This window comes from Bufo bufo, chromosome 4 (assembly GCF_905171765.1).
Source record: "Bufo bufo chromosome 4, aBufBuf1.1, whole genome shotgun sequence".
NCBI lineage: Eukaryota > Metazoa > Chordata > Amphibia > Anura > Bufonidae > Bufo > Bufo bufo.
The window spans coordinates 218,111,718-218,255,896 of record NC_053392.1 but is presented as its reverse complement, the minus strand read 5'-3'; the positions used below and the strand labels follow the sequence as shown (position 1 = coordinate 218,255,896).

General features: G+C 46.5%; 1 protein-coding gene across 1 annotated transcript; it reads left to right on the top strand.

Annotated features, from left to right (window-relative positions):
* Positions 1 to 71,867: 71,867 nt before the first annotated feature.
* Positions 71,868 to 138,475, top strand: MCCC1 (methylcrotonyl-CoA carboxylase subunit 1). Its single transcript, XM_040428286.1, has 19 exons — positions 71,868 to 72,002; positions 74,726 to 74,769; positions 81,769 to 81,908; positions 82,993 to 83,088; positions 84,707 to 84,828; positions 84,906 to 85,053; positions 92,245 to 92,366; positions 93,849 to 93,960; positions 94,418 to 94,499; positions 101,849 to 101,976; positions 103,665 to 103,848; positions 104,359 to 104,468; positions 116,570 to 116,786; positions 117,122 to 117,208; positions 119,770 to 119,819; positions 132,661 to 132,798; positions 134,976 to 135,083; positions 135,583 to 135,654; positions 137,218 to 138,475. Exons 1-19 carry the CDS (start codon positions 71,938 to 71,940, stop codon positions 137,332 to 137,334), a joined length of 2,142 nt encoding a protein of 713 aa, XP_040284220.1. The 5' UTR covers positions 71,868 to 71,937; the 3' UTR covers positions 137,335 to 138,475.
* The last annotated feature ends 5,704 nt before the right edge of the window (positions 138,476 to 144,179 follow it).

Sequence of the window (144,179 nt, the reverse complement as noted above, 5' to 3'; positions counted from 1 at the left end):
ACCCAAAGAAAACCTTTAAGGATAGGGAATGTGAAAAGGTCCAACAGCTAAAACACGACAGGTGATAAGTGTCTGATTGGCAGGGGTCTAACTGCTGGGACCCCCATGATCAAGGGAACGTGGTCTTAAGATCCTTGCATGCATAGATTGGTGGTAATGTAATTGAATGTCTTAGGACCCCTTTTTTCATGATCAATGGGTGTTCCAGCAGTCAGACCACCAGCAATCTGATATTTATCACCTATCCTCTAGATAGGCAATAGGTCATTGGTCATTATGGTAAGACAACCCTTTTAATTATAATGTAGATTATGTACAATATGAGGAGGTTAAGATTTGGTAAATTTCATGCCAAACATTTATGCTTAAAGGGCTTAAAGGGTTTGTCTCACTTCAGTAAATGGCATTTATCATGCAGTTAATACAAGGCACTTACTAATGTATTGTGATTGTCCATATTGCCTCCTTTCCATCACCTGATACACAGCACGTATCCGTTGTTATTACCACCATGTAATCCAGCAGCGGTGGCCGTGCTTGCACACTATAGGAAAAGGCTGGAAGTGCTCATAGGCCAACACCTTTACCTATAGTGTGCAAGCACGGCCACCACTGCTGGATTGCAGAGTGGTCAAAACCATGCATAAGTGCTGTGTATAATGTGATGGAAAAGAGTCAATATGGACAATCACAATACATTAGTAAGTACCTTGTATTAACTTTTTCTACATGATAAATGCCAATTGCTGAAGTGAGACAACCCCTTTAAGTGTACTACACTTAATAGGGTTAGGCATAAATGTCTTGGTGTGTGCATTGCCTGTTTCTGTTTCCGATGTATGATTGGTGTGTGCTATATATGTTCTATGTATCAGTGGTGTATGTGCAGGATGTGACATATGCATCAGTGGCATGCAGGGGAGCACCCAGGAACTTTGTCTAGGGAGGATCCGAAAGGCAAAAAATGTGGCACATTCTTTTACCCGCCCATTTTTCGAAGCCCCCTTAATATTTAGAAATGCGGGGGCGCGTAGCATGTTGCGCTGATTCTTTTGCCAGGCCATTTCTAAAAGATCTGTAGGAGCAGAGCGCGCCACGCGATTTTTTTTGTCCCGCCCATTATTATCAGCCCCTACTACATATAATAATACACTTCCAACAAACACTGTACAGCTGAAATTCTATTGTTGAGGCCTGTCTCTACACATCATATGGAGAGGGGAGGCCTGTCCTGGCTGCACTGCCTGCTTCACATTATACAATAAACAGCAGGCTACAGCCAGGAAGCTCCTCCGCTCTCCTCCCTCCCCAGATCCTGCTCAAGGCCTGTGGTTCCCCCCACCATCTGCCACCTGCCCGTGGCCTGCTGCCCCCCTTGGCCGTCCTCACCCAGCTCTGAATCCTCCTTCTGCAAATGGCAGGGGGAGGAGCCGGAACATCTCCTCTCCTACATAGTGCCCCATACCTCTTACATCCAGTGATGTCACCTTTGTTGTAGACGTTCTTGTCACCTTTGTTGTAGACGTTCTCTTTCCTCATCTTCTACATTCAGACCAGACCGCCATGATGATTTTTCAGCCATCTCCCGTCTCTGCAGAGATTGATAAACAGACATTAGTTTCCCACATTTCCATCATCTTCATATCTTCTGAACACCCCATCCTGTCACCCCCAATACTATACTGTCCCCCTGGAAATACTACTACCACACAAATAGTGCCCCTTCAACAATTATTGGCACACAGTGCTCTAAAAAATAACTGCGGCCAGACACTAATAGTATAAAGATAATGTCCCACAAAAATAATTGTGCTAAGCTGATACTGTGCCAGGGTGCCTCTCCAAAGTAACAGTCCTCCCCAAAATCCCTCCAATAGAAATAATTCTCTGCCAGAGCACACTTAGTAATAATGCCTCTATAGTGCCCATACTAGTAATCATGTTCCTCATAGTCCCCCAGTAGTAGTAAAGCTCCTTATAATAACCCCTAGTAGTAATAATTCTCCTTATGACAGTACATGAAATACCCCTGCTTAGTGCATACAGTTGAGCTAATGTCCCTATAATGTATGCTAGTATAAAATACCCCTATATAGTGCCCCAGTAAATGACCTCATAGTGCTCCTCTCCCCCTTCCCCATAGTGTCCCCCATAATATTCCAGTAAAAAAATGCCCCTTCTTAGTGCCCCCAGCAGATGCCCCTATAGTGCTCCTCTCCCACATAATGTGGCAGTAAAAAAATGTCCCTTCTTAGTGCCACCAGATACCCCAATAGTGCTCCACTCCCCGATAGTGCCCCCAAATAATGCCCCATAGTGCTGCTCTCCCCTATAGTGCCTCCCATAATGTGGCAGTAAAAAATGCCCCTTAGTTCCACCAGATGCCATAATGCCCCCCATAATGTGCCAATAAGAAAAAAGGCCCCTTTAGAGCCCCCACTTCCCCATAGGCGCCCCAAATAATCCCCTTATAGTGCCACCAAATGCCCTATAGTGCTGCTCTCCCCTATAGTGCCCACCATAATGCGCCAATAAAAAAATAGCCCTTCAGAGCCCCCATAGTGCTCCTCTCCCCCATGGTGCCCCCCCATAATGTGCCAGTAAGAAATGCCCCCATAGTGCCCCCCAAAAAATGGGCAAGAAATTAATGCCCCCAGAGTGCCACCCCCAAAAAATTGGGGCTGTAAGAAATGCCAGATGCCCCCATTGTGCCAGCTTCCCCCCCCCCTAAAAAAAACAACAACTAATACTTCCCTTCATCAGCAGTGATGCAATGCAGGCCTCTTACTCCCTGTGTCCCTGCTGTGTGCTGCCCGGCTAAGGCGGCGCAATGATAATGATGTCATCGCGCCGCCAGAGCCGGCCTCTGATAGGCTGCAGGCATTAATGACTGCAGCCTATCAGAAGAACAGGGCAGGGAGACGCCTCTCCCTCCCCTGCCCCGCCGGGCCGCCGCAGAACATTTGTATTGCTGTCCTGAGGACGGCGATACAAATTAATATGGAGATGAGCGCTTCCACAATAGAAGCGCTCTTTACCTACTGCCCCACCACCACCGCCGGAAACTAGAACCAAGGCCGCGCCGCCTGTGGTGCGGCCCTGAGGAATTAAAAAATATATATATATTCACTGGTTGTTCTGGGGGGGAGGGGGGTCCAGACCCGCTGGACACCCCCTGTAGGTGCGCCACTGGTGGCATGTAAGCCATGTATTAAGTTTCTTGTGTGCCACATGTGTCCAATGAGTGATTGGTGTGCGCTGCATGTGTCTTGTTTCTGACTGACTTAAGTGCAGGATATCCATATATGTATACATTCTGCCACATGTATGTTTGTGCATTTTGATGTGAATGTCTGCCATTATACTTCATCTTTATTATTTCTGTAATCACTGTAAGGGCTCATGAACATGACCGTTGGATGTTTTGCGGTCTGAAAATTGCAGATCCGCAAAACCTGTATACCGGGTGTGTGCATGCCACATTATGCGGAACAGAACAGCTGGCCTCTAATAGAACAGTCCTATCCTTGTCTGTAATGCCGACAATATTAGGACATGTTCTATCATTTAGCTGAACGGCCATGCGAATATACAGACACAAAATGTACACGGAATTAGTGTGCAGGAGCCATAAGGTGGGCCCCCAGAATCAGTTACACTGGTGGGCCCTAAGTACCCCAGTCCGACACTGCCCAGCCCCCAGGTTGACTCTCATAGGAATGCTGTCAGTGTATTACTAACAGACTAAATGCAGTACAGTACAGCATGTATTGTACTGCATTGAAACAGGGATCAAACCCTGAAAAGTTGATGTACCACAGTGGGACAAAAAAAAGTAAAAAAAAAAGGGGTTTTTAAAAATAAAAAATTAAAAGTTTCAAGTAAAAAAATAATCACCCTTTCCCCTCATCAAGCCATGTACAATAAAAAAATAAAATAAAAAAATTACCGGCTCTATGAAAATATCACATGATCTACCCGTCAGTTGAACGTCATACAATAAATAAATAAATTAATTACCGGTAATTAAAAAGGTGCCCAAAAAAATAATTTTGGTCACATTGCCTTACAAAAAGTATAATAGCGATCAATCAAAAAGTACTATGTACCTCTAAATGATCAATCAATATAATCATCAACTCATCCTGCAAAAAGCGAGCCCCATCACAAAAATGTAAAAACTATAGCTTTTAGGATATTGTGACACAAAAACACAATAAAAAAAAATGCTTTTTCTGTGTAAGATTAAAAAAAAAAAAGGCATATTAGTTATCACTGTGTCCGTAAGGACTGGCTCTATAAAAATATCACATGATCTATCCCATCAAGTGAATGCCCTAAAAAATATATAAATAAACACGGTGTCAAAACAGCCATTTTTTGTCACTTTGCAGTACAAAAAGTGTGATAGTGAGTGATCAAAAAGTACTATGTACCTCAAAGTGATACCAATGCAAACAGCAACTCATCCCGCAAAACTTCCTCTGAAAGTATTAGCTTTTTCCAGTTTTACTATTTTCTCCCATTCAAAAAAAAACACTCATCAAGCTCATTATTAAGTTTAGTCATTTCATCTCCAGATAGTTCCTCTGAATTTCTCTTGGAGTTCATCGATCTCAGATTCCATCAATATCAAACTTGAACTGTTCATATCAATCAATAATGATATAAACTTTAAAGCACAAGTAGTACATGCTTCCTGCCACTTTTTTTTGATGTGCTCATCCTCCACTGAGAATGATGGGAATACCTGTACTCTCAAACCACTTGGTATAAGGCCCTTGGTAACATCATTTTCAAGGAAAGGCTTGTTCCAAATTTGGTGCAAAGGAAAACTGGAGTATTTGCCCATAGCAACCAATCAGATTAATATTTTTATTTTCCAAAGGAGCTCTGAAAAATGAAAGGTGTAATCTTATTGGCTGATATGGACAACTAAACCAGTTTCCCTTTAAACTATTTTTAAGGTGGTTTTGTGGCTCAAAAAAAAATATTTCTAAGGCCTCTTTCACACTTGCGTTGTCCGGATCCGGCGTGTACTCCACTTGCCGGAATTACACTCCGGATCCGGAAAAACGCAAGTGTACTGAAAGCATTTGAAGACGGAACCGTCTTCCAAATGCTTTCAGTGTTACTATGGCACCCAGGACGCTATTAAAGTCCTGGTTGCCATAGTAGGAGCGGGGAGCGGGGGAGCAGCATACTTACAGTCCGTGCGGCTCCCGGGGCGCTCCAGAATGACGTCAGAGCGCCCCATGCGCATGGATGACGTGATCCATGCGATCACGTGATCCATGCGCTTGGGGCGCCCTGACGTCACTCTGGAGCGCCCGGGGAGCCGCACGGACGGTAAGTACACTGCTCCCCCGCTCCCCGCTACACTTACCATGGCTGTCAGGACTTTAGCGTCCCGGCAGCCATGGTAACCACTCTGAAAAAGCTAAATGTCGGCTCCGGCAATGCGCCGAAACGACGTTTAGCTTAAGGCCGGATCCGGATCAATGCCTTCCAATGGGCATTAATTCCGGATCCGGCCTTGCGGCAAGTGTTCCGGATTTTTGGCCGGAGCAAAAAGCGCAGCATGCTGCGGTATTTTCTCCGGCCAACAAACGTTCCGTACCGGAACTGAAGACATCCTGATGCATCCTGAACGGATTACTCTCCATTCAGAATGCATTAGGATAATCCTGATCAGGATTCTTCCGGCATAGAGCCCCGACGACGGAACTCTATGCCGGAAGACAATAACGCAGGTGTGAAAGAGCCCTAAGACCAAAACTGTGTGAATACCTGCACTAAGGGTACCTGCACATGGGTGCTGGGGAGCATGCAGAAGATCTGCACAAATTTCCATGTGGATTTTTGCGCTCAAACCCCCCAACAAAAACCACAATTTATAATTGCAGTTTTTGCAGATCTTTCTAATTGCAGTTGTTGGTGCAGATTAGATGCAGTTTTGCCGCAGATCTCACCCTTCATTGAAAAAGGGAGAAATCTGCAGCTAAAACTGCAAACATAACTGACATACTGCAGATCTGGAAATTCACCCGACAAGTCAATTTCTGCGCAGAACAAATCTGAAAAATGCACGAGAATTTAGTCTATTCTCATACACTTTGCCATTTAGATATACAGTTGAAGCCAGAAGTTTACATAAACTATATAAAAATACACATATGCATGTTTTTCTCAATATCTGACATGAAATCAGAATAAACCTTTCCTGTTTTGGTCATAATTATACCATAATTATTATTATTTGGCAAACGCCAGACTAATGAGAGACAGAATGTTTAAGGCATTTTTATTACTTTCTGCAATATCAAAAGTTTACATACACTAAGATTACTATGCCTTTAAATAATTCTGGACAGCCAATATGATGATGTCATGTGTTTGGAAGCTTCTGTTAGGTTTGTTGGCACACCTGAAACACACTGCTTCTTTGTGTAGCATCATGGAAAAGTCTAAAGAAATCAGCCAAGATATCAGGAAACAAATTGTGGACTTGCACAAGTCTGGCTCAACCTTGGGTGCAATTTCAAGATACCTGAAGGTGCCTCGTAGTGTCTCAACATAACCTATTGTTCGACAGCAAGCACCACCACATACAAATGTACATATACTGTACATACATTGTGTATCCCCCAATTAAGACAATTATGGATGTCCGACCCTTTGAGGGCAGATGACAAATAGGATGATGTGTTATAAGCATTGAGTGGCCAAGCTTCCATTTACCATCAGCATTGTTCTTATTTATAATAAAATATCAATTTTTCTTCTTACAAGTAGGTTGGTAGTGTCAGTGTGTAGTTGCTAGAGGTATTCTCATGGATAAAATTACTAGAACCTAAGGCCTCTTTCACAAATCAGTAAATCACACATGTATCCATTTATTTTAATGATTGTTCACATATCCTTGGTTTTCCAGTGACCCACGAGGCAAAATGCACTACTTTGGTCCGTGATATTAACAAAACATACCCACTGAAGTCTATACCACGAACAGCATCCATATTTTGGTGGTAGGAGATGCTCTGGAAATCCCTTTTTCAGCCTAGAATTTTATTTGTAATATGGATTACACATGGAGGGCAAAAAACGGACAAGCACTCACATCTGTCCTTTCACAGACATCTTCATGGATGAAACACTGACCACCATGTTACAGACATTATCACCAATGTGTGAAAGAGACATGTATAGTATAGTAGGCCTCTCATAAATGATCAAATCTACTCAGAAATTCTGGCCATGTATAATATAAAAAACTGAAATATTAAATATATATTTTTCTTTTTCCATGTTACCTAAGGCCCCTTTCAGATGGGACTGTGGACTAACAGTGAGGCACCCGGCCTGAACTCCCAGCACTGCTGGGGTCACATAGCATTATATTGATTTATGATGCTATGTAACCCTTACAGTTACGGGGAGTTGTGGACAGCGATGAGGAGAAAGCAAAGCTATTAAAATATTTTTTTCTCCAGTGTATTCAGATGCAGAAATGCAGAATGTAAAAGTAAATTCCCCATTAAAAGTGCCCTGTTTGACCCAGGAAGAAGTACAGCGGCGTCTTAAAAAGATTAAAATAGACAAATCGCCGGAACCAGATGGCATACACCTGCTTATCCTAAGAGAATTATGTAATATCATAGCCAGACCCTTATTTCTGATATTTAAGGACTCTATAATGACAGGGAGTGTTCAACAGGATTGGCACATAGCAAATGTGGTGCCAGTATAAAAAAAAAAAAAAGCTCAAAAACAGAGCCCAGAAACTATAGGCTAGAAAGTTTAACATCTGTTGTTGGTAAACAGTTGAGAGATGCTATCTTGGAGTACCTCAATAAAAATAAGCAAATAACGCTGTATCAGCGTGGTTTCATGAGGGATCGATCATGTCAAACTCATTTAATCAGTTTCTATGAGGATGTAAGTTCTAGACTTGACCATGGCAAATAAATAGATGTCGTATATCTTGATTTCTCCAAAGCAAGTAACTGGCTCAGTGATAGAAAACAGAGGGTGGTTATTAACAGTACACATTGGGTCACTGTTACTAGTGGGGTACCTCGGGTCAGTTTTGGGCCCTATTATCTTCAATTTATTTATTAATTATTTTCTAGAGGTCTTGGACAGTAAAATATACATTTTTGCAGATGACACTAAACTGTATAATTAACACTGAAGAGGACAGTATACTGCTACAGATGGATCTGGATAGATTGGAGGGTGGGTCAGAAAAGTGGCAGATGAGGTTTAACACTGACAAATGTAAGGTTATGCACATGGGAAGGAATAATGCAAGTCAACAGTACATACTAAATGGTAAAACACTGGGTAACACTGACATGGAAAAGGACCTAGGAATTTTAGTGAACAGCAAACTAAGCTGTAGAAACCAGTGTCAGGCAGCTGCTGCCAAGGCCAATAAGATAATGGGTTGCATCAAAAGGGGCATAGATGCCCGTGATGTGAACATAGTCCTACCACTTTACAAATCACTAGTCAGAGCACACAGAGTACTGTGTACAATTCTGGGCTCCAGTGAACAAGGCAGACATAGCAGAGCTGGAGAGGGTTCAGAGGAGGGCAAGTAAAATAATAACTGGAATGGATGTACTACAGTACCCTGAAAGATTATCAACAATAGGGTTATTCACTTTAGAAAAAAGACGACTGAGGGGAGATCTAATAACTATGTATAAATATATCAGGGGTCAGTAAACATGGGCGTAGGAAGCGGGGGGGACGGATCCCCCCTAGGAAATAAATCGGGGGGGACAGGTATGGTAAAATCCCCCCCAGCGGGGCAATGTGTGTGGCGGCGGCGGGGCACTGAGATGAGCGCTTCCATTGTGGAAGTGCTCATCTCCATAGTGATCTGTTTGTATCGCCGTCCTCAGGACAGCGATACAAACAGAAGGCTGTGCGGAGGAGCAGGGGAGAGGTGTGTCCCTTTCCTGTTCCTCTGATAGGCTGCCGGCACGTCATCGCGCCGCCTGAGCCGTACAGCGCGGGACACAGGCCTGCATCGCATCACTGCTAAAGAGGTAAGTATAAGTGTTAATTTAAAAAAATATATATACAATACTTTTACTGGAACATGATTGGGGGGGGCCGGGCCCTGTTATTACTGGCACATAATGGGGGGGGGGGGCCCTGTTATTACTGGCACATAATGGGGGGGGGGCCCTGTTATTACTGGCACATAATGGGGGGGGGCCTGTTATTACTGGCACATAATGGGGGGGCCTGTTATTACTGGCACATGATTGGGGGGGGCTGTTATTACTGGCACATGATTGGGGGGCCCTGTTATTACTGGCACATGATTGGGGGGGGCCCTGTTATTACTGGGACATGATTGGGGGGGCTGTTATTACTGGCTTATGAGAGGCGCTGGGGGGGCTGATGAGAGGCACTGGGGGGCTGATGAGAGGCTCTGGGGGGCTGATGAGAGGCACTGGGGGCTGCTAAAGAGGCACTGGGGGCCGCTCGAGAGGCACTAGGGGCTGCTATGAGGCATGGGGCTCTTATCTGAGGTCTGATTGGGGGTCATTTATATTGGGGTCTGAGCTGAGGTGTGATCTGAGGTCTTATTAACATTGGGGATCTTATTGGGGCTGTTAGCTGAGGTCTGATTAACATTGGGGGTCTGATTGGTGGTCTGACCTGAGGTGTAATGAAAAATATATTTTTCTTATTGTGCCCACTTCCAGCCCGGAGCCCGCCCCGGGTGCCAAATACCCTAGGCACACCACTGCCCCCAGGTTAGGAATCTAAATCTTTTGTTATCATTCAGTATTATCATTCTTCTTTAAATTTAGTCTTTTCTGGAACCTTAGCTTTATTCTTAAAAGTCAGTTTGAGTGAAGAAAGTCAGAATGGATATCCGCAAGTTTTTTTACAAAGCCTAGTAAAGCAAATACATCCTCATCAAGCTCAGAAGCATGTCAACAAAAAGAGATCACTGAATCACCAGTCAGGCATCATTTTGTTGAGCCAGAAAAGGAATATGCTGAGACAGTGTCTTTAGAAGCAGTTGGCCTCATGAGTGACTCAAGTAGTGATGGTGAGGAAGACCATGCTTGTGGTCCTGCAATCAAAACTGTAGAAGATGTTTATAGTAAATCTAAAACATACACGAAAGGAAAATGCATTTCTCTTCCAGCTGATGATGAGAAAACATTACGAACGGCAGTGGTACCAAATCAACCAGACTACAAAACAATTCCAGCTCAGACCATTGTAACGCAAAAGGCAAAGAAGCGTGTTCTACATTTTCAAGAGTGCTGATTCCAAAGCTTTCCATGGCTGCACTATAGTTTTACTCTTGAAGGGGTACTATGTTTCTACTGTGCTAAAGCAGCCGTCCTGAATCTGACTCAACTTGAAAAGAACACTGAGCCAGCATTTGTGTGTGTAGGCTTTAAAGGGTTTCTACCACCAGAAATACTGTTATGTAGCTGACTGACATTAGCGATGCGCCAATGTCAGCACTACATAACAGTATGTTTCTAACATTAGTCCCTGCAGCCGTTTTTGTTAAAAAAGCACTTTTATTATATGCTAATGAGCCTCTAGGTGCTATGTGGGCGTAAAATCAGCACCTAGAGGCTCCGTCCACTCACCCATTATGCCGCCCAGGTCCAGTGTTGTGCCCGCCCAGCTCCTCTTGATTGATGGCACAGTCCACCGCATCGCTGGCGAAATCCCGCGCCTGCGCCGTTCACTTCTGTCTTCGGCGCAGTGAGTGAATGATAATGATGCGATCCTGGTGCCGGATTCCTCACTGCGCCTGTGCCGACTACGTCACAGTGAGGAAGCCGGCATCAGGAGAGCGGCCTTCACTCACTGCGCCTGCGCCGAAGACAGAAGTGAACGGCGCAGGTGCGGGATTTCGGCAGCGATGCGGCGGACCGTGCCATCAATCAAGAGGAGCTGGGCGGGCAGAACAGGGGACCTGGGCGGCATAATGGGTGAGTGGACGGAGCCTCTAGGTGCTGATTTTACGCCCACATAGCACCTAGAGGCTCATTAGCATATAATAAAAGTGCATTTTTTACAAAAACGGCTGCAGGGACTAATGTTAGAAACATACTGTTATGTAGTGCTGACATTGGCGCATCGCTAATGTCAGTCAGCTACATAACAGTATTTCTGGTGGTAGAAAAAAGCTATTGAAAAGTTTAAAAAACATCAGAGTTGTTCTGCTCATACATATTCTATAAAGCAACTATTGCATCATAAAGATTCGCAACCCATTAATGCTCAGCTTTCACTACAAATTCAACAGCAACAAAATCATGCATGGCTGTGTCTCATCAAGATAGTACAAACAATAGCCCTGTTGGCAAAACAAGGTCTCCCTCTTCGTGGCCATGAAGACAATGATGGCAATTTTAAACAGTTTCTGCTTGCACGAGCAGATGATGTGTCTTATCTAAAAAATTGGATATCACACAAAGCAGAATACTTGAGTCCCGACATTCAAAATGAGATTTTGAAGTTATTGTCTCACACCATATTACGCCTTATTCGGAAACAGATTGGGAATAATGCCTTTGCAATTATTGTTGATGGCAAACAAGATATATCTGGTCAAGAACAAGAAAGTTTCTGTATCCGCTATGTTGATGAAGACTTGTACCCACCCGCTTATATCAAGTTGATGAAACAAGTGGATCTGCAAACGCACAGTTTGTCAAGAATGCTTTATGCCGTAATGGGCTTTGTATGTCAATTTTGCGAGGGCAAACATATGATGGAGCTTCAAATATGGCTGGTAAATATCATGGTGCCCAGGCATTAATCAAGCAGGAACATCCACTTGCCATTTATGTCCATTGCGGTGCACATTGCACAAATTTAGTTATGCAGGCCTCAGCACATCAATGTCCAATAATGGAAGATGCACTTATGTGTGTGCAAGATCTTGCCAAACTCTTTGGGCAATCTATGAAATACAGAACCACACTTTCAGAAATTGTGCATCATGAAGCTGAAGGGCCTCTTAAAGTCTTGCATATTAAACCATTGTGCCCAACACGCTGGACTGTTAGAGTGAAGCCTGTGAGAAAAATTCTGGATAATTACCAGCTGATTTTGGAAACACTTGAAGAAATTGCAAATACCAGAAGTAGTGGAGATATAAATCCACGTGCACGTGGCCTACTACAACAATTTAGGCAAGGGAAAACTCTACTAGGTCTTCAAATCTCTCTTTGCATCATGGAGATCTTAGAATGCCTGAATGTAGCCTTGCAAGGCAGAGAACAAACCATATCAGGACTTTTAGCAAGTGTACAACGGACCCATGATGCTATACAAAAGTTACGATGTGACATGTCCTTTGAAAGAGTTCTTGCTACCACTATTAATTTAGTGGAAAAATACCAGCTAAAAGAGGTTACTGTACCAAGGCAACCTAATATTCCTAAACGTCTTCAACATGGGCCAACTGAACAATTTCATGCAAAGACTGTGAAGGAATACTATTGTTCTCAGTATTTCCAAATAATGGATATTATATCGACACAGTTAATGCAGCGCTTTGACCAAGAGGGCTTACTTGTATATGAAAAACGGGAACATTATCTGTTGACAGGACAAGCTAGTGAAGTTCTTCCCCAGTATCCAGAGATTGAATATCATCTTCTCTCTGCCCAGATAACCACCTTATCAAGTGTTTACAGGTACACTTCAGTCTCTGAGGTTGTAGATATTTTGCAAAAGATGCTTTTTCTCTCAAGTAGAAAAAATTGTCAGAATCCTATTAACTATTCCTGCTTCTTCCTGTGAAGCTGAGAGAAGTTTTAGTGCACTGCGCAGATTAAAAACCTGGTTGAGGTCCACAATGACCCAGAAACGTTTGAACCATGTTGCTATATGCAACATCCATAGAGACATAATGGATGAAGTAGACATCGAAGCCATAGCAAAGGAATTTGCAATGTGTTGTGATCGCCGCAAAAAAGTTTTGGGATTTTAAAAACTTGCGTTCTTTAGATTTGGCTTAAAGGAAACTTTATGGAGGGTACTTATTTGTTCCATAAAAAAACACTACTAAACCATTACAAATAAATATATTTATTAATAAAATAAACTCACCCTTTTCCATCACCAAGACAGTCTAATTGATGCAGCACAATCAGATGATTTTCCTATTTCATGACGTAAAGTCATGATTTTATTAAAGACACGGAGGCGAGTAGTGCAATTCTCCTTCTTTACTCTGACCAATAGCAGCAAAGAAAAATATTGAAACATGTGATCAGCCCCTCCCCATAGTCCCCCTATAACAGGCCACACCGCCTGCAAAACCTCCTCTTTCTTTGTAAGTCCAAACCGAAAAGTCCAACTAAATCGCCAACCAGGAAACCGGAACAGCCTGGGAACAAAACCGCCATCCATCCGGAAGCGAACTGGAACAACTGGAACAACGATGAAGAATCTCCTGAAGCTGTCCACATCACAAAATCGTCTGGAACCAAACTGCCGACCCTCCGAACCAAGACGTAGACCAAAGGATACCGCCTAGTAGGCCGGTCTCAACCTGAAAAAAAAAGGCGAAAAACAGAACAATGATAGAAGCAAATTGGGACATTGTATCCACAAACAAATGGTTGCGACAAACCTACTCAGGAAAAACTCATAGAGTTAAAGCAATATGCAAATGACACACAATCAAAATCATTCATAGTTTAAACCCCACATAGGGAGGGAAAAACATAGGGTGGGCAATACTCGCCTCCGTGTCTTTAATAAAATCATGACTTTACGTCATGAAATAGGAAAATCATCAGATTTTATTACAAGACCCGGAGGCTCGTATTGCAAGTTCAAAGTTAAGATAAATTCTCAATAATTGATGAGAAAACGTGAGGACCTGGACGAAAATAAAATTCCCTAAACGTGGATACTCTGGACCAGTCCGCCAATTTCAAAATGTCCTCCAGTCTGGCGCCAGAAACCGCCAAAGAGGTAGCAGATGCCCCCCTAGCGGAATGCGCCAAAAAAATAGAAGTGTCCACGCCCGCCAATTCCATGATCCACTTCATCCACCTAGCCAGCGTGGGAGTGGTCACTGGGGCAAAAGGACGAATGGTAGAAAGGAAGAGCTGCGGAAATTCTCGCGACCGATGAAGAGAAGTGCGAGCTTCATATTCTTTGAGGCACGCCACGGGACAAAGTGAAGATGAGGCCGGGAAAGCCGGATAAGCGACCGAACGTATGTGGGTCTTAGTCCTCCTAGAGATGTCAAAGGAGAACCCCTCCGGGGTTTATGAGCGGGCATCATAGTCCAAAGCCCGGACGTCTGAAACCCGCTTGCAGGAAATCAGACAAAAAAGAGTGACAAGCTTCGCCGATAGTTGCCGTAGGGAAAGGTCCGCATTCTGAAGCCAAGAAGATAAAAAGGAAAGGACACAAGACACATCCCAAGTGGCAGAAAATCTAGGCCTAGTAGGACGAGACATCCGAGAACCTCGCAGGAGACGACATACTAAAGGATGTTGACCCGCAGGAGTGCCATCAAAACCTTGATGAGAGTCAGAAATAGCCGATCTGAACAGGCTGATTGTGCGATAAGCCTTGCCCTGGTCAAATAAAGAAGATAGGAAATGCAAGATCTCCGTCACAGGTGCCGAAACGGGATCCAAGTCCCTAGCCACGCACCAGCGAGCCCAAGATCCCCAGGCTGATCTGTAAGATCTTCTGGTGCCTGGGGCCTATGCATTTTCCAAAAGGACTCTAGCTGTTCCCGAAACTCCTGGGACCTCCCAGGGTCCCCTGAAATCCGACATGCCAGCAGGCGCAGGGATCCGTCCAAGAGGAGAGGATGTAGTTGGTGATTCGGTCCTCGGAGGAGAGTCTGAGATGTCGGGAGCAGGTACAGGATCTCTATCATCATCTCCAGAAGGTGCGGAAACCACGACTGGGAAATCCAAAACGGGACCAGCAGCACCAGATCCGCCGAATAACGTTGCACTTGAATCATGGTCCTGGGAATCAGCTGGAATGGAGGAAACGCGTAGAGCAGATCCCTGGACCAATCCTGCAGGAACGCGTCCACCGCTTCGGCTTCCGGGTCCGGGCGCCAGCTGTAAAAGCGTTGTAGTTGCGAGTTCAGACGGGAAGCAAACAGGTCGATGCAGAAAGGACCCCAAACTGACATTAAGGAACGGAACACCGTTGGATCTAACTGCCAGTCGCTGGAATTGGAAAGATACCGAGAACTCCAATCCGCATGAATGTTCTGGACGCCTGGAAGATATTCCGCCAAAACAATCAACTCCTTGTCTAGGCAGTAGTCCCAGAAATCCTTCGCCAAACGAGACAAGATGGTGGAACGGGTTCCGCCCATGCCGTTGATGTACCGCACCGCTGACACATTGTCCATGCGTAGTTGGATGCAGGATCTGGCCGTGTCTCTCGTGAAGCTCTTGATCGCGAATGATCCAGCCAACAGTTCCAGTGCATTGATATGGAATCCTGCCTCGGCCTCTGACCAACCGCCTCTAGTTGTGATCCCCTCGCAGTGAGCTCCCCAGCCCGACAGGCTGGCATCCGAATCCACCACGAAATCCGGACGATGGCCGAAGATAGCCTTGCTGTTCCAAGCTTGCAAATTGTGGATCCACCAGGATAGTTCATCCTTGGTCTCCTCGTCCAGGGAGATCCAATCCGCATAGGAAGCTCCCGCCCGTAGGTGGGAAATTTTCAGGCGCTGAAGAGCCCGGTAGTGGAGCGGGGCTGGGAAAACCGCCTGGATAGATGAGGCCAGCAGACCTATGATCCTGGCTAGTTGGCGCAAAGGGATCTGGGAAGATGACCTGGCTTTGCACAACTCCTTCCGTATTGACCGAACCTTGGCCGGAGGTAGGCTGAGTGTCCCTGCTGTGGAATCCACCAGAAACCCCAAGAACTCCATCTCGCGAGACGGGATGAGGCAGGATTTCTCCTGATTGAGGAGGAAACCCAGATCCGACAGAAGATCCATGGTCCAGCGAAGATGATTCAGCAATACCGACCGATTCTGGGCCATGATCAGAATGTCGTCCAGATATACGATGAGGCGAACTCGCCGACTGCGTAGCCATGCCATGGCCGGGCGCATCAGCTTGGTGAAGCACCAGGGAGCTGAAGAGAGGCCGAATGGGAGGCACGTGAACCGCCAAATCCTGTCCTGCCAAGAGAAACAGAGAAGGTTCCTGGACGCGTCATCTACTGGGACAGTAAGATAAGCGTCCTTCAAGTCTAACTTGACCATTCAATCGCCCATCTGTAGAAGGTCTCGAAGGAGATGGATGCCCTCCATCTTGAAATGGCGGTATCTGATAAAACGCGTTGAGGGCGCGTAAATTGATAACAGGCCGAAGTTGGCCCCCCTTCTTTGCCACTAGAAAAATATTGCTGATTATCACGCAAGGGAACATCGGTGCCGGTTCTATGGCTCCTTTGAGGACAAGATCTGACAGTTCTGAGTCGACCAGTATGCGGCTTTCCGCTGACAACATCACAGGGTGTGGAGGTGGGATGGACAGTGGGGAGGACGTCAGCTCGATGTGGAAACCCCTGACCGTGGAAAGGACCCATTGGTCTGAGGTGATACGGGACCAAGCTGGAGAAAAAAGACGTAGTCTGCCCCCTACACAAGCATTTAAAGAACTGAAATGAGTTGGTAGACTCACCGTAGGGACGTCTGGAATTAGGATTTCCTCTGTATCCTCTTGGACGCCAGGAACTTCCCCGTGAAGGGAAGAAAGATGACGGCTCCCGTCTATGCTCCTGGAAGGTAGATCTCTGAGAGAAGGAGCCTCGGCCCGAACCACGGGACTGAAACTGGGCACGGCCGGACAGGCGGCCCCTAAAGCTGCCGGCCCTGGTAGAGACCCTACCGTGGAAAACTCTCTTCATAGAGCTTTGGGCTTTGTCTAGGGCGGTGAAAGCCCCCACAAACCTCCCTAGGTCCTTAATGAAAGGCTCTCCAAATAAAAGGCCCTGGGCCTCCTTACCAGCCTCCGTAAGAGCTAGGTTCGATAATTTGGGCTCGATTTTGAAAAGAATGGCCTTTCGCCTCTCTATAGCTAAGGACGTATTTACGTTCCCCGCTATGCAAATGGCTCGTTGTACCCATTCGCGCAACTCTACAGGATCAACCTGCTTATTTCCGGCTTTTGCCACCTCTGCCAGGTCAAATAGTTTAGCTAGCGGGCCAAAGATGTCAAGGAGCTTATCCTGACAAGATCTTAGCGCCGACTCCAGACCCCTACGCGGGTTCCAACCGGATTTGGCGAGGAACTGCGTCATTTTGGGGTCGACAGCCGGAGTCTCGCATACCCTGTTAGGGATGACAGGTCTGGGGCATTCCGCCCTAAGCTTATTGCGAGCCTCTTTGGAAAGAGGACAGCGCACAATAGCCTCCAAATATTTGGAAACGTGCTCCAGCGGTAACCACTCAGCCGAACGGGGGTGGTGGAGCGAATCTGGGTCGAACAAGGGTTCCCCAGAGGGATCCGTTAAAGATGCAGGCATACCTTCTGCAGCGGACATTAGGGAGCTACACCCGGGTAGGGGGTTATCATCCATGACCCCCGAGGGGTCCTCCTCTGCCTCCCCAAAGCCGTCATCCATAGCCTCCTCCTCGGATCCGACCTCAGAGTCGGAATCCAAATCCTGTAGTGCTCTAGCACTTTTCCAATTGCGCGTGCGTTCTGCCTGACGCGTACAGGCTCTCTTGCGCGGACCAAGCGCGCCAACATTGGTGGAAACATTATCACCCTTATTATTTCTTTTTCTGGAGGCAGATGGCCCTGGCCCGGTGGGTGAGGACACCATGACGGGCTGCGGGGTTTGAGAGGTAGCCGGATGGGCAGCAAGGGCCTGGGCAATAGTTTGGGATATGACCGAAGTCATAGACCCCATGGCTGCAACTATGGCGCTAGATAGTGACGCCTGAAAATCAGTGGCTTGATCACCAGGGATCGGGGTATGGCCATCCTCCCCCGAAGGGGTTAATTCCACTAGAGGAACGTCCTCCTCTGCAGGGCCCTGGCCACTATGCACATTCTTAGGCATGATGACTTGGTGGCAATTTTTGTTTATAACTGGTGACTGCTGTATATTTAATATATATTATGGGAACACTAAATATGCTGTGGGGAGATAAGCTGGCGATGGGGATTTGCCCCAGGCCAGTAAAGGATGAAAAAACGCTGAAGAAAACCTGCAAAGGGAACCGAGGACGGACCGAGGCAGCAGGAGCTCCGAACAGCGATGACGCACGGCGGAAGCGGAAGTGCCCGAGATCTCGCGAGATCTCGGGCGCGCTTGCAAGAATGAGAGAGAGAGCAGCCGCAGCCGCACGGAGGTAAGCGGCGGGAAAAAGAGCCGCCCGATAAGGGGGGGGGGGGGAACAGAAGAGGGCACAGTAAGGTGAAACTAAGCGAAAACAAGGGATGAAAACACTTTACAGATTAAAGGACGCAAAATTAACCTCCTAGAAGCCAAAAACAGGCGAGGAGAAACAAGTAAAAACCAAATAAAGCACAATGAAAGTATTGAATATATATATAAATAAATACCCCCAAATTGCCCCAAAGGGGAAAAAATGCAAAGTACAGATAAAAACCAAAACAATATATATATATATATATATACAGTATATAGGTCAAAATGACAGAAAAACAGTAAAATCCCACTACTTATCTCTGCGGTCAGCAGCAAAGAAAGAGGAGGTTTTGCAGGCGGTGTGGCCTGTTATAGGGGGACTATGGGGAGGGGCTGATCACATGTTTCAATATTTTTCTTTGCTGCTATTGGTCAGAGTAAAGAAGGAGAATTGCAATACTCGCCTCCGGGTCTTGTAATAAAATCCACCCTCGCTGAGATCATCATGATTAATGATGTCCAGTCATATCTAATGCTTCTCATACAGCACTATAACCATCAAAGCCTACATTAGTTCTTATGGTGCTAGGGCAATGTTCCTGTAAATATAATTTTAATTCCTCCACCTAAGCTTCCTGCTCACTGACATCATATGGGAAAGCCTGCATGCTCACGCCATTCACCTCAGCTTCCACTACTTGCAGGAGCTGGTCTGTCAGTGTAAACAGCACAGTTCCCTGTTCCACTCAGAGTACCGTGTACTGAGCTGGATAGGGAACAGCCTTGTGTGAATGTGTGAACACTTACCACACATCTCCTGTAGCTTTAGTGTGTGAGCTGGCAGTGGCAGGCACACATTTACAGGAACCTAGTTAGCTGAAGTACGCTGCAGTGGTTGTGGTGCTTGGAGGGTCTCACTCTGTCTGCAGTTAGAAAATTGTTTCTATTTATATAGTTATAGTATTTAATTGTATTTATACAAGATCTTTTGTTTTGTTAAAATCAGGCAAAGTGCATTACTTAGGGCTCTTTCACACTTGCGTTATTGTCTTCCGGCATAGAGTTCCGTCGTCGGGGCTCTATGCCGGAAGAATACTGATCAGGATTATCCTAATGCATTCTGAATGGAGAGTAATCCGTTCAGGATGCATCAGGATGTCTTCAGTTCCGGTACGGAACGTTTTTTGGCCGGAGAAAATACCGCAGCATGCTGCGCTTTTTGCTCCGGCCAAAAATCCTGAAGACTTGCCGCAAGGCCGGATCCAGGATCAATGCCCATTGAAAGGCATTGATCCGGATCCGGCCTTAAGCTAAACGTCGTTTCGGCGCATTGCCGGACCCGACGTTTAGCTTTTTCTGAATAGTTACCATGGCTGCCGGGACGCTAAAGTCCTGACAACCATGGTAAGTGTAGCGGGGAGCAGGGGAGCAGCATACTTACCGTCCGTGCGGCTCCCCGGGCGCTCCAGAGTGACGTCAGGGCGCCCCAAGCGCATGGTTCACGTGATCACATGGATCACGTCATCCATGCGCATGGGGCGCTCTGACGTCATTCTGGAGCGCCCGGGGAGCCGCACGGACTGTAAGTATACCGCTCCCCCGCTCCCCACTACTACTATGGCAGCCAGGACTTTAATAGCGTCCTGGGTGCCATAGTAACACTGAAAGCATTTGGAAGACGGTTCCGTCTTCAAATGCTTTCAGTACACTTGCGTTGTTACGGATCCGGCAGGCACCTCCGGCAACGGAAGTGCATGCCGGATCCCAACAACGCAAGTGTGAAAGAGGCCTTAGGCTACTTTCACACTTGCGTTATTCTTTTCCGGCATAGAGTTCCGTCACAGGGGCTCTATACCGGAAAAGAACTGATCAGGTATGTCCCTATGCATTCTGAATGGAGAGTAATCCGTTCAGTTTGCATCAGGATGTCTTCAGTTCAGTCGTTTTGACTGATCAGGCAAAAGAGAAAACCGTAGCATGCTACGGTTTTATCTCCGGCTAAAAAAACTGAAGACTTGCCTGAATGCCGGATCCGGAATTTTTCCCCATAGGAATGTATTAGTGCCGGATCCGGCATTCAGAATACCGGAATGCCGGATCCGTCCTTCCGGTATGCGCATGCGCAGACTGAAAAAAAAAGGTGAAAAAATAAATGCCGGATCCGTTTTTGCCGGATGACACCGGAAAGACGGATCCGGCATTTCAATGTATTTTTTTGACTGATCAGGCATTTTTAAGACTGATCAGGATCCTGATCAGTCTTACTAATGCCATCAGTTAGCATACATTTTGCCTGATCCGGCAGGCAGTTCCGGCGACGGAACTGCCTGCCGGATCTCTCTGCCGCAAGTGTGAAAGTAGCCTTAAAGTATTATTACCACTAGTTTTAAGTGGAATAACTGAAATATTTGCCAAAACGTTTGGTTAATTTCTGTGACCTGATAAACAAAGAACTGTTCCTTTTGCATATTTTTTTTGTTGTGAGATTTTTCACACACACACACACACACACACTTAAAATTTAACGATATAAACAACTCGCAGTTTACTGAATAAGAATATACCCGTAAAGCAAAAATGCTGCCCCCCCCCCCAGATTTTTGGGGGTTCCTACACCCATGTCAGTACAGAGATCTATCCCATCATCTATTTATCCCCAGGACTGTAACTGTGACGAGGGGACATCCTCTGCGTCTGGAGGAAAGAAGGTTTGTACACAAACATAGAAGAGGATTCTTTACGGTAAGAGCAGTGAGACTATGGAACTCTCTGCCTGAGGAGGTAGTGATGGTGAGTTCACTAAAAGAGTTCAAGAGGGGCCTGGATGTATTTCTGGAGTGTAATAATATTACAGGCTATAGCTCAGGGGTGCACAATCTTTTCTGGTTGGGGGCCACATTGTCAACCTGAACCAATTCCAAGTGCCAAAAATAAACTTTAATGGGGTATTACCAAGTAAAATACTATATTTATGGCATATTGAACTTACAGTATATATCATAAATGTCTAGTTACACTTCTAGTACTCCCATCTAATGGGACAATACATAAAAGATTCATGTGAGCAGCCACAAGACATATACATACATGTCTGCTACCAGATGTTTGGGGGCCGCATAGAATTGTATTGAGGGCCGCATGTGGCCCCCGGGCCACAGGTTGTGCACCCCTGCTATAGCTACTAGAGAGGGGTCGTTGATCCAGGGAATTATTCTGATTGCCTGATTGGAGTCGGGAAGGAGCTTTTTTTCCCATAAAGCCATAGTATTAAATCGCACATGGTACACTGAATCTTACTGCCATATGTAGATGGAACACACATCATTCACACAGGCTGTATTTTTAAGGCCGCTGTCACAGAGTCAGTGTTTGTTCAGTGTATGATCATTAATTTCAATCAGTGATTGTGAGCCAAATCAAAGTGTAGGTCAAAAACACAGAACAGCAGTCATTTTTCCCTGATATCTTATCTCCATTCCTGGTATTGGCTCACAATCACTAAACAAAACACTGACAGGTGAAAGCACCATACTGCCACCTGCACACGAGAGTGGAAGAACGCACATAAGATCTACACAAATTTCCACATGGATTTATGTGTGTTTCTGCACCATAGCCGCACCAAAATTTGCTATTTCTAACAGAGGTTTTTGGTGTATATTTGATGTGGTTTTGCCACAGATCTCGCCCTTCATTGGAAAACGGTGAAATCCGCAGTGTAGGTCAATTTCCGCACAGAAATAAATCAATGTGCAGTACCAGCAAAGTTAACACAAGGCACTTCGTAATGTATTGTGATTGTCCATATTGCCTACTTTGCTGGCATGATTCATTTTTCCATCGCATTATACACTGCTCGTTTTCATGGTTACAACCACCTTACAATCCCACAGTGGTGGCAGTTGGGCCTCTAGATCTTTCATACTCGTAGGTTGCTAAAGCTGGTGTCCTAATTGGCCCCATTGATGCTCAATTGGCGATAAATCTGGTAAACAGACAGACCAAGGAAGTGTTGCAATCTGGCAGAGACATTCCTAGGAAACCCTTGCTGTGTGTGGGCAAGCATTGAAAAATGCCAGTTGGAAGCCCTTCCGTGTGGCTGCAGGATGTCCTGTACATATCGCTGAGTTGATATTGTCCCTCGTATCACTACTAGGAATGACCAACTGATGTATGTGATGGCTTCCCAATTCATCACACCAGCAGTGTGTTGCTTTACAGCAAAGAAGGGATTGAAGCGCTCACCACGAGGCCTCCATACTTTAAACTGACGGTCATTGGATCCCATACAGAACCTGGATTTGTCACTTAAGACGATACGGTTGCATTCCGTACCAGTCCCTGTAAATGTGAGCGTTGGTGGCTGGCTGTCAATTGCACCACACGTAACGGCGCCATGTCACCAAATTTACTTCTGCTAAGTGCCTGAAAATGGTCCGGCCAGAGACAGGGGTGTGTAATGAAGGTGCCACCTGTGTCTGGATGGTGGACAACGAAATTGTGGTTGCTGCTCATGCTTGTCAGCGTATCAAACAATCCTTTCTACTGATGGTCTGTATGAGCTGTCCAGAGCCTGCTTGCCATGTGTGCGTGCCCTCACATAACCACTTCTCCAAACACCTCCTAACAGTTAGGTCATAACAGCCTAGATGGCAGACAATTCGTTGAAATAACCATCCTGCTTCTCTCAGTGCAATGATGTGCCCCCTCTCAAACTCTGTCAACTGGGCAAATGTGTTAGAGTTCACGATCTCTGACCAAGATGTAAAATACCCAAAAGTAGCCTCTGACAGCTTTTCTTTTTAAAGGGCAGCGGGGGAAGAACTTTTACGCCCTCTTGTGGCAAAATCCAGTGTAATCATTTACATATCTGCGTGAGACACAACTGGATGCTGAGTTTTGCAGGAATCCAACATTTTTAGCTGGATGCGTTATTTTTTTGGTCAATCAGTGTATATTTGTGTAATTTAAGCAGGACGTCTGTGAATAGGGTGGTGATATACAACTCTTTAAAAGAATAAAGGGAACACTTAAACAACACAATGTAACTCCAAGTAAATCACACACTGTGAAATCAACCTGTCCAGTTATGAAGCAACACTGATTGTGAATCAATTTCTCCTGCTGTTCTGCAAATTGAACAGACAACAGGTAGAAATGATAAATACGGTGACAAATAAACAAATACACCCAATCCTAGCTAAATAAACAAAAAGAAAGACTGAATAAAAAAAACAACAACACACAACCCCCCCCCCCCCCCCCAAAAAAGAACTAACACGCAATCTGCAACAAAATTGCAGTCCTGAATCAATGTTCACTAATTTCGCTCGGTCTTTGTTGTGAGGTGGGCACCTTTCACAATTAACTGTTTTTCAGGTAGAAATGATAGGCAATTAGCAAGACAACCCCTATAAAGGAGTGGTTCTGCAGGTGGTGAACACAGACCATTTCTCGGTTCTCATCCTTTTTGGCTGTTGTTTTGGTTACTTTAGCATTTTTTCTTCGCTCTCACCCATAGAGGTAGCATGAGGCGGTATCTACAACCCGCAGAAGTTGCTCAGGTAGTGCAGCTCATCCAGGATGGCACTTCTATGCGAACTGTGGCAAGAAGGTTAGCTGTGTCTGTCACTACAGTGTCCAGAGGATGGAACAGATACCAGGAGACAGGCCAGTACACTAGGAGACATGGAGGGGGCTGTAGGAGGGCGACAACCCAGCAGCAGGACTGCTACCTCCTCCTCTGTGCAAGCAGGAACAGGAGGAGCAGTGTCAGAGCCCTGCAAAATGACCTCCAGCAAGCCACTAATATCCATGTTTCTGCTCAAACTGTCAGAAACAGACTCCATGAGGGTGGTATGAGGACCCGACTTCCATAAGTCGGTGATATGCTTACAGCCCAACACCGTCCAAGGCGTTTGGCATTTGCCAGAGAACACCAACATTGGCAGATTCGACATTGGCACCCTTTGCTCTTCACAGATGAGAGCAGGTTCACACTGAGCACATTTGACAGACATGACAGAGTCTGGAAACGCTGTGGAGAACGTTCTGCTGCCTGCAACATCCTCCACATTACCGGTTTGACAATGGGTCAGTAATGATAGTGTGGGAAGGAATTTCTTTAGAGGGCTGCACAGCCCTCCATGTGCTAGCCAGAGGTACCCTGGCTGCCATTAGGTACTGGGATGAAATCCAGGCTCAGACCCATTGTGCAAACAGTGGGCCCTGTGTTCCTTCTGATGCATGACAATGCTTGGCCTCATATGGCTGAAATGTGTCACCAGTTCCTGCATGATGAAGGCATTGATGCTATGGACTGGCCTGCCCGTTCCCCAGACCTTAAGCCAATCAAGCACATCTGGGACATCATGTCTCGTTCCATCCACCAAAGCCACGTTGCACCACAGACTGTCCAGGAGTTGACTGATGCTTTAATCCATGTCTGGGTGGAGATCCCTCTGGAGAACATCTGCAGCCTCATCAGGAGCATGCCCAGGCATTGTAGGCAGGTCATACAGGCATGTGGAGGCCACACACACTACTGAGCCTCATTTCCTTGTCTTGAAGCATTTCCACTGAAGTTGGATCAGCCTGAAATTTGATTTTCCATTTTGATTTTAATTTAAAAAAAGTTTTATTGTTTTCCAACAGAGTAGTTACAATCATCAATCAGAGTAGAAGAGAGATAACTGGGCACACCTGAGATATTGGTAATTGGTATTTATTAGTTAGTTATGTAGGTTGTTAAAAATTTATTAGAAATACTTGCGATAGTTTGGGGTGTAAAATCACTATCACACTATTACGCAACATACAAAATATCAATTCTGCGTCCCAGTGGTTGGAATGGAGCCGCAACAGTCACTGCCGGCAAATAAGCAGCCTCACTCCAAACCCTGCGCAAGCAGAACAAATACACAACATATAGACTACATGCAATAAAATAACATTAAATTGGCGGATAAGTGTAACAATAATATATAGAGGTGATAAAAGTGATAAAATAAGTCCAATATAAAAGGAATAATGTCCAGGTAACGATATAAATAGAAATTTGTTTCTCCTGAAAGTTTGCAAATGTCCAAATATGCCAAAGGTACCCACAGGTGGTGTTATATAGTCTATTCACAATGGTGCAATAGTTTGGTTCATTCGATCATTAGGCCAGCGGCGTCCAGCTTGCGGTCTATAGTTAATCCGACAATTGGACAAAAGTACATAGAGGAACAGTCTTACCGATGCTGGAGGGTTCTCACAGTAAGGAGAAACCTCTGCCGTCTAACGAAACTTAATCCTGGTTTTTGTGCAGTCGGGTAGGACTCGCGGTAGATACTGTAAATCACCTGTTCGCAGTCGAATCACTGCACGAGGTCCCGCTTGTTTGAGTCCTAATGGAGTATCCCAACCTTTCAGGTAGAGGTTTCAGATCGGCTGTATGTGACGAGTCGGCTCAAGATTGTTCCTTTCTCCAGTCGATGCGGTGCACTCGCATATGCTTGAATTTGGGGGGTCAGACCAGACGCGTTTCGGGGTTAGAGTGTCCCCTTCATCAGTCTGAAGGCCTAATGATCGAATGAACCAAACTATTGCACCATTGTGAATAGACTATATAACACCACCTGTGGGTACCTTTGGCATATTTGGACATTTGCAAACTTTCAGGAGAAACGAATTTCTATTTATATCGTTACCTGGACATTATTCCTTTTATATTGGACTTATTTTATCACTTTTATCACCTCTATATATTATTGTTACACTTATCCGCCAATTTAATGTTATTTTATTGCATGTAGTCTATATGTTGTGTATTTGTTCTGCTTGCGCAGGGTTTGGAGTGAGGCTGCTTATTTGCCGGCAGTGACTGTTGCGGCTCCATTCCAACCACTGGGACGCAGAATTGATATTTTGTATGTTGCGTAATAGTGTGATAGTGATTTTACACCCCAAACTATCGCAAGTATTTCTAATAAATTTTTAACAACCTACATAACTAACTAATAAATACCAATTACCAATATCTCAGGTGTGCCCAGTTATCTCTCTTCTACATTTATCCCTCTTTAGCAGCGGGGTGACGCTGCTAAAACTGAGAGCACCCTACTTGGTGCATCAACCTCCCTGTGCATCTAACTTAACTTTTACAATCATCAATCAGTCGCACAATAATCAAAGTATGAAAACTATCCAGGTTGTACAGGTCTTGCATTACATGACTGAATTTGCACTTTGATTTTGAGTATCATTTCAGATCCAGACCTCCATGAGATATTCATTTTTATTGTTCTCAATGCATTCCACTATGTAATGAATAAATATTTATAACTGGAATATTTTATTCATTGAGATCTAGGATGTGGTATTTTAGTGTTCCCTTTTTTGAGCAGTGTATATACGGTATATTTATTCGGGCAAAACGAATTTGGCCTCCATGGAGGCAATACATTTTAATGCTGTACGGTGACAGGTCTCTTTACAGCATTAAAACAAAGTATTAGATAACATCGACTTCTCATCTATGATCCGAAGTTCGATTCACTCAACGATAATCCTTATACATCCTGTATATCCTTAGAAAGGTGTATCTTCTAGAGACAAACAATAGCTGGAAGGAATTATTTTTATCAGATTACATATATTTTGCCCCTCTCCCTCCAAAAAAGATACCAGACCTCCATTCACACATGGATCACTTTGCAGCCTACCTACTTGCTAGAATAACCCCTACACTCACTTAAGCTCATCACTGCTCCCTAAACTATAAAACAATCCCCTACACAGCCCCTCTTACCCTGTCCCATCCATCCATGAAGACCCAGTCATAAACAGAACATTTTACTTCATAAGGATAGCTTGTTAAGCTCATCCTAAGGCCTTACTCACATGTCTGTGTCCATGATGAAATCCATGATATGGTCAGTGATTCATCCATGAAGATTTCCATGAAGAATCTGTGTGTTTATTTTTTGCTTTCCATGTGTCATTCATGTTCCACGGACACTGCACAGCTGAAAATTCATTTAATTTTCAGGGCATCTCCTCTTAATGGTCCTTGAAACACAGATGACATCTGTGTTGCATCTGTGCTTCTTACAGACCCATAGACTATAACGGGCGCGATGGATCTGTAAACATGGACAAAATAGGGCATTCGTCTGTGCTAAAACAATGATGTGTGAGTGCACACATTAAAATGAATGGGTATGTGTGCTGTCCATGGAGAACACGGACAGCACACATCCGTAAATCACAGACGTGTGAAGAAGGCCTTGGGAATACTAACTTAGCTTTCGCTAAGGCCCATTCTTTTGCCTCATTAGGACACAGAAAAAATATAATAGCACCATTCCAAATCACTCTGAACTTAGCTGGAAATATTAATTATTGTACATCATTCTGACAAAGAATTCTCTTTACTTCTAGAAAGCAACTTCACTCTTTCTGGGTATCTTTAGCTTAGTCTGGGAACACATAATACTACATTCACAATATTTCAGCGTTCCAATCCCCTGTGCACGGCACAGGATCATCTCTACATCCTTAAATAGCACTAATTTAATAAGGATAGGTCTTGGTCCGAGACCCAGGGATGGTACCTTAACTGGAACTCTATGACCTCTTTCCACAGAACAAAGAATAGAAAAAACATCCTGACTAGTGATGGACAAACATCGGCCGGGACGTTTCGCGAACGCGCGTTTGAGGCGGGCCCCATTCACTTTAATGGCAGGTGAACCTGAAAAACCTTCAGGTCATATTTGCAGCCACCAAATACTTACTAGAAGTGCACAAATAGTCCCACAACATGGACAGTGACATACCAGAGGGGGATCAATGGCAAAAATTCCCACTAAAAATATGTATTTTAATCAGGGGCCATTTTTATACCTCTTAAAGGGAAACTCTGGAGTACGGGCCCCAAAGATTAGGTATTCACCTGACAGAAAAGAACAAGTGATTATGTGGCTGGAGGTACATTAGGCGGTCACTGAATCACAATTTTACTGTAGGCCAGTGGAGTACAGGCCCCAAAAATTAGGCATTCACCTGACAGAAAAGAACAAGTGATTATGTAGCTGGAGGTATATTAGACGGTCAGTGGATAACAATTTTACTGTAGGCCAGTGGAGTACAGGCCCCAAACATTAGGCATTCACCGGACAGAAAAGAACAAGTGATTATGTGGCTGGAGGTATATTAGGCGGTCAGTGGATAACAATTTTACTGTAGGCCAGTGGAGTACAGGCCCCAAACATTAGGCATTCACCAGACAGAAAAGAACAAGTGATTATGTGGCTGGAGGTATATTAGGCGGTCAGTGGATAACAATTTTACTGCAGGCCAGTGGAGTACAGGCCCCAAAAATTATGCATTCACCGCACAAAAAAGAACAAGTGATTATGTAGCTGGAGGTATATTAGACGGTCAGTGGATAACAATTTTACTGTAGGCCAGTGGAGTACAGGCCCCAAACATTAGGCATTCACCGGACAGAAAAGAACAAGTGATTATGTGGCTGGAGGAATATTAGGAGGTCAGTGGATAACAATTTTACTGCAGGCCAGTGGAGTACAGGCCCCAAAAATTATGCATTCACCGCACAGAAAAGAACAAGTGATTATGTGGCTTGAGGTATATTAGTAGAGTTGAGCGAACACCTGGATGTTCGGGTTCGAGAAGTTCGGCCGAACTTCCCGGAAATGTTCGGGTTCGGGATCCGAACCGAACTTCGTCCCGAACCCGAACCCCATTGAAGTCAATGGGGACCCGAACTTTTGGGCACTAAAAAGGCTGTAAAACAGCCCAGGAAAGAGCTAGAGGGCTGCAAAAGGCAGCAACATGTAGGTAAAACCCCTGCAAACAAATGTGGATAGGGAAATGAATTAAAATAAAAATAAAAAAAATAAAAATGACCCAATATCAATTGGACAGAGGTCCCATAGCAGAGAATCTGGCTTCACATCAGCAGAGAATCAGTCTCTTCATGCCATAGCAAAGAATCTGGCTTCATGTCAGCAGAGAATCAGTCTCTTCATGCCATAGCAGAGAATCTGGCTTCATGTCACCCAGCACTGGAACAGGCCACTGTCACACATTTATGCCCAGGCACCCAGGCAGAGGAGAGAGGTCCCGTAACAGAGAATCTGGCCTTATGTCAGCGCAGAATCTGTCTTTATGTCATAGCAGAGAATCAGGCTTCACGTCACCCACCACTGGAACAGGCCACTGTCACACATTTAGGCCCAGGCACCCAGGCAGAGGAGAGAGGTCCCGTAACAGAGAATCTGGCCTTATGTCAGCGCAGAATCTGTCTTCATGTCATAGCAGAGAACCAGGCTTCACGTCACCCACCACTGGAACAGGCCACTGTCACACATTTAGGCCCAGGCACCCAGGCAGAGGAGAGAGGTCCCATAACAGAGAATCTGGCCTTATGTCAGCGCAGAATCTGTCTTCATGTCATAGCAGAGAATCAGGCTTCACGTCACCCACCACTGGAACAGGCCACTGTCACACATTTAGGCCCAGGCACCCAGGCAGAGGAGAGAGGTCCTGTAACAGAGAATCTGGCCTTATGTCAGCGCAGAATCTGTCTTCATGTCATAGCAGAGAATCAGGCTTCACGTCACCCACCACTGGAACAGGCCACTGTCACACATTTAGGCCCAGGCACCCAGGCAGAGGAGAGAGGTCCCGTAACAGAGAATCTGGCCTTATGTCAGCACAGAATCTGTCTTCATGTCATAGCAGAGAATCAGGCTTCACGTCACCCACCACTGGAACAGGCCACTGTCACACATTTAGGCCCAGGCACCCAGGCAGAGGAGAGAGGTCCCGTAACAGAGAATCTGGCCTTATGTCAGCGCAGAATCTGTCTTCATGTCATAGCAGAGAATCAGGCTTCACGTCACCCACCACTGGAACAGGCCACTGTCACACATTTAGGCCCAGGCACCCAGGCAGAGGAGAGAGGTCGCGTAACAGAGAATCTGGCTTCATGTCAGCACAGAATAAGTCTTCATGTCATAGCAGAGAATCAGGCTTCACGTCACCCACCACTGGAACAGGCCACTGTCACACATTTAGGCCCAGGCACCCAGGCAGAGGAGAGAGGTCCCGTAACAGAGAATCTGGCCTTATGTCAGCACAGAATCTGTCTTCATATCATAGCAGAGAATCAGGCTTCACGTCACCCACCACTGGAACAGGCCACTGTCACATATTTAGGCCCAGGCACCCAGGCAGAGGAGAGAGGTCCCGTAACAGAGAATCTGACCTTATGTCAGCACAGAATCTGTCTTCATGTCATAGCAGAGAATCAGGCTTCACGTCACCCACCACTGGAACAGGCCACTGTCACATATTTAGGCCCAGGCACCCAGGCAGAGGAGAGAGATCGCGTAACAGAGTATCTGGCTTCATGTCAGCACAGAATAAGTCTTCATGTCATAGCAGAGAATCAGGCTTCACGTCACCCACCACTGGAACAGGCCACTGTCACACATTTAGGCCCAGGCACCCAGGCAGAGGAGAGAGGTCCCGTAACAGAGAATCTGGCCCATATGTCAGCACAGAATCTGTCTTCATGTCATAGCAGAGAATCAGGCTTCACGTCACCCACCACTGGAACAGGCCACTGTCACATATTTAGGCCAGGCACCCAGACAGAGGAGAGAGGTCGCGTAACAGAGAATCTGGCTTCATGTCAGCACAGAATAAGTCTTCATGTCATAGCAGAGAATCAGGCTTCACGTCACCCACCACTGGAACAGGCCACTGTCACACATTTAGGCCCAGGCACCCAGGCAGAGGAGAGAGGTCCCGTAACAGAGAATCTGGCCTTATGTCAGCACAGAATCTGTCTTCATGTCATAGCAGAGAATCAGGCTTCACGTCACCCACCACTGGAACAGGCCACTGTCACATATTTAGGCCCAGGCACCCAGGCAGAGGAGAGAGATCGCGTAACAGAGTATCTGGCTTCATGTCAGCACAGAATAAGTCTTCATGTCATAGCAGAGAATCAGGCTTCACGTCACCCACCACTGGAACAGGCCACTGTCACACATTTAGGCCCAGGCACCCAGGCAGAGGAGAGAGGTCCCGTAACAGAGAATCTGGCCTTATGTCAGCACAGAATCTGTCTTCATGTCATAGCAGAGAATCAGGCTTCACGTCACCCACCACTGGAACAGGCCACTGTCACATATTTAGGCCCAGGCACCCAGACAGAGGAGAGAGGTCGCGTAACAGAGAATCTGGCTTCATGTCAGCACAGAATAAGTCTTCATGTCATAGCAGAGAATCAGGCTTCACGTCACCCACCACTGGAACAGGCCACTGTCACACATTTAGGCCCAGGCACCCAGGCAGAGGAGAGAGGTCCCGTAACAGAGAATCTGGCCTTATGTCAGCACAGAATCTGTCTTCATGTCATAGCAGAGAATCAGGCTTCACGTCACCCACCACTGGAACAGGCCACTGTCACATATTTAGGCCCAGGCACCCAGGCAGAGGAGAGAGGTCCCGTAACAGAGAATCTGGCCTTATGCCAGCACAGAATCTGTCTTCATGTCATAGCAGAGAATCAGGCTTCACGTCACCCACCACTGGAACAGGCCACTGTCACATATTTAGGCCCAGGCAGAGAGAGGTCCCGTAACTGAGAATCTGGCCTTATGTCAGCACAGAATCTGTCTTCATGTCATAGCAGAGAATCAGGGTTCACGTCACCCACCACTGGAACAGGCCACTGTCACATATTTAGGCCCAGGCACCCAGGCAGAGGAGAGAGGTCGCGTAACAGAGAATCTGGCTTCATGTCAGCACAGAATAAGTCTTCATGTCATAGCAGAGAATCAGGCTTCCCGTCACCCACCACTGGAACAGGCCACTGTCACACATTTAGGCCCAGGCACCCAGGCAGAGGAGAGAGGTCCCGTAACAGAGAATCTGGCCTTATGTCAGCGCAGAATCTGTCTTCATGTCATAGCAGAGAATCAGGCTTCACGTCACCCACCACTGGAACAGGCCACTGTCACACATTTAGGCCCAGGCACCCAGGCAGAGGAGAGAGGTCCCGTAACAGAGAATCTGGCCTTATGTCAGCGCAGAATCTGTCTTCATGTCATAGCAGAGAATCAGGCTTCACGTCACCCACCACTGGAACAGGCCACTGTCACACATTTAGGCCCAGGCACCCAGGCAGAGGAGAGAGGTCCCGTAACAGAGAATCTGGCCTTATGTCAGCGCAGAATCTGTCTTCATGTCATAGCAGAGAATCAGGCTTCACGTCACCCACCACTGGAACAGGCCACTGTCACACATTTAGGCCCAGGCACCCAGGCAGAGGAGAGAGGTCCCGTAACAGAGAATCTGGCCTTATGTCAGCACAGAATCTGTCTTCATGTCATAGCAGAGAATCAGGCTTCACGTCACCCACCACTGGAACAGGCCACTGTCACATATTTAGGCCCAGGCACCCATGCAGAGGAGAGAGGTCCCGTAACAGAGAATCTGGCCTTATGTCAGCACAGAATCTGTCTTCATGTCATAGCAGAGAATCAGGCTTCACGTCACCCACCACTGGAACAGGCCACTGCCACATATTTAGGCCCAGGCACCCAGGCAGAGGAGAGAGGTCCCGTAACAGAGAATCTGGCCTTATGTCTGCAGTGTCCCAGGGGGTCAGTAGTGTAACTTCTGGTACGCTGGGCTTTGTAGTGCAGGGCAACCCACTAACCTGGGACTCACTGTCGTCTTCAATCGGGTCAACACTGGAACAGGCAGGTGATGAATGTCGTGACGCCAGTGCCAATTGAAAGGTGGCACACCGTGTAGTGATAGGTGGAATAATTGAGCAATCCTTATATTTGAATAACAGGATAACTTTACTGAACGAATTTGAAAATGGATGAACAGTCAGTAAGTACAGTTCCAGAATTATTCCACACGTTACAATACAGTCACAGCAGTGGTTCAGGCTATTACTCACAGTCGCAAAAGACTATCTTCAAGACAGGCCTCCTAGGATCAGGGATTTCCTCTTACTCTAAATGCAGCAATACACTTCAGGCAACTATTCTCTCTGCAGGGGTACACGTACTTTCTCTCCTGCTTTAGTTCCTGGCTGTAGGCAATACTCTCAAGGTCCAGACACTCAAATCACGGTGATAACCCTTGAGCAAAGGTTTTGTAGAGGTTCCCTTCTCTCCTGGTGACAGGCTCTGTCCCAATTGTTAGTGACAGGCTGATACTGAGAGTACCTCAGGTATACTTGCCCTGGAAAACTGGGTGGGAATGATCCTCCACACCAGTGGTGCAATTTCTGCACTAGTTACTGAGTCCTGAATCTCTCAGAACTAACTCTGAACTAGAAACTTCCAACTGACTCCCTAGGCTAGGCCCTGGCCTATTTATACTGAACTGGGGGCTCCCTCTGCTGGCTGAAATATGAGTTGTCTGCTACAGGCCTAACTTTCTTAAAGGGAGATACACATTATAATATAGCAGTGTCGGGTAACCTACCCGTATGCTGCACACCCCCAGACTTTAACGTGAGTAAGGCCTCGTACTCACACACATGCCTTCCTGAACCGGCATCAAATGTTACATAAATTAAGCATTACATTATAAATATGGTAAATAATTATTTCACACAGAAGATATAACATTTGTAACTTAATGAACAGACGACGCAAGGAACGGGGCGTCTTCTTGCTTCTTAGACACGGCCGCTGACCTGGCACAGCGGACTTAAGGTGAACCAGGTTAGTCCATAGTAACACATGTCAAGAATAAGATTTTTTTTCAAAGTCTCTGTACGTGCAACAAATATGTTAGAGAATGCAAAGATATATCACTTTTTCAAATATAAAAGTTCAACATCAGTCCATTTTTCTTGGCTGAAGTATAATAAGGGAACTACACAGGGGTTTCCTGCGGGTGTATAACAGGCAAGGACTCACGTGGAGGAGTCCATTCTTGCGCACAAACGTCAAGCAAGCTATTTCCAGTAGCAACTGCTCGGGAGGAGACACCACCAGCATAATCAAAGTCCCCTAAACGGACTGGCGGACGTCCCCTGTTCATCCGGGTGGACCTTCTCAACACAGGGGTCTCCTCCTCCCTTAGCATCGAGGTAGAAGAGAGAGGAGCAACAGGAGGGTCTCCACCAGTAAGACCCTGGTCAGGAACAACAGGAACAACAGGATCCCCTATAAGGGGGACTGGATCCGGGGCATTTTGAACCGGCTCTTCTGGAGGTGAAGGCACAATAGGTGCCGGAGCAGGCACCAACAAATTCAACCATGGTGTCAGGAGCCAATGCATGGGTTCAGTGTCATACATTAGATTACTGACAGCCTGCATAGGATCCTCAGGCTGTATTGATGGCTCTGACACAGGTGATTCAGATTTAGAACTCTCAGCACTGGATTCTTTCGTTAGGCAGAGCTTTAACCGGTTCCTGTGCACAATTTGGGATCCCCTGCCTTCTCGGTTAATCTCATAAGTGTGGGTCCCAGCATTTGGGATTGCAGTGACAACATAGGGAATCTGCTCCCATTTACTGTCCAGTTTACTTGTACGGCGGTTATTTTTCAACCACACCACAGCTCCTATTGTCAAGGGTTCTGCATGGGCTGCTTGATCATAGTCTCTCTGCTGTCGGTCTCTAGCAGTATCCATACGTTCCTGAACAATGGCTTTGGCCGTATTCAATCGCCTTTGGTGCTCAGCAACCCAGTCGGTGTTAGGTAATGGGTTGATGCAATCAGGTACGTGTATGTCCAAGGAGTGATCAGCAGGCAGCGTCCCTTGGCGCCCAAACATCAAATAAAAAGGGGTATACCCAGTGGAACAATGGATGGTATGGTTGTACGTGTACATGAGCTGTGGCAACAGACTGGGCCAATCTCCTCTGGTTTCAGGAGGCACGGCCCTCAGCATCTCTATCAAGGTCTGATTCATTTTTTCACACAGCCCGTTACCTTGAGGATGGTAGGCCGTTGTCCGGATCTTCTTGCAGTTGTGTAAGCGGCACAGTTCATGGAACAGATGGGACTCAAAAGCAGGTCCTTGATCGGTGAGGATCTTCTCTGGACATCCGTAGGGCAGGAGGAAGTGTTTCCAGAACAGTTCGGCTGTAGTCTTGGCCGTCTGGTCTCTCACAGGCACCGCTACAACAAACTTAGTGAAGTGGTCAATAATAGTCATGGCATAAGCATACCCTGAGCGACTAGGCTCCAACTTCACATGGTCAATGGCGACAAGTTCAAGAGGACGGGTACTTACAATGGGTCGCAGTGGTGCCCTCTGGTCGTGGTGCTCACTTCGTTTTAAGGCACAGGGTATACACTCCCGACACCACCTCTCAATGTCTTCTCTCATGCCCACCCAATAAAACCGCTGGCGGATATTAGCCTCAGTCTTTTGGACCCCAAAATGACCGGATTGATTGTGGTACATCTCCAACACCATACCTGCATCTCGTCGGGGTATGAGAATCTGATGCACTCTTTCGTTGGATACTGGGTCTAGGCTTCTCCGTAGCAATAGGCCCTTTTGTATGAAGAGCTGATGGCGCTGTCTCCACAGTTTGATGAGCTCTGGATCTGCACTCTTACGTCTAATTCTCTCAGGGGCTCTGCCACTAGTAATAAAATCCAACAACTCACCCAGCACTCTACTTTCAGACTGTAATTTCACCCACCTTTCCTCTTTGGGCTCAGACTTACTGGAGGGCGAAGGGGCTGCGGCTCTGTCATTGGTAGCTCGAGCCTGATCCTGTTGAGCAAATTTGTTATAGAAGGCCGGCATTTCTACATCTTCCCAAGCATCCCGCCCATCATCAGGAGCTGTCTCTGTGGGAAGCCTGGATAAAGCATCAGCATTGTCATTAGTACGTCCAGCACGGTATTTTACAGAGAAATCATAGTTGGCGAGGCGAGAGGCCCATCTCTGCTCCAAGGCCCCCAATTTAGCTGTATTTAGATGCGCCAGAGGGTTATTGTCGGTGAAGGCAATGAACGGGGTGGCGGCTAGATAATCTTTGAATTTCTCCGTCACTGCCCACACTAATGCCAGGAACTCTAGTTTGAAGGAACTATAATTCTGATCATTTTTCTCAGCCCCTTTCAGGGAGCGGCTTGCATAAGCTATCACTCTCTCTTTTCCCTCTTGGATCTGAGCCAACACAGCTCCCAGGCCTCGTTTGCTAGCATCGGTATAAAGATGGAAGGGTTTGTTGTAGTCTGGATAACCTAACACAGGAGGCTCGGTCAGTTTCTTTTTTAACAATTGGAACGCTATCTCTCTTTCCTCATTCCACTCAATGGGCACAGGAGTTCTAGGACTTTTCTTGGGTTGCCCCCTCAGGAGTTCCTGGATAGGATCAGCTATTTGAGCAAAATGGGGGATAAAACGTCTATAGTAGCCTGCAAAGCTAAGGAAACTCCTCACCTCTTTGACGGTAGTGGGGACCGGCCAATTACGGACAGCCGCTAGCTTATCAGGGTCAGGCTGCACGCCCTCTGCGCTTACCACATGCCCCAGGTATTTTACTGCAGGTTTGAGCAAGTGACACTTGGATGGCTTTACTTTCAAACCATATTTGATAAGGATTTCAAATACTTCTGCTAAATGTTTCAGATGGTCCTCATATGTTTTTGAGTATACAATGACATCATCTAGATACAGCAGCACTGTTTCAAAGTTTTTGTGGCCCAAACACCGCTCCATTAGTCTCTGGAAAGTCCCTGGGGCATTACATAGCCCGAACGGCATACAATTGAATTCAAACAGGCCCATGGGAGTGGTGAAAGCAGTCTTTTCCCTATCCTCGGGGGCCATGGGTACTTGCCAGTAGCCACTGGTCAAGTCCAATGTGGAGAAATAAGCGGAGGAGCCCAGAGCAGTTAGTGACTCCTCAATGCGGGGCAGTGGGTATGCATCTTTGTGGGTTATTTGGTTAATTTTTCTATAATCCACACAGAAACGGATACCACCATCCTTTTTCTTTACAAGGACCAGGGGTGCAGCCCACGGGCTACGGCTGTCCCGGATTACATTAGAGTCTTTCATCTCTTGGATCATTTCTTTTACAGTCTGATATGAAGTCGGCGGTAAGGGTCTGTATCTCTCCTTGATAGGAGGATGAGAGCCAGTAGGTATGGTGTGTTGTATGGCACTAACCTCTCCATAATCAGTAGCATGTTTACTGAAGGCCTGGTGGTGCTCTTTGACAAGCTGTAGGATCCCTTCTTGTTGATGTTGGGGGGTAGCCTCGTCCCCGACATGGAGCTCTTCCCACCAGGGCACTTGTGGCTGGGTCACCGGCGGACGTCCGCTGACTGCAGCTGGCGGCTTTTCTGTCACTGGAAGACGAATGATGTCTTGGAAGGACACCTGGGAAAGCTGGGCAACAGGGCAGTGCTTAGTAAGCGCAACAGGTTGATCACTCAGGTTAATCAGACGGACAGGTACTTTACCTTGGGAGACGTTCACCAGGCACTTGGCAGCTCTCACATAAGGGTAATTCTCCATCTGGATTGGTTCCACCAGGGCTGGATAATCTTGGCCTTGGACTCCCAGGACAGCACGACAACATAAAAGAGTTTGAGAATTAGGAGGCAAAGTCACAGGCTTATTATCACGGATCTTGGCAGTACAAATTTCTCCTTTCCCATTAGCAAACCTCTGCTGAGCACTTAACACGGTAATAGTCTTCTGAATCACCCTCTTGGATGCAGAGGAAGCAGTGGGCAAAGTCTGATGCAGTGCGTCAAGTATTTCAGAATAACAGTTCTTGAAGACATTGGTGCCTAGAATGACAGGATGTCCTCCTCTGTCGCTGGCTTGTACTACTATCACTCCCTGTTGGGGCAAGGTTGCTTCTCCCACCTGCAGAGTGGGTTCCCAGTATCCATGAACCTTTACTGGCTTGCCATTGCTGGCGATAATCTCCACCCAGGATTCAGGCGGCTGGGTTAACTGGTTGGTGTCCCAGAATTTTTCAAATGTGGGCAGCTGAATGGTAGTGACCTGGGACCCAGTATCTAGTAGGGCTTCAAAGGGGACCCCGTTGATCTCTACATTGATTTTAGGATGGGATCCTACATACCGGGGCATCCAACTTGGATCTTTTGGACCTAATGTTCTACCTCCCGAGGGGTGGTCCTCAGCCTCGAGGGTAGCCCGTTTAACTGCCAGCACGTGGATTCTGTGTGTCCCACCTTTTTACAGTATTTACACACGGGCCGTTTGCGGCCCTTGGAACGATCTCTATTACGCCTCCCAGGATCCCTGGGGTGAGTCTCTTGGTATGGAGGTGAGAATGGCTTAGGAGGTGACAGGAACTCTTCCTCTGACATTAGGGGTTTTTCCCATTCTTCTATCTTTCTGCACACTCTCTCTAAACTTTTAGTGAGATGGTTTACCTGTTCCGTCAGCATGGCAATAGTATCAGTAGCTGAAGCTTGAACAGCTTGGTCGGCCCCAACCTGGTTAGGGATAAGCGGTTTTGGCCAGGCTGGTGACTCAGGTGGGGTGCTTAACTCCGTAGATACTGTTGACCCCAGAATTCTTATGGCCAGCTCTTTAAAATCCAGAAAGGTACTGCTAGGGTGCTGGGCTGACAGCATTTTTAATTGAGTCCTTATTTGCTCACTAGACAACCCTGTGATAAATTGTTCCCTCAGGGTCTGGTCCTGATTATCAGCCTCCTTGGGATCTATCTGGATTACAGCCCCCAAAGCCTCCTGAAGTGATAGGGCATAGTCACGGAGGGACCCACCGGACTTCTGCTTCTTGCCAAAGAAGTGCATCTTTATCTCTGAGGCAGTCCTTGTTTCAAAAGTGGCCCTGAGGCGGGTGAATATTTGCTCTAGAGTACTACGTTCAGCAGCAGGCCAGGATAATACCTCTCTGCAGGCAGCTCCCTCCAATTGTGCTAGCAGGATTTCCATCTGCTGTTCGGCATTTATGGGGTACAGTTTGAATAATGCCAGCAACTTTTCTTTAAAGTCTCTGAAGGTATGGGCCTCCCCTTTATAGCGGGGAAACCATGGGGCCCCAAAATAGTAAGGCATAGTAAAGGGCATCATGCTGGGGGCTATAGGAGGATTAGAAGCTGCAAGTTCTCCTGGGGCCGGCTGCTCGGGAACTCCCGGCTCTGACATATTAGTTTAATAAGATGCGGCTGGCAGCTAAAGGGGCCGGAACAATCCCCTTCCCTCCGGTTACAAGTCCTTACCGGTATCGCCGGGGTTGCGCAGGCCAAGTCCCGCGAGACTCCGGACGTCCTGTGTACGCGGTGACGTTGCTGACGTAGAAAAAGCAGGGCCGCGGCGGTGCGATGATGAAGAGGGGCGGGATTCTCTGTGTCTTTGAAGGGATCCGCCCACGAAGGTCCTCAGCAGCGCGGGAAACTTTACTCCAGGCGGCCATCTTGGTCACCATTCCCTGACAGCAAGCAGGGGTGTTGACAAGTTAATAAATTGTAATCCACCGACTCGGAAATAAAGGGTACAGTCCTTGCAATACAGTGGTGGAATAGTTAAAGCACACAGTTCACACTTCTCTGCACTCCAGAAGCATGCGATCCTGTTCGTGACGCCAAAAAGAGCGATGCAGTGTCCCAGGGGGTCAGTAGTGTAACTTCTGGTACGCTGGGCTTTGTAGTGCAGGGCAACCCACTAACCTGGGACTCACTGTCGTCTTCAATCGGGTCAACACTGGAACAGGCAGGTGATGAATGTCGTGACGCCAGTGCCAATTGAACGGTGGCACACCGTGTAGTGATAGGTGGAATAATTGAGCAATCCTTATATTTGAATAACAGGATAACTTTACTGAACGAATTTGAAAATGGATGAACAGTCAGTAAGTACAGTTCCAGAATTATTCCACACGTTACAATACAGTCACAGCAGTGGTTCAGGCTATTACTCACAGTCGCAAAAGACTATCTTTAAGACAGGCCTCCTAGGATCAGGGATTTCCTCTTACTCTAAATGCAGCAATACACTTCAGGCAACTATTCTCTCTGCAGGGGTACACGTACTTTCTCTCCTGCTTTAGTTCCTGGCTGTAGGCAATACTCTCAAGGTCCAGACACCCAAATCACGGTGATAACCCTTGAGCAAAGGATTTGTAGAGGTTCCCTTCTCTCCTGGTGACAGGCTCTGTCCCAATTGTTAGTGACAGGCTGATACTGAGAGTACCACAGGTATACTTGCCCTGGAAAACTGGGTGGGAATGATCCTCCACACCAGTGGTGCAATTTCTGCACTAGTTACTGAGTCCTGAATCTCTCAGAACTAACTCTGAACTAGAAACTTCCAACTGACTCCCTAGGCTAGGCCCTGGCCTATTTATACTGAACTGGGGGCTCCCTCTGCTGGCTGAAATATGAGTTGTCTGCTACAGGCCTAACTTTCTTAAAGGGAGATACACATTATAATATAGCAGTGTCGGGTAACCTACCCGTATGCTGCATGTCAGCACAGAATCTGTCTTCATGTCATAGCAGAGAATCAGGCTTCACGTCACCCACCACTGGAACAGGCCACTGTCACATATTTAGGCCCAGGCACCCAGGCAGAGGAGAGAGGTCGCGTAACAGAGAATCTGGCTTCATGTCAGCACAGAATAAGTCTTCATGTCATAGCAGAGAATCAGGCTTCACGTCACCCACCACTGGAACAGGCCACTGTCACACATTTAGGCCCCGGCACCCAGACAGAGGAGAGGTTCATTCAACTTTGGGTTGCCCCGCAATATAATGGTAAAATGAAATTAAAAATAGTATTGAATGAGGAAGTGCCCTGGAGTAGAATAATATATTGTTAAGGGGAGGTAGTTAATATCTAATCTGCACAAGGGATGGACAGGTCCTGTGGGATCCATGCCTGGTTCATTTTTATGAACGTCAGCTTGTCCACATTGGCTGTAGACAGGCGGCTGCGTTTGTCTGTAATGACGCCCCCTGCCGTGCTGAATACACATTCAGACAAAACGCTGGCCGCCGGGCAGGCCAGCACCTCCAAGGCATAAAAGGCTAGCTCTGGCCACGTGGACAATTTGGAGACCCAGAAGTTGAATGGGGCCGAACCATCAGTCAGTACGTGGAGGGGTGTGCACATGTACTGTTCCACCATGTTAGTGAAATGTTGCCTCCTGCTAACACGTTCCGTATCAGGTGGTGGTGCAGTTAGCTGTGGCGTGTTGACAAAACTTTTCCACATCTCTGCCATGCTAACCCTGCCCTCAGAGGAGCTGGGCGTGACACAGCTGCGTTGGCGACCTCTTGCTCCCCCTCTGCCTTCGCCTTGGGCTTCCACTGGTTCCCCTGTGACATTTGGGAATGCTCTCAGTAGCGCGTCTACCAACGTGCGCTTGTACTCGCGCATCTTCCTATCACGCTCCAGTGTAGGAAGTAAGGTGGGCACATTGTCTTTGTACCGGGGATCCAGCAGGGTGGCAACCCAGTAGTCCACACACGTTAAAATGTGGGCAACTCTGCTGTCGTTGCGCAGGCACTGCAGCATGTAGTCGCTCATGTGTGCAGGCTGCCCAGAGGTAAGGACAAGCTGTCCTCTGTGGGAGGCGTATCGTCATCGTCCTGTGTTTCCCCCCAGCCACGCACCAGTGATGGGCCCGAGCTGCTTTGGGTGCCACCCCGCTGTGAACATGCTTCATCCTCATCCTCCTCCACCTCCTCCTCATCCTCGTCCTCCAGTAGTGGGCCCTGTCTGGCCACATTTGTACCTGGCCTCTGGTGTTGCAAAAAACCTCCCTCTGAGTCACTTCGAAGAGACTGGCCTGAAAGTGCTAAAAATGACCCCTCTTCCTCCTCTTCCTCCTGGGCCACCTCCTCTTCCATCATCGCCCTAAGTGTTTTCTCAAGGAGACATAGAAGTGGTATTGTAACGCTGATAACGGCGTCATCGCCACTGGCCATGTTGGTGGAGTACTCGAAACAACGCAACAGGGCACACAGGTCTCGCATGGAGGCCCAGTCATTGGTGGTGAAGTGTGTCTGATCCGCAGTGCGACTGACCCGTGCATGCTGCAGCTGAAACTCCACTATGGCCTGCTGCTGCTCGCACAGTCTGTCCAGCATATGCAAGGTGGAGTTCCACCTGGTGGGTACGTCGCATATGAGGCGGTGAGCGGGAAGGCCGAAGTTACGCTTTAGCGCAGACAGGCGAGCAGCGGCAGGGTGTGAACGCCGGAAGCGCGAACTTCCCCACAACTCCTGTGCGGTGTGGGGCCTGTCCCCCAAACATATGAGTTTCAGAATGGGCTGCTGACGTTTACCCCGGGCTGTGCTGAAGTTGGTGGTGAAGGTGTGTGGCTGACTGGATGAGCAGGTGGAAGAAGAGGAGGAGGAAGCTGAGTAGGAGGAGACAGGAGGCAAAGAATGTTGCCCTGCGATCCTTGGCGGCGGAAGGACGTGCGCCAAACAGCTCTCCGCCTGGGGCCCAGCCGCCACTACATTTACCCAGTGTGCAGTTAGGGAGATATAGCATCCCTGGCCGTGCTTACTGGTCCACGTATCTGTGGTTAGGTGGACCTTGCCACAGATGGCGTTGCGCAGTGCACACTTGATTTTATCGGACACTTGTTTGTGCAGGGAAGGCACGGCTCTCTTGGAGAAGTAGTGGCGGCTGGGAACAACATACTGTGGGACAGCAAGTGACATGAGCTGTTTGAAGCTGTGTGTGTCCACCAGCCTAAATGACAGCATTTCATAGGCCAGTAGTTTAGAAATGCTGGCATTCAGGGCCAGGGATCGAGGGTGGCTAGGTGGGAATTTACGCTTTCTCTCAAATGTTTGTGAGATGGAGAGCTGAACGCTGCCGTGTGACATGGTTGAGATGCTTGGTGACGCAGGTGGTGGTGTTGGTGGTACATCCCATGTTTGCTGGACGGCAGGTGCCAACGTTCCTCCAGAGGCAGAGGAAGAGGCCGAGGCGGCGGCAGCAGCAGCAGAAGAGGCCGAGGCGGCGGCAGCAGCAGAAGAGGCCGAGGCGGCAGCAGCAGAAGAGGTAGCAGGGGGAGCCTGAGTGACTTCCTTGTTTTTAAGGTGTTTACTCCACTGCAGTTCATGCTTTGCATGCAGGTGCCTGGTCATGCAGGTTGTGCTAAGGTTCAGAACGTTAATGCCTCGCTTCAGGCTCTGATGGCACAGCGTGCAAACCACTCGGGTCTTGTCGTCAGCACATTGTTTGAAGAAGTGCCATGCCAGGGAACTCCTTGAAGCTGCCTTTGGGGTGCTCGGTCCCAGATGGCGGCGGTCAGTAGCAGGCGGAGTCTCTTGGCGGCGAGTGTTCTGATTTTGCCCACTGCTCCCTCTTTTGCTACGCTGTTGGCTCGGTCTCACCACTGCCTCTTCCTCCGAACTGTGAAAGTCAGTGGCACGACCTTCATTCCATGTGGGGTCTAGGACCTCATCGTCCCCTGCATCGTCGTCCACCCAGTCTTGATCCCTGACCTCCTGTTCAGTCTGCACACTGCAGAAAGACGCAGCAGTTGGCACCTGTGTTTCGTCATCATCAGAGACGTGCTGAGGTGGTATTCCCATGTCCTCATCATCAGGAAACATAAGTGGTTGTGCGTTAGTGCATTCTATCTCTTCCACCCCTGGGGAAGGGCTAGGTGGATGCCCTTGGGAAACCCTGGCAGCAGAGTCTTCAAACAGCATAGAGACTGCTGCATAACTTGAGGCTCAGACAGTTTCCCTGATATGCATGGGGGTGATGTGACAGACTGATGGGCTTGGTTTTCATGCACCATCTGTGCGCTTTCTGCAGAAGACTGGGTGGGAGATAATGTGAACGTGCTGGATGCACTGTCGGCCACCCAATTGACTAATGCCTGTACCTGCTCAGGCCTTACCATCCTTAGAACGGCATTGGGCCCCACCAAATATCGCTGTAAATTCTGCTGGCTACTGGGACCTGAGGTAGTTGGTTCACTAGGACGTGTGGCTGTGGCAGAACGGCCACGTCCTCTCCCAGCACCAGAGGGTCCACTAACACCACCACGACCATGTCCACGTCCGCGTATGCGTCCCTTATTAGATGTTTTCCTCATTGTTCCCGTTCACCACAATTTTGAGAATGGCAAATTTGGGAATAGTTTTTCAACCCAGAACAAAAAGTGTGCTTTTACGGTGACTACAAATAACTTGACAAGCTAAAACAGTACAGATTTGGTTGAATAGAAATGTCAGGCCTGTTTTTTTTTTGCGCTATGTGACAGGTATAGGTTTAATCACAGAATTAGACTTCTATCTGCACGGTAGCGTGTCTTAGGTTTTTCTGAATGACACTATCAGCACCTTCAATGTAAGATATCCTTTTTGGGATAGATTTCAAGTAGGCCTCATATACCAGAAACTAGTTATTTTGAGAATGGCAAATTTGGGAATAGTTTTTCAACCCAGAACAAAAAGTGTGCTTTTACGGTCACTACAAATAACTTGACCAGCTAAAACAGTACAGATTTGGTTGAATAGAAATGTCAGGCCTGTTTTTTTTTTGCGCTATTAGACAGGTATAGGTTTAATCACAGAATTAGACTTCTATCTGCACGGTAGCGTGTGTCTTAGGTTTTTCTGAATGACACTATCAGCACCTTCAATGTAAGATATCCTTTTTGGGATAGATTTCAAGTAGGCCTCATATACCAGAAACTAGTTATTTTGAGAATGGCAAATTTGGGAATAGTTTTTCAACCCAGAACAAAAAGTCTGCTTTTACGGTGACTACAAATAACTTGACCAGCTAAAACAGTACAGATTTGGTTGAATAGAAATGTCAGGCCTGGTTTTTTTTTGCGCTATGTGACAGGTATAGGTTTAATCACAGAATTAGACTTCTATCTGCACGGTAGTGTGTGTCTTAGGTTTTTCTGAATGAGACTATCAGCACCTTCAATGTAAGATATCCTTTTTGGGATAGATTTCAAGTAGGCCTCATATACCAGAAACTAGTTATTTTGAGAATGGCAAATTTGGGAATAGTTTTTCAACCCAGAACAAAAAGTGTGCTTTTACGGTCACTACAAATAACTTGACCAGCTAAAACAGAGCAGATTTGGTTGAATAGAAATGTCAGGCCTGTTTTTTTTTTGCGCTGTGTGACAGGTATAGGTTTAATCACAGAATCAGACTTCTATCTGCACGGTAGCGTGTGTCTTAGGTTTTTCTGAATGACACTATCAGCACCTTCAATGTAAGATATCCTTTTTGGGATAGATTTCAAGTAGGCCTCATATACCAGAAACTAGTTATTTTGAGAATGGCAAATTTGGGAATAGTTTTTCAACCCAGAACAAAAAGTCTGCTTTTACGGTCACTACAAATAACTTGACCAGCTAAAACAGTGCAGATTTGGTTGAATAGAAATGTCAGGCCTGTTTTTTTTTTTTGCGCTGTGTGACAGGTATAGGTTTAATCACAGAATCAGACTTCTATCTGCACGGTAGCGTGTGTCTTAGGTTTTTCTGAATGACACTATCAGCACCTTCAATGTAAGATATCCTTTTTGGGATAGATTTCAAGTAGGCCTCATATACCAGAAACTAGTTATTTTGAGAATGGCAAATTTGGGAATAGTTTTTCAACCCAGAACAAAAAGTCTGCTTTTACGGTCACTACAAATAACTTGACCAGCTAAAACAGTGCAGATTTGGTTGAATAGAAATGTCAGGCCTGTTTTTTTTTTTGCGCTGTGTGACAGGTATAGGTTTAATCACAGAATCAGACTTCTATCTGCACGGTAGCGTGTGTCTTAGGTTTTTCTGAATGACACTATCAGCACCTTCAATGTAAGATATCCTTTTTGGGATAGATTTCAAGTAGGCCTCATATACCAGAAACTAGTTATTTTGAGAATGGCAAATTTGGGAATAGTTTTTCAACCCAGAACAAAAAGTCTGCTTTTACAGTCACTACAAATAACTTGACCAGCTAAAACAGTACAGATTTGGTTGAATAGAAATGTCAGGTCTATTTTTTTGGCGCTGGGTGACAGGCTCAGCCTGCACCCGATGTAGTATATGGCCAAAAAATAACCAGACTGTTGATGGTTAAATGCACTTCGGAGACACAGGCTCAGCCTGCAGCTGATGTAGTATATGGCCAAAAAATAACCAGACTGTTGATGGTTAAATGCACTTCGGAGACACAGGCTCAGCCTGCAGCTGATGTAGTATATGGCCAAAAAATAACCAGACTGTTGATGGTTAAATGCACTTCGGTGACACAGGCTCAGCCTGCAGCTGATGTAGGATATAGCAAAAAATAACCACACTATTGATGGTTAAATGCACTTGGGTGACACAGGCTCAGCCTGCAGCTGATGTAGGATATAGCACAAAATACCCACACTATTGATGGTTAAATACACTTGGTGATAGCTTGTGCTGGCGCACCACAAGTTACAAAATGGCCGCCGATCACCCCAGAAAAAAGTGATCTAAAAACGCTCTGGGCAGGCTCAAAAAAGTGAGCAAGTCGATATTAGCACTTCAATGATCCACAGCTGCAGATCGATCACAGAATGAAGTCTTTTGGAGGAGTTAATCTGCCTAATCTCGCCCTAACGTCGCAGCTGCAACCTCTCCCTATGCTTGAATCAGCAGAGTGACGTGCAGCGCAACGTGACCCAAGCTTATATAGAGGCTGGGTCACATGCTGCACTGGCCAATCACAGCCATGGCAATAGTAGGCAAGGCTGTGATGGCCTCTTGGGGCAAGTAGTATGACGCTTGTTGATTGGCTGCTTTGCAGCCTTTCAAAAAGGGCCAAGAAAGCGCCGAACACCGAACCTGAACCCGGACTTTTACGAAAATGTTCGGGTCCGTGTCACGGACACCCCAAAATTCGGTACGAACCCGAACTATACAGTTCGGGTTCGCTCATCCCTATATATTAGGCATCAGTGGATAACAATTTTACTGTAGGCAAGTGGAGTACAGAAAATAAATATTAATAAGGAAGGTGCACTACTGTGGATGCAAACAAACAAGTCTGACTAAACTCTCAAACTGGTGTTAAAATTAAGAATTTAGTCAATATATCTAGGGAGTGCAGAATTATTAGGCAAGTTGTATTTTTGAGGATTCATTTTATTATTGAACAACAACCATGTTCTCAATGAACCCAAAAAACTCATTAATATCAAAGCTGAATATTTTTGGAAGTAGTTTTTAGTTTGTTTTTAGTTTTAGCTATTTTAGGGCGATATCTGTGTGTGCAGGTGACTATTACTGTGCATAATTATTAGGAAACTTAACAAAAAACAAATATATACCCATTTCAATTATTTATTTTTACCAGTGAAACCAATATAACATCTCAACATTCACAAATATACATTTCTGACATTCAAAAACAAAACAAAAACAAATCAGTGACCAATATAGCCACCTTTCTTTGCAAGGACACTCAAAAGCCTGCCATCCATGGATTCTGTCAGTGTTTTGATCTGTTCACCATCAACATTGCGTGCAGCAGCAACCACAGCCTCCCAGACACTGTTCAGAGAGGTGTACTGTTTTCCCTCCTTGTAAATCTCACATTTGATGATGGACCACAGGTTCTCAATGGGGTTCAGATCAGGTGAACAAGGAGGCCATGTCATTAGATTTTCTTCTTTTATACCCTTTCTTGCCAGCCACGCTGTGGAGTACTTGGACGCGTGTGATGGAGCATTGTCCTGCATGAAAATCATGTTTTTCTTGAAGGATGCAGACTTCTTCCTGTACCACTGCTTGAAGAAGGTGTCTTCCAGAAACTGGCAGTAGGACTGGGAGTTGAGCTTGACTCCATCCTCAACCCGAAAAGGCCCCACAAGCTCATCTTTGATGATACCAGCCCAAACCAGTACTCCACCTCCCCCTTGCTGGCGTCTGAGTTGGACTGGAGCTCTCTGCCCTTTACCAATCCAGCCACGGGCCCATCCATCTGGCCCATCAAGACTCACTCTCATTTCATCAGTCCATAAAACCTTAGAAAAATCAGTCTTGAGATATTTCTTGGCCCAGTCTTGACGTTTCAGCTTGTGTGTCTTGTTCAGTGGTGGTCGTCTTTCAGCCTTTCTTACCTTGGCCATGTCTCTGAGTATTGCACACCTTGTGCTTTTGGGCACTCCAGTGATGTTGCAGCTCTGAAATATGGCCAAACTGGTGGCAAGTGGCATCTTGGCAGCTGCACGCTTGACTTTTCTCAGTTCATGGGCAGTTATTTTGCGCCTTGGTTTTTCCACACGCTTCTTGCGACCCTGTTGACTATTTTGAATGAAACGCTTGATTGTTCGATGATCACGATTCAGAAGCTTTGCAATTTTAAGAGTGCTACATCCCTCTGCAAGATATCTCACTATTTTTGACTTTTCTGAGCCTGTCAAGTCCTTCTTTTGACCCATTTTGCCAAAGGAAAGGAAGTTGCCTAATATTTATGCACACCTAATATAGGGTGTTGATGTCATTAGACCACACCCCTTCTCATTACAGAGATGCACATCACCTAATATGCTTAATTGGTAGTAGGCTTTCAAGCCTATACAGCTTGGAGTAAGACAACATGCATAAAGAGGATGATGTGGTCAAAATACTCATTTGCCAAATAATTCTGCACGCAGTGTATGAAGGACATATCTGAGCCCGAGCACCGCGCCAAGGTATCTAAAGTAGCTCGGGACCTAACGCTAACCTAAATGTGCCTTATGGGCAATACCAGGAGCCAGTGGGCGAATTACAGGAGCGTAAGGTCTGACTCTCAGCAAACTCCCAATTACCTCCAGCATGCAGCCATGCAGCCATACAGAATCCTACTCCACACTGATGAGGGGCAACACCCCGAAACAGCTGTCTGTGGATGGATAACTGGCTTAGGTCTTCCCCGTCACATCCTTAAAGCTTGTAAAAGAGCAGGATCTTGACATAGGGGCCACTTAATATGGTGGATTTGGTGATCTCTGTAATGGGGACACCCCTTTGCTTGGTTTTCCTTCCTTTGAGGGATATCTGGCTTTCACTGTGTTGAAGACCCATAACTGGGGCTCCACAATTATTTTGCATATTACTGTTTCCCAGGGAGCTTTGCACTTTGGCGAGAAGTTTTAGCAGAGAAGCCTCAGGATATATTGATAGCCCCTTTTTGGCCCAGAAGACCTTGGTTTCCTCTTCTACTGCATTTGCCGAAAGGAGAGTTTTGGAAGCTTCCTCTTTACCCAGCTTTCCCAGTGTCAGATTTTATCACTGAGTTATTACCCAGCTTTCCCAGTGTCAGATATCATCCTAGTGTAGATCGCGAATATTCTAATCGCAAATTTTTACCGCAAATTTTCCATGCAAAAGGCTACACTAATAAGCTTGTCATAAGACTCAGTCTAATATTCTTGTCAGAAGACTATGAAACCAATAGATGGCGCTATTGAGTTATGAACAGCACCCTCTATTGGTTTCATAGTCTTCTGACAAGAATATTAGTTTTGTCATAAGACTGTGAAACCAATAGAGGGCGCTGTTCATAACTCAATAGCGCCATCTATTGGTTTTCATAGTCTTATGACAGCTGAAAAACAAGGCATGTCTTTCCCATAAGCCCATGTTTATGCAAATGAGTTTTTACATGACAAAACTGTATAGAAAGGTTATTGAATATTATGTTAGGACAATCAGAAAACTTTTTGTTGCCCTAATGATATTGATCTAGGTGTGCAGGTCCACCCAAGCCATCCAACAGATGCAAAATAACTTTGAGGTTTACTGGTTCTCAGTCAGATGAGATCTGGTTTGGAATATCTTATAGTGCACAAGGCTGCCATTGTAAGGTATGCTGGCTGTTATCTGTCTCATGGATATATTGATGGCTTGCACATACCTGGCTTTTGGCATATAGCCTTTGTGTGATTGTCTATTGTATGTCATACATAATAGGAGTCTAAGACGCATCCAGCTATCCTCTTAATGCTGTTGCCAAACTATTTTGATGGGGTTTCCATCAATTTCTAACCTTTTTTTTATGAGCAGGGGGTGCCTGGTTGTCTCCCATTGACTTCTATTATACTCGGGTGCTCGACCGAGCGCACGAATATAGCAATAACACCCAAATACTTTAGTGCTCGATCATCACTAGTGATTATGTGGCTGGAGGTACTGTATATTAGACGGTCAGTGGATAACAATTTTACTGTACCAGGCCCCAAAAATTAGGCATTCACCTGACAAAAAAGAACTAGTGATTATGTGTCTGGAGGTACATTAGGCGGTCACTGGATAAAAATTTTACTGTAGGCCACTGGAGTAGAGGCCCCAAAAATTAGGCATTCACCTGACAGAAAAGGCCTTTTATGCCGCAGTATATACATAAGACAAGGACCATTCTTTGTTCTGGGTGGTGGCGGATATGTGTGGGCTGGCATGAGGGGATTCAATTACACGTGGTCATCACAGGTGTTGATTTCCTCCGAGATTCATGCCTCATTCATTTTATAGAAATGTGAGGTAGTCCACACTGTCATAAGCTAGGCGAGTGCGTTTATCGGTCATGATCCCCCCTGCTGCGCTGAATGTACTTTCAGACAGGACACCCGACGAGGGGCAAGCCAAGAGTTCCATGGCAAATTGTGTCAGCTCTGGCCACAGGTCAAGCCTGCACACCAAGTAGTCCCGGGGTTCCTCGCTTCTCAGAGCGTCCACATCGGCCATTAACCAGATGTAGTCGGACACCTGTCGGTCTAGGCGTTCCCTGAGGCTGGATCCGGAGGGCGACTGTCGATGGGTTGGCTGCAAGAATGATCTCATATCCGACGTGACAAACACATCTTCAAACCGCCCTCTTCTTGCAGGTGCGGTAGGATTGGTACCTGCACCTGTTTCGCTGTGGGTGAAAATTCCAACAGCAATAGCAGAATGCAGTATCTCTCATAGCAAGGCCTGGAAATGCTGCATTCTGATAGCCCTCTGTGATGCTGGTAACATGTCCGCCATTTTGTGTTTGTACTGGGGGTCTAAGTACGTTGCACCCAGTACTAGTCCTTGCCCTTTATGCTTTTTATACGGGGGTCCCTCTTCAAACAGTGGAGCATGAAGGCCCCCATTTGCACTAAATTGGAAGCAGTGAAGCACCCCTGCTCCTGCTTATCGCCCAGGAGAATGTCGTCCTCTGTCTCCTCCCCCCAGGCACGGACAACACTCCTCTTCAGACTCCTGCTGACTTGTCTCAGATGGAGTAGCCACCCCTGGGAATTCATTCAGTATTGCGACTTTCTCATCTTCCAGCTCCTGCTCCTCGACGGCTTGATCAATGACATGACACAATGCACGCTCCAGAAAGAAGGCGTAAGGTACCATGTCACTGATGGTGCCCTGGCTGCGACTGACCAATTTGGTGACCTCATCAAATGGCCGCAGAAGTCTGCATGCATCGCACATAAGCAGCCACTTGCGCAGTGAAAAGAAACCAAGCTCCCAGAAGCTGCCCTGCTGCAGAGTTCATACAGGTAGTCGTTAACGGCACGTTGCTGCTGGAGCAGCCTATCAAGCATATAAAAGGTGGAGTTCCAGCGCGTCGGGCTGTCACAAATCAGACGTCTGACGGGCAGGTGGTGTCGCCGCTGAACGTCAGCAAGGCGAGCCATGGCCGTGTAAGATCTTCTAAAATAGCCAGAGATTTTCCTGGCCTGCCGCAAGACGTCCTGGACCCTGGGGTATTTGGCAACGAATTGCTGCATGACTAAGTTCAGGACATATGCCATGCACGGCACGTGTGTCATTTTGCCCTGTGCTCAGCAGATTGGGACCGTTGTCGCACACCACTTTACTGTCAAATTGAGCGGGGTTAGCCACTGATAGGCCTGTGACTGCAGAACTGAAAGCAGTGCAGGACCAGTGTGACTCTTGGCTTCCAGGCACAACAGCCACAGCACAGCATGGCAACGTCTCACCCAGCACGTCAAATAGGTTCTGGGGAGCTTGGGGGTCCAGCGGAAGAGGCGGTAGCAGTAGAAAAGGAGGAGTCAGCCGAGGAGGAGACTGAGGATGGAGTAGGAGGAGGAGAAGAAGAGGCAGGCCTGCATGCAATCTGTGGCGGTAACACCAAATCCACACGGGTGCCACGGGTTACATGCTTGACCGCCGTCAGAAGGTTTACCCAGTGGGCAGTAAAAGTTATGTACCTTCCCTGCCCGTGTTTGCTAGACCACGTGTCTCTGGTCAGATGTATCTTGGCACCGACACTGTGTGCCAGAGATATATTCAATTGCCGCTGAACGTGGCCATATAGCTCTGGGATGCCCTTCTGGGAGAAATATTTCCTACCGGGGACCTTCCATTGCGGTGTGCCAATGGCCGCAAATTTTCGAAAGGCCTCCGAGTCCACCAGTTTATATGGCAGTAGTTGGTGGGCTAGCGGTTCTGACAAGCCAGCGGTCAGCCGTTGGGCAAGAGGGTTATCCGGCGTCATCCACTTTTTACGCTCGAACATTTGGGCCACGGAAGCCTGCCTTGCATGGTGGAAGGTGGAGTGGAGGACAAATGGGAGGAGAGAGGAGAAGAGGCAGGACATGGAGCGCCGGGAGTGTGGCTTTTGATGGCATTGCTCCCACTGGGCTCGGTGATGTGAGGCCAGGTACCTTCTTAAGGCGGTCATCCCTAGGTGAGTGTTGGTCTTACCGCGACTTATGCGTTGACAGCACAGGTTGCAGATGGCAACACTATTGTCAGCAGCTGACACGTTAAAAAAAGCCAACACTGCGGAGCCATGTGCCGGCGTCCTGGGAGCGCAAGATGTGACCGTGCATGATGGATGGCTCGCTCCAGATACATTTGCAGTCTGCTTTTTGCCTCCTGTGCACTGTGAGTTCTGCCTGATTCTCCTCCCTATCTGCTGCTCCGTCTCTCCCTCTGAACTCCCCTCCTCTTCCTCTCTTGTGGGCACCCACGTGACGTCCATCGACACATCATCATCGTCACCTTCACCACCACTGACATTAGAGATCTCGTAGTAGGCAGCAACAGCGGGGACCACCCTCTTTGGGCTGATCTGGGTACTGGCGTCAGACCGCTGGGTGGCGGCCGTTGCTACCTCCTCTTCCTCATCCAATGCAAAGAATGGCTGTGCATCGGTAAGCTCTGGGAATGGATGGGAAAATAATTCCTCTGACTTGAGTGGAGGGGATATGGTGGTGGTGTCTTTGGGTGTGCACACAGCAGAGGGTGAAGAGGGTACAGATACAGAGGATGAAGAGGGTGCAGAAGCAGAAGCCACTCAACCAACTCTGGTGCGTCCTTTGACGTAATCGCACGCACCTTCTCCAACTTCCCTAGAGAAGAGCAGTATTTGTGGAAGCAGGTATATCGCAGGCCTCAATCTGTATTTTGCTGAAGCAGGTATATCAAACCCCTTAATCAGTATTTTGTGGTAGCAGGTATATTGCACCCCTCAATCAGTATTTTGTGGAAGAAGGCATATAGAACCCCTTAATCAGAATTTTGTAGAAGCAGGTATATCGCACCCCTCAATCAGTATTTTGTGGAAACAGGTATATAGAACACCTGAATCAATATTTGGTGGAAGCAGGTATATTGCACCACTCAATCTATATTTTGTGGAAGCAGGTATATCAAACCCCTTAATCAATATTTTGTGGAAGCAGGTATATTGCCTCCCTCAATCTGTATTTTGTGGAAGCAGGTATATAAAACCCCTTAATCAGTATTTTGTGGAAGCAGGTATATCGCACCCCTTAATCAGTATTTTGTAGAAGCAGGTATATCGCACCCCTCAATCAGTATTCTGTGAAGACAGGTATATAGAACCCCTGAATCAATATTTGGTGGAAGCAGGTATATCGCACCCCTCAATCAGTATTTTGTGGAAGCTGGTGTATCGCAGGCCTCAATCAATATTTGGTGGAAGCAGGTACAGTATATCGCACCCCTCAATCAGTAATTTGTGGAAGCAGGTATATAGAACCCCTTAATCAGTATTTTGTAGAAGCAGGTATATCGCACCCCTCAGTTGTTGTTTTTTTGGGGCAACAGATATATCACACCCATTGCAAATAGTTGTTCCAATAACGCTTGTCCCTCTATATACCTGTAGAATCGCAGCAGAACCGCACACAACTGCTCACAATACAAATGCACTATAATATACTTTCTATGTTAGAAAGTATATTATAAGTATATCACAACCCTCAGTATATCATACCTATCGATAACACACCTACACCAGTCCTTAAAAGGACTTTTGTGGCCCTATTAGCTAGCGTTCGGTGTCCCTAACAGTCTGTCCCTGCTCCACAAAGCAACCTCTCCCTACACTGGCAAAACACAGAATGTAAAATGGCTGCCAGATCGGGTTCTGTTATAGAGTGGGGGTGTGTCCATGTGCTGAAACGTCTCAATTGGCTGTCCTGTCCCACCTGATGGATGTGTCATGGGTCAAAGTTCGGCGCAATGCAAAAGAACATGGCGCATGCCATATGTTCGCATGTTCGGCGAGTCACGAAAGCGCAAAGTTTGCCGCAAAACGACCGCCGGGCGAACAGCAAGGCCATCTCTAATCCTGACCAAACATCTCCCTTAACCAGTTGTGAGTAACATCAAAAGCATCCCTTCCCCTCTGCTCCTTCCAGGAATCCTAAACGTCTCACATTAGCCTTATTACATCTATTTTCTAAATCCAGCAATTTACTCTTGATCTTCTTATGTTCAGATATTAACTTAAGATGAAGTTGCATTTCTGCCATATTATTCTCCAACGAGGAAATTATTTGGTTTTAGACCCCATTCACACAACCGTATTTTTGCTTTGCATCCGGTTCGCATTTTTTGCCGATTGCATTCAATTAAATGGGACCGTAAAAAAGTGCGGACAGCACACAGTTTGCTGTCCGCATCCCTATTTCCATTCCCACAAAAAAGATAGAACATTTCCTATTCTTGTCCGTTTTGCAGACAAAAATAGGCATTGTTACAATGGGTCCGCAACAAAAATGGATGCAACAGAACATAACACGAATGTCATCTGTATTTTGTAGGGATGGGCGAACCAGAGGATGTTTGGGTTTGGCTGAACTTCGGTTCAAAGTTCGGTTCGGGTACCCAAACTTGATCCTGAACCCTATTGAAGTCAATGGGGAGCCAAACTTTAGGGCTGTAAAATAGTCGTAGAAAGGGCTAGAGGGCTGCAGAAGGAAGCAAAATGGGGACAAGAGCAAGACAATTGCCTTGCAAAGAAATGTGGATAGGGAAATACATAAGGGAATACATTAAAAAAAAATATATAATAATCATGAACCAGGAGGCAGAGGTAAAAATGTAGTAGGAAGTTGAGGAGGCGGTGGACGTGGTGTGTAGGTGGAGGAAGCCAACACAGTTTTTTTTGGTGTGGTGCGGCAGGTATACTTGAACCAGGAGGTGGAGTTCCAAGTCGAGGAGGAGGTGGACATGGCAGTGTAGGTGGAAGAGGCAGAGGAGGTAGCCAACAGGTTTTTTTTATATTTTTCTTGGTTGGTTTGCAGGGGCCCCAAAACATTGGGAAATGGCAAACAGAACGCACAAACTGTGCTGAGTATAAAAATGGCTGGATGCAGCCCGTATACTTGTCTACTCTGCCAATATAAGAAATAATAATCTTGAGCCAGGAGGTTGAGGTCTGAGTGGAGGAGGAGATGGATGTGGCGGTGTAGGTGGAAGAGGTAGCAAACAGTTTGTTTGTTTTTTTTCATACTTCTTTGGTTTGTTTGTTGAGGCCCCAAACATTGGGAACTGGTAAATAGAACGCACAAAGTGCGCTGGAGTACAACAATGGCTGGGTGTAGGCAGTATACCTCTCTACTCTTCCCAAGTTATGGACAAGTCCTGTGGGATCCATGCCTGGTTTATTATAATGAACGTGAGCTTGTCCGCTTTGGCTGTGGACAGGCGAATGCGCCTGTCCATGATCACACCCCCTGCCGTGCTAAACACACGTTTGGACAATATACCTGCAGCAGGGCAGACCAGCACCTCCAAGGCGTAAAGGGCAATCTCAGGCCATGTGCCCAGTTTGAAGACTCAGAAGTTACAGTTGCAAGAAAAAGTATGTGAACCCTTTGGAATGATATGGATTTCTGCACAAATTGATCATAAAATGTGATCTGATCTTCATCCAAGTCACAGCAAGAGACAATCACAGTCTGCTTAAACTAATGACACACAAAGAATTAAATGTTACCATGTTTTTATTGAATACACCATGTACAGTAAACGTTCACAGTGCAGGTGGAAAAAGTATGTAAACCCTTGGATTTAATAACTGGTTGAACCTCCTTTGGCAGCAATAACTTCAACCAAACGTTTCCTGTAGTTGCAGATCAGACGTGCACAACGGTCAGGAGTAATTCTTGACCATTCCTCTTTACAGAACTGTTTCAGTTCAGCAATATTCTTGGGATGTCTGGTGTGAATCGCTTTCTTGCGGTCATGCCACAGCATCTCAATCGGGTTGAGGTCAGGACTCTGACTGGGCCACTACAGAAGGCGTATTTTCTTCTGTTTAAGCCATTCTGTTGTTGATTTACTTCTATGCTTTGGGTCGTTGTCCTGTTGCAACACCCATCTTCTGTTGAGCTTCAGCTGGTGGACAGATGGCCTTAACCCCTTAAGGACGCAGGGCGTACCGGTACGCCCTATTTCCCGAGTCCTTAAGGACTCAGGGCGTACCGGTACGTCCTAACTTTAAATCGTTATTCCGGCGCCGCGGGGGTTAATCGGAACGGGATGCCGGCTGAAATCATTCAGCCGGCATCCTGTCACAACGCCAGGGGGGGTCATGTGACCTGCGGTTTGCTGCGCTTTCTGCAGTTTCTGATCCCCACGGTCCCTGACCGCGGGGTTCAGAAACTTTAGTGTCCCTAAAATGAAGATTTTGCACCCCCCTGCATGATTTTTTGCCGGCGGGTGGTGCAGGGGGGGGGGGGGTGAGTTGTGGGCGGTGGGGGGCAGTGCGGGAGGCGGGCGGTGCGGCAGGCGGGATCGCACATTGCTGACACCCTGGTATAAACGGCTGAAATCTGTGCAGATGTCAGCCGTTTAACCCTTTCCATACCGCGGTCCGTACGGACCGCTGTATGGAAAAAGATAACAGTAAGAGGGAGCTCCCTCCCTCTCCCATCGGGGGCTGCAGTGCCTTTGCAGCCCCCCGATGGAGAGGGAGAGAGCTCCCAGACAGCCCCCCGACAGCCCCGTCCTTACCCTTCCCCGTCTGCGAAGTTCTGACCAGTACTGAGCAGACGGGGAAGGTTCCCATGGCAACAGGACGCCGTTTCAGGCATCCTGCTGTCCATGGTGCTGAACAGATCTGTGCTAAAGGCAGAGATCTGTTCAGACAAAGTGTAAGTAAAATACAGTACAGTACACTATATATTGTACTGTACTGTATTATACAGACATCAGACCCATTGGATCTTCAAGAACCAAGTTGGTCTGGGTCAAAAAAAAAAGTGAAAAAAAAGTAAAAATAAAAAAACACATTTATCACTGATTAAAAATGAAAAAAATTAAATGCCCTACACATGTTTGGTATCGGCGCGTCCGTAACGACCTGATCTAAAAAACGGTCATGTTACTTTCCCCGCACGGTGAAAGCCATAAAAATAAAAAAATAAAAACTATTAGGAAATTGAAATTTTGCCCACCTTACTTCCCAAAAAAGGTAATAAAAGTGAACAAAAAATTCGCATGTACGCCAAAATAGTACCAATCAAACCGTCATCTCATCCCGCAAAAATCATACCCTACCCAAGATAATCGCCCAAAAACTGAAAAAACTTTGGCTCTTAGACTATGGAAACACTAAAACATTATTTTTTTTGTTTCAAAAATGAAATCATTGTGTAAAACTTAAATAAAATAAAAAAATATACATATTAGGTATTGCCGAGTCCGTATCGACCGGCTCTATAAAAATATCACATGACCTAACCCCTCAGGTGACCACTGTAAAAAAATAAAAATAAAAACGGTGTAAAAAAAGCAATTTTTTGTCATCTTACGTCACAAAAAGTGTAATAGCAAGCGATCAAAAAGTCATATGCACCCCAAAATAGTGTCAATCAAACCGTCATCTCATCCCGCAAAAAATGAGACCCTACTTAAGATAATCGCCCAAAAACTGAAAAAAACTATGGCTCTTAGTTCACATACTTTTTCCACCTGCACTGTGAATGTTTACATGGTGTGTTCAATAAAAACATGGTAACATTTAATTCTTTGTGTGTTATTAGTTTAAGCAGACTGTGATTGTCTATTGTTGTGACTTAGATGAAGATCAGATCACATTTTATGACCAATTTGTGCAGAAATCAATATAATTCCAAAGGGTTCACATACTTTTTCCACCTGCACTGTGAATGTTTACATGGTGTGTTCAATAAAAATATGGTGACATTTAATTCTTTGTGTGTTATTAGTTTAAGCAGACTGTGATTGTCTATTGTTGTGACTTAGATGAAGATCAGATCACATTTTATGACCAATTTGTGCAGAAAACCATATCATTCCAAAGGGTTCACATACTTTTTCTTGCAACTGTAAATGGGGCAGACCCATCAGTCAGTACGTGCAGAGGTGTGCACAAGTACTCTTCCACCATGTTGCTGAAACGCTGCCTCCTGCTAAGACGGTGTTGCTGGATGTTGTGGTGTACTGACGAAGCTTTTCAACATTTCGGCCATGCTATACCCTCCCTTTTGAGGTGGTGGCGGTACTCTAGCTGCGCTGGCAACGTCCTCCTCCTCCACGTGCTTCCACTGAGCCCCCGCTGTCAAGTGGGAATGCCGTCAATAGCGTGTCTACTATATTCACGCATCTTCCGATCACTCTCCAGTGACGGAAGTAAGGACGGCACCCCATCCTGGTCCCCGCACCGCCGTCCGGTGCCAATGGCAGGCGGTGATGGGGACGAGACTCCCTAGTGTCTCGGGTGATGCTAGGGAAGCTGATCTCCGTCACTGCTTGCTATTGGCTGCTCCCCCCAACACCGGATGTTTTCATCCACGCACGAGGCGAAGCAGCAGCAGCAGCAGTGCGGGGAGTCAGGTAAGTAGTGTGAAGAGCCCAGCATATGGGGGAGCATTTGTTACTGTCGGATAACCCCTTTAACTCTCCTATTAGAGTAAGACGGATGTAAAGGTGGGGTTTGGAACCCCCCAAAAATGGCTTTATGTCACCGACACAATTAACAGACTAATTAACTATTCTACTACAGTAAAACGGATGCAAAGTTGGTGTTTGAAACCCCCATAAAATGGCTATAGGTCACCCACAGAATTACTAGGCATGACTGTAATAACTTCCAAGTGTCCACAGCTTAAAAGCTTATTGATTGGCTGTGCTGCAGCCTTTCAACAAGCTTTATTTAAAATCCGAACAATGAACATGGACTTTCGCACCAATGTCCGTGTTCGGGTGCCAGGATACAGTAATGTTCGTTACGCGCCCGAACATTACGGTCCGGATTCATTCATTCCTATTTGTAAGTTTCATCGTTTTGTGGACTACAAAATACATGTGGTCGTGTGAATCCACCCTTAATCTTTTATTCTTCTGTAAATCAGCTCTTAACAGATTCAAGTTTCTCTGAAGTCAATCCCTCAGTAGAACTGCTCAAAGTAACAATACTCGTTCCCCGAGTACCACCCCCATTCTCATTCGTACACTGCATCAGCCTTTCTATCACTTATACCAGGGATCAGCAACCTCCGACACTTGAGTAAGTTTGCATGCTGGAAGATGTAGTTTCACAGCAGCTGAAGTGACGAAGGTTGCTGATCCCGGACATACCAAGAAAACCTAGTTTAGGTGATGTTTGCACAGATTCATTTAACCCCTTCCTGACATGTGACGTACTATTACATCACATGTCGGGTCTTTAAAGATGGCGCCTGCTCCCAAGCTAATGTCCACGACCAGTGGTAATGCCGATCGCGGACATTTAACCCCTCAGATGCCATGGTCAAACCTGACCATGGCATCTGAGCGAGCTGAAAACTGGAAGGGGCGATCGAAGGAGCTGGAGCTTGTGTGCAGCAGCCTCTGTCTTTCTGAATGACAGGAGGCTGCTGCATAGTATTTCCTACGAAGCCCTTGCCTGTAATAGGGCTCCATAGGAGAGTAGTAAAATCATCATGGACTCCAATGCAAGTGCATTGGAGTCTATGATAATAGCAAGCAAATGGTTGATTGTTATGGTTCCCTATGGGAACTATAAAAAAAAAGTGTAAAAATTTTTTTTATAAAGTTTTTACAAATAAAAAAATAAAAAAGTTCAAATCACTCCCTTTCTCCAAAATGAGAATAAAAAATCTAAAGAAATACATATTATGGGTATCGCTGTGTGTGTAAATGCCTGTACTATCAAAATATAAAAGTATTAATCCCATACGGAAAAGTGCGACACAAAAAAAGGGTCAAAATGGCAAATTTTTCATTTTCTGGTTGCTTCTAGTACAAAAAATTTAATAAAAAGTGATAAAAAAAAGCCGTACACGCCCCAGAATGGTATCAGTGAAAAGTACACATTGCCCTTCAAAAAATGAGCCCTCATACAGTTTTGCACACATAACTACAAAAAAGTTATAGGGGTCAGAATATGACAACAAAATAAAAATAAAAATAGTTTTCAAGTTTTTTTGTTTTTTATTTCAGCATCAAAACGCAAGGAAAAGGAAAAGTATACATATGTGATTCATACTGACCTGGAGAATGAAGATCGCTAGTTAGTTTTACCGTATAATGAACGCCGTAAAAAAACAAAACCCTGCAAAAAAGGAGGCAAAATTGCGTTATTTTTTTCCAATTCCACCACCTTTGGAATTTTTTTCCCACTACATTCTATGCAATATTAAATGGTGGCGTTAGAAAGTACAACTTGTCCCGCAAAAGATAAGCCCTCATACGACTATGTGAATGGAAAAATAAAAAAGTTATGGCTCTGGGAAGGCGGGTAGCGAAAAACGAAAACGCAAAATAAAATTAAAAACTCTGTGGTGGAAAGGGTTAAATGAACCCATAATCTCTACTATTTTAGTTGCTGCTATCGGGAAAGAAGGTTGCTTCCCCACAGAAACCAAGTTCTGTTTCCTGCACCTTTCCATTTTTTGAAGGAGCTGTAACAGAAGAGCATATGGGAGGTTTCCCTATTTAACCGCCTGTTTACTTAGCCATGATAACCCGCTGTTGCTCCCACAGCGTGGTCGATTTTACAATATATAACGGACACTTTGTCCACTCTAGTAAGCCTGTCTCACTAGGATCCTCATGAGCAACAATTCCCAGACCCCAAGCATGGGCCTACATTCACGTTGCAAACTCCACTTTATGTCCTACCCCTGCACCGGTGGGCATCCAAGCACTCACACAAGTCGCTCAGACTACTCTCGTTCAGGGCGCCCAACAAGTATCGCTAGTCTGAAAATATTAAAGGTTAGCCATGGTAGCAGGCTTTAACACCAGGGCAGGCCTCAGGACAGACATGACAGGGATGGAGGCTCAGCATGGAGGTTACCCCATGGAAAACTGGGCATACAGCCCGCGGCGGAGCACATCAGCACACACGTGCTCCTCCTTTTCCAATGATAAATTGAAAATTTTAGGGTACATATAATTTATTAACTCTTCTTTTTTTGGGTTGTATAGGAAAAAAATCTGTTTCACCATTGTTTTTTGCACTACAGATTTACATTCAGTGTATGGCATAACCAGGGCCGGCTCCAGGTTCATGTGGGCCCTTGGGCGATAAATCCCAGTGGGCCCCCATGAGGCATTTTTTTACATTGACATGTCCCCCTGTGGCTCCTACACGGTATAATGACCCCCAGTGGCCCCTATACAGTATAATGACTACTAGTGGCCCTTCACACAGTATAATGAACCCCCAATTCCCCCCCCACTGTATAATGACCACCTGTGGCCCTGCATTCAGAATAATAACCCCCAGTCGCCCCCATTTAGAATAATGACCCCCAGTAGCCCCCACACTGGGGGAATACTGTATGGAGGGGGCTCTGGGGGTCATTATACTGAATGGAGGGTCATTGGTGATCATTACTAAATGGGGGACACTGGGGGTCATTATACTATGTAAAGGGCTCTCACAGTATAATGACCCCACAGTGGCCCTCCATTCAGAATAATGACCCCCAGTCGCCCCCACACTGGGGGTTATACTGTATGGAGGGGGCACAAGGGGTTATTATATTTAATGGGGGCTCTGGTGGTCATTATGCTAAATGGAGGGTCAATGGGGATCATTATACTAAATGGGGGGCACTGGGAGTCATTATACTGTGTAAGGGGCCCTCACAGTGTGATGAATGACCCCCCAGTGGCCCCCTCACATACCTATCATTGCAGGGGAGCTGGTGGTCCTGTCATTCACTAACCGCAGCTCCCTGCGCTCCTCTCCTCCGGCCCGCTGCAGCAGTGAGCCAGGCCTGGAGGAGAGAAGGAGCTGTGCAGTGATGGAGCTAGAACTGACTGGGCCCCACAGCGAAATTTAGTACGCCCCCCTCCCCCCCAATGTATGTTCACATTACGTTTTTCCTATCGGTTTGATGTATACACATGTGCAGCACTCCATGTTTTTGTATCCTGCAGAGTCAAGTAAAAAATGCATACGTTAACGTATATGTTTTTTTACCATGGAACTGTATGGTGAACGGACGCCACTGTACGGCATCAGTCTGAGGCATCTGGTAACGCTTACATTTTCAGTATGCATTAAATGGATGGAAAAAATATGATGTGAACCCAGCCCTAGTATCAGAATAAGCCCCAGTACACAGCGGAGCAGCATGATGGAGAGGGGATGCCGGCATGTACTGTCAGAGCGCTGCCTGGTCCTGGTGGTCAGGGGTGAGGACTGTGTTTCCCAAGGATCATTTTCTACTGGAAAATACAGGGCCCAGTATAATACACTAGAATCTATATAATATAAAGATATTAGCCCCACCCCCCGAATAATCATACGATTAGGGGGTCATTTATTATATAGAAATACGTCTATATTAGGCGTATTTCTGACACAGATGTGGCGCAAAGGTCCTTAACACCGCAATCTGTATCTTTTCCCGCTCATGCCAGGTCTAAAAAAAGTGGTGTGGGCAGAAAGGGGATACAGTTATGGCCATCCAGTTATTGGATACCACCGCCAAATAGTGATAACACCGCCAAATAGTGATAACACCGCCATATAGTGATAACACCGCCATATAGTGATAACACCGCCATACAAGGATAAAACCACCATACAGTGACCGGATAAAAGGGTATAAGAGGGCATAGTACAGGGAATGACTATGGGCACTGCACAGAGTGTGGTAAGAGGGCACAATGCAGGGTATAAAGGGGCACAGTACGGGGTGGGGGGCACAGTCACATGACCCTGTGATGTTAGAAGGTCCTTATGGTGAATGCGGTTCAGATGCCACCATAATGAGAGGCAGAGGAGTGAGACAGGGGCCCGGGGCCCTGGATGGACAGGAGGGGTGGACACAGCAAGTAGGTTGAAGGGGCTCTGAGGGGGATTCATACAAGTAGTGGCAGGAGGCCTGTGCAGGGCAGCAATAGGAGATAGGAGGGTGGGACAGGAGCCCTGGATACATGAGGGAGGAAAGGAGACAGCAGGGGCTCCATAAGGGTGATATAGGACAGGATATGGGGGGGGGGGGCAGGTGTCATGGAGGCAATCAGCTTAATAAAACAGTAACACAACTAAATAGAATGAAGCAGCAGATGGAAGATTCCCCCCCTTTCCTTCTGTCCCACAGAGAAGAGACAGTCACAGTGCAGACTCACTCACAGACTGTCTCCACACTTCTCTGCTCCAGCTCCAGCCGTGCGGTCTCTCTCCAGTCTCCTCAGGCAGCGTGTGTCCTGTGTAGAGGGGGCGTGTCCTGAGTCTCTGCAGCTCAGAGGGCCCACCAGAGGGGTACTGCGTATGTGAAATGACAGCAGTGAGAGCTCCCATCTGTATTGATGGAAGTGCTCATAGCAGCTCAGTGGGCCCCCCCAGGAGCATTGGGCCCCGGCACTTGCCCGGGGATGCCGGGTTATGACGCCGGCCCTGGGCATAACTAGCATGTTTCTGTCATACTATGGGTCAGCAGGTTCATGGCGACACCAAACACGTACAGTATTGTTCTTTATGACTTCTGCACAATCATAGCTCATCTTGACATGTTACCGGATCCCTAGAGCCAAAAATCATTCATTTTTGTGCTGATAAAGTGCTTGTTTTTTGCGGGGTCAGATATACCGTAGTTTTCATTGGTACCAGTTTCGGGGTTCATGGTGCTTATTAAAAAAAAAAAAATGGGGGGGGGGGGGGGGTGAAAAGGAAAAATACAATTCTGTATTTTTGTGGGTATTTTTTACGTTGTGTGTTCACAAGGTGCTTTAAATGATGTTTTCTCCTTCGTCTTATGACAACACCCCTGGAGAGAAAGCCTCCTTCTCAGACAGGAAACAAACTAGAAACATTTAAAAGAGGCAACCCCCTCATACTCCTCATGTAACTAACAAGGCACCCCCCCCCCTCATACACCTCACCTACCTAACAAGGCACCCCCTCATACACCTCACCTACCTAACAAGGCACCCCCCTCATACACCTCACCTACCTAACAAGGCACCCCCTCAGACACCTCACCTACCTAACAAGGCACCCCCTCATACACCTCACCTACCTAACAAGGCACCCCCCTCATACACCTCACCTACCTAACAAGGCACCCCCTCAGACACCTCACCTACCTAACAAGGCACCCCCCTCATACACCTCACCTACCTAACAAGGCACCCCCTCATACACCTACCCTACCTAACAAGGCACCCCCCCTCATACACCTCACCTACCTAACAAGGCACCCCCCTCATACACCTCACCTACCTAACAAGGCACCCCCTCAGACACCTCACCTACCTAACAAGGCACCCCCTCATACACCTCACCTACCTAACAAGGCACCCCCTCATACACCTCACCTACCTAACAAGGCACCCCCCTCATACACCTCACCTACCTAACAAGGCACCCCCTCAGACACCTCACCTACCTAACAAGGCACCCCCTCATACACCTCACCTACCTAACAAGGCACCCCCTCATACACCTCACCTACCTAACAAGGCACCCCCCTCATACACCTCACCTACCTAACAAGGCACCCCCTCAGACACCTCACCTACCTAACAAGGCACCCCCCTCATACACCTCACCTACCTAACAAGGCACCCCCTCATACACCTACCCTACCTAACAAGGCACCCCCCCTCATACACCTCACCTACCTAACAAGGCACCCCCCTCATACACCTCACCTACCTAACAAGGCACCCCCTCAGACACCTCACCTACCTAACAAGGCACCCCCTCATACACCTCACCTACCTAACAAGGCACCCCCTCATACACCTCACCTACCTAACAAGGCACCCCCTCATACACCTCACCTACCTAACAAGGCACCCCCCTCATACACCTCACCTACCTAACAAGGCACCCCCCTCATACACCTCACCTAACAAGGCACCCCCCTCATACACCTCACCTACCTAACAAGGCACCCCCTCATACACCTCACCTACCTAACAAGGCACCCCCCTCATACACCTCCCCTACCTAACAAGGCACCCCCTCAGACACCTACCCTACCTAACAAGGCACCCCCTCATACACCTCACCTACCTAACAAGGCACCCCCCTCATACACCTCACCTAACAAGGCACCCCCCTCATACACCTCACCTAACAAGGCACCCCCTCATACACCTCACCTACCTAATAAGGCACCCCCTCAGACACCTCACCTACCTAACAAGGCACCCCCTCATACACCTCACCTACCTAACAAGGCACCCCCCTCATACACCTCACCTACCTAACAAGGCACCCCCTCATACACCTCACCTACCTAACAAGGCACCCCCCTCATACACCTCACCTACCTAACAAGGCACCCCCCTCATACACCTCACCTACCTAACAAGGCACCCCCTCATACACCTACCCTACCTAACAAGGCACCCCCCTCATACACCTCAACTACCTAACAAGGCACCCCCCTCATACACCTCCCCTACCTAACAAGGCACCCCCTCAGACACCTACCCTACCTAACAAGGCACCCCCTCATACACCTCACCTACCTAACAAGGCACCCCCCTCATACACCTCACCTAACAAGGCACCCCCCTCATACACCTCACCTAACAAGGCACCCCCCTCATACACCTCACCTACCTAACAAGGCACCCCCCTCATACACCTCACCTACCTAACAAGGCACCCCCCTCATACACCTCACCTACCTAACAAGGCACCCCCCTCATACACCTCACCTACCTAACAAGGCACCCCCCTCATACACCTCACCTACCTAACAAGGCACCCCCCTCATACACCTCACCTAATTAACAAGGCACCCCCCTCATACACCTCACCTACCTAACAAGGCACCCCCTCATACACCTCACCTACCTAACAAGGCACCCCCCTCATACACCTCACCTACCTAACAAGGCACCCCCCTCATACACCTACCCTACCTAACAAGGCACCCCCTCATACACCTCACCTAACAAGGCACCCCCTCATACACCTCACCTAAAAAGCACCCCCTCATACACCTCACCTAAAAAGGCACCCCCTCATACACCTCACCTACCTAACAAGGCACCCCCCTCATACACCTTACCTACCTAACAAGGCACCCCCTCATACACCTCACCTAAAAAGGCACCCCCTCATACACCTCACCTACCTAACAAGGCACCCCCCTCATACACCTCACCTACCTAACAAGGCACCCCCCTCATACACCTCACCTACCTAACAAGGCACCCCCTCATACACCTACCCTACCTAACAAGGCACCCCCCTCATACACCTCAACTACCTAACAAGGCACCCCCCTCATACACCTCCCCTACCTAACAAGGCACCCCCTCAGACACCTACCCTACCTAACAAGGCACCCCCTCATACACCTCACCTACCTAACAAGGCACCCCTCTCATACACCTCACCTAACAAGGCACCCCCCTCATACACCTCACCTAACAAGGCACCCCCCTCATACACCTCACCTACCTAACAAGGCACCCCCCTCATACACCTCACCTACCTAACAAGGCACCCCCCTCATACACCTCCCCTACCTAACAAGGCACCCCCTCAGACACCTACCCTACCTAACAAGGCACCCCCTCATACACCTCACCTACCTAACAAGGCACCCCCCTCATACACCTCACCTAACAAGGCACCCCCCTCATACACCTCACCTAACAAGGCACCCCCCTCATACACCTCACCTACCTAACAAGGCACCCCCCTCATACACCTCACCTACCTAACAAGGCACCCCCCTCATACACCTCACCTACCTAACAAGGCACTCCCCTCATACACCTCACCTAATTAACAAGGCACCCCCCTCATACACCTCACCTACCTAACAAGGCACCCCCTCATACACCTCACCTACCTAACAAGGCACCCCCCTCATACACCTCACCTACCTAACAAGGCACCCCCCTCATACACCTACCCTACCTAACAAGGCACCCCCTCATACACCTCACCTAACAAGGCACCCCCTCATACACCTCACCTAAAAAGCACCCCCTCATACACCTCACCTAAAAAGGCACCCCCTCATACACCTCACCTACCTAACAAGGCACCCCCCTCATACACCTTACCTACCTAACAAGGCACCCCCTCATACACCTCACCTAAAAAGGCACCCCCTCATACACCTCACCTACCTAACAAGGCACCCCCCTCATACACCTTACCTACCTAACAAGGCACCCCCTCATACACCTCACCTACCTAACAAGGCACCCCCTCAGACACCTCACCTACCTAACAAGGCACCCCCCTCATACACCTCACCTACCTAACAAGGCACCCCCCTCATACACCTCACCTACCTAACAAGGCACCCCCTCATACACCTACCCTACCTAACAAGGCACCCCCCCTCATACACCTCACCTACCTAACAAGGCACCCCCCTCATACACCTCACCTACCTAACAAGGCACCCCCCTCATACACCTCACCTACCTAACAAGGCACCCCCTCATACACCTACCCTACCTAACAAGGCACCCCCTCATACACCTCACCTAACAAGGCACCCCCTCATACACCTCACCTAAAAAGGCACCCCCTCATACACCTCAAGTACCTAACAAGGCACCCCCCTCATACACCTTACCTACCTAACAAAGCACCCCCTCATACACCTCACCTACCTAGCAAGGCACCCCCTCATACACCTACCCTACCTAACAAGGCACCCCCTCATACACCTCACCTAACAAGGCACCCCCTCATACACCTCACCTAAAAAGGCACCCCCTCATACACCTCACCTACCTAACAAGGCACCCCCCTCATACACCTTACCTACCTAACAAGGCACCCCCTCATACACCTCACCTACCTAACAAGGAACCCCCCTCATACACCTCACCTACCTAACAAGGCACCCCCCTCATACACCTCACCTACCTAACAAGGCACCCCCCTCATACACCTCACCTACCTAACAAGGCACCCCCTCATACACCTCACCTACCTAACAAGGCACCCCCCTCATACACCTCCCCTACCTAACAAGGCACCCCCTCAGACACCTACCCTACCTAACAAGGCACCCCCTCATACACCTCACCTACCTAACAAGGCACCCCCCTCATACACCTCACCTAACAAGGCACCCCCTCATACACCTCACCTAACAAGGCACCCCCTCATACACCTCACCTACCTAATAAGGCACCCCCTCAGACACCTCACCTACCTAACAAGGCACCCCCTCATACACCTCACCTACCTAACAAGGCACCCCCCTCATACACCTCACCTACCTAACAAGGCACCCCCTCATACACCTCACCTACCTAACAAGGCACCCCCTCATACACCTACCCTACCTAACAAGGCACCCCCCCTCATACACCTCACAAGGCACCCCCCTCATACACCTCACCTACCTAACAAGGCACCCCCCTCATACACCTCACCTACCTAACAAGGCACCCCCTCATACACCTACCCAGGGCCGCTGATAGAAATCATGGGGCCCCGTACAGCATACATGACGGGGCCCCCTTCAGCTCCACCCCCTGATCCCTCCTTCAGCCACACCCCTGGCCCCGCCCTTGGCCCCTCCCCAGACGCCGCCTTGAAACAACATGCAGATTTGTCTACAAGTGATATTTATTTTTCTCCAGCCAGTTATAAGTTTTATTATCCAAAATAAATACTGTTTTCAGATGAGAACAGACCTCTTTAATATCAATATGTAATAAAAAAACATTAATGAATAAATGAAGTGGTATTTTGAAAAAATTAGGAAGATTAAACAAATGATAAAGGTGGAAAAAAAACAACAAGCCAGGTCTCGTTAAAGATAGTTTACTGTAGACAACTCAACTACAGTGGGGTAGCCAGGCCTGAAATAATAATTAGAGTGAGCCTGCAGACAGTAGATCTTGACCCCCCCCCCCAAACAAGTACATTCATACCTGTTATCCTGATTCCTGGCCCCAGGACAGAGTCACTTCCTCCTTCACTGTAGATAGACTGTAGTAGTAGCGCTGGCTGCTGTGCTGTCTGCCTCCCTGGATTCGCTGCCCGGAGTGTCACAAATTTTTTTATTTTTTTCCTTTCTTCACTGCCAGTGGTGCTTTTCCTTCTCTCACTCTCTTCCCTGGCGCCGCGGAGGGAGAAGAATCACTCTGCGGCGCCAGGGAAGGACAAGCTGGCCGGGACTTGATTCTGCAGAGCAGACTGAGCAGAGCAGAGGAGCGGGCGCGGGAGAGAGAAGAGAAGAGATACTCTTCCGCGCCCGAAACAGAGGAAATAGTCCCTACCTGCTGCCGCATACAAACGGAGCAAGCAGGCAGGTACTGAGCGGCGATTTTAAAAAAAAAAAGAACGTAGAAAGCAGGGGGGGGGGTACGACGGCGTTTGACTAGCGGTAAGGGCTGTGGAGGTTTTTTTTTTGTTTTTTTTTAAAACATTAATTGGTTATGTCGAGGCTGCCCGGGCCCCCCTGCCAGCCGGGCCCGGTACAACTGGGCCAGCTGTACTGGCCTATCAGCGGCCCTGCACCTACCCTACCTAACAAGGCACCCCCCTTATACACCTCACCTACCTAACAAGGCACTCCCTCATACACCTCACCTACCTAACAAGGCACCCCCCTCATACACCTCCCCTACCTAACAAGGCACCCCCTCAGACACCTACCCTACCTAACAAGGCACCCCCTCATACACCTCACCTACCTAACAAGGCACCCTCTCATACACCTCACCTACCTAACAAGGCACCCTCTCATACACCTCACCTACCTAACAAGGCACCCCCTCATACACCTCACCTACCTAACAAGGCACCCCCTCATACACCTCACCTACCTAACAAGGCACCCCCCTCATACACCTCCCCTACCTAACAAGGCACCCCCTCAGACACCTACCCTACCTAACAAGGCACCCCCTCATACACCTCACCTACCTAACAAGGCACCCCCCTCATACACCTCACCTAACAAGGCACCCCCCTCATACACCTCACCTAACAAGGCACCCCCTCATACACCTCACCTACCTAACAAGGCACCCCCCTCATACACCTCACCTACCTAACAAGGCACCCCCCTCATACACCTCACCTACCTAACAAGGCACCCCCCTCATACACCTCACCTACCTAACAAGGCACCCCCCTCATACACCTCACCTACCTAACAAGGCACCCCCCTCATACACCTCACCTTATTAACAAGGCACCCCCCTCATACACCTCACCTACCTAACAAGGCACCCCCCTCATACACCTCACCTACCTAACAAGGCACCCCCTCATACACCTCACCTACCTAACAAGGCACCCCCCTCATACACCTCATCTACCTAACAAGGCACCCCCTCATACACCTCACCTACCTAACAAGGCACCCCCACAACACACCTCACCTACCTAACAAGGCACCCCCCTCATACACCTCATCTACCTAACAAGGCACCCCCCTCATACACCTCACCTACCTAAAAAGGCACTCCCTCATACACCTCACCTACAAAACAAGGTCCCTCATCTACCTGACAAATTAACCCCTCACGTACTGAACGCCTCTATATATCACATTGCACTAATAACACCTTTCTAGTTTAGCAAATAGAAGGGCAGGATTGTCGCACGTTCACTGGGGTCACGTGGTACGCTGGCAACACGGTCACGTGTACTGAGGCCGTGACGTCACGAAGGTCCTTCAGAGGATATGATTAACCTTTACTAATGAAGATTAGTTTGTCAATTATAAACAAAACACATATTTAGTAATAATCATCATTTCTGTCTGTGTCTGAGACAAAACGTGTTGTCCCCTCAGGTGTGACCCTTGCGGAAGGGGTGTGTCACTTTGTTGTCAGTGAGACACTAACATGGCGGCCACCTTGGTGTTTCTTAGGAGACGCTGTCCCGGCTTTCCAGCGCTGCTCCGTTGTCGGTGCGTTATTTTTTGCTTCCGTGATCAGTTCATTTCAGCTGCAAACAGAGAGCGTGTCCTTGTTGATTGGGCTTTTATCCGTATAGCAATGCCTACACGTCCGAGGAGACTGCCCGGTGTCCACCGTAATATACACCATCGTTATTATGGTCAGACCTTCCATAGGAAGAACAACTGGCGGGGTTCCCACCTCTGCTCAGACTGGGGGCACAGGCCCGTTGACTTGCCAGTATTTCTTCTGTGCTGCTTGGAGTCCTTGCTCTGACTCCATATATCTGTGTCCACATATGGAGTCAGTGCCATGACCCTGAAGGGGGGTATTCCCAAGCCTGGGGACACCCTTGTGTATTTAAAGGAGTTCTCCACCTTTTGTCTTACTGATGACCTATCCTTTGGATAGGTCATCAGCATCTGATCGGCGGGGGTCTGACACTCTGGCCCCCCGGCAATCAGCTGTTTGAGAAGGCAGAGACACTTACAGTAGCGCTGCGGTCTTCTCGCTGCATCGTGCAGGCTAGTGACATCACAAATATGTCACGTGGCCTGGTGGCAGCTCAGGCCATTGAAATGAATGGGGCTGAGTTGCGCTCAGGCCATGTAACATAGTCGTGAGGTCACTGGCCTGCGGGAGTCAGTGAGAAGACACAGGCTTCTCAAACAGCTGATCACCAGTGGGTGCGGGTGTCAGACCCCCTTCAACAGATAGATCATCACTAGTGTTGAGCGAACTTGTGTTTTAAGTTCGGCGTCTAAAGTTCGGGTTCGGGTTATCGAAGTATCGCGTTATGGATTCCGCTACCACGGACCATAACGGAATTTAGAATCCATAACGCAATTCTTCGATAACCAGAACCCAAACTTTAGACGCCGAACTTAAAACACAAGTTCGCTCAACACTAATCATCACAAAAAAACAAACAGATAGAGGACCCCTTTAACTTTAATTCAATCTAGATTTATAAATCAGATCTGCCAGGACTTGAACAAACAACCATTTGCGCTAAAGGTAAAGACTCTAACCATTGAGCTACAGGGCTCAATTCTAGTTAGTGAGAAATTTTCTATGGTGAAAAACCTCAGTAGTATTTTCTCCTATGAATTATATATTCGGGGTATGGGTCCTTGTTCTTGTGGCCAGCGGTAGTGGCCCCCACTAAATTATCCCAATAGCTTAATCTAACCAGAATACCTCTTTAATAAATGCTAAATACACAGGGGTTATCCCCCCCCCCCCAAACAGGGAAAAAGTTAACTTTTATAATAAAAAAAAAAATTGAATAAAATGAAACCATTGGTGCCAAATAACACCCTGTGTTAAGCTATGGCCCTTTTTTTTTTTTTTTATCAGTGTGAACTTGGCCGTTATTTTTGTGGCGAAAGGTGTCAACCCTATTAAAAGCTACTAGTTGTTACTGCTAATTTTCCAAAGCTTCTTAGAAAAATGAAAGGTGGAATCTGATTGGTTGTTGGGGGCTGCGCCTGTACTTGTCCTTTTCTCTATTTTTGCCAAGTGTTTGTAGTAGTCCCGTGGCTTGTCTTATTAGGATATACGGACAGTGGAGATGAGCAAATCAATTCTAACTGAATCAAATTTGTTCCAAATTAGGCTTCTGGAGCACCAATGTGCTGGCTCAAGCCCTCGGAGCACCAATTCATCAACACCCCGCTGCTCAAGACATCTCGCTTGGCCCTGTCAGTCTCATGCCTGCAAACTGAGTATCGGCCCAATCACAGAGCATATGCTACTGCTGTCTGAGCAGCACAGATACCGACTGTGCATGCTCCACTAATGTCTGGGTACACCTGGAAATGGAGGCAACGCTCCTCCATCTAAAGCTGCCGCCTCCACTTCCAGATGTATCCAGACGTCAGCAGCACATGCGCAGTCACAAGTGACCAAAGATCGCTGTGTAGCAGTGCAGCCTTGCAACATAATGTAACCCAAAAGTTGCCTCGAACAGGACCCAAGAGTCACAAAAACCCTAGCAGTGCGGGATTTCTTGCAACAGTCGCGGCAGCTTGTAGTTCGCAATGTGACCTCGTTCACTTGCATTTGCAGTGCTACACATCAATATTTGGTGGTGTGATGTGTGCCACAGCCAAAGCCACCATGTAGCCCCAGGCTTCCCCTAAGACCACTTGTGGACACTGCTTATCTGAAGCCGATTTGCAGCATCATATTGATTTATGATGTGAATTCTTTCCTGGCTGTAAGTCTGCTAAACTTTAGTCACATAATGCCGGGACTATAGTTCAGTAGACTTATGGCTTCGAAGGAATTGACAACATCTGAAATCATTATGCTGCCGTGAATCCACTCCAAATGAGCAGCCTGTTTCCTGCCGTCAACCCTCTCGTCTGGAACTAGCCTAAGAGTGGTCCATTTTTTGCCAGTTATGTATTACATGGACGGCTGTTCCTCAATCTGGTCAGAGGAGGCTTTCTGTGGCAAAATCGGCTTAAAAAGGATCTTTATATGAACCTGTCCACGTTATTGGGAGCACTTGTGTTGAGTTTTATAGATGTCTTTTCCAGTATGGCAGTGTATTCCTCTGCCAGCAGTAGACCTACAGGTTCTGGTAAGACTGGCGTGGCTTTCTTGCGGTGGCTTATCCCACAGCTCAGTATCTTGAGATGCCTCTGTGCCAAACATATATGAAAGTATATATATTGTAGTATTTTATATGAGTATACTGACTTGTACCCGTTTTCACCTTTTATAGGACATGGGCCCTTGTCTCTCCTCTCCTCAGAAATGCATCTGCAGGTATACTGTGCTCATGTTCTCCGAAATCTGTAGACGTAGGTATAATATTATGAACTGATGGTCGGACGTAGATATTATATTATGAACTTATGATTTTATGATGTTTTCAGGACATCAGATACCTTGAAAACTCACATCCTAGCAATGGGTGTATGGAAATGATAAAACCCAATGTATTTGTGGACCATTACAAAAAAAATCTCAGTGGTCTCCATCTCCAGCTTCTCCAGCAGTGGAAGTATAAAGATGCATTTACAAGGCCGGAGAATCTGCCGCTGATCCTGTCGTTCACGCAGGCAACCCTGATCATGGCTTCTGGGCAGCAGATCGTGTGGTCTAAACAGAAATCTGCTGCTGAGAAGCCATGATTCTGTATGAGGAGGAGTGATCTCAATAGCGTTGTGTCGTCCTCATACAGTGAAGGAGATTGCTGCGCGTAAATCCCCATAATTAACACTTCATGTCACCTGTGCAGAGACGCAGGCTGTACCGCCTCATACTCAGAGCTGGGGTCTTTCAGGATTTGCTATGCTGGGTACAGTGGTTCTCACTCCAGATGATTATGTAATCCTATTCTCACAGTGAGCTTCTCACCCCTTGGTTTACGGTTAGTTGAGGGCCTCTGTGCTCAGACCCCCCGGTAATCCAAACCTTTTACAGGTCTCTATGACATATCGAAAGTTTACATTTCATCCACCATGACGGCCCACATTGAGATTGACCCTTGACCTCTGTAGGGGCAGGAACACATAGAGAGTTTAAATTCCCCCCACCCCTCCACCTCCTCAGTGCTTTCCTGCCCCTACAGGGGCCAACATGTAGAGAGAGCCCTCCTTCCTGGAGGGTAGTAGCTTTATTCTGTTACAGGAATCTCCTGCTGGCCTCCCACGGCAGGGGCTAAGGCTGGCCAGCTTGGAGCAACAAGGACCCTCGTCTTAGCTTATGCTGAGGCCTGCGGTCCTTCCCTACCTCAGACTTCCTTCCCTCTTCTGGGTAATAGTCGGGGGTGCCGGCTTCACAAGGCGCCTCGCGCACGGCGCTTGGCGTCCTTCCTTACAGGTGACCGGCAGGAGGAGTGGTGCGGCGCATGAAGCGCATTAAGGGCAGGCGGCGCACGTACCTTTTTCTACAAGCTGGTGCGGCGCAGGCTTACGCTGTCAGTCGGGGCGCTGCTTGATGACGTCAGACGCCGGGACAAGAATTTAAAAAGAGCGCGGTTGTCAGCCTTTGACTGCTGCACCGCGATGTCTGAAGCACCTACTCCTCGCCAGGAAGGCTCTGACCCTTCGGCCATCAGTACAGTGAGTCCCCTCTGGGGGGAAATTGTATTTTTAATTTTACTTCTGTTACAATTCTAAATACGGTATATCTGGTTGCTTCCTCCAGGGCAGCAAAGAATCTAAAACTAAAGCAAAGCTCTCAAAGTGCTGTGCATGCTCAAGAAGGTTACCTGAAAATTACAAAAAGAGGCTGTGCAAGCCTTGTACTGCCGAAATATGGAAGGAAGAGCAACCAGATATTCTGTCCGAAATGAAAACTTTTATTATGGACGAAATCAGATCTTCTTTGGCCACTATGTCTGTTCCCGCTAGTGTCCCCAACCCTCCCAAGAAACGCAAACTGTCGGTCGTCTCCTCATCTGAGGGCGAGGATGTAGAGGAAGCTTCCGTCACATCCAGACAGATTCCTGCTGAGGACCCCTTGTCCGAGGGGAAAATTTTGGAGGAGGACAAAAAAATTTTTTTCTCCACAGACGAGATGGAGGATTTACTCAGAGCAGTCAGGTCCACAATGGGAATCGAGGATACCCCTAGACCCCGGACCGTTCAAGATGAAATGTTTGGCGGCCTTAGATCCAAGACTTCCATCGTCTTCCCTATAAACGAGAATATACGGGAAATGATAATGGAGGAGTGGGCAGATCCTGAGAAGAGATTAGGTGTCCCCAAGGAGTTCAGGAACCGACTCTGCTTTGACCCAGCAGAAAGCAAAATATATAATCAGACCCCCAAAGTCGACATACAGGTGGCTAAGGTTGTAAAGAAAACTGCTCTTCCTTTTGAGGATTCCTCCCAATTGGGTGATCCAATGGACAGAAAAGCAGACGGGCTCCTAAAAAGATCCTGGGAATCAGCAATGTTTGGAGTAAAAGCAAACATTGCAGCAACTTCAGTAGCCAGGGCTATGTATATATGGCTGGGGGAGTTGGACGAACACCTAAAAAATAAGACCCCAAGAGAATAAATCAGGGAGTCTATTCCACTCCTTCGTTCCGCCACAGCATTCTTAGCGGATGCCTCCGCGGAATCCATCCGCTTCTCAGCCAAAGACGCTGCTCTCTCTAACGCAGCCAGGCGAGCATTATGGATGAAAGCATGGTCAGGGGACAAGGCATCCAAAGCCAAACTCTGTTCTATCCCATTTTCTGGGGAGTTTGTCTTTGGTCCCTCTCTAGATAAAATTCTAGAGGGAGCGGCGGATAAGAAAAAGGGATTTCCGGAGGACAAGGAGTCTAGAAAGAAGCCCTTTCGTCAGTTCCAGCCCCAGCAGAGATCCTACAGGGGGAAAGGAAAAACTGGCAGATGGAGCTATCCAAAAGGGGGAAGAGGGAGAGGCTTCATCCTCAATCCCCAAAACCGACAAAATAAACAGCAATGACGCCAGAGTAGGGGGGAGACTGAAGGGGTTTTTACCATCTTGGGAGCAGATCACCTCAAATCCCTGGGTTCTAAACGTAGTCTCTCAAGGCTACAAGATAGAATTCACATCAATCCCCCCAAGAAGATTCTGCATCTCATCCCAGAACAAAACTGAGCTTCCAAAAATATGGCAGGGCGTCCGAGACCTCTTAGATCTAGGGGTAATTCAGAGGGTCCCGCAACTAGAACAAAGGAGAGGCTTCTACTCCAACCTCTTCCTAGTAAAGAAACCAGACCAATCCCTGCAAACCATCATAAACCTAAAACCTCTAAACAGATCCATCTTATACAGGAAATTCAGGATGGAAACCATCACATCCACTATTCCCCTAATACAGAAAGGAGCGTTTATGTCGTCAATCGACCTCAAAGACGCATACTACCATATCCCTATTCATCATCTTTCTCAAAAGTACTTAAGATTCTCCCTAAAAGGGCCGGACGGCTTGATCCACCATTTTCAATATGTCCCTCCCTTTCGGCATCTTCTCGGCCCCCAGGGTCTTCACAAAGGTGGTAGTGGAAATGGTGGCCTATCTTCGTCAGGAAGGTATAACAATTATCCCATACCTAGACGACTTCCTTATTCTTGGCAATACAGAAGCCGAAAATCTGTCTGCAACTCGGAGATTCTCAGAGTTCCTAGAAAGTCTGGGTTGGATCATAAATATAAAAAAATCCACGCTGATTCCATCCAGAAGAATAAGATTCCTAGGCGTAGAACTGGACTCAGCCCTGTTAAAGACCTTTCTCCCCCAGGACAAAACAGTGGCATTAATAGAGAAGATCCGAATGTTTCAGAGTTCTCACAGATGCTCCATCAGACGGTCCATGAGTCTTCTCGGAAGTCTAACTGCCTGCATTCCCTCGGTTGCCTGGAGCCAAAGCCACACAAGGGTAATCCAGAGTTGGATCCTAAGTGTATGGGATGGAAGACAGATAAACCTAGACAAAGATGTATGGATTCCTCAGTCCGTAAAATCAGATCTAAGCTGGTGGAAAGAAAGAAGAAGACTGCTTGGAGGTCTACAGTGGCGGAACTACCCGGCCTTTCAGGTAATAACAGACGCAAGTCTCGAAGGCTGGGGAGCAAAAATAGGAGACCACCTTCTACAGGGTACTTGGCCAGAAGACATAAGAAAAAGATCCTCCAATTACAGAGAGCTGTACGCTGTCCTCGAAGCATTGACAAAAGGAGAGGACCTACTGTGGGGTCATCATTTAAAAATTCTATCCGACAATACCACAACTGTGGCATACCTACGACACCAAGGAGGGACAAGGTCACGCCTGTTGGGTGCTGTAGCAATGAGAATCTTCTCCTGGGCAGAAGAGAACACCCTGTCGCTCTCCGCCATCCATTTAAAGGGCTGCGAAAACACAGTAGCAGACTACCTGAGCAGGGAAAAAATAGATCCAGGGGAATGGTCCCTGAACCGAAAGATCTTCCAGAGGATCTCAAAAAGATGGGGTCATCCGGAAGTAGACTTATTCGCTTCAAGAAAAAATACGCAGGTAGAATGCTTTTGCTCCCTAAACCAGGAGGACAGCTCGTGGGCAATAGACGCCCTATCAATTCAGTGGAGTTGGAGACTAGCTTATGCATTTCCCCCGATACCACTATTACCGCGAGTCATCCAGAAGCTTCTAGGAGAACCAACTACTCTCATCCTAATAGCCCCCCTATGGCCAAAGAGGAGCTGGTTCTCTACTCTAAAACAGCTATCGCTGGAGGATCCCTGGGAAATTCCTTTTCAGAGAGACATCTTAGTCCAGGGCCCACTTCTGCATCCAGACCCAGGAATCTTCAGACTGGCAGCCTGGATCCTGAGAGCGAAACCTTAAAGAACAGAGGCCTGTCAGATAAGGTGATTCTCACGCTCAAGGCCAGTAGAAAAAAAGTGACATCTTCCATCTATTTAAAGATATGGAAAAGATACTGTTCTTGGTTAGGAATTGATCACCCGGACACCTCCTCTCCTCTCATCAACAAGATTCTGGACTTCCTCCAGAGCGGCCTGGAATTAGGTCTGAGACCTAGTACTCTTAAAGTACAAATATCAGCCCTTAGTACCTTCTACGACTGCAGCTTAGCCAATCACAGATGGGTCAGGAGATTTATTAGAGCAGCTTCAAGGTTAAGACCCACCCTTAAATCTAGAGCTCCAACTTGGGACTTGAACATCGTCCTAGAAGGCCTAACAAAGCCTCCGTTTGTACCGTTATCAGAGATCTCCTTAAAACACCTTTCTCTGAAGACTGCTTTCCTGATAGCAATTACTTCAGCCAGACGTATTGGAGAACTTCAGGCCCTCTCCTGCAGGGAACCATATATCCAAATTTGTAATGATCACATCCGCCTAACGCTCGACCCTGGGTTCCTCCCTAAAGTAGTCTCCTCCTTCCACCAGGAACAGGAAATTTTTCTACCTTCTATCACTAGGTCCGAAGTTGCAGGGTCTGGTGATAACATGTATCTCTTAGACGTTAAGGATACAGTAATTCAATACCTGGAGGCTACCAGGGCTCTTAGGATAGATAATAATCTACTAGTTCAGTTCTCTGGAAAAAATAAAGGGAAGAAGCTAGCCAAATCCTCCATAGCTAGATGGATCAGGTCCACCATCGAGTGTTGCTACAGGATACAGGGCAAGCCCAATCCCGGCAATATTAAAGCCCACTCCACTAGGGCCACTGCCTCCTCCTGGGCTGAAAAAAGAGGCGTCTCACTAGACCAGATTTGTAGGGCCGCAACCTGGGCTAGCACAAACACCTTTTGTAAGACACTATCGCCTTAATCTTCCGGACTCGAATGAGGCTCTTTTTGGTCGGAAGATTATACAGGCCATATCCCCACCCATGTAGTCATTTGATACATCTCAATGTGGGCCGTCATGGTGGATGAAATGGAAAAACCGCAATTAGACTTACCGGTAATTCCGTTTCCTTGAATCCACCATGACGGCCCCGTACTATTCCCATCCCAAAAAAAAACCAAAAAAAAAAAACACACATATCATATATGTAATAAAAAAATAAAAATAAAAATATATAAAATACGAGTTTAAGGGTATGAATCAATATCTTTTACTCTCTTTTCCACCTTTCGGATAATTTGTAAAGCACTGAGGAGGTGGAGGGGTGGGGGGAATTTAAACTCTCTATGTGTTCCTGCCCCTACAGAGGTCAAGGGTCAATCTCAATGTGGGCCGTCATGGTGGATTCAAGGAAACTGAATTACCGGTAAGTCTAATTGCGTTTTTTTGCGAAAAGTTATTGACCCTTTACCAGTACCTACAAAATAGATGCGATTTTCAGAAATCCGCTATGTGTGCAAAGGACGTGGTTGCTTTCAGGCCTTGCTGCCTAAAGACCCCTCTGCCACAGAAAAGTACTTGAAGGGTATATACACGCAGCAGTTTTACGGCATTTTTGCACCAAAATCCACACGTGTTACTTGCAGATTTTGTTGTGGATTTGCCCCAGATCTTACCCTTTGCATTGAAAAGGGTAAGATCTGCACTGAAAATCTGTACAAACAATTGACATGTTGCGGATCATTTTTCCGTACCACATACACGAGATTTTGAAAATCTCATCTACTTAGGCTACTTTCACATTAGGGTATTTTGCGGATCCGTGATGGATCTGCAAAAAATGCTTCCGTTACAATAATACAACCGCATGTATCCGTCATGAACGGATCCGGTTGTATTATGTCTTCTATAGCCATGACGGATCCGTCATGAACACCATTGAAAATTGACTTACACTGTGTGTCAGGACGGATCCGTCTTGCTCCGCACCACATCGCGGACAGAAAAACACTGCTTGCAGCGTTATTCAGTCCGCGATGGGGACGCAACCAAACGGAACGGAATGCATTTTAGTGCACTCCGTTTCGTTCAGTTCAGTTTCCTATGACGGATCTCAATAGTGGAATTGAAAACGCTAGTGTGAAAGTAGCCTTAGCTCGTACCGTATTACTCTGCGGATTTTCCACATGAAAATCTGCATGGAAAATCCTTGAATAATCTGCACCGTGTTCATAGAGCAGAGGCGGCGTATTGTGGTAAGCTTTGCTATGCTACTATGAGTAATTTGTCCTTGTTATATAGATACATACTGCTGTATTGAGCCAGTGGCTTACGTATATTTTCGTCTATATTTGATGCGGTTTTACCACAGATTACGGCAGTTTTGTGACGGGATGTGGCACGTTCTCAGCCGGGCAGACCAATACGGCCTCATGTACAGGCAGCACAATTCCGCTAAGCATACACTGTGTTTTGTTTCTTAGGAAGAAGTAAGATTGAGAAGGTGCTGATTGCAAACAGAGGAGAGATCGCTTGCAGAGTGATGCGGACAGCGAAGAAGATGGGAGTGCAGTCTGTGGCGGTTTATAGTGAGGCGGACAGGAATTCCATGCACGTCGCTTTGGTACTCTATATTCTCAGTTAAACACAGTTTTTGAAAATGTAAAAGGGAAATCCTTGTCAGTCATGTTCTGCCAACACTAGATGTTACTGATGTGAGTGTATGAGCTTGGATGAACAAGCTGTGATTACATCGGGCTTCTTGTCATGTCCGTGTCCATTTTGCGGATGCAAGAACTTAGACTGTTTTGGGTCCGTCCAAGTGAAGGACTTTTTTCGGCGTTTTTTTTTTCCACCACGGTTGACCCAACCTTTCAATTAATTTTCTATGCAATGGATCAGTGAAAAACAGACCACACCTGGATGGTGTCCGTGTGTTCTTCTTGATTTTCATGGACTCATTGAATAAAAGGGGTGCGTTCCGTCTGAAAAACCGACCAAGGCAGTGCAATCAGTGGATCTGCCTGGAATCACTGAGGAGTGAACAAGCCTTTAGATATAGTTAGAGATGTCCATACCTGGAAACCCGACAGAGTTCAAGACACAGAAATATCAAAGGTTTTTGATCACTTGTTAGCACGGTGTGGCGCCTTTATTTCTGGAATCGGCAGAGTCCGAGCTCAGAGGTCCATATTGATCTGCCTTGTTTGCATAGAAGAATTCACTCTGACCACCATGAAGACAATTGTCCGGGCATGTTACCTACTCTATAATAATGTGCTAATAACGTAAATGATATATGTCCCAGCATGGGGTGGCTAGGGAGCAATCTATTTCCGTATGCTTGGTCTCTATAGGATCCATCTTTCTTTCTAGCGGTTGTGTAAATGTAACCCTAGGCCTCATGCACACAGCACACGGAGTCCTGTTTGGGATCATGGACTCCATGTGTTACTACTATACTGTGCTCCATTGATTGGCATTCTAGCATTACTTGTAGGGAATATGCCTCCATCCGAGTCTAATGTAGCCTTCCTTCTCCCTTGGATCTGTGTGCTGTCAGGCCTTGGTCTAAAAGGATCATATGGTATTTTTCTAGCGCCTATACTTTTCACATACCTTGTGTTCAGTAGACATAAAGAAATTTACATGAATAATTGACTTCTTTTGTGATCTTAAATACTTCAAACCATTTTTTTTATTTTCAGGCGGATGAAGCATATCTTATTGGACCAGCAGCTTCCCAACAAAGTTACCTTGCCATGAACAAAATTATGCAAGTAGCTAAAACCTCAGGTGCCCAGGTAATGTGTTAATTCTATATAATATGTAATAACATGAATAAATAAGAGTACTATAGTGGTGCACTAGCACATGTCGGAAGACGCCAGTAATGTGTCGAAATCATATTCGTCTTACACCGAACTACCTGGGTTTTCTATGTGGTTTTAACTTATCTTTCAGGAAGAACAAAGGATCGGACATATTGAAATCTAGCATGCTTGATCCCTGTGTCCTCTGTATTCCATCAGGAAGGGGGGGGGGGGGGGGGGAGGGGGAGAGTCAACCCACCCAAATCTCATTTAAGTAATGAACAACAAAAAACCAATACAAATTGCCACATCCGTAATGACTTATCCTATCATGATATTTAAAGGATTTCTCTGGAACCAAGAATTTCTTTTATCCCTTTAATATTGCCAGGCAGGAAGCAGGTATTAAAAAAAAAAAAAAAAAAAAAAAGCTCCCTTCTCCTCCACTACCTGTTAGACTGGAAATGTGACGTGCCGTCAACACACCTGTCATTGCTGCCAGCCAATCAGTGGCCTCGGCAGTGGCAGTGATCACATGCCATGCTTGCACATGTCACCAGTGAGACAATTGATTGGCTGGCGGCGGTGGGGGGCGTTTAGACGGCATGTTACATTTCGGGTCCCGTGGGATCTGGAAGCAGAAGAGAAGGGAGCTTGGCATTGGAACTGGTGACAGGTGAGTCTTTTTTTTTTTATCCCTGCCTGGCAATATTACAAAACGGTTACCAGTCTCGGAGAACTCCTTTAACCTGTACAGTAAATACCGTAAAAATAAAAACATTATACTACACAGTGAATGCTATAGGAAAAAAATCCAAAATTGCAGTTTTTTTTGTTCATTTTGCCTCTCATAAAATGCAATAAAAGTGGTCAATAAGGCATGTATACTCCAACATGGCACCAATGAAAACAAACAGCTCTGATGATGGAAACATTTCAATATTACGGCTCTCAGAATATGACGACACAAAATCAACAGTGTCTTTATTGTGCAAAAGCAGTAAAACATTAAAATACAAACTATATAAATTTGGTATTGCCAAAATGGTACTACCCAGAATAAAGGTTATGTCCCTCTGTGAACTGACCTCAAATTTATAATGCAAAATACCTGCCTCCAGGATGACAAGTTTTCTGATATTGATGACCTATCCTCAGGACAGGCCATCAATATCAGATGGGCTGTAATTACATTGCACTGCCGCTGCAGTGTTAACGGCATGCAAATAAAAATTGAAGAGGATGCAGGTGTCTGCCTAGGCCAGTGACGTCACGTTCATTGGTCACATGGTTTAGGTGCAGTTCATTCCTATTAAGGTGAATTGAGTTGAGCTGCAATACCAAGCACAGACTGTATCCAAAAGATGGCGCTGTGCTTGATAAGTGTTGGGAGGCCTCTTCAAACATCTGATCAGTGGGGTGATCAGTAAATCAATAAGCTAAATGTACCCAAAAATAGTACAATTGCTAAAAACAAGCTCCCACACAGCTACATCAAAAGAAAAATGAGAGTTATACTTTTTGGATGGAAAAACAAAATTGCGAACTAAAGGACCCAAAATAGGCCAGTCCTGAAGGTTTTAACATTCTTATCCTATCTTTTTGGTAGGCTGTTCATCCAGGTTATGGTTTCCTGTCAGAAAATACAGAATTTGCTGAACTATGCAAGAAAGAGAATATCATATTTATAGGACCTCCGTCTTCCGCTATTCGAGATATGGGCATTAAGAGGTAATGGTCAGCATGTGGTTTCTGGTTCTGTAAATATAGAAAAGAGAAATAGAAAAGTAGTAATCTTTTTCTTCCAGCACATCGAAGTCAATCATGTCTGCTGCTGGTGTCCCCATCATAGAAGGTTATCACGGGGAAGACCAGTCTGACCAGCACCTTAAAGAACAAGCTCAGAAGATAGGCTATCCTGTAATGATTAAAGCTGTCCGTGGAGGAGGTGGTAAGGTAAGATATTTTGTTGCTTGGTTTCTTTTCATCAACAGAATGAAGGGTATTCATATCTTAAGAATTTTAGATATCCTGTGAGTACATGGCATCAAAACTCATTATAAGCATACAAATGTATTCCAAAAGATTACCTGTTGTGTGTTATTTAATCCTAGCAGTATGGCTCAACTGAAGGAGTTCTGTGAGTGTATGGAAGCACAGACATGACACTAGAGATACGCTTAGGCGGGTTGCTGAGTCTCATTAAAGAGACCAGTCCGGTATGGAGACTCACTGGAAGTGCTCCACGGTATGGAGACTCACTGGAAGTGCTCCACGGTATGGAGACTCACTGGAAGTGCTCCACGGTATGGAGACTCACTGGAAGTGCTCCACGGTATGGAGACTCACTGGAAGTGCTCCACGGTATGGAGACTCACTGGAAGTGCTCCACGGTATGGAGACTCACTGGCAGTGCTCCACGGTATGGAGACTCACTGGCAGTGCTCCACGGTATGGAGACTCACTGGCAGTGCTCCACGGTATGGAGACTCACTGGAAGTGCTCCACGGTATGGAGACTCACTGGAAGTGCTCCACGGTATGGAGACTCACTGGCAGTGCTCCACGGTATGGAGACTCACTGGCAGTGCTCCACGGTATGGAGACTCACTGGAAGTGCTCCACGGTATGGAGACTCACTGGAAGTGCTCCACGGTATGGAGACTCACTGGAAGTGCTCCACGGTATGGAGACTCACTGGAAGTGCTCCACGGTATGGAGACTCACTGGCAGTGCTCCACGGTATGGAGACTCACTGGCAGTGCTCCACTTCCACAAGGTAGCTAGGCAAGATGGTTTACTTTCCTTAGGAGATACCTCTTTGCATATTTTAGTGACAAGTTCATAGATTTCCCCAAAGTGACTGATATCCTGTTTAGTCTAGGCATATTTTGCTATAGTCCATAATATGTGATAAGAAGCATGAAAGGTGATGGAACATATAAGGGGATATATTTACACGACAGCTTACATATACTAATGATACAAACACATTCTTCCCTTTTTTCACCATTAAGTGAAATCATATCTCTTAGGCTCTCTTCACATGACTTTTTTTTGTCTCTCTTTAACTTGTACAACGGTAAAGGCTCATTTTAAATATGTTAAACTGAGGTTGTGGCAGATAACTAACTGTGGCATCTGTCATCCGTAGACTATGATGGCATTCATTTAATGAATACATCATGAAGTTTTCAATAGTGTTTAATGACAAATCCACTAGGTGGGTTGCTAAAGAATTATTTGCTTATGGGAAAACTGCTGGGGGCCTGAAAAAAGTAATAAAATAACTTAAAGGGAACCTGTCACCTGGATTTTGGGTATAGAGCTGAGGACATGGGTTGCTAGATGGCCGCTAGCACATCCGCAATACCCAGTCCCATAGCTCTGTTGATACATATGCAAATGACCCTGAGAGAGTCAGAGCTTGAACATAAGACTCTTCTCCGGTCACACAAGATGTGACTCTTATGTTAATTTGCATAAAAGGCAGGAAGTACAAAAATACATAATACTTATTGAATTTGTCTGCAAATTATATTAAAAGTGTAATTTATATGTTTAAGGTAACACAATGAACATTTAGAAATGCTCAGTGAGGGTAGCATAGTAGAGGTGACAGGTTCCCTTAAACTCACCTTTCCAGCCACTTCTCATTAAGCGCTGTAGCTCTTTTCTCTTCCCTGGGCTGCAATGGTGACATCTGCAACTGTGTTGGGGACAGCACAGCTTCAGTCCTAACCATGGCACTAGATCAGAGGTGCCAGGGAAGGCGAGTTGACGTGCTTTTATTATTTTATCAGGCTCTCAGCAGTTTCCCCTAATGAAAAAGAATATTGGGTAACCAATTTAAGGGGCTTTTCCAGGATTCATATATTAATGACCACTCCTCAGGATACATCAGCATTATCTGATCAGTGGGGGCCCGACTAACGGCTCTCTCTTTAGGCCAGTGATGTCTTGTTCATTGGTCACATGGCTTAGCTCATGTGAATGGGCCTGGTCTGCACTACCAAGCACTATATCATGTACGGCACTGTGCCAGGTCAGCTGTGCGGAGGCCGCAGTGCTCACCGGACCGCCATGCGTGTTCATACAGCTGATCTGCGGGGGTGCCGTAGTTGATCCCTCATTAATCAGATACTGGTGACCTATCCTGAGTATAGGTCATCAATATGACTCCCAAAAAAAAACTTTTAAATGGAATTATAGCCTGTGGGTGACACATGCTGCTGTTAGGTATCCTTTTAATGCACCTGTCACTCATGAGCTATAATGGCATCAATTTAATGGATATCTCATGAAAAGGTTTGAAAAGCTCATGACATACAGTATATGGTTTACAGATACCGTACAGTGCCATCTGTCGTCCATAGGCACCTAGTATACCCAACATATTTTTTTTTACTGGACTCTGCAGGACAGAATAGTTAAAAGGAACCTGTCGCCTCTCCTATGCTGTAGTTGCTGAGGGCAGCATAGTATAGTGACACCCACTGATTTCAGGGAGCTGTCACTTCTGGGCTGGCATTCAGTACTATTACAGTATTGACAGAGTGAACCTTGCAGCATGCACCAGCGCTGCGAGTGGAGAAGAGTCTGCCTAACGGCCCTGTCTGCTGCCCATGACTGGCAGCTTTCTTTAATGTTACGCATGGGAAAGAAACCTGACCGTCATGGGGGAAAGGACAGGGCCACGAGTCTCATCGGACCCATGTCCCCTCACAGTGCTGGCCCACACTACATGGCTCGTCTTTGTCAGCACTGTAAAAGTATTGAATACTAGCCCAGAAGTGACAACCGGCTGAAATCAGCAGGTCTGCTACTATACTATGCTGCCCTCAGTGAGGGAAGCATGGTAGAGGTAACAGTTTCCCTTTAAGTCTAGGTAAGACGATCTTCGGGTCTCTAACTGGCAGTGGAAGCCTTTTGATGTTTAAACTGTGTGAAGGGAGTTTTCCTTGTATAAACCCTAAACAGAAAAAAACAGGCCCTCTAACTATACAAGAATTAAACATCAATTCTACTGCACTTCTAATGACTGGTTATACTGCTCTGATAAACCGTTTTCTATTTATGAAAACAAGCAAGGATCTGTAATGAAGGAGATTCCCAACTTATTTCCACAAATCAAAATTAACATCAATTCGTTATTTGCGCTGAGTTGAAGACAAGAGGGATGCAATCGTATACAAAATATATCTATTTATATATAAGAAAAATCTGTGCAAAATAATAAAATATAACATTGGTGACAAACAAAGAATACGGGTCGAATAGGTTCAATCAATTGGAAAACATAGGTAACATATAAGATATAAATGCAACCAATAAAATGACTTTTTAAATGAAATGGGTAGCTGATATGTGACTTCTCCCAGCAAACAGATGGTCATAAACCTAAAAGTTTAACAGCGCATGGGCAAAATCTGTCCCTCATGTACAAATTTGGCTATGAGCCAATATTATATTCAAAATGAGGATAAACTTCCACCAAATGAATTCAATATATATCCGACCAGACCATTGACTAGAAACTGAAATCAGTTTTCTGGAGATTATACAAATGTATATATCAAATGTATATATTTATCTCCCAAGACTGAAAAGTATAATTTGTATTGCAGTTGAAATTATCTCAAATCAGTCTAGATCCTACAAGAACTATATGGTCTGTACGAAGATATATGGCGAATCAATTGCCTAAAATAAAGATAGAAATGTATACTTTACCAACAAATTGAAATTTAGTTGTCTGAAAGAAGTCAGCGGTCACAGTTCAGCAGCAAGGGATGGTCAGGTCTCCCTAGTTCTGTTTCCTTCCTCTCCTGTTGTTGATCATTGATCCGATCTACCTCCCTTGTCGGCTCATGCAATCTTTTATCCCCCCCCCCCCCCCGGAAGGTGGGCTTGGTTTGGTCTTCCACGTGACTAATGACCTCATAGTGCATCAATTTGCTACGTAACTCTTACTCACCACCACCACCACAAGGGGACACTAGTGTTATATATATATAAAAGTTTGCGTAATTACATTTAATTCTAATATTTTCTAAAGATCTAGTAAAAAGATAACCTTTGACCTAAGCTCTGGACAAAGACCTAAATATGGGAAAAAAGGACATTAATGTATACCCACTGTCAGACTTATAGTCTGCTTATAGATTTACTACTTTGAGACCTTCTACCAAAGCACTTAATCTTCCTTCTACACATACCAAAGTGAGGTAATTAGTTCCAGACATTATCTTTTTACACATAAAAAATACATTGATATATTCCACCTAATTCTATGTATTTTAAAAATATAAAAAAAAACCTTTGTTAATAATACATACCAATACGTTTCATTGGGTATACATGTTCTGGTTCTGATCAATGGTCAGGTAGGTTGATACACTGCTCCAAATTAGATAGATATATATAAGGTCAAAGCATACCTCTAATTTATTAGGTGGGGGCTTCACATTATATACCCTCCATATTAGTGGGAGGAGTGGGCTCACATGATTGGTCTTTTAGCAAGAAGGAATGTAAACAGGAAATAAGTTTAAGGCATATGTATGATAGACTCAGAGGAATTCCTGACAGTTTCAAGTTTTTGCTGCAAATAGTTTCAATCATAGAATGCATACTGGGGGTTGTCTCTCAGACAGACACCATTTTGTGACAAGCAAGTGTCCATTATATTCCATAACATACATACTAATACTTTTTATTGGGTATACACTCAAACAATATATAATGAATATAGTTTGGCTATGATGATAGTACAGGTTTTTATTTTACTTTCAATTAATCAAATAAATAAGCATATATATGTTGCATATAATATCTTAATATAAACCCATTATTGCCACTATTATCACTAGCAAAGTTACATCAGGCAACTCTTAAATAAACCCCATTTCTATTCATTAAGAAAAGTAAAACAAATCTTTAGAACATTCCATTCCCTGTTCATTATCTTTTGTAGAGGCCTGAAGTATCTTTATGGTACCTCTTTGAGACCCCCACAATTTATGACATGAGAATGTTTAAGATTCTTGACTCTTCATTGTAAGTCTCTGTCCAAACAGAATAAATTCGCATTGACCTTCAAGCAAGCAGACAAAATGGCAATTACAGTCCTGATCAAAAGTTTAAGACCACTTGAAAAATGGCAAAAAATCATATTTTACATTATTTTTTGTTGGATCTTAACAAGGTTCCAAGTAGAGCTTCAACATGCAACAAGAAGAAATGAGAGTGAGACAAAACGTGAGACATGTAGGGAAGCGGGAGCAATTACATTTTAGATTCAGATCGAGCGCAGTGAGCCTCCTTAGTAGTGACACACATGCAACTAAATACTAAGTTGCTGTCAAGATTTAGGGACTAGGGCAAGCCCTGAGAATGTTATCAGGAGCCATCCCACCCAATGGTGTATACTGAGAAGAGGTATACACATATATACACCAGTCTCACAGCTCAATCTGAGGATTTTTAACCATTAATTTAGAGTTCAACTTTTAAATTGAAATAATAAAGATACAAGTTTTATGTAAATAAAATAAAAATTAGTCAGTAGGTGATTCAAGCCACGCTTTGGTCGCATGACCCCTGAAAAATTTCTGCTAAAACATTTTTTGAGCATTTAATTAATTGAAAATAACGATTAAACTGAAACAGGCTGTTTTTTAGCTGATCCAAATTTTAGGACCACATGCCTTTTAAAAGGCCAAATCTGTGCAAAGATGTGGATTCATTGTCATTTTCTGTCAGGTAGTCACACGTTGTGATGGCAAAGGCAAAAAAAACTCTCCCTTTTTGAACGTGGTCGGGTTGTTGAACTGCATAAGCAGGGTCTCTCACAGCGCGCCATCGCTGCTGAGGTGGGACACAGTAAGACAGTCATTTGGAATTTCTTAAATGATCCTGAGGGTTATGGAACAAAAAAGTCAAGTGGAAGACCCAAAAAAAATTAATCAGCACTGAGCCGGAGGATCCAATTGGCTGTCCGTCAAGACACTGGACGATCCTCGACCCAAATTAAGGCCCTTACTGGTGCTGACTGCAGCCCCATAACCATCAGATGGCATCTGAGACTGAAGGGCTTCAAAAACAAAAAATGTCTTCAAAGACCTCGTCTCCTTGAACGCCACAGAACTGCTCGTTTGGACTTTGCAAGAGAGCACCAAACACGGGACATTCAAAGGTGGAAGAAAGTTTTATGCTCTGATGAGAAAAAATTTAACTTTGATGGTCCTGATAGTTTCCAACATTACTGGCATGACAAGCAGATCCCACCTGAGATGTTTTCTACACGGCACAGTGGAGGGGGCGCCATAATGGTTTGGTGTGCTTTTTCCTTCAGTGGAACAATGGAGCTTCAGGAAGTGCAGGGGCGTCAAACGGCCGCTGGCTTATGTCCAGATGTTGCAGAGAGCATTCCTCATGACTGAGGGCCCTCGTCTGTGTGGTAACGACTGGGTTTTTCAACAGGACAACGCTACAGTACACAATGCCCGCAGGACAAGGGACTTCTTCCAAGAGAATAACATCACTCTTTTGGCCCATCCTGCGTGTTCTCCTGATCTAAATCCAATTGAGAACCTTTGGGGATGGATGGCAAGGGAAGTTTACAAAAATGGACAACAGTTCCAAACAGAAGATGGCCTTCGTGGCCGTCTTCACCACTTGGAGAAATGTTCCCACTCACCTCATGGAAATGCATCAAGCATGCCGAAACTAATTTTGGCAGTGATAAACAATAACGGCGGAGCTACTCATTACTGAGTTCATGTTTGGAAGTTGGATTTCTGTTTTGGGGGGTTTAGTTTTTTTTTGGAGGTGTGGTCCTAAACTTTTGATCAGCTGAAAAACACCCTGTTTCAGTTTATTCGTTGTTTTCATTAAATTGAATGCTCAAAAAATGTTTTGTCTCACTCTCATTTCTTCTTGTTGCAGGTTGAAGCTCTACTTGGAACCTTGTTAAGATCCAGCCATGCTAAATATGATTTTTTTTTGCCATTTTTCAAGTGGTCTTAAACTTTTGATCAGGACTGTATAATGCCCATAGACCAATCTGTAAAGTTATATGTATAGGCCTTTAAAATATTAATTCCTTTCTGTCCAAAATTTCTGACACTGTATTATTAATATCTAGGGTATGAGAATCGCCAGATCTGAGGCGGAATTTATGGATCAATTAGAGTCAGCTCGAAGAGAAGCAAGTAAATCATTTAATGATGATGCCATGTTGATAGAAAAATTTGTGGACAATCCAAGGTAAAAGACATCAGTTCACCATTAGTTATTTACTATAGCCCTAATAACTAGTTACTGGGGGACACTTTGAAAGTAACCCATGAGTGTCCCTGTCTTGCATGGGTAGCCAGAAATGTTAACAGGGTTCCTAACCTTTATTGGATGGGGTTACATGAGGCAGTCCTCTGAGAGTGTTTGACTCCATTTGAAAAACATAGAGGGACAATTTTTAAACCCTTCACACCATTATTATGGTGTTAAAAAGTCTCAAATTATAGCACACATCATATTTTCAGCATAATTAGCAACTTTTTAAGCTTGTCACACTTTTCTGAAGTGCTGAGAAATGAGGATGGGGCTTAGTTGGAGGGGCAGGGTTTCACTACGCCCACCGAATTTACTATAACGCTTGTAGCTGGCATAGACTTCAGTGTCTGCGAAAGGCAGGGCATAGATGCCCCTAATTTATTAAGAGGCAGCTGCTTCTTAATAAATTAGACGCCTCTCATGCCAATGTAGGGAGATCAAGACTGGTGTATGGATTGGCCAGCCTTGATAAATCTCCCTGATAGAACTGTAAAATCCAAAGCATTGGTGTAAACATCCCTTTGTACATGTTTTTTTAGAAGTTTCTGCGCATTGACTTGCCTGATTTCACATTTTGTTATGTTGAGGTGCTAAAATAAAATAAAAAATCCCTATTATTCTGCACTCAGTCCCCATAATGACAAAGTGAAAACAGAATTTTAGAAAACTTTGTTTATTTATTGAAGAGGAAAAAGTAAAATCTTGCACTGACATAAGTATTCAGAGCCTTTACTCAGTAATTAGTTAAAGCACCGTTAGCAGCGATTACAGCTCCAGTCTTCTTGGGTACGATGCCACAAGGTTTGCAGACCTAGATTTGGGGATTTTCTGCCATTCTTTTCTGCAGATCCTCTCAAGATCTGTCAGGTTGGATGGGGACTGTCAGTGGACAGCCATTTTCAGGTCTCACCATTTTCAGGTCTTACTCCTATGTTGTCTTGGCTGTGTGCTTAGGGTTATTGTCTAGTTGGAAGGTAAACCTTCGGCCCAGTCTGAGGTCAAGAGCACTCTGGATTAGGTACTTATTAAGAATATCTTAGTATTTTGCTCCACTCAGCTTTCTCTCACCCCTGACCAGTCTCCCTGTCCCAGGCACTGAAAAACACCTCCACAGCATGATGCTGCCACCTCCACATCTTCAGTGTAGGGATGGTATTGGGCAGGTGATGAGCAGTGCCTTGTTTTTATCCGGACATGTTGCATAGGTTTGAGACCAAATACTTCAATCTTGGTTTCATTAGACCAGAGAATCACGTTTCTTACAGCCTGGGAGTCCTTTAAGTGTTTTTTTTTACATATGAATGAGCACTGAGGTTTGTTTTTCAGACTTTTTGTTATTGTGCATATCATTTGCCAGACTATATTGGAAAAAAGATCTGAATCTGTTTAATGTATTTTTTATTTTTTTTGTGCCAGACATGTAGAAGTCCAAGTGTTTGGTGACCAACATGGAAATGCAGTTTATTTATTTGAGCGGGACTGCAGTGTACAGAGAAGACACCAAAAAATCATTGAGGAGGCCCCTGGGGTAAGCCTGTTCTTCACTGCAAGACTGTATAACTGAGTCATAGATGACAAGTGCTAAGAACAAATAATCATAGATTTAAGAAAAATAATCTTTATAGACAGTACATACAGTTATTGCATGTTGGAGAACTATTGGACTTAATAAACTTTCAGTCCCACTGTTATATAAAAAGTGAAAGGGAGTTTGTGTGTAACGGTTCTGTGCCATCATATGTCCTAATTGTTCTTAACTGATCCCATTGACTTACAATGGGTCTATCGGGTTTCTTTTTACTGGACAGAATGGCATAGCATAAGACATTGTGTTTCCCATTATAACAGAACCATGATGGAAATCTAAACAGGATCAGTTTCTTGCTTTGGAAATATTTTTGAAATCTGTTTTGTGTGTGCACATAGGGGATGCATAATCCCTGCCATTGAGGAAAAATAATTTTATTAAACTGAAATCTTTCTAGCCTGGAATTAGTCCTGAGGTGAGGAAGAAACTTGGAGAAGCCGCTGTGAGAGCTGCAAAAGCCGTGAACTATGTGGGTGCAGGTATGTCTGTATGTAAGATGTATGTATCATATGGAGTTCCTGTAGTTTTCAACATTGGTGGTATGCCGCCAATATGGAATCCATATGTTGTTGTACTTGGTTGAGTGCCGTGGTTTCTATATGGTTTTAGCCAATACAATGCCCCTCTTCCAGACCGAGCATATTGATGACGGCCACATTGTATCTGCCAAAACGTCTTTTTTGATGATAAGGTCCCAACAGGTGGACTGCCTCTGATCACACATTGATGACACAACCCCTCATACGGGTCTTTACCCCCTTATTGCAACCTAGTCTTTCTCACTCGTATCATTGGGGGACACAGGAGACCTTGGTTATAGCTGCTGCTGCCACTAGGAGGCGACACTAAGCAAAAAAGTGTTAGCTCCTCCTCACAGCTATACCCCTCCTGCATGCACTGAGCTAATCAGTTTTAGCTTAGTGTCTGTAGGAGGCAGACCTCCCTGCTTTGCAGGGCTCCTAACTATTTCTATTGTTATTTTACCTTTTTTCCTCTTTTGGTACAGGAAACAGAGACCTTTGTTTATCCAGGGAGGAGGGCCGGTGTCTGTTCCCCTCACTGCCCAACCTCCCCCAAGAAGAAAAAGTGGACCAGGGCAGCCCAGCTTCCCTGCATGCCGCCAGCCATGGGGTCACCTGCATTTCTGCAGTCTCCCCCTCCACTCCAGCCTCCCTACTACCTTGATGCTTGTGTCTGAGGAGGTGACCCTGCTGGTACTCCGAGGGGGGTGGTGAAGAGAAGAGGATGAAGATGGGGTGAATATTGACCACAGGGTAAGTATAACCCCCGCCATCCACCACCATCCCCTCACTCCATTCCCTCATATCCCCATTGACCTGGGTTCCTCTTCCTATTTTAATCGGGTGCTTGAGGCCCCCCTTGCCTCGCCCCCTCCTCTCTTCGCCCCCCCCGGCAGCCCGCACCTTTCCTCTGGGGCCTGCTGATATTCTTTCAAGTGGCCGCATCCATTCCTGGTGTGGCCACTGCGTGTCACCGCCAGATATGCCCATCCCAGGTTTCGGGCAGTTCCACGGCCGGTCTTCCATTCCTCCGTTTTCTCCAGAAGTACTTCTGGGCGGCCCACGCCTACATGAGCCCACTGCTTGCTGGGCTGCAACTTCCAGGCTGAGTTACGGGGGCGGAAAAGGCCGCCCAGTCGTAAAAATGTTGTGTCCTTGCGCTAAGTCCCGCCCCCTGTCTCATGGGGGACAGAGTAAAAGAAAAAAAGAAAAGAAAAATATAACCCTCACTGGGGCTTAACATGATATTAATTCATCAAATACGTATTTAAAGATACTGGATAAACTTCAAATATGTGAGTTAAAAAAAAAAGAAGAAAATTCCCATTTAGCCCCTGGTGCGTTTCCAGCGCTGTACGGGTGCCTACTATAGTGTTTAACCCCTTTTACAGATGGCATATATGCACTACCTTTCACCGTTCCGCTCATAGGCACTGGTTTTGGTACATACTGTTGTTTTACCCCCTTATCAGGCGGAGTTATTGCACTGAATACTGTACGGGCTGTAGCATTACCTGCCCTCAGGCAGGGTAATCGCACTATAACTGGCGGCGGTGCCTTGGTAGCATAACCCCTTTCCGCCAGCACCCTTACTTGTAGTACACCCTGTAGCATTACCCCTTTCCATAGGCGGAGTAATTGCACTACCATTGGATGCTGCAAATGCTGTAGCATTACCCCTCTTCCATAGGTGGAATAATTGCACTACCACTGGATGCTGTACAGGCTGTAGCATTACCCTCCTTCCATAGGCGGAGCAATTTCACTACCACTGGATGTTGTGAATCCTGTCGCGTTAACCCCTTCCACAGGTGGAGTGATATCATAACCACTGGGCATGCTATATACTGTTGCAGATTATTTGCACTTCTGGATACTGTATCTCATTGCTTCCTCCACAGGTGAAGTGCTTCCACCCATATTTGCATATTGTGACTACCACGGCACACTAAAATGGTGCTGCTTGCATTGGATGGGGTGCCTACTATCATATTCCTTCCCCTCCACAGGGGGTGTAATGGCGCTACTACTAGATACAGTATATCCTATCCTATTACCTCCTTTCACAGTTTGGGTAATCACGCTGACAGCTGCAATGATTACACCAACATTGGATACTGGGACCACTACGCCACAGTGGAGCATTGGTCCTAGCACCGGACCTTCTGCAGGTAGAGTTTTCACGCTAATGGGTGGTACGCCATAGTGAAGCTTTGGTCCCAGCTCTGTCTCTGTTCTTCCTGTCATATTCCTCCCCTTTCTCAGGGGGAGTATTAGCAAGAGACGGTACCTACTATTGCCTTACCTTTCTCAGCAGGTGGAATACGGGGCAACCACTGGTTACTGCTCTATGTCCACATTATCCCTTTTATTAGCTAGATATTGGCATTTAGCGCTTACATGGTGGCCTCTGCTTGCTCTGGGGTTCCTTACAACACAACCTTTCTTGTGCTTTAAGTCCCTGTTGGAATCCACTCTACAATGGTAGTCATTGTCTCCCCCCAATAGGTGGAGCATCTGCACTGGCACAGAATACTATGGTTGCCTCCACATCCACCCGTTAAGCGGTTTTGTGCATTTCACTGACTCTGTATACTGTATCCATGGCCAGCTCTCCTCCTCCTCTGGTGGAGTGTGAATGCTAGCACTACACACCATAAGATATGGCCTCCCCCAGAGTCGGAGTATTGCCCTAGCCACTGTGGCTACTGCTGCATGGCCTCCCCCTCGGGTGGAGTCGCACACAAGCACTAGGTGCAGTGTTCTCTACTGCATAGTCTCCCTTTCAGTTGGCGGGATGCACAAGCGCTAGATGCTATATTCTCTACGGTATGGCTCCATTATCAGATGGAGTATTTGCGGTAGCCCTATATCCCATGTCTACAACTGTATGGTTCCTTTCTCTGGTGTAGTACCTGGGTTCACTCGGAAAGCTGTCATGGCACCCTTGTTGCTTCCTTCCTTGCTTGGTGCATTTGCACCAGATATTGGGTCTGTAGTTTCTCCTCCACACCTTGTTTCAGCCCTATCTTTGTATGCAGTAGTTTCTACTGCATCCCCCTTTCTATAGGTTAACCTAGGGGTGATGAATGTATAGATATTTCCACACAGGCGGTGTTCAATTTATGCTACCTCTGGAGGCCGTGGCACTGGCAGGCATCGTCTTTGCTGGCACTTGGTGCCTCACCTTACACGTCCATTAGTTCCTGATGGCACTGGTTATCCGCATTACGCTCATCTCCAATCAGGTTTTGAGCAGTAGCATGGGATGCTATAGCTAATAAATCCCTCACTGGTGTGCACTAGAATGGGGTTCTTCAGCTGGTGTAACCCCCTTGTTCTTGTGGTGCTCGTTTACGGTATTATTTCCTTTACAAATGGGTCATTGGCGCTAACATTTGACACTGTGACAGCTTCAGCATTGCCTCTCAAGTACGGGCTCTGACATGTCAAGTTGTAGCGGACATTCCTATTCAGCCCACATACTGTAAATTGCCTACATTTCTCCTCTCCAGATGAGCAGTTGTGCTGTCGCTTGTTGTCACAGCTAATGGATGATTTGTTGCTGGAACGGAACACCCTTTCTACTGTATGCCTTTCCACGAAGCGATTGGTTACGTACCAAAGCTACTATTTCTGTTTACCCAACCAGTATCCATATTCCCTGGGGTTGGTGTATTATTGCTCTGGAGTACCCGCACTGCAGCTACTTTTTTTTCTCTGCTACTTCTGTGGAGTTGGACATTGCCATTACATTCCTCTTAGGTCTGAGTTTTCTCCCGTCTCTGGCCACTTTGGACATTCGCCGAGGCGGGAGTTGCTCTCTGACGAGTCTACGCACCCCTGACATTTTTGACGTGGGCATTGCTTCAGCCTGCTGGTTGCGTTGGCCAGTCCAAGCAGTTTTGTCTGTGGTGTATCAGACGGCTTCTCTTGCGGGAGAACTTACGACGAGCCTCTGCGGCTCTGGGGGCATCCTCCTACCATATTACTTCTACTTTGGGAGTTTTTACTCTTTTTGCAGAGGTTTACACAGTGGTTCCTAATCTGCTTCCAGGAGTTTTTTTCTGGTCAGTTCCACTGATGGGTTCCCATTGTGGCTTTTATCTCCCGTGGTCCTCCTGACTTTCTCTTACATGTTGGCCCAGAGAGGTCTCCTCACCTACCTGGGAGGCCTCTCCAGGACAGGTCCTCTGTCTTCTGCCCAGCTGGTTCCTTCCTGACTACCATGTTTTTTCTCTGTGTTGAAATCTCCCTTCCTACTACTTAAACATTTGGATGAGTTTTGTCGGGGTCCTCCCCGCTTTTTGGCTGGGTCTCATATGTACCCGGATTCTGCAAACCCATTTGTATTGGGTGAACCTCCCTCGCTTTTCCGTAGGGCCTATTGTCATGCAAACAGTCCTGGCCTTCCATTCCAGACTTCAACACCAGTTCTGTGGTCCTTGATACCCAGAGGTACCTCCCAGGCATCATGTTCATTCGTCAAAAAGGCTTATCCTTCTTGTGGATATTCTGTGCTGCTATCCACGTTTTGTGAAGTATCTCCAGTAGTGTTGAGCGAACTTCTGTTTTAAGTTCGGCGTCTAAAGTTCGGCTTCCGGTTAGCGGAGGATCCCGATATGGATTCCGAATTCCGTTGTGGTCCGTGGTAGCGGAATCAATAATGGCCGATTATTGATTCCGCTACCACGGACCACAACGGAATTCGGAATCCATATCGGGATCCTCCGCTAACCGGAAGCCGAACTTTAGACGCCGGACTTAAAACAGAAGTTCGCTCAACACTAATCTCCAGCCCTTTGGCTTCGTTTAACTGGGCTTTTCTCTTCTGCCCAGTCTAAGTCACTGCATCCTTTACGCTCACTGGCTGGTATTCCTGGTTCATGCTCTTCCTGTCCTGTTCAGGGTTTCTGTGCATCCTCTTCCAGCAGTTCTGTGCGGGTCTTTGCTTTGGTCTTTTGTTCCCTCCCCATGGTACTGCTTTAGAACGTCCCATGGTCTCCTGTGTCCCCCAATGATACGAGCGAGAAATAGGATTTTTTTGTACTTACCTGTAAAATTATTTTCTCGCTGAGTTCATTGGGGGACACGGCACCCACCCAGTGAGTACATTGCTGGATCTTCCAGATGGGTCCCACCTGTCCTCGGTTCTGACCCATCTTCACTTCTCTTCTTATTCTTGCTTTCTGTTGGCTTCTCCTGGCTGCTCCTACTGCTTTTGTACAAAACTGATTAGTTCAGTGTATGCAGGAAGGGATAAATGAGAGGAGGAGGTAACAGTTTATTTGCCTAGTGTCGTCTCCTAGTGGCAGCAGCAGCTATACTCATGGTCTCCTGTGTCCCCCAATCAACTCAGCGAGAAAAGCATTTTACAAGTAAACACGAAAAAATCCTATTTTTTGTATTGGCAGAAACAAACCTAGATTTAAAGTTCCAGTGGATGCTTGATTGAGAGACTAGGCAGATGTCGCAGCTTAGATAGGTCCCACTAAGCTTCATCGTGTGGATTCCACTTGTCCACAACCCTTGCAGGTCCTTCTGGCTTTGAAATATAGGCGAGGGCTTGCAATACTGTTGCACTTTTCTGTCTGTGGCACTGCACTTTGTTTTAGTACAATGCATTTGAAAAGTCTTCCCCCAATAATCTGCACTCAGTACTTCATGTTGAGAAATTGAAAACAGAATTGTAGACATTTTTGGAAAAACTAATGGGGTCATTTATCAAACTGGTGTAAAGTAGAATTGGCTTAGTTGCTTATAGCAACCAGTCAGATTCCACCTTTAATTTTTGACAGCTCCTTTAGAAAATGAAAGGTGGAATCTGGAATCAATGGGCGACTAAGCCAGTTCTACTTTACACCAGTTTGATAAATGACCCCATACATTTTGCATAGACAAGTTTTCAGACCCTTTATTATGACATTTGAAATTTAGCTCTGGGGGTTTTCAGTTTCTCTTGATCATTTTTGAGATGTTTTTACACCTTAATTAGAGCACACCTGGGGTAAATAAGCAGTTGATTGGACATGATTTGGTCTGCTGTGCTGAAAGTTCACAAGAACACAGTGGGCTTCATAATTCTTAAATGGAAGAAGTTTGAAACAACCAGGGCTCTTCCTAGGGCTGGCTGCCTCACCAAAGTAAGTAATTGAGGGAGAAGGTTCTTGGTGAAAGCGGTGACCAAGAACCTAATGGTCACTCTGGCTGAGCTCCAAAGATCCTGCATGCAGATGGAAGAAACTTCCAGAAGGTCAACCATCACTGCAGCTCTTCAGCAGTCTGGGCTTTATGGCAGAGAGGCTGAAAATAAGCTTCTCCTCAGTAAAAGACACATGAAAGCCTGCCTGGAGTTTGCAAAAAGCACTTAAAGGAATAATATTCTTTGGTCTGATGAAACCAAGATCAAACTTTTTGGCCGGTTCTAAGCTTTATGTCAGGAGTAGTGTTGAGCGAACTTCTGTTTTAAGTTCGGCGTCTAAAGTTCGGCTTCCGGTTAGCGGAGAATCCCGATATGGATTCCGAATTCCGTTGTGGTCCGTGGTAGCGGAATCAATAATGGCCAATTATTGATTCCGCTACCACGGACCACAACGGAATTCGGAATCCATATCGGAATTCTCCGCTAACCGGAAGCCGAACTTTAGACGCCGAACTTAAAACAGAAGTTCGCTCAACACTAGTCAGGAGGAAACCAGCATTGCTCATCCCCTGCCTAATGCCATCCCTACAGTGAAGCGTGGTGGCACCATCATGCTGTGGGGTGTTTTTCAACAGAGAAGAATGGCAGAAAATCCCCAAATCTAGATGTGCAAACCTGGGAGCATCATACCCAAGAAGACTGGAGGCTGTAATCACTGACAAAGGTGCCTCAACGAAGTACTGAGCAAAGGGTTTGAATACTTATGTCACTGCATTATCTTAGTTTTTCCTTTTTAATAAATTAGCAAAGATTTTGAACATTCTGTTTTCATTTTCTCATTATATTGAGTGCAGAATGATGAGGAAACGCTGCAAGCCTGCAACATAACAAAATGTGAAAAACGTGAAAGGGTCTGAAGACTTTCCAAATGCTTTGTAATATTTGGTTTACAGTGCAGCACCGTTCTCTGCTATTTGCCCAGTGCTTCCTTGTTAGTAAGTGCTTGGCAAATAGAGGAGAACCATGCTGCAGTGATCTGCACTGACACAGATACTGATCAAGGCAGGGACATGCCAGGCAAAAATGGCATCAGAAAACGTGATGAGAAATACAAAATGTTTTTTTCACAATTTATATTACAATTGCCTTAAATTCATGTTTTTAGGAACTGTAGAATTTATTATGGATTCAGAACACAATTTTTACTTCATGGAGATGAACACACGTCTGCAAGTAGAGCACCCAGTCACGGAGATGATCACTGGTACTGACCTTGTAGAGTGGCAGCTGCGGGTGAGACACATGTGTTTTTTTTTTTTGCCTTCCTCTGGATCAACTTGCAGGATGACAGGTCGAACTGGATGGACAAATGTCTTTTTTCGGCCTTATGTACTATGTTACTATGTTACAGTATTGTAGCTGTATAAACTTCATGTATTGCCTTGTATTGCTTCACAGTATTGTTTTCTGTAAACCCATTATCTGTTTATAGCTGCTCTTAGGAAAGGCAAAAATGAGGAGGTGTAGATTAGGTTGGTTGACTTTAGCTTTCTTTATTGCATACTATGTAAGTTTATTTGTAATATCTCAAGGAAATATCTGCTAAGCAAATATCTTCCAATCTTGATTTCTTCAGCTAGAAAAAAAATTGTACATGAAAAAAGCAAAGCATATGTAGAAACAAATAAGGAACATACTTCTTAATCAGGTCATATCCATTAGATGAATGTTGTCTGATCTGGCCATCCATCTAATTTTATGGGGGCTTCCCAACTCCCTCATACATGTCCAGCATCTGCCATTGGGGTTGAGAAGGAATTAGGAATTCAACATGCTTTTTGTTCTCAGGGGAGATAAGCTGCCCAGAGGTCAGCAATACTTTTTTTTCCTTTTCCAATCCAAAGCAGATCCACGTTCGGCTAAGCCCTACAGCCGGGTGTATGGAGTCGAGAGGAATAGCTGTCAGTCGAACGAGCCTTCAGCTGACAGCTATCTGATGTGTATGGCCAACCTTAGGCAGTCCTTAGAACTATTCTCTCTAGATATCTCCTCCTACTTGTGACTTACTCCATACTTGCCCATTGGTTTACTCCTTCTTGATAAAGATTAGTTTATTACATTAGTACATCTATATGGCCTTGTAGCCTATCAGTCAGAAGTCAGAAAATTTTAAGTGGACCCTTCTGGAAATAGTAGGTGGAGGTAAGTTACACACTAGGATCTAGGAATAGATGAGTTACAGTCTCATTACTGTGAACCATTTCAGCAATGCTCATTCACCAAGGGGTCTGCACCTGAAAGGGCATCTGTCAGCAGATTTGTACCTATGAAACAGGCTGACCTGTTACATGGGCACTTGGCAGCTGAAGGCATCTGTGTTGGTCTCATTTTCATATGTGCCTGCATTAAAAATGAAATTTTAATGTATACAAATGGTGGCATTGCCATTACGCTTAGAGGCTCTGCTCTCTCGGCAACTGCTGTGCCCTCTGGGCTTTGATTGACCGGGCCGGTTGTGATCACTTTTAACACTGCCTGGCATTGTGAATCAAAGTACAGGGGGCACAGCAGTTGCAGAGAGCTGAGCCTCTAGGAGTAATGGCAACATTCCCATTGCTCCTACAGGCACATATGAACATGGGACCAACACATGCCTTTAGCTGCCAAGCGCACATGTAACAGGTCAGCCAGTTTCATAGGTACAAATCTGCTGACTGATGCTCTTTAAGCTGCTTGTCCTCTTCAGTACTTGTGCTAGAAATGATTGCCTTAATGTATAGCAGAGTGTCCTGCTCATTTCATTCCGTTACAGTGAGGTGTAGACCTGTCCATTGTTATTGCATAGTGTTATGAATACTATTAGTTTTTTTCATTTAGTATTTCAGTTATTGGGGAATATAATTTACCAGATCTACTCATTATTTAATATCATATTATGTAGTATTAGGTACAATAATTCTAATATATTCACACCTCTGCAGGTGGCCGCTGGGGAGAGGATCCCTGTGAATCAGGATGAAATCGCCCTGAATGGTCATGCATTTGAGGCTAGAATATATGCTGAAGATCCCAATAATAACTTCATGCCAGGGGCTGGCCCACTCCTCCATCTCTCCACACCACTAGCCGACAGTTCTACACGGATTGAGACTGGAGTTAGACAAGGTGATTTGTTTCTTAAATAGTTTATGTCCATTATTTAAAAGATTACAAAAAAGTATTAAAGGCGTTTTCTGGGATCTAGCATTGATGGCTCTTGGCAATGTGTGATCTGTGAGGACCCTACTGCCCCACACAGTAACTGACACACAGCAACATCAATGTCCTATTCAAGTGAATGGTGTGCAGTACCAGACACAGCCAGATGTACAAGAGCAGCGCTGTGTCAGGTACTGCAGTGTCTTTGCCTCTTCTTTCTGCTGATTGGTGGGGTTCGGACCCCCACAGGTAACATACTGATGGTTTATCCTATAAACGGGCCATCGGTGTTATATGCTGTAAAATACTACAGCACATCGCAAGCTAATACAATGCATTTACTGTATTGCATGTAAAACATGATATCTGTGACAAATGGTAATGAAAATTCTGCTATTTGTACAGTTTATTCTGTGAGTCGTTCATTCATTTCTGCCACCTTAATGTTCTGCTGTTTTCTGTGTTCCTAAATGAAAGGTGATGAAGTCTCTGTACACTACGATCCAATGATCGCTAAATTAGTCGTGTGGGCAGAAGATCGGCAAGCAGCACTGACAAAATTACGGTTTTGCTTACAGCAGTACAATGTAAGTAAATAGCTTTCCCAAAGGATCATGGGAGCTTATTGCATACTGTAATACATTAAAGCTGGGGCAGGCCATCAGTGTTTGAGCCTTGAATTAGCAGTACCTGGCGCAGCCTCCCATATGACCGCGCTGTGTGAAGAGTTATGGTATTTACTTAAAGGGAACCTGTCATCAACTTTATGATGTCCATACTAACAGCAGAATAAAGTAGAGACAGGCCGTTGATTTCAGCGGTCTGCCATTTAAAAGTAAGTGGTTGCCGAGAACCAACATCACAATCATTGCAGACTGGGCCTGGAAAAGAGTCACGGCCACCTGAGAAGAGTCCTGGTTATTCATGAATTCCTGCTCTCCTGCCCACCTGCTGATGGCTGACAGTCTTCTACCGAGTTTTCTCTCTTTCTCTCTAGGAGAGAACTACCAACCATCAGCAGATGGGCAAGAGAGCAGGAGATTAGGAATAACCAGGACTCTTCTCAGGTAGATTTGACTCTTTTCCAGCCCTGGGCTGTAATGATTATGATGCTGGTTCTCAGCAACCACTTACTATTAGCTCATGAGTGACACATCGCTGAAATCAGCATTTCTGTCACTATTTTATGCTGCCCTCAGTGAGGTCAGCATAAAGTTGATGACCGGTTCCCTTTAAGCAGCTCAGTGGTTAGCACTGGTGCCTTGCAGCACTGGGGTCCTAGGTTCGAATCCCACCAAGGACAACATCAGCATGGAGTGGGTTTCCTCCGTGTACTCCGGTTTCCTCCCACACTCCAAAGACATACTGATAGGGAACTTAGATTGTGATCCCCATTGGGGACATTGTGATGCTAATGTTTGTAAAGCGCTGCGGAATATAACAGCGCTATATAAGTGAGTAGAATAAAATAATAATAGTATGGTGCTGCCAGACTATTTAGCAAAGTGTATGCCTACCTATTGAGGTGATGGTCAAGCATGTACAGAAATTCTCCACACAGACATAGTGACCCTATGTTCACTGCAGAGCCACCATCAGAAAAGTTTTTTTTTTCCCTGCTTGTCAGGCAAGGACCGGAACCTCTTCCGTAGCATGGTAGTATAGAGAAGACTCCTTCTGCAGGGACAGTAAGAAAGGACTATAGTGTCAGCTGCAGAAGGGGAAGGAGAGTGATTCTGTCTACAGTAGCACAGATTAGTGGCAGCATCGAAGACACATGTCATTGTTAATATTAGTCATTTTCTTCGTTACATTCACTAAAGCTGCACTTTTACTGAGACCAGTGTGATTTTTTTTTGGTAAACATAGAAATATATTTTTCCCATTTAAATAGACATAATCTTACACCTTGCATTCTCTTCCAGTCACATGCATGCGCTGTTAGAAACAAATGATAAAGTGCTGATAACACTTGATCTACAGTATAATGTCACTTGGTATAAGGAGTAAATGTGCCTTTACACACTATGATAATGAATGCGTTATGACTAGTTTTCATTTGTCGCTTATGATCATCTAAGCATATAAATATTCATACATGCCGACTTTAGATCTTCAGATATGCTAAATATTTCAATCACAAGATCCATAAGTCTCTAGGTGTAAATCCAATTGCTCAAAGGACTGCCAAATATTGATTTAGGTGCCCTAACCTCTGTGCCATATGATCACATTTCATTTCAGTATCAAGGTATAAGCACAGGTTAGGCTACTTTCACACCTGCGTTTAGGTGCGGATCCGTATGGTATCTGCACAGACGGATCCGCACCTATAATGCAAACGCATGATAATGCAAACGAATCAGTTTTGACTTACATTGAAAGTCAATGGGAGGCGGATCCGTTTTCAATTGCACCATATTGTGTCAGTAAAAACGGATCCGTTTGGCTGCAAGCAGCGTTTTGGTGTCCGCCTCCAGAGTGGAATGGAGACTGAACGGAGGCAAACTGATGCATTCTGAACGGATCCTTATCCATTCAGAATGCATTGGGGCTAAACTGATCCGTTTTGGGTCGCTTGTGAGAGCCCTGAAACGGATCTCAAAGGCGGACCCAGAAACGGCAGTGTGAAAGTAGCCTAATACACACACTACTTTTCAAGACTAGTTGTCAGATTATTCCAGCACTGGCCGCTTTACATTGGCCGATGCATAGGCAGTAAAATAATTGGGAACAAACCTGATCATTAAGCAGAGGTGATAGCTGCATTTTCATGCAGCTATCATTCCCTTTGTATGGGGACGAGCAATCATTACTGTGTACTTATTCAGATTTACTGTTTGCTGGCAGCACATTCCTGTTTACACAGCACGATCTGCTGCCGAAAATTAATAATTTCATACGGCACATGGAAAATGTAATCACTGACAAATGAGTGTTTCTCGCCCAATTCCTTGGGGGACACAGGAAACCTTGGGTATAGCTCATCTCCATAGGAGGCGTGACACTAAGTGAAAGACTGTTAAGCCCCTCCTCCAGCAGCTATACTCTCAGCCTGGAGCGAGCGACTACCAGTTTTTTGCTTAGTGTCAAGGAGGCAAGACACTCTCTGCACTGCAGAGCTGTCTTTGCTAAAGATTTTATTTTTTTCTCTTTTTATTATTTTCAACTTTTTTCCTTTTTTCAACAGGGACAACAGAGTCGCAAAGACCTCTCTGTTTTCCCGGGGTTGAGCTGCGCCAGTGCCGGCTATCCGCACTGCTGCCTCCCCCACAGAAGAAAAGGAGGACCAGGGCAGCCCAGCTCCCCTGCATCCCGCCAGCACAAGGGTCGCCCGCCTGCAAGCCCCTCTCCAGCTTCCTGCCACTTCGGTGCCAGTGGCTGAAGGGGCGTCCCTGCTGGATGGACTGAGGGTGAAAACGTCGACTGGTGAGGTGGCTATGCAGCCGTTCCTACCCCCCCTCTGTTAGGGTTCTAACTTCTGTGTTCCCTCTGCCTAGCCTTGTCACATTACAAGGCTTACTGTCGGCTTCCCCCCTTTGTGTGTGAGCAGGACGGAGCGGTGCTCGTGGAGGAGGGTTTACTGCACAAGTTTACCTCAGGTGCTGCGGCCATGTGGGGCCGCCTTTTGTTATCTCGGCCAGTGCTGCCGCTGTGTTCAGCTGCCGGCTGACTTCTCTTGCCGGCTACCGGTGTGTCATTCGCCGCCGGTGTATAAGGAGGTGGTCGGGGGGCAATATTTTCTCGGCGGCATATTTGTTTGAATCGCGCGCGCGAAAGTTCCAGCGGGGGCGGAGCTTCGTTCCGCTTCTCCTGTACATGTTAGACATTCAGTCGGGGGGGCGGACGTCTTTCTTCCCGCTCCTCGCTGGCCCCGCCTCCTCTTCGTGCCAGCCTGCTCTCAGGACGGATCGTTTTTTACCTCAGGTGTTGCCGCTGCTGTTGCCGCTGCTGTTGTCGCTGCTGTTGCCGTCCGCTCCCACTGTGACCTGGTAGGACTGTTGACCCCTTCTAGCTCTGCAGCCCTCTGGCCTGGACGCTTTTATATTACTTCAGCTGACCCCTCAGCGCCGGCCGGTCCTTGGTATCACACCTGCACCGCATGTAAGGCGCCCCTTCCTCAAGGGCAGCCTGACCCGCATTGCTCGGCTTGCAAAGCCCCATTACAGGGTCCGCCATCTGTTGTATCACCCCCTGGCCTCTTGGATCCCCCTGACTGGGCTAGATCCCTTTCCCAGGCTGTGGTCAGCCTCTCTAACGTTGTGGGCCGCCTTGCAGAGGTATTGCCCTTATCGCAGCCGGATATTTCCCCTGCTGGGCCCTCCGGGTCCGCTATCTTAGCTGACCCGTCTGAGTCCCTCTCTCCAGGCGACACCTCCAGAGCCCGTCAACCCCAGAAGCGGTCTAGGGCGGAGCGCCTATCATCCTCGGATGCTTCAGTATCACCCCCAAGGGTGCGCTCTCAGTCGGGCCCTTCCTCGATACAGGATATGCCCTCTGAAGGGGAACTAGTTGATTCAGATTGTGATATGGACTCGGCCTTGCCTTCAAAACTGGCTTCTGCTGTGGGCCATCTTATTAACAATATTCGTGATACCTTTAAGATTCACGATGATCCTCCTAATTCTGAAAAAAACAGTGTTTCCTTTTTTCGCCAAAAACAGACGTCTGCAGTTTTTCCCCTCCACACTGACTTCTCGTCGGTGGTTTCCAAGGCCTGGGCCCGCCCTGATGCCCGTTTTACCCCGCCTAAGAAGTTGGATATCTGTTATCCATTCCCGGCGGATTGCATTACAAACTGGGCGTCACCACCCAAAGTCGACCCCCCGGTGGCCCGTTTGGCAAAAAGCACGGCTATTCCCGTTGCTGATGGCTCTTCCTTACAATCCACTGAGGATCGCCGTATAGAGGCCATTACCAAAGGTATCTTTGCAGCCTCCGGTTCCGCCCTCCGGCCGGTCTTTGCTTCCGCTTGGGCTGGAAAAGCGGTTTCAGAGTGGGCTTCTCAGCTGGATCAGGAGCTTGAATCCGACGTCCCTATTCAGGACCTCCGTGCTCTAGCCCAACTTATCGTTCAAGCCGGCAAATTCGTCTGTGAGGCATCCCTTGATGCGGGGGCTCTCATAGCCCGTTCGTCTGCCCTGGCCGTTTCGGCCAGGAGGGAGCTTTGGTTAAAGGTTTGGACGGCGGACTCCACGTCAAAGCGGTCTCTTACTGGCCTTCCCTTTACTGGTTCTCGATTGTTCGGGACCCGCTTGGATGAAATCATATCCGAAGCCACGGGGGGGAAGAGTACGCATCTTCCTCAATCTAGGACTAGGACCACCACTCGAGGCCGTCCCACTTTTTCTCGCTTCAGGTCTTCCCGCAGGGCTCCCGCACCTCGCACCTCTTCAGGTCCATCCCCTAACTCTGTCCAAGACAGACGTAAGAAACCTTTTTTTTCGGACCCAGCCCTCCTGGCGCAAGTCACAGCCTGCTCGCCCTCCCGCGACCAAGCAGAACACTACCTGAAGGTGCGCCCCCACCCACCCGGGTGGGGGGACGTCTCTTCCTGTTCAGGGACTTCTGGCAGGCGCACGTCTCCGACGCCTGGGCTCTCGAAGTTGTGTCTTCCGGGTACAAACTCGAGTTTACGTCCCTCCCCCCAGTTCGGTTCTTTCGCTCCCGGGATCCCCAAGGGGCGGCCGATTTCTTTACTGCCACTCGCACCCTTCTGGACAAAGGGGTCATCGCTCCGGTTCCCATTGAAGAAAGATTCAAGGGGTTCTATTCGAACCTTTTTGTGGTCCCCAAAAAAGAAGGCTCGGTTCGTCCCATTCTGGATCTAAAACGGTTAAACCGTTTCCTTCGTCTTCAGCGATTCCGGATGGAGTCTCTCAGGTCGGTGGTGGCCTCTCTGGAAAAAGGGGAGTTCCTGGCCTCTATCGACATCCAGGACGCCTACCTTCATATTCCAATCGCTCGGTGTCATCAGTGCTTTCTGCGCTTTGCAGTGGGGTCCGACCACTACCAGTTCGTTGCTCTCCCCTTCGGGCTGGCGACGGCCCCTCGTGTTTTCACAAAGGTCCTTGCCCCTGTCCTCGCCTTACTTCGTTCCAGGGGAGTTTTTCTTCTTCCATATTTGGACGATCTCCTTATCAAGGCACCCTCTCTGTCACTGACATCCGCCAGTGTGGACCTCTCGCTACAAACCTTACGCCGGTTCGGTTGGATTATCAATCTTCCCAAATCCGCTCTTGTTCCATCCAGGCAACTGATCTTTCTGGGGATGCTGCTGGATACAGATGCAGCGGCGGTTCGGCTTCCGTCAGAGAAGCGCCAGCTCCTTCATCGGTCGGTTCGGAGCCTTCTGACCCACCGCCATCCTTCCTTCCGGTTCAGCATGCGGGTCTTGGGACAGATGGTGTCCTGTTTCGAAGCAATCCCCTACGCGCAGTATCACTCCCGCACCTTTCAGACTGCCATTCTGTCCGCATGGGACAAGTCCCAGGAAAGTCTGGATCAGCACTTTCCCCTTCCCCCCCAGGTTCGCTCCTCTCTCCTCTGGTGGTTACGGACCCCTCTCCAAGGGAAGTCCTTCCTGCCGATAACTTGGTTGGTGATTACCACCGATGCCAGTCTGCGGGGTTGGGGGGGGGGTGTTTCCTCCTCGGTCCGTACAAGGCACTTGGTCTCCATCGGAGTCCAAACTGCCGATCAACGTTCTGGAGCTGAGGGCGGTTCTCCTTTCACTCCGGCATTGGACTTCGCTGCTTCAGGGTCACCCTGTTCGTGTCCAATCGGACAATGCCACGGCTGTGGCATACATAAATCATCAGGGGGGCACTCGCAGCGCGGCGGCGATGAGGGAGGTGTCTCTAATCCTTCGCTGGGCGGAAATTCATGTTCCAGCCATTTCGGCCATTTACATCCCGGGAGTGGACAATTGGGCGGCGGATTTCCTCAGCCGGACGACGATCGACCCGGGCGAGTGGTCTCTGCACCCCGACGTCTTCGAGTCTCTTTGCCTCCGTTGGGGTCGTCCGGACGTGGATCTCATGGCCTCCAGATTCAACCACAAGCTTCCCACCTTCATGGCCAGAACCAAGGATCCGGACGCTTACGGCGCGGACGCGCTCGCCCTTCCCTGGACGGAGTTCTCTCTCCTCTACGTTTTTCCGCCCCTGCCTCTTCTTCCACGAGTCCTTCGGAAGATCGCGGCGGAGGGCACGCCTGCGATCCTAATAGCCCCGGATTGGCCTCGTCGTCCTTGGTACGCCGACCTTATGTTGCTCCTGGCAGACGCCCCCTTGCCTCTAAGAGAAGACCTCCTCTCTCAAGGGCCGATCTTCCACCAGCATTTAGGGTCGCTACGTTTAGCGGCGTGGCTATTGAAACCGCGGTCCTAACGCGGCGGGGGTTTTCTGCTGACGTGGTCCGTACCATGATTCGTGCGCGTAAACCGGCTTCGTCCAGGATTTATTACCGAACCTGGCCGGCCTATTTGAATTTCTGCGAGACCTTAGATGTTCATCCCCTTCGGTTTTCTCTCCCCACGATTTTATCCTTCTTGCAGTCTGGTCTGGACTTGGGTTTAGGTCTCAGTACCCTAAAGGGTCAGATCTCAGCGCTTTCGATCCTTTTTCAGCGACCTCTGGCTCCGCTCGGTCCAGTTAAGACTTTTCTTCAGGGGGTTGCTCACTATGCTCCCCCGTATCGCGCTCCCGTTCCATCTTGGGATCTTAATGTTGTGCTGACGGCTCTCCAATCTTCTCCTTTCGAGCCTTTGCGCAGGGTTTCCCTTCGCTTGTTGTCTTGCAAAGTTTTTTTCCTCGTTGCCATCACGTCTCTTCGGCGTGTGTCTGAATTGGCGGCACTTTCTTGCGTAGAACCCCTCTTGGTTTTTCACCAGGACAAGGTGGTTCTCCGCCCGGCTCCGGATTTCCTTCCGAAGGTGGTGTCCGCTTTTCACCTGAATGAAGATATTGTCCTTCCTTCTCTGTGCCCGTCCCCGTCTCATCCTCGGGAACGGGATCTTCACCGTCTAGATGTTGTTAGGGCTCTGAGGATCTACTTGGATGTAACTAGACCCTTTCGGCGCTCGGATTCTCTATTTGTGGTTCCGGAGGGTCCGCGCAGGGGGCTGGCGGCATCTAAAGTGGTTATTGCCCGCTTCATCAAGATGGCTATTGCTGAGGCTTACCGTGCTAAGGGCAGGGAACCGCCCTTTGGTGTTACCGCTCATTCTACCAGAGCGGTCGGGGCTTCCTGGGCTCAGCGAAATCGAGCTTCGGCTGAACAATTGTGTAAGGCGGCCACCTGGTCGTCTTTGCACACTTTCACCAAGTTCTACAAGGTGAACACTTATGCATCGGCGGATGCTGCTTTGGGCCGCCTGGTCTTGCAGGCGGCGGTGCCTTAATGCCTATGGTGCTTTAATTCATCTTGGGTTGTGGTCCCTCCCTATTTGTGGACTGCTTTTGAACGTCCCAAGGTTTCCTGTGTCCCCCAAGGAATTGGGCGAGAAAATGAGATTTTTGTATAACTTACCAGTAAAATCTCTTTCTCGCTCTTCCTTGGGGGACACAGCACCCACCCATTGTTTTGGTTGCCCTGACGGGAGTTTTGACTTGTTGGTGTTAATTTGGTTGATCCTTGCCTTTGTTTTAACTACTTGGGCACATAACTGGTAGTCGCTCGCTCCAGGCTGAGGGTATAGCTGCTGGAGGAGGGGCTTAACAGTCTTTCACTTAGTGTCACGCCTCCTATGGAGATGAGCTATACCCAAGGTTTCCTGTGTCCCCCAAGGAAGAGCGAGAAAGAGATTTTACTGGTAAGTTATACAAAAATCTCGTTTTTGCTCGATTGGTGGCACATTTAGAAGGGCAGTCATCCTTGGTCCATGTAATATATACCCCATATATATATTTACAGGTACATGCTAAACAGTGCAATTTTCTATATAAACTATTGAGGAATATATAGGACTGATATAATACTGTATGTATGATGCTGGCTGATTTATGGTGTTGTGATTGACATCAACATAGCTGTGGCGAAGGCTTTGATGGCAGATTCTGTTTGCTACTTGCTCATTAATGTGACAGACACCATGCTGGAATCTGATGGATGTCATTGCACCCCCACTGGGTTCTGTACGGCCTGTAGCATTGCCCTCCCTCCTTAGGAGGAGTAATTGCACTTCCACTGGGTACTGTATGGCCCGTAGCATTATCCTCTTTCCATGGGCAGAGTAATCCTCTATCGGCGGAATGTTTAAATCCCATTGGTTCCTATACGTCTGTGGATACCGTACATCCGGTAGCGATACCCTTCTTTCTGAGGCAGCGTAGTTGCACTACCGCTGGATCCTATGCTTCCGGTAGCATTACCCTCTTTCCATAGTTGGAGTATTTGCACTTACTCTGGGTACTGTACATTCTGTAGCATTACCCTCCTTCCATAGAGTAATTACACTACACTTCTTCCTTAGACTGAGTAATTGTACTTCCACCGGATACTATACGTCCTGTTGAATTGCTCTCTACGCAGGCGGAGTGATTGCACTAATGCTGGATATCATCTGTCCTGTCGGTTTCCCCCCCTTTATATAGGTGGTTTAGTTGCACCGCAGTTGCATACTGTAGATCCTGTAGCATTACCCTCCTTCTATAGAGTAATTGCACTATCACTGGATCCTGGACAGACTGTCGCCTTAGCCTCCTTCCTTAGGCAGAGTATTGCACTTCCACCGGATACCATACGTCCGGTTGCATTAACCCCTCCGCAGGCGGAGTAATTACTCTCATACTGGATATCATCTGTCCTGTCGGCTTTCCCCCTTCTATTAGGGGACTAGTTGCACCACAATTGTGTGGTAGAGATCCTGTACCATTACCCTCCCCCCATTGACGGAGTAGTTGCACAACCAGTAGTGCTTGCACTGTCAGGGGACATCTTTTCGGCTCCCCTCTTTCCGTCAACTGAATAATTCCACTACCACTGGAAACTATTCCTCCTATTACATTATCTGTCTTTCTTGGGTAGAGTAATTGCTTCAACATTGTCTACCGCGACTACTCTCATTTGTTCCTTGTTGCATGGCATCCTGTTCCATGGGTGGCCTATTGGCTAGACACGTACAATCGACTTCTGCTCTGATTGCCAGTTTTCTTCCTTCTCAGGTGGAGTGTTGCGCTAGCACCAATTCTTGGTGGCTATTGCTGTTGTCCTCATTTTCAGTTGAAGTCTTTCCTGTGACCCTAGATGGCCATAGTTGTTGCTATCACCTCCCCCCTGTGAGGCAGTCTTTGCACTGCCCATAGATATTCTGGCTACTCCTGTTCCATGGCTACTACTGCGTAAATCCTTCCTAGGGGGAATTTTTGCGTTCATCCTTCATCTGCGGCTTACATGACGCATGGGCGGGAGACACTACATTTATGGTTTTCTCCTCATCCCCTTCCTCCATGTGGAGCATCGGCCCTGGCATTCCGGCGGTATCTACACAGCATTTCCCCTTCTAGGGTATGGTGCCTTCTCGCTAGTTGTAGTTGTGATCGTGTCTACATTTCCTTCTTCCACAGGGGGCACTTTGCTTATATTCTGCCATGACACGCTGCAGCTGAGGGGTTTGCTCACTTCAGCTGGGCATTAGTACGTTTTCTGTACCTGGTATAACCTACCAATTTCTATAGCGCTGGCTTAGCGCCTTGTCCCCTTTACATGTACCACATTGCCTCTACCATCTACTACAGTGAAAGCATCAGCGTTCCCTCCGTGTGGAGTTTGGGTATGCACCTATTCAGTTTGCATATGTGAGTTGTCTAGATGGCTCCTCTCACGGGGTTGAGCGGTCTTACTGTCCTTGTTGTCACCCCTAAGTGCTGGTTTTCTACTTAGCTGCATCGGCTGCTTCTACTTCTCCCCTTCCGCAGGGTGAGTAGTTGCACTCCCTCACATTCTGTTACTGCCTGCTCGGTCAGTGTTCGTAGCCATTGGGTTCTCGTATGCCCCCTTTCTACTGTGAGATATCTGCGCGGGTGGTGTTGGTTCTGTTACCAGTCTCTTTCTGGGACTTTGTGGCGTTCGGGGTCCACACTCCCTTCCTGGCGCAATATTTGTCCTATCTCTGGTTCCTGTCTGCAGCCTTCCGATTAGGTCTGCCAGTTCAGACAGCCTTCCATGGAGTATCAGACGGCTTCTCTCCTCTCTTGTTCTGGAATTTTTTCTTGTGCGCCATTCTCATGCCTGACTTCCAGGTTCTCTAGCCCTGACTTGTTCGTCATGTTCCCGCTGTAGTATTCTTCTCTTCTGGCAGTCCGGTATGGTGTGTGTGGCCTTTGCCTTCGGGCATCCATACTTCTTCCCCCATGGGGGGCAGGTTTTGTCACATCTGCAGTTCTTTGGCCCTTGATATCCAGACGCCATATTCAGTTCGTCTTCTTTCTCTGGATCTAGACTACGTATTTCTCTCCTGTATCTTCCGCAATCGCCCGTTGCTTTTGGTGACTGTCTTGTCTTCATTCTTGTCCACCTTGTGGATATTCTGTGGTCTCTCCACTTCTTCTGAAGTCTCCTATGCCGTGACTTATATTCCCTCTGCGTATTCAGCCGCTCTCTGGCTGGGCTTTCCGGGGAATGGGTCTTCCTGTCCCTTTTCAGGGTTCCTAGTGTGTCTTTCCCCCGCATTTCTGTGCGGGGCCTTAAGACCGGCCTTGGATTCGTTCTGTTCTTGTTCCCTCCCTATGGTACTGCTCTTTAACGTCCCATGGTGTTCTGTGTCCCCCAATAATACGAGCGAGAAAATAGGATTTTTTGTGCTTATCTGTAAAATCCTTTTCTCGCTGAGTTCATTGGGGGACACAGCTCCCACCCTGTATGTACATTGCTGATTCTCCTAGATGGGTCCTTCTGGTTCTTGATGATGACCCATCTCTGGTTTTCTTCCTTTTTATTGTGTTCTGTTGGCTTCTCCTGGCTGCTCCTACTGCTTTTGTACGATTAATTCAGTGTCTGCAGGAGGGATATAGCTGAGAGGAGGAGCTAACACTTTTTTTTGCTTAGTGTTGCCTCCTAGTGGTAGCAGCTATACCCATGGTCTTCTGTGTCCCCCAATGAACTCAGCGAGAAAAGGATTTTACAGGTAAGCACAAAAAATCCTATTTTGCATGAGCCATGCTACTATTGTGCAAACGTAATAAAACTATAGATATTTGATATCGTCATCATCGTACTGACCCATGCAATAAAAGTAAAATGCTATTAGTGTCACACGGTGAACGTCATAAGTTTAAAGTGCAAAAAACTTGTACAATAGCTTTTTTCCCATTACTGCACTCCAGAAGCTTCTAGAAGTTAATCTGTTAGGCTTCTTTCAAATTAGCGTTCGGTGTTCCGACCCACTGCGTTTTTTGCCTGGCCACCTCTCGGCATGTTTGCTGTGCTGCGGCCGCATCTCTCGCCCGTATAGTTATGGGGCCGGAGTAGACTTCCAGCAGCACACGTGTGCAAACGCCAGCACGTCTTCCTGTGTAAGCAGCTGACAGATAAAAACTGTATGGGGGACGAACGTATTCATATAGAATGGTTTTATCCCTGCTATTCATTTTGTTCTTGGCTTTGGTTATATATTCCTGATTAGCTGCTTTTTTTTTTTTTTTTAACAATAATTGTTTTTCTGTTTTTTTTTTTTTTTTTTTTTCAGATTGTGGGTTTGAGCACTAATATCGATTTTCTTCTCAGTCTCTCTGGACACTCTGCATTTGAAGCAGGGGATGTACATACTAATTTTATCCCCCAGCATTATAAAGAACTGTTTCCTCCTAAGAAAGGGACCTCCACTGAGATGCTGTGCCAGGCTGCACTAGGTCTTATTCTGAAGGAGCAGCTATTAACCAAAGAGTTTAATCTGCAGTGGGAAGGTTTGTCTTCAGCTGTTCCTTTTTTATTTATTTTGAGATTACACAGATTGATAAGAAATTATTGTATATTTTATTGCCCCCCCTCCACCATGGCTACGGCCAGCATGCTTTTCAGTAGGATATGATTCAGCACAGAGGTATATAGAATTTGCCCCTTCTAGGTTGATACCACTGGAGTCTGACAGCTGGATTGGCTTACACTGCCACCAATCTCTGCATGTTTATTTTGGTCTTATCATTGGTTAGTTGGCAATGTCTGATCCTCATAGACAAACATTTGTTTTTCAACATTCTTTAAATGATAATTAACATTCTTCAATTTTTTTCTTCTGTAGATAGCTCCTCTCCATTTGCATCCAGCACTGGTAGACGAATGAATTTTCTCTATACCAGGAACCTTTCCTTGATGGACGGAGAAAACAGTAAGTGTCTTGTATGTGGGTATGCACATTTGTTCATATTTATCTATGTATGCTGAAATTCCTGTTTCAAATCAGGGGATCAACCTGTTATAAAGAATAGATGATTACTTACCGGACAGATCCAGTGCTACTGCTCTGTTTTCTAAGCTGCAGCAGTGACGTCACGTTGACACCACGTTACATCTGTTCACTGAAGAGGCCAGTGATTGGCTGCAGTGGCTATGTGTTGTCAACTTGGCCTCACCTCTGCAGCTGCGAAAACAGAGCCATGCCAGGAGAACTGGAGCATCGGTGGCAGGTCTGTCAGGTAAGTATTCATCTATTCTTTATCACATCATGGAGATGGCGCTGACTCAGAAGCTGTTGCTGCACCATCGCTTGCGGGTTCCAGCTGAGTTATACCATAGACATCCCATTCTGATTGCTAGGATCGTAAACAACTCCAATTCCTGCAGTTTAAGTTCTGAGATGCTGCAGTAAATATTAACTGCAGCATCTGAGCAGAAATACAGAAGGAGGGAGCTCCTTCTGGGCTCCGATCGGCACCCTGTAAATGCAATCGATGGGTGATGAGTACTTGGCATAGTAGCAGGGGGCCTTCTGAAGGGTCTCAGGCCTGCCATGTTCCAGCTGTTATTACATCCTGCCTCTGTCAGAATGACTAGGCACTTTAATATAGGAGTATTACAGTGAATAGTACAAGTGATCAAAAGATCACAGGTTCAAGTCCTCTAAGGGGACAAAAAAAAGCTAAGACAAAAAAAGAAAAGTTTTTAAAGTTTTTAAAAATATGTAATAGTATGTCCGTGATCGTTAAGTGGTTATAGGTACTTTTCCCTTGCAAGTAAGTTTTATTAGCTATATTATAATCCATGAATGCCTGGTTTACCAGAATATCTGACACTTGTCCAGTTCCACTGATTAAAGAAATGTACTGGTATATTAAAAATCTTAGTAAATAAATCTATAGTAAATCTTAGTAAATAAGTTATTCTACACAAATAATTTGTGTGGAATAACTTCTTTGAGGATCCTCTTGAATAGAATTCTTGAGAAAAATACAAATATAAATGCATGCAGAAAATTCTTATGAAAAACTCCTATAACAACCTTGGAATGCATGGATTGCAGAAACTGTAGATATACAGAGATAGGAATATAGTGCCTGCATAGGAAATCACTGTATGCGCTTTTCTGCATGTAGAGTCTCTCAGTGCGTTTTTCTTGCATATGAATATAACCGGAGTTTGATGCAACCTCCTGGAATTCAAACAGTCCTTCTGAATATTTTGTGACTTGTATACATATGGACTGTAGTGACCTAGAGTGCGTTTTATTTGCAAGACAACACCCTCTTGTTAGGATCTGCAGTTAAGCATCTATTGTGTGTCATTGCAGACCCATCCACTATTGAGAACATCCAGGATACTTTGTCTGCAATAAGTTGATTTGAATATTACAAAACTACTACCATTGTTTAATTTATTTTATGCATTTTATTGTATTTTATCATATTTTATCAAACGTAGTTATAATAAATTGTTTCAACTCCGTGGGGCTCCGCATGTTTTGAGTGTGCCAATCCTACATTGACACATATTAAAAATCTTCTTTTGCTCAAACCTTTGTCCAGCGATGACATTTTGTACACCTGCACATCACATTGTTGGTGACATGCAGGTGTACATATTGTGATCACTGCAGCCAATCACTGTCCTCAGTGGTAGACCATGTACCGGCACGTCCCTGCTGCACTATGTAATTAAGCAGTGGACGGAGGACTAGATCAGCACTGAAGAATATGGTGCTGGGCAAAGGGGTGAGTATAAGATGATATTTTATTTTAGGCTATTGCAGGGCTTGTCTGAGGTTTTTAATTATCTTGGCCAACCCCTTTAATTGAAATCGTGAGCAAAAAAAACCTATTAATATTACATGTTCAGATATAGTGCTAAGAATTGTACTGATTGGGGCAGACTAGCAGAATTTTCATGTTGGGCGCTGCATAAATTGTAGGATGCATGCGGCCAGGTATGTGGACCGCAGATAAATATAGTCCTGTGCATGAGGCCTAAGATCAAAGGAGAGAAGATGATTAATGGTCTTTTTACATGGGCAGATATCCTGCTCGTATTGAGTGCTGATCCATCAGATAGCAAGTCGGCTGGTGTTCATTTAGGTTGGTTCACATGCATTTTCTTTATGGTCAGCAGCACATCTCCGTTTAGACAAGGCACTGTGCTGCCGTCAAACAATGATTTTGATGTCCACATACAAGATGCAGTGAACAGCACAGGAGTGTTTGCTGGTTTGCCGCCTGATCAGAGGTTATGGTTACACAGGGCAGTGATCTGGAACTAATGTTTGTACGAACAGTTATTCTCCCATTTAAGGGAGGAATTGCTAGTTTTAAAAAAATGCTTTTATGTATTTTCTTAGTGCTCCTTTAAATTTCAACAGACTGTGGGTATTCATGATACCATTTGTTGGACCACTGAACTGAAACAAAAGACCTTCTGTGGGTATTGGCACTGTTAGTTATGATATATTGTCTTTTACAGAGGTGGACATGAAAATCACTTATAATAATGATGGATCATATGACATACAGGTAACTACAAAACTTTTTGTCTGTTTAACTCATCCAGTATTCTATGTTTGATCCTGGGAAGCCATGTCTCTCCTTGGATTGTGTGCCTCAATACAAGAAAATATGGAATGATCCCTTCTACCCTTTAACCCATGACATTGTGGGAATTATATATCTTGTGAATCAGAATAAGACCACAGCACTTATCCACTAGCGGCTTTTATGGGTGCACGTCCCAGGTTGATTCCTTCCACCACAGAAATCTGTATATATCCTGTCTATTAAGTTTGAGACAGCACGGAATGATTTCAAAAACTCTGCTTTTATTCATTCAAATTTCAACACCAGTGGAACATTTATTACAACGTTTCGGGCCCAATTTTGGTGCCCTTCTTCAGGCTAAAAAAGATAAAGATGCACAATCAGAATACATAAAACCTAATCATCACTTAATGAAAAAAATGAAAATGCACTTAATTACAAAGAAAAAAAAAAAAAAATCTCGCATGAACAAATATTCGTTTACATGATTAATAACTATGGCAGTAAATCATAATCAGAAAATTTAATACCATGATCAGCTTAAAATACTATGCAGAATTTCATGATAGTGATATACATGGTTGTGTAATCAAATAACATGATTCAATGACATTATGACATAATTAAAAAAAAAAGGGGAGGAGAAAACAAAAACAATGTCATGATTACATGGCCTAGTGATATTGAGATATATAAAAGGTCAAGTACTATCAAAATATTACAGCGCTAAACATGATACAAATTAGGGATCGAGTATCAGGAGGAAAAAATTGCTACAGGACTAAATGCACTTGAGTACACATATGAATAATTATTATATAGAATTTTATTTCCTAAGTGATCTCACAATATCTGGAGCCGAAATCCTGGGTTAATATACCCATCAGCAAGTGACAGAAAGAGAGCCGTTAGGATGCAGTGGAATAAACATCACACGAACTTCATAGAAAAATGTTAGTCAAAAGTCACTGAAGACCAACATACATAGCGATCATGAATCTGCAACCAAGCTTATAAAAAGTAAGCACAGCCTGATGAAGCGCAGATAGCGCGAAACGGCCGCCGCTGTTAGTTGCGTGCTTGAATTGTCTGCCCCTGCCTTATTTCTTCTTGAATAAAGCTGCCGTCTGTGATCGCACACTGGTGAGTGCCGCTATTCATTTTCTACATACCGGAGTTAGTTACATTCTATCTACTGTCTCCAGCTGTGCACCGCCGAGTGCGTGTCTCCTCGCCAGCCTTGTGATCCGCACTGACTGCTTCACATTGATTCAATGCTTCTTTGACTGTGCCGCCCCCTACCTCACTTGTTTGGATTATAAAAAGTAAATATAGCTACCTGTGTCCTGAGGGAGTTCAGATTCACGGCGTGCACACCGTGGGTTTATAAAGGAAGTCCCCAATTGACCGGCATCGTGCCGAAATACATGACCCGCCCCCATTGGGGCGTAATTATCCTAATACAGCTGCAGCAGCGGCCCGCTCCGGCTCTGACCGACATTGGGCACCATCTTGGATCCTACGCATGCGCGGTGGCTTGGAATAGAGACTGCCGCCATGTTGGATAATGGCAAGCCCTCAAAATCAGGTAGTACATAAAATAATAAAGAAAAAGCCACAAAATCGCTATATAGCGCCCAAAATCTTTATAACTGAATGATACAAAATCATATTGAGAATAAAGAAGCAGAATATTAAGTATTAGGCATCAGATTGTTTATAGATGTCGAACCTATATGAGTAATCCACGTACATTTAAAGGGGCAGAAACTAGCCCCTAATGTCCCTAATTGTGTAGTTTTTTTTACAGTTATCTGGACTAATTATGTACTGCTCATAGACATAATTAAGTAATATATCCTTGTTTTTGGTACATATATACTAGTTGTATAAAATGAATGTGTATATATGGTCGCAACATCAGTCCTATACTAGATAGAGGCCCAATACCCATTAGTGATGTTAATTTATATCAAAAGACATCTCTTATAATGGATGGTTATGGTCCCCCTATAGAGGAAATGAATAATCACTATACCAAACCTAATCGTATCATGACCAAAAGACAGAAAACAGACTAAAAAGAAGAATAGTGAGAGAGGGTGAACAAAGCACATGAGCAGATCAGAACAAAATATTGGCGATATGGGAAGTTATTCCCAAACGCCCATCAATACAATACCCTGATGTTGTACTAAGGACCTAGCTAGTACTTCTCGGGTGTGCCCACCTGGTGCTAGACATAAGTGCGGTTCTAAACAAAACAAACAAGACAAAAGTAGAACAAAAAGGAAGAAACCAAAAGACACTTTATTCCATCCTAACGGCTCTCTTTCTGTCACTTGCTGATGGGTATATTAACCTCTTCAGGACCGCCGTACGCAGGATTGCGTCCTGGCGGCGGCCCTGCTCTTCTGGGTGGACGCATATACGCGTCCTCTCGCGATAGCCGAGACTTCCTGTGAACGCGCGCACACAGGCGCGCGCGCTCACAGGAACGGAAGGTAAGCGAGTGGATCTCCAGCCTGCCAGTGGCGATCGTTCGCTGGCAGGCTGGAGATGTGATTTTTTTTAACCCCTAACAGGTATATTAGACGCTGTTTTGATAACAGCGTCTAATATACCTGCTACCTGGTCCTCTGGTGGTCCCTTTTGTTTGGATCGACCACCAGAGGACACAGGCAGCTCAGTAAAGTAGCACCAAACACCACTACACTACACTACACCCCCCCTGTCACTTATTAACCCCTTATCAACCCCTGATCACCCCATATAGACTCCCTGATCACCCCCCTGTCATTGATCACCCCCCTGTCATTGATCACCCCCCTGTAAGGCTCCATTCAGAGGTCCGTATGATTTTTACGGATCCACTGATAGATGGATCGGATCCGCAAAACACGTACGGATGTCTGAATGGAGCCTTACAGTGGGGTGATCAATGACGGGGGTGATCACCCCATATAGACTTCCTGATCACCCCCCTGTCATTGATCACCCCCCTGTCATTGATTACCCCCCTGTCATTGATTACCCCCCTGTAAGGCTGCATTCAGATGTCCGTATGTTTTTTACGGATCCACGGATACATGGATCGGATCCGCAAAACACATACGGACATCTGAATGGAGCCTTATAGGGGGGTGATCAATGACAGGGGGGGTGATCACCCCACATAGACTCCCTGATCACCCCCCTGTCATTGATCACTCCCCTGTCATTGATTACCCCCCTGTAAGGCTGCATTCAGATGTCCGTATGTTTTTTACGGATCCACGGATACATGGATCGGATCCGCAAAACACATACGGACATCTGAATGGAGCCTTATATGGGGGATCAATGACAGGGGGGTGATCACCCCACATAGACTCCCTGATCACCCCCCTGTCATTGATCACCCCCCTGTAAGGCTGCATTCAGATGTCCGTATGTTTTTTACGGATCCACGGATACATGGATCGGATCCGCAAAACACATACGGATATCTGAATGGAGCCTTATAGGGGGGTGATCAATGACAGGGGGGTGATCACCCCATATAGACTCCCTGATCACCCCCCTGTCATTTTTCACCCCCCTGTCATTGATCACCCCCCTGTAAGGCTGCATTCAGATGTCCGTATGTTTTTTACGGATCCACAGATACATGGATCGGATCCGCAAAACACATACGGATATTTGAATGGAGCCTTATAGGGGGGTGATCAATGACAGGGGGGTGATCACCCCATATAGACTCTCTGATCACCCCCCTGTCATTTTTCACCCCCCTGTCATTGATCACCCCCCTGTCATTGATCACCCCCCTGTAAGGCTCCATTCAGACATTTTTTTGGCCCAAGTTAGCAGAATTTTTTTTTTTTTTCTTACAAAGTCTCATATTCCACTAACTTGTGTCAAAAAATAAAATCTCACATGAACTCACCATACCCTTCACGGAATCCAAATGCAATTTTTTAGACATTTATATTCCAGACTTCTTCTCACGCTTTAGGGCCCCTAGAATGCCAGGGCAGTATAAATACCCCCCATGTGACCCCATTTCGGAAAGAAGACACCCCAAGGTATTCCGTGAGGGGCATATTGAGTCCATGAAAGATTGAAATTTTTGTCCCAAGTTAGCGGAAAGGGAGACTTTGTGAGAAAAAAAATAAATAATTAATTTCCGCTAACTTGTGCCAAAAAAAAAAAAATTCTATGAACTCGCCATGCCACTCATTGAATACCTTGGGGTGTCTTCTTCTTTTCAAAATGGGGTCACATGTGGGGTATTTATACTGCCCTGGCATTTTAGGGGTCCTAAAGCGTGAGAAGAAGTCTGGGATCCAAATGTCTAAAAATGCCCTCCTAAAAGGAATTTGGGCCGCTTTGCGCATCTAGGCTGCAAAAAAGTGTCACACATCTGGTATCGCCGTACTCAGGAGAAGTTGGGCAATGTGTTTTGGGGTGTCATTTTACATATACCCATGCTGGGTGAGATAAATATCTAGGTCAAATGCCAACTTTGTATAAAAAATGGGAAAAGTTGTCTTTTGCCGAGATATTTCTCTCACCCAGCATGAGTATATGTAAAAAGACACCCTAAAACACATTGCCCAACTTCTCCTGAATACGGCGATACCACATGTGTGACACTTTTTTGCAGCCTAGGTGGGCAAAGGGGCCCACATTCTAAAGAGCACCTTTAGGATTTCATCTGTCATTTTTTACACATTTTGATTTCAAACTTCTTACCACACATTTGGGCCCCTAGAATGCCAGGGCAGTATAACTACCCCACAAGTGACCCCATTTTAGAAAGAAGACACCCCAAGGTATTCGCTGATGGGCATAGTGAGTTCATGGAAGTTTTTATTTTTTGTCACAAGTTAGTGAAATCTGAGACTTTGTAAGAAAAAAAAATCCCCAAAAAAAATTATAATTTTCCACTAACTTGTGACAAAAAATAAAAAATGCTAGGAACTCGCCATGCCCCTCACGGAATACCTTGGGGTGTCTTCTTTCCAAAATAGGGTCACTTGTGGGGTAGTTATACTGCCCTGGCATTCTAGGGGCCCAAATGTGTGGTAAGAAGTTTGAAATCAAAATGTGTAAAAAATGACCGGTGAAATCCGAAAGGTGCTCTTTGGAATATGGGCCCCTTTGCCCACCTAGGCTGCAAAAAAGTGTCACACATGTGGTATCTCCGTACTCAGGAGAAGTTGGGGAATGTGTTTTGGGGTGTCATTTTACATATACCCATGCTGGGTGAGAGAAATATCTTGGCAAAAGACAACTTTTCCCATTTTTTTATACAAAGTTGGCATTTGACCAAGATATTTATCTCACCCAGCATGGGTATATGTAAAATGACACCCCAAAACACATTCCCCAACTTCTCCTGAGTACGGCGATACCACATGTGTGGCACTTTTTTGCAGCCTAGGTGGGCAAAGGGGCCCACATTCCAAAGAGCACCTTTCGGATTTCACCGGTCATTTTTTACACATTTTGATTTCAAACTACTTACCACACATTTGGGCCCCTAGAATGCCAGGGCAGTATAACTACCCCACAAGTGACCCCATTTTGGAAAGAAGACACCCCAAGGTATTCGCTGATGGGCATAGTGAGTTCATAGAAGTTTTTATTTTTTGTCACAAGTTAGTGGAATATGAGACTTTGTAAGAAAAAAAAAAAAAATCATCATTTTCCACTAACTTGTGACAAAAAAATAAAAAGTTCTATGAACTCACTATGCCCATCAGCGAATACCTTAGGGTGTCTACTTTCTGAAATGGGGTCATTTGTGGGGTGTTTGTACTGTCTGGGCATTGTAGAACCTCAGGAAACATGACAGGTGCTCAGAAAGTCAGAGCTGCTTCAAAAAGCGGAAATTCACATTTTTGTACCATAGTTTGTAAACGCTATAACTTTTACCCAAACCATTTTTTTTTTTTACCCAAACATTTTTTTTTTATCAAAGACATGTAGAACAATAAATTTAGAGAAAAATGTATATATGGATGTCGTTTTTTTTTGCAAAATTTTACAACTGAAAGTGAAAAATGTCATTTCTCGCCCAGTTTCCTTGGGGGACACAGAAGACCTTGGGTATAGCTCATCTCCCTAGGAGGCGTGACACTAAGTGAAGACTGTTAAGCCCCTCCTCCACAGCTATACCCTCAGCCTGGAGAGAGAGACTGCCAGTTTTTTGCTTAGTGTCCAAGGAGGCAAGACACTCCCTGCTCTGCAGGGCTGGTTTCTCCTTGTTTAAATTTTAGATTTTTACTTTTTTCTTTTCTTTTTGTTCCAGATCATCAGGGACAACAGAGACGCACTAGACCTCTCTGTTTCTCCCGGGGTTGAGCTGCGCCAGTGCCGGTCACCCGCACGGCTGCCTCCCCCACAGAAGGCAAGGTGGATCAGGGCAGCCCAGCTCCCCTACATCCCGCCAGCGCAAGGGTCGCCCGCACGCCAAGTCCCCCTTCCAGCGTCCTGCCACTACGGTGCCAGTAGCTGAAGGGGCGACCCTGCTGGAACGGACCGAGGGTGAAGACGTCTATGGTGAGAGATTGGCTGCTCCAGCCCAACGTCCCCGTCCCCCCCGGTCTCCTGCGTGCCTGACCCTATACTGGGCCTATGGACCCTTCTGTCCCTGCTAGACCTAGGCTGGGCGACATTCTGCTCCCTCTCTCCTGGCCTCCATAGGTCATTGGCACCCTTCTCCCTACAAGAAGAATGCCTGGGGAGCTGCAGGGGTCCGCAACTAGCTGCCCCTGACGGAGGGGTTATGCAGGCGTCCCACCCTCACAGGCACCCGGTCTCAGGGTCCCCCTCCCTCTTACCGGCTACTGCTTCAGGGCCAGAGCCTTGCTGCTCCTGACCCTCCTCTGCCCTCACGGGCACCGGCCCAAGGGCAAGGTGGTTGTGGCTGTTGGCCACAGGGTGCGCTGTTATAAGCCAGGGCCCGCTCCATGGGTAAAATGGCTGCCGAGCGCAGGGTCCTCGCTTCTGGGCAGCGGGGTGGGCACCCGCGGCCTGCAATATGAGCGCTATGCTTCAACAGCCGGGCACCGCAGGCTTTACGGCCGCGATCCCGGCGCTCTATCCGGGTCCCCGGCTCTTCCGGCCCGCGGGGTGGGCACCCGCGGCCGGCATGTGCATGCGCCGCTTCGTTCCCCGGCCGGTACTTGAATACTGTGCGGCCCCGGTCAGCCGGGCGCCGCTAATAATTTAGGCCCCGGCTTCACGGCCTACAATTACTAGGCCGCAAAATTCCGGCCTCTGTTGGAGGGGGCTGGAACTTCTCCAGGCGGGAATTCTTCCCGCCGGGAGGTTCCCCCGCCCCCAGGGGATCGCAGCGCCGCCCTCCAGGCCGGATCCCTGTTAACCCTTTGGGTACAGGCCGGCTTCAGATGGCCTGTATGGGTGCCCCCAGGGGATCGCAGCGCCGCGGTACAGGCCGGCTTCAGATGGGCCTGTATGGCTGCCCCCAGGGGATCGCAGCGCCGCCCTCCTGGCCGGATCCCTGTTTAACCCTTTGGGTACAGGCCGACTTCAGATGGGCCTGTATGGAACCCCCCAGTGCTCCTGTAGGTGGCTCCCCTTTCTGTTCTATATATATATAAAAAAAAAAAAAAAAAATTTTTTTTATATATATAACTTGTGGGCTGCGCAGGACGCTGCAGCCTCATGTCAGTACATGCCCCCCTTCCCTAGGCGGCATGTCGCACTCCCCGGCTGCGGCGCTGCCAGGGTCATTTTACCCTCCTAGCCCTCTCTCACGATACGGCGCTGGTCAAGTGCATGCGGCCCTTTCTGTAGGCAGCATTCGTCACCCTCTTCAGTTATGGTACTGCCATGTGCGGGACCCCCCTCCTGGGCGGGATACTGTACTCTCCCTGGCTACGATTTGGCCTTGTGCATGATCCCCCTTTCATTGGCGGACTACTGCAGTTTCACCGGATACGGTGCTGGCCATGTGCACGACCTCCTTCCATAGGCGGAACGCTACACTCTCACTAGATTCGTTGCGATCTGTGCATGACCCCTTTTTTCTTAGGCGGAATACTGCACTCTCACCAGATACGGTGCTGGCCATGTGCACGATCCCTTTCCATTGGTGGAACGCTGCACTCTCACTGGATTCGTTACCGATCATGTGCGTGACCCCCTTCCATAGGCGGAATGCTGCACTCTCTGATTTCGCTGACGCCCATAGGCATGACTCCCTTCCGTGGACGGCATTGGCACTCTCACTGGATTCACTGCCAGCCATGTGCATGACCACTTTCCATAGGTGGTATGATGCACTCTCATTGGATTTTCCCTGTGGCGGCATACATACACTCCCTCGGTCGGTGATGTTCTCTCGCCGGTACGTTGTTGGCCATGTGCATGAACCCCATACATGGCGGGGTGCTTGCACTCTCACTGGATCCGCTGCCGGCCATATGCATGACCCCTCTTCCGTGGGCGGTGTACGCACTCTCACTGGATTCGCTGCCGGCCATGGGCACGCCTCCTTCAGGTGACATGCACACATTCTCACCGACTGATCGCACTCTCCCTGGATGCGATGCTGACCGTGTGCATGACCCCCCCCCTCTTTTCTGGGCGGCATACTACACTCTCACCGGATACGTTGCTGGCCTTGAGCATGGCCCTCTAACATGGGTGGAACGCTTGCGCTCCCATTGGATACCGTGCTGGCCTTGTGCGTGACCACCCCTCATTCCATGGGCGGAATTTTGCACGCTCACGAGATCCAAGGCTGTCCTTGTATGTGCCGTATTGGACTTGCACATGTTCCCCTTCATTGGGAGTAGTTACACTCTCACGAAGTTTCGGTGTTGGGTGAGTTGTTGCACACTCACTTAATGCTAGGATAGCCCTGTGCATGTCCCCCTTTCACTAGGTGGACCTCCTGCATTCCTGCTGGATACTGTGTGGCTATGTGCATGGCGCCCTTCGGGGCGAAGTATGGTATGTCCTACTTCTCTGACGTAGGTACGGCCTTGGGCATTCCCCCCTTTTTTTGGGGCGGGCTTTTGCACCCTTGCCGACTGCAATTTGCCAGGTACATTTCCCCCCTTTCAGGGCGGTCAGTTTTGCGTTCCATCGCATACCATACTAGCCTTGTGCATAACTCCTTTTCAGTTTGCACTTTGCACTTCCGTAGATACTGTGGCACTCTGGCTGGCCTTCGCTGAGTGATATTTTTGCAGTGAGTGGACGTTTTTGTGCGTTGTTTGGGCCGTGTATACCTTCTCGTCCCGTAGGTGGGTTGGCCTTCTCACTGCTTACGGGCTACTCGTACGTATCCCTCCTTTCCTCCTGCGACATATTTTTTTCTCTTGGGAGACGGTGTTTGCAGCAAGCCTTGCACTATTCTCTAAAGAGATCATTCTGTCCACCTGTGTAAGCCTAAAGGTGTTGTCCAACAAACAATAAATGAATGCCTTATATATAAGTAGACGGCCTCTACCTGCTCGCTACTGCTCCGAGCTGGGCGGTGCTCATTCATTTCGTTGGCCCTTCCGCCGGGGAGTGTTCGTGGTTCCTAGACACGTACCCATTCGTCTTCCCGCAGCATTGTTTCCCTGCGCTAGTGGTCACATGGTCGAGAGTGCTGTCTGCAGCGCCCTTCGCATTCTATGTTGGCTCTGGCGGGACTACGGTCCCCTCGCCTACTACTATTTCCTTCTACCAGGTTCGGGCCGCTCTTCTTGGGAAAGGTCACCCAACTTCTCTTGGGTGCTCGCTTACCCAGGTCCGGAGGACATCCACCTTGAGTTCTTCAGGATATTCGCCTTCTGCGAAGCGGTGAACCGGGCGTCTCAGTGTAGCGGGGTTCTGCTTTTGAGCTGTCCTATGGCTTCTCTATGCCCACTCCTCCTTTCTTTTGGAGGGTGTTATCCCGGCCTCTGTCTCGACTGCCTTTTCTCGCCGGTTCTGTTTGGCTCCCACTCGGTACGGATCTCTCCGATGTGGCTTCTGTTCCGGCCACGCTTCAGAGGATGTTCCTTCTCTGCCCTCCCCTCTGGGAAGAGCATGGTTGTTCAGGTGGATGGTTCTGGTGTCTTGTCCACACTGACTGTACTAGCTGTGTACCTATCTAACGGGTCTACCGCGTTCTGTCCTCCTGCTGGGTGCAGATTGCGTTTTTTCCATTCTAGGCAATGTTTCTGCTATGGATTTACCTTCTCGGTAACTTGGGAGGACTACCATTTAGTCCGTCTTCCTGTGGTGGCTACATCGGCTTGGGCTTTAGCCTGTCTTGTCCTGGCATCGGGCGGTTGCTGGGCGGACCCTTCGGTTCCTGTCCGTCTGCTCCCCCACTCCGGGTGGATACGGGACAACATTGTTCGGGGCCGACGGGACCAGTTCTACCGACCGTTCTGCCCGTGTTACTGATCATTGGGTTTTCGCCCGCTTGCCCAGGCGACTCTAGTGAGCTCGCTAGTGTTCGCTTCTAGCCGAGTTTTCGTCCAGGATCTGTGGTAGGACTTAGGACTTTACCTGGGGTTCTGTGGGAAGCTGGGCGTTCCCCCACTCTGCCTTTCTCTCTCCATGGTTCTGTCTTTCTCCAGCCCGGCCTGGACCTGGGGCTGGGACTCCGTTGCTTGAGGTATCAAGTGTCGTTCCTGTCCTTCCTCTTTCAGCGTTCCCCGACCCTCTGGGCCTGTCAGGAACTTCTTCCATGGAGCGGCTCTTGGGTTCCTTTGTACTGCCCTCCGTTACCGTCCTGGGAACTACATACTGGGCTCTTGGCGCTCCAATTTTTCCTTGGAGCCGTTACAGAAGTCCTCTCTACTCCTTCTGTCCTGTACGGTTGGGTTTCTGTAGCCATCGTGTCTCTGACTGGTGCCTGAGTGGCGGCCCTTCTTGTTCCGAGCCTTCTGTCTTCCCCCAGGACAGGGCTGTTCTCCATTCCGTCTCTTCCTTCCTTCTGAAGGTGGTGTTTGTCCTTCATTTCATTGAGGCAGTCGTCCTCCCCTTCCCACCCCCGGGAACGGACACTTCACCGATTTGGACGTTGTTTGGGTCTTGCAGTTTTTTACTTGGAGATCTCCGACTCTTGTCGACGTTCGGTCTCTTGTGTTCCCAGGAGGTCCGCGCAAAGGGTTGAGGGCCTCCAGGGTGGCTTTCCTCCGCTTTCTCAGTGTGGCTCTTGCCGTGGTTGTCGCACCAAGGGCAGGGTTCTGCTTTTGGTGTCACCATTCATTTTGCCAGAGCTGTCGGTTTTTCCTGGGCCGGAGGCATTAGGCTTCGGCCATGCATTTGTAAGGTGGTCACTGGTCTTCCTTGCACACCTTACCGAGTTCTACAGGGTGCATACTCGGCCTTCGGCGTATGCTGCCTTGGGCCGCCTGGCCTGCAGGCGGCGGTTTTTTTGTTGCCTTCGGGTGCTTCGCCTTGGTGCTGTGGTCCCTCCCCCTTTGGACTGCTTTTGAACGTCCCAAGGTCTTCTGTGTCCCCCAAGGAAACTGGGCGAGAAAACGAGATTTTTGTATAACTTACCAGTAAAATCTCTTTCTCGCTCTTTCCTTGGGGGACACAGCACCCACCCATTCTTTGTTCTTCTCTGACTGTTTCCGAGTTTGTTTTACCCTTTGGGTAGTTGGCTTGTTGGTTCCACTTTTTGGACTTTGCCTTTTCTCACTACTTGGACACGCAACTGGCAGTCTCTCTCTCCAGGCTGAGGGTATAGCTGTGGAGGAGGGGCTTAACAGTCTTCACTTAGTGTCACGCCTCCTAGGGAGATGAGCTATACCCAAGGTCTTCTGTGTCCCCCAAGGAAAGAGCGAGAAAGAGATTTTACTGGTAAGTTATACAAAAATCTCGTTTTTTTTTGCAAAAAAAAAGTTAAATTTCGATTAATAACAAAAAAAGTAAAAATGTCAGCAGCAATGAAATACCACCAAATGATAGCTCTATTAGTGAGAAGAAAAGGAGGTAAAATTAATTTGGGTGGTAAGTTGCATGACCGAGCAATAAACGGTCAAAGTAGTGTAGGTCAGAAGTTTAAAAAGTGGCCTGGTCATTAAGGGTGTTTAAGCTAAGGGGGCTGAGGTGGTTAACCCAGGATTTCGGCTCCAGATATTGTGAGATCACTTAGGAAATACAATTCTATATAATAAGCAGTTGGACATTTGCCTTGTAGCTACATCTGTGCATTTGGTCCTGTAGCAATTTTTTCCTCCTGATACTCGATCCCTAATTTGTATCATGTTTAGCCCTGTGATATTTTGATAGTACTTGACCTTTTATATATCTCAATATCACTAGGCCATGTAATCATGACATTGTTTTGTTGTTCTCCTCCCCCTTTTTTTATTTTATTATGTCATAATGTCATTGAATCATGATATTTGATTACACAACCATGTATATCACTATCATGAAATTCTGCATAGTATTCTAAGCTGATCATGGTATAACATTTTCTGATTATGATTTACTGCCATAGCTATCAATCATGTAAACGAATATTTGTTCTAATCATGCAAGAATATTTTTCCCTTTTCCTTGTAATTAAGGGCATTTTCATTTTTTTTCATTTAGTGATGATTATGTTCTATGTATTCTGATTGTGCATCTTTATCTTTTTGTAGCCGGAAGAAGGGCATCAAAATTGGGCCCGAAACGTTGTAATAAATGTTCCACTGGTGTTGAAATTTGAATAAAAGCAGAGTTTTTGAAATCATTCCTTTGGCGTGCTGTCTCAAACTTAATAGACAGAATTGTGGGAATTATAAGCAACTATAGCTATTCATCTCATGATATAACCGTTTGATGTTAATTTAATGTTGTATTGTTTTTTTTGCCGCAGATTCATGATAGACTCCTGAACTTGTCTGGAGAACTCATGAATGAGGGAAATGTAACTTATCTGAAGAGCTCAGTTGATGGAAATTTTTCTAAATCCAAGCTTATTATCATCGATCACAATATACATCTATTCTCTATGGTAACAGCTATATATTGGTTTTCCATTTGATTGGGACAAAGGTGCATTGCCCAGAACAGGCGCTGCTAAGTGTACAATGCTCCTGGGTATGGAGCGATGTAAGCAAGGAAGAGGCTACAGCGCTCGTCTGAATGCCATAGCCTCTTTAAACCGCTGCTCAAAGGGGATGCCAGGAGTCCGACCACCAACGTTCTGATATTGTCTATCCTAAGGATAGGCCGTCAGTATTATTATAAAAAAATAAACTTTTTGAACACTGTTATAAATTGATAGATAGCCAAGATATCCAATTTAGATATTCTAGATATCTAATTTATTTCTCCACCTTCCCAAAAAAAACAAAAAACTGGAGTGTGCAATAGAGGGACACCTGTCAAGGCATCCACTGTCACCACTCCCATATCATTGTGGCTAAAGCAATTCATATTTAAGTAAAGTGTAAGGACTGAATTTAAAGGGAAGATGTCAGCTGCACTATGCTGTCCTCACTGAGGGCAGGGCCGGTGCAAGGATTTTTGCCAACACAAGCGAAGCTACATTTTGGTGCCCCCCCCTCGCAGCTCAACTGGCCCTGTTCTCGTCTGCAGCAGCTGGCTTCTGCTCTGTGTGGTCCTGGTATCTTCGCTCTGCTTCAGACAATTGTTGGTTTGAGGACCGTATTTTTCGCCCTCTAAGACACACTTAGGTTTTAGAGGAGGATAATAAGAAAAAAATATTTTCCATTACACCTCAGGTCAGACCACCAATCAGACCCCCAATGTTAATCAGACCTCAGCTCACAGCCCCAATCAGATCCCCAATGTTAATCAAACCTCAGATCAGACCCCCAGTCAGAAATCAGCCTGGGGGTTATGGGGAGGGAGAGACCTGCACGTTGTACTCACTTCCAGAGAAGTAAGGGGACTGCCACACGGTGACATTTCATCAGCCCCCCATGTCAGCCATCATGCCGCTATGTCAGCCATTAGCCCCCCATGTCACATTTCTCCCCCTCCATGTCAAATCACCCCCCTATGTCACATCAGCCCTCCATGTCACATTTCTCCCCCTCCATGTCACATTTTTCCGCCCTCCCCCAGGGTGCGCCCTAAGGCAGCCGCTTGATCTCCCTTATGGTAGCACCGGCCCTCACTGAGGGCAGCGTGGTTTAGGGACAGACCCACTGATTTCAGTGCTCTGTCACTGCTGTGATGGCAGTCGGTACTTTGTGTATTGACCCATTGAAGCTTGCAGTGCACCACAGATGAGTAGGATGCAGCTCACTGGCCCCACCTTGGGACAAAAGTTTCTTTCCTGTGCACAACACTAAAGAGACCTGATGGTGGGGGCACAGAGCAGCATCGGACTCTTCTCTCTTGTAGCACTAGCGCGCACTGCAGGCTTCGGCATGTCAGTACTCTAAAAGTACTGACTGCCATCACAGCAGTGACCAACCCATGAAATCAGCTGGTCTGTCTCTACACTATGCTACCCTCAATGAAGACAGCATAGCAGGTGACAGTTTCGCTTTAAATACTGACAGCTGATTTCACCCTTTACCCCTGGAATACAGTGCTCAATAGGTTGGTGAAGACAAGGTATTGAGACTTAAAGGGGTTCTGCAGTTTGTTTAAACTGATGATCTATCCTCTGGATAGATCATCAGCATCTGACCGGCAGGGGTCCGACACCCGGGACCCCCGCCGATCAGATGTTTGAAAAGGCAGCGGCGCTCCAGCAGCGCCGCAACCCTCTCACTATTTACCGCTGGCCCAGTGACGTCACGACTAGTATCAACTGGCCTGGGCGGGGCTAAGCTCCATTCAAGTGAACAGAGCTTAGCTCCGCCCAGGCCAGTTGATACTAGTCGTGACGTCACTAGGCCTGTGGTAAACAGCGAGAAGGCAGCGGCGCTGCTGGAGCGCCGCTGCCTTCTCAAACAGCTGATCGGCGGGGGTCCCGGGTTGTTCCCCTGCCAGAGCAGCCTTCCAATGCTAGTGTGAAAGTAGGCTTACTTCTGTGTGACTCTTTCTCTCATCAGAAATAACTGATTTCTGCCGGAAGTGACACAAACTGATCATAACTGAAAATAACATCAGTTTTTTTTCTGACGGATCAGAAGAACGGAAAGCTAAACGGTGATGTTAACTCAGCCTGATGGATATACACAGAACACTCTTTTTCTCTTCATCCTGCAGGACGGTAGTGTGCAGCTGGGTATACCTGTTCCAAAATATCTGTCAGAAGTGAGCACATCAGGGAGCCAAGGAGGGGCGATAGCTCCAATGACTGGAACTATAGAAAAGGTAATATCCCTTTTTTATGTGTATATAGAGAATGTTACATGTAAGAAATATAGTGGCACTGGCTGTAGTGACTTGTATCCATCAGATTCTAATTTCAGGCATCCTCAAACTGCGGCCCTCCAGCTGTTTCAAAACTACAACTCCCAGCATGCCAGAACAGCTTACAGGTATCAGCCTACAGCAGGGCATTGTGGGAGTTGTAGTTTTAAAACAGCTGGAGGGCCGCAGTTTGAGGATGCCTGTTCTAGGTTCTATTGGACTTACTGTCCCTCTGAGGTATTTCTGGCAGCAAGAATACCACAGTCTGCAGCTCCTTTCTTTCGTCATTAAAGTCAGTAGGCGTCCATTTGGATTCAAGGGTATCCATATGAAAATGGATGCGGCTAAGCACTGATGGCCACATTATACCTTGCAGACATGCCACAAATGTGAACAGAACTATACCGCGTGTCCAGCTTGTTTTTATGCCATGCATTTATTATATTCTGTCTGTCTGCAGGTGTTTGTAAAAGCCGGTGATAAAGTAGAAGCTGGAGATCCTCTGATGGTCATGATTGCTATGAAAATGGAGGTAAATGTGACATGACCATCAGCTAAAACAGCTGAACAGTGTCGGCATCAAGGCTCACATCAATGTAGAGTTATCTGTACTGAATGTCTTTCTTCATCCCTATGGATATACATGTTGTGATTGCTGATGCTGACACCTGTATGTTTGTGCTTTAGGGTTAGTAGTGACAATGGGCTTTTAGGGAAGGGTCTGTGATCCGTGTGTGTTCCCTGACGAGTGTTTGAAAACAATCTGTGTACCTCTCACCTGCTTATTTAGTGAAAGTGTTAGCTTAGTTTTAAACCCATTCTAAAATGGCCAGGTTGCACGCATTATTAAAGGAGTTATCAAATCCTATAAAATGTCCCCCAATATGCACGGGCCCCTTACATTGAATATACTTACCTGGCTCCCCACGCCGCTCCTGGTCCCGCACCGCTGCTTCTCCCTGTGCGCTGATAAAAACATCTAGTGTCGGGGGGCGAGCAGCCAATGGCAGGCGGGGACAAGCCTCCCTAGCGTCACCCGCGATGCTAGGGAGGCTCGTTGCCGCCTGCCATTGGCTGCTCCCACCCCCGACACCAGATGTTTTCATCCGTGCACAGAATATGTACTGCCCGTTCTGTGAAAATTGCTGTCCCCAATGCACGGACACCATCCGTGTGGCTACTGCAGATGGATGCGGACCCATCCATGATGTGTCCGCACCGCAAAAAAACACGTTCTATTTTTTAGCGGTGCAGAGGCAAGGACATAAACCCCACAGAAGTACTCTGTAGTGCTTCCGTGGGGTTCCGTGCATCCGTTCCACATCGCACCTTCTGGATTGCGGACCAATTCAAGTGAATTGGTCCACATACGTGATGCGGTGCACAAATGGCCCGTGCCCGTATATTGCGGACCCGCTGTTTGCGGGCCACAATACGGGCCCTGCCGACACACATTCGTGTTTATGAGCCTTTAGAGATTGAACCAAGAACAATTGTAGGGTTAGAAAAAGTACCTTAAATTCATATGCAAATGAGCGGTTAAGAGCACCTAGTATGGACCCAATCCACTCTGTGCACCCTTGCTTCTCCTTCCTCTGCCAACCCCTCCCTCTCCTTCTTGATTGACAGTGCCAGGAGAGATGACTACGCAGGAACCTGGTCCTTTCAGTCCAGGAGAGGGCAGGGGAAGGGTGCATAGCGTGGCTTGAGAAATTAGCTGCTCATTTGTATACGGTGATAGCCTCCCTTTAAAGGGCTTGTCTCACAAAACAAAATAAAAAATCATTACCTATCAGCAGTATAGATGATAAATGTATAAGTAGAACAGGGATCCCTGCACACTGCCGCTGAATTCAAAGTCTATGGGACTGACAGAGATAGTCAAGTACAGCACTCTAATGAATTTTCTAGCGGTCACACTCCCAGTGACCATACATTTATCACCTATCCTGTGGAGATAGTAATGAATTAGTATAAAAGCTAGTTCAGTGTGCACTTCGTATGGCAGAAAATTCATACACCCATCTGTTAATTACTAGGCGTGTAGAGACACCATTGCATTCGTTTTCTATTAATATCTGTTTATTTCTCACAGCACACAATACGAGCACCCAAAGCTGGCACCATCAAAAAAGTTTACTTCAAAGAAGGCGTCCAAGCCAGCAGGCACGCTCCGCTTGTTGAGTTTGAAGAAGAAGCGGATTCAGAATGATTTCCATGAAATATCCTCCTCTTGTGATATTGCAAGATTTGGCTGTTACTTTATGTTTTTACAAACAGAAGACCAAGGAAGAAAAGGACTATTGATTGTAACACTACCTGATTCTCTGATCTCAAGACGTCCGCTCAAGGCATGTAAAGAATACTCCAGGAAAGAGCCTGATATATCACAAGACTATCTTGGTCATGCATCACCTCATGGAGGCCTGCGCTAGGTAGAACACAGTGTATTCGTTTTATATACCAGCTGCCAAGCAGGAAATAATTCTGACATGCGTGCCTCACATCTGTCCTGATAGAGGACATCAACCATAGATTACTTCTCGATGGATTACTTCCTTCAAGTGGCTTCCGATCGGCTGCTTGGTTCCCAACTTCCCATTGATGGAACAGAGTGCAGTGCAGAAAACGTGTGATATGCTTTAGGGAGTGATTACTGGATGTCTGTGGGGAAAGGGAATCTGTCACGCCGATTTTGGACTATTATCTACAGTAATACATGAGTAGTACTGCAGATATGGAGTCCAGATAACTATTTTATATTTTCCTATCGCCCTATTCTCCTGCTGTCAGTGCTCAGAGCTGCACTGAAATACATTGTCCATTATGTAAGCACAGCACAGCAGTCTGGACTGTAATTTCAAGTGCTGACAGCGAGGGAACGGGGGGCAGGAGCAAAATAAAAAATAGTGATCTGGACTCCTTATCTGCAAATTTAGACATGTATTACTGTACAATATAGTCCAAAATCGAGGTGACAGATTCCTGTTGGCGCAAGTATGCGATATTTTTATGGTCGGTTCTACGAGTAATTTGTGTGGCATGCACAATGTAATAGGCCATTCCATTTAGATCAGGGGTAGGCAACCTCCGGCACTGCAGCTGTTGCGGAACTACAACTTTCAGCATGCATACTTACGCTGCTCTTCTCTGAACTCTCTTAGAAGTGAATGGAGGATGCTGGGAACTGTAGTTTCACAACAGCTGGGGTGCCGAAGGTTGCTGACCCCTGATGCAAATGGTATTTCTAATTGGCCAACAGTATACAGGCAGTTCACCGTGAAATATTTGCCAAGTGGCACCTCTGCATAGGTACTAAGATTTTCCCAATAAAACAATGGAATTCCCTCTTTGACCGTAGCTTTCAATTTCTGTTACTGTTAATTAAAAAAAAACAGAGGACATGTTGTGGCTAAATGGCAATCAGAAAGAGAAGAAATTGTATTACTGAGCAAACAAAAGCGCCAGGTTTCCAGCTGGATGATATCTAGTTTTAAAGTGTTCCTCTGATAATGAATGAATTTCCCTAAATCATCACACTCCAAATTAACTGATGAAATCCATCTACAAAAAGTTGAAGGCTTTTCAGCATCACTAAGAGATTAGGTTACGGTTGGCCATAGAAGTCTATGGTGAGGGCAGGAGCAGGAGACTTGCTATGATGTCTCCCATACACTGTACACACAGGGGATCTTGCTCCCATGTCTCTCAGTGGCAGACCATCAGACCCAGCACCAGTATGGAGGACATTAAATAGCAGTAATGAGCAGTGTAGCTGTGAATCCAACTTAGGGATGAGAGGAAATTTCCGAGCATCACCAGCACTGTCTGTCTCATTCTGCAGCAGCTCCTTGTTCCCTCTCCCTGGAATTCTGTGGGAAGCATTTAATATATGTCAGTTAGGGCTCATGCACACGGCTGTAGCCGCTTTTGAGGTCTGCAAATTGCGGATCCACAGAACATGGATACGGGCCGTGTGGGTTCAGCTTTTTGTGGAATGGAACTTCCAGGCCTCTATAGAACTGTCCTATCCTTGCCTGCAAAACAGCCAAGAATAGGACATGTTTTATTTATTTTTTGCGGGGCCATGGAACGGACATACGGATGCGGACAGCACGTGGTGTGGTCTCCTCATTTTCTGTGGCCCCATTGAAGGGAACGGGTCTGCATCCGAGCCACAAAAAATGTGGATGGGATGCGGACCAAAACCATGGTCGTGTGCATGAGTCCTAAAGGTGAGATGCATTTAGCATGTATACAGAGTGAAGCGTTTATGGAAAAGGGGCGAAGGTGGAAAGGCTCTCTGTGGAGGAAGATATATTAAAAAGTTTCATTTCTTCTCTTGTACTATTCATTAATAGAAAGTTATTTATTTTTGGAGGTACACCTGTATATATCTGTCAGCATAACCTTGGCTCTGTACATGACAACATGGTGGGGAGTTCATCGTGGGGAATATTATAAGCCAGTTTTGCTTGAGTCTCTGTTCTTGTACTTTATGCCATATTTTTCAAATGTCACGTTTGATAAATCTTTTTAAACACTTTTGTCTAGAAAAGCTACCCCAGTTCTCCTAATCCACCCTTTTACTGGAGTGAGATTGCAACTTTTTGTGCACTTCAAAAAATAAATAAATGTGAAACTCATTAACATAGCTGACCATACTCACTTACCCACCCATATTTCAAAACTGGAGTGAGTGTTGTAAAACTGCAAAAAGTCACAGAACTTTTGCGCAAGTGAGCCTAAAAAGTCACAAAAGCCTTATTTTGCCACTTTTTGAAGCCAGAATTTTATAGTGAAGGCATGATAAATCAGGGCCAATGAGTACACATATATCACGGTCGGCGTGACTATCACATACGTGACACAGAGGGAGGGAACAAGGAAGGCCCTGCCCAAGTGAGAGGGAAGGTGGTGACCCCTGACTCACCTAGCGGCTGGCCCCTGGCTGCCCTGACGTCCCTAGACAGGTTCCTCACCCGTACGCCGATCACGTGCCTAAAGCCCTGGCTTTCCCTAAGCTGAGCCCTAGATAGTGAACAGGGCGGTGGGAACACTAGTCCGCACCACTAGCTCTAAAGGAAAACACCAAGGGAAGGACAGACAATACAAACTCAACATATAATCCCAGGTGGGCGACAACAGGAGACAACAAGAAGCCCAACAGGGATCCGGAGGGTAGCACTCTGGAACGACAACCAGGATTCACAACTCCAGTGGGTCAGTATAGATGTCCAGGCAGGAAGCTCTATAACTGGCAACTAGAGAAGAGTGAGGGGAGAATATAAGGAGGTTGGGAGTGGCAGACAAGAAACAGCTGAGGAGGAGAAGCTACGGATCCCTGATTGAGACAAAAAGGATAGCAAGGCAAACACAGAAAACAATCACTAAGAAACAACGTGATCTTTAGATATAGAGCGCGCAGCCACCCGCTGCGACCTCCTGACCCCGGGTATAACGGAGTCAGACGTGGCTCTTGATACCCTCGTGACAGTACCCCCCCTTTCACGAGGGGCCTCCGGACACTCAGGACCAGGTCTCTCCGGATGAGAGGCATGGAAAGCCTGAATTAACCTGTTGGCGTTTACCTCTGATGCTGGAACCCACATTCTTTCCTCGGGACCGTAACCCCTCCAATGCACCAGATACTGAAGAGAGCGGCGGACCCGACGAGAATCAACAATTCTGGCTATTTGAAACTCCAGATTACCATCCACAATAACAGGAGGAGGTGGCAGCGGTGATGGTTCTAGAGGTGGAACATACTTCTTGAGTAACGATTTATGGAAGACGTTATGGATCTTAAAAGTCTGAGGTAGCTCCAGGCGAAAAGCCACAGGGTTAATGACGGCTACTATTTTATAAGGACCAATGAACCTAGGGCCCAGTTTCCAAGAGGGAACCTTCAACTTAATATTCCTAGTAGACAACCACACATAGTCATTCACCCCTAGGTCCGGACCTGGCGACCGTTTCTTATCGGCCATGCATTTATATTTACCACTCATCTTTTTCAAGTTTACTTGCACCTTCTGCCATACCGAAGAAAGAGATGAAGAAAACCTTTCCTCTTCGGGAACCCCAGAAGACCCCCCCCTTTGAAAGTACAAAATTGGGGATAAAAACCGTATGCACCAAGGAATGGTGACTTGCCAGTGGACTCCTGATAATGATTATTTATGGCAAACTCAGCTAACGGTAAATATGATGACCACAACTCTTGGTTTTCAGACACAAAACACCTTAAATATGTTTCTAGGTTTTGGTTGGTACGCTCAGTCTGTCCATTCGACTGAGGATGGAAAGCTGAGGAAAAGGACAAGTGTACCCCCAAACGGGAACAAAAAGCTTTCCAAAACTTAGAAATAAACTGGGTTCCCCGATCCGAAACCACATCGGAAGGGACCCCGTGAAGCTTCACGATTTCACTGATAAACACCTGAGCAAGAGTTTTAGCATTAGGAAGTGCGGGTAGCGCAATAAAGTGTACCATTTTGCTAAACCTGTCTACTACTACCAAAATAACTGTTTTACCCGCAGACAACGGTAAGTCAGTGATGAAATCCATTGACAGATGTGTCCATGGCCTTTTGGGAATAAAAAGAGGCAATAAAGACCCTGCTGGACGTGTATGAGAGACTTTCGCGCGTGCACAAGTAGAGCAAGTAGACACGAAATCCATTACATCCTGACGCAACCTTGGCCACCAAAAACGACGAGATAATAGCTCCAAGGTTGCTTTACTACCCGGGTGCCCAGCAAGTGCCGAATTATGATGTTCTTTTAATAATTCAAGACGCAGGTTTAACGGTACAAACAATTTCTCTGAGGGGCAAGAGGCCGGGGCGTCCCCCTGAGCCTCTAACACCTTTCCCTCTAGAACAGAGTGTACAGCAGAGACAACCACTCCTCTTTGTAAAATAGGTACCGGATCACTAGCATTACCCCCTCCAGGGAAACTACAAGATAACGCGTCTGCCTTGGTATTTTTTGCCCCAGGACGATAGGTGATTACAAAGTTAAATCTGGTAAAGAATAGCGACCACCTAGCTTGTCTAGGGGTGAGACGCTTAGCCGATTCTAGGTACAGAAGGTTTTTGTGATCCGTAATCACCGTGACGGGGTGGATTGCTCCCTCTAAGAAGTGACGCCACTCTTCAAGCGCCATCTTAATCGCCAACAGTTCCCTATTTCCAACATCATAGTTCCTCTCTGCAGAAGATAATTTTTTGGAAAAGAAAGCGCAAGGGCTGCATTTGCCAGGAGACGGACCCTGAGACAATACAGCCCCCACTCCCACCTCTGACGCATCTACCTCAACAATAAAAGGCTGGGAGACATCAGGTTGCATTAGAACAGGTGCCGAGGTAAACCTCTCTTTTAGATAGGAAAATGCATTTTTAGCGGCGTCAGACCATTTAGAAAAATCAGTCCCCTTCCTAGTCATGTCGGTAAGGGGTTTAACGATCACTGAATAATTTTTAATGAACTTTCTATAGAAATTTGCGAAACCCAAAAACCGTTGTAGGGCTTTAAGGTTCTCAGGAAGATCCCAATCTAAAATTGCCTGGACCTTCCCAGGATCCATACGGAAACCTGAAGCAGATAATAGATATCCCAGGAACTGTATTTCCTGAACAGCGAAGACACATTTTTCAATTTTCGCATATAATTTATTCGTCCGTAGGACCTGCAGTACTTGCCTGACATGCACCTCATGTGTTTTCAGATCAGCCGAATAAATTAAGATATCATCTAGGTATATGATTACAAACCTGCCGATGAAATGACTAAAAATATCATTAACGAAATGTTGGAAGACAGCGGGGGCATTGGTCAGACCGAAAGGCATAACTAGATTTTCATAATGCCCCTCAGGGTTGTTAAAAGCTGTCTTCCACTCATCCCCTTCCCTGATACGAATCAGATTGTAGGCCCCCCTAAGATCAAGTTTGGAGAACCACCTAGCACCCGCAATCTGATTAAAAAGGTCAGGAATGAGAGGGAGAGGGTATGGGTCGCGGATGGTTATCTGGTTTAGCTCACGGAAATCTAGGCAAGGACGCAGGCCCCCATCTTTCTTTTTAACAAAGAAAAACCCTGCAGCCACGGGTGAAGAAGAGGGTCTGATGTGTCCCTTAGCCAGACTCTCGGAGATATAATCTTTCATGGCTTGTCTCTCGGGACCCGAAAGATTATACAACCTGGACTTGGGTAATTTTGCACCGGGAATCAGGTTAACCGGGCAATCATAAGGACGATGAGGTGGTAGCTTCTGACAACCCTTTTCAGAAAAAACGTCCTCAAAGTCCGAAATAAATGTAGGTAGGGAAGCTATGCAGGCGATTAAGCAATTGTTATTTAAGCAATTCTCTCTGCAATGCTCACTCCACTCCAATATCTCCCTGGCCTGCCAATCCACCACTGGATTGTGCGCTACCAACCAGGGAAGACCCAATACCACAGGAGAGGGAAGGCCCTCCAGAACGTAACATGAAAGACACTCATTATGGTGGTCCCCTACCCGAAGGTGTAAATTATGAACAATGTGGGTGAGGTTTCTCTGAGACAGAGGAGCCGAATCTATAGCGAATACGGGAATAGGTCTCTGCAGCGTACAGAGAGACAAACCCATAGTGCGGGCAAAATGGGCATCTATCAAATTTACCCCTGCTCCACTGTCTAGAAAAAAAGAAATAGACTCCGTCTTAACACCAAAAACAATAACCGCTGGTAACACAAATTGAGATGTTCGTATGGAGGAAACGTATACCCCCCGGCTGACATCCTCCGCACAGCCTGGGGTTAGTAGTTTTCCGACGGTCTTTTGTTTTTGAGAAAGGAGGGACAGACATTAATGAAATGACCCTTCCCCCCACAGAAAAAACAAGCCCCCCCCCCCCTACGGCGAACCTCAGGAGGACGGACCTGACGAGAAGTTCCGCCTAGCTGCATAGGCTCATCTAAGTCAGTACAGACTAATTGTTGCTTGAGAGAGGTAACCAATTGCTCAGGAATTTTCGATCTCTCCCTAAGACGCCTATCTATTCTGAT

What these genes read in the sequence shown, in the direction of transcription:
- MCCC1 (XM_040428286.1), top strand. Translation starts at nt 71,938, where the DNA reads ATGGCGGCCACCTTGGTGTTTCTTAGGAGACGCTGTCCCGGCTTTCCA. An exon ending in TCATTGAGGAGGCCCCTGGG is followed by an intron (nt 93,961 to 94,417) that starts GTAAGCCTGTTC and finishes AAATCTTTCTAG; the next exon opens with CCTGGAATTAGTCCTGAGGT. An exon ending in TTTGCTTACAGCAGTACAAT is followed by an intron (nt 104,469 to 116,569) that starts GTAAGTAAATAG and finishes TTTTTTTTTCAG; the next exon opens with ATTGTGGGTTTGAGCACTAA.